This window comes from Myiozetetes cayanensis, unplaced genomic scaffold (genome assembly GCF_022539395.1).
Source record: "Myiozetetes cayanensis isolate MyiCay16 unplaced genomic scaffold, myiCay2020 scf5-8, whole genome shotgun sequence".
Lineage (NCBI taxonomy): Eukaryota > Metazoa > Chordata > Aves > Passeriformes > Tyrannidae > Myiozetetes > Myiozetetes cayanensis.
This window is the reverse complement of record NW_026087742.1, coordinates 11,480,308-11,624,486: the sequence shown is the minus strand read 5'-3', so window position 1 is coordinate 11,624,486 and position 144,179 is coordinate 11,480,308. Positions and strand designations below refer to the sequence as shown.

At 37.1% G+C, this 144,179-nt stretch overlaps 2 protein-coding genes across 2 annotated transcripts; one reads left to right on the top strand and one right to left on the bottom strand.

The window, feature by feature from the left end:
• Positions 1-61,005: 61,005 nt before the first annotated feature.
• Positions 61,006-112,157, top strand: TMPRSS15 (transmembrane serine protease 15). Its single transcript, XM_050331574.1, has 27 exons — positions 61,006-61,150; positions 63,306-63,436; positions 63,716-63,783; positions 64,614-64,658; positions 66,823-66,965; positions 68,678-68,719; positions 71,489-71,530; positions 73,327-73,446; positions 78,812-78,920; positions 81,464-81,573; positions 82,419-82,556; positions 83,735-83,884; positions 86,062-86,164; positions 86,638-86,788; positions 87,890-88,031; positions 91,726-91,815; positions 93,095-93,223; positions 93,694-93,825; positions 96,228-96,338; positions 99,213-99,345; positions 103,239-103,334; positions 106,288-106,337; positions 106,768-106,942; positions 108,731-108,912; positions 109,143-109,238; positions 110,164-110,303; positions 112,002-112,157. Exons 1-27 carry the CDS (start codon positions 61,006-61,008, stop codon positions 112,155-112,157), a joined length of 3,129 nt encoding a protein of 1,042 aa, XP_050187531.1.
• A 3,619-nt stretch (positions 112,158-115,776) lies between these two features.
• CHODL (chondrolectin) lies at positions 115,777-139,436 on the bottom strand. The gene is made up of 8 exons (XM_050334167.1): positions 139,190-139,436; positions 127,000-127,312; positions 126,410-126,567; positions 122,481-122,528; positions 122,027-122,110; positions 120,333-120,435; positions 117,909-117,987; positions 115,777-116,319 (listed from the first exon to the last, which is right to left on the bottom strand). The coding sequence occupies exons 1-8, from the start codon at positions 139,434-139,436 to the stop codon at positions 116,317-116,319; spliced, it is 1,035 nt and encodes a 344-aa protein (XP_050190124.1). The 3' UTR covers positions 115,777-116,316.
• Positions 139,437-144,179: the final 4,743 nt, after the last annotated feature.

The following is a 144,179-nucleotide window of genomic DNA, read 5'->3' as shown; positions in this document are numbered from 1 at the left end:
TCACCTTCTGACTTGCTTTAGATTTCACAGCTTTATTAAAAAAACATATTACATCAAAATTCTTCCTACCTCTTCTCTACATGGCTCTCACTACCAAAAAGCAGTAAGTTTTCTCATCTTTCTTGATGCACTTCACAGTTGAACCTCCAAATGATGCTGTGGCAGTGGAAATAATTGGAAGCCTTTGTTCCATTACTCTTTGTCTGGAGGGCCAAGATATGATAATTCATGCTGACTCTTGATGTGGTTCTTATTTTCCAGCACGCATATAAGTATTCAAGGCCACAGAAAGTCTTTAAAAAAAAATCAAATTAAAAATATCCTTCTTCTTCTTAGAAAATAGGATATGAATTCAGTCTTATCTGACTGATTATGCTCATATGTATGTTAGGCATATTCACTCCCCATATGTACAACAAGTGTGGTTTAGCTCACAGTTATATAAATTTCAGCTAACATATGGTTCTGGGCTGAATTTACTAAACATGGTCTAGTTAGGAGATTGATTTTTCCATCTAGTACTTACCACAGTAATTATTAACAGCAGATAAAGTAATTGGGAAAGATCTCCTGAGACAATTTATGAAGACTCAAGGATTTGTTCTGCCCTATTTATTTTTATCCTTACAAGATACTTCATTCTTTAGGTTATGTTTCCTATACACAGTTATGCTTTTTATGTTTGTGAGATAAACAAATGTATCTTATGTATAGAAGTTGACATGAAAGTTTAAACAACCTATAAAAATTAGATAATTTTATAGTAAATCCAAGAGTAGCCAGTGAACATCTGATTTTATCTATTACTCTGCAATCCTCCTTAGTTAATTTTTCTTTTCATTGCACAAGCACATTATTCAATTGCCCAGAAACTTTAGGGCAATCCAGGGAAGTCTATCAAAACTTTTAAGCCCCCATCTGACAACCTAGATAAGAAATTAAGCTCAGCTTTGGACCCAGTATTTTGCCCCTTTTACAGGATAGACTCCAGGGAGAACTGAGCCTCTGAACCCACACAGGCAAAGAATGAGAGAAAAAAATATTCCAAGGAATACCAAAAGCAGATTGTAGGTGGTGAAACCTTTCACATTCCTCCATGTGGCTACAGTGATGGGAGTTGCTCAGCAGGGAAAAATGCTAAAGAAAATACTTTCAAGTGAAAGTGTACTTTGCAGAGTAAAATGGCATTTAGTAAAACTTGAAGAAGTGGTCAGGTCTTTTCTTAAAGCAGGCTGAACAGCCCCACAGCTGAGAGAGTCAGGGACTGTAAAGGAACAGCTCCACTCGGAGTCCAGCTGGGAGCAGAGCCCTTGCACTGGGTCCCATTCTTCCTTCTTTCCCTGCCAGGAAAAGAGTTACAGTTATGGTCTGACCTCTGGGTTTGGGCTATACAAGACCCCTGTCACCTGAAGGGATAGAGCACGCTAGTCCTCATGTCACAGGCTCAATTTCCGAAGCAAAGACTTTAACGAGGTTCTAAAAGAAACTGGAAATTTATATGGGTATTTAGGCCATCGTTTCACTTCAAGATTTAAGATGAAAGACTAATCCATATTTCCCATGGGGGTCATATACAGACTCCTGAAGCACTTGAGCTACTCCCAGCATCATACACAGACCAGAGGGTTCAGTAAACCTTGACTTTGATGCAGTGCAGCAATTACATATTCCTAACTCTTCCCTTAGGAACCGAGGTGGCTCACTGTGACCCTTACAGTGAGTCAGACTCAGTAGTAGATTATATCCTGCTCTGAAAGCATCCTATATAATTAATGAAACTACTGCAGAGTAATAATTAAGCATCTTTGCATGTTCAGATTGCAGAACCATGACAGAATGGCTCGAGGGACCTGCTCTAAGGAAATATAACTACAGTCATTAGGCTGGTCAGGGGCTGTTCCACAGCCACAGAAATGACTAGAAGAAGAAACAGAAAATTTACTCTTTAACTGTAATAAATTACTATTTCTAGGCCTGAAAATTGTGTTTAAAAAAAAAAAAGTAATAGTACATGATCACTTTTCTTCCATTAAAATCATAGTTAGTCCTGTATCTAGGGCCACATATTTGAAGGTTGACAGTACTTTGTCCTTAGAAAGGAAGAATTTAGAACAGGTGCAGCATTATGGTCTTTAGAATGTTATTATGGAAACATGAATAATGTAATTCAGAAGGTTAGCCATCTGCTTTCTCAGTATCTGTTACTGCTGCAGCAGCAGCAATGTGGAAGTGATACACAGGGTTATTTCTGCAATGGATTTAGCAGCAAGCTTGTGCATTTTGTGGAGAAAAGTATGTTCCATTTTCAGTTTGGTTTTAATAACTATGGGTAGAGTATGTGTTTTGTAAATATTGTAAAGATGACTATAATATGATGCTTTTCACTTGGGTTGTTTGCATCCTGTTTTACTGAGATTTGCCCAAGCTTTTGTGGAGGGTGAAAACTAAAATTCAGTATTTTTGTGATTTAGAATAGTTTTACTGAAATGTGGTTATATACAAAATATAAAATATTAGAAGGGGAGTAGCTGAGATCTCAGATGCTAACTACAGACAGTATGCTGCTAGAGCATCAGCTGTGACATGAGTACTAAATTAGCACCTGAGACTCAGGGCAAGTGTCATCTGGCAAAGAAGGGAAACATGAGAGGGCAAGTTAACTTCAAAACCCAGCAGAATCTATCAGCTGGAGTCAGCGTTTACAGGGGCACTGTTATACCAGATTTATTAACAAGCTTTTTGAAAATGACAGAAATACCACCTTTTAATGTTGTGAATAGCAAGTAAATCTGTCTTTACAGGGATGAAACGTTTTCATTATGGCACAGAGAATGAAACCTTCCTAGAAACTGACAGGAAACAAGGAAAACTAAATAACTGCTTAGCGACATGAGGCTGGAAAATAAATTTTAACAAGGTCAGGACTGAATTCATATTGTGCAGTAAACACCACAACAAAAAAGGTGCAGATGCACTGCTGGCTACCAGGGATACAGCAATCACAACTGCCCTAAACACGTATTTGCAGCACAGAAACTTCCACAAGTATTTAGTGAGTGATAATGAGGGTCCTTTTTACATCAAATGGATTCAAAACTTATATCAAACAGAATGCCATTAAGCACTGGAGCGATGGTGGAGGAAACAAGCCCACTGTGAGTGCAGGAGATAGAAATCAGACACACAAAGCAATTCGCCTTGCTCAGCTGGAGTAGAAACACTTCAGGGGGGAAAACTGTGAAATTCTTTCTAGGTGGCTGGTGATGTGCTCTGCACACAGTCTGACCAGAGATCAGCTCCCCAGAAGGAGGGCTCACCTGTTGTTGTGTTGTACAGACAGGGCAATGAGGAGGGGGAATCATCACTTGCACTGTCAGGGCCCCATTACTATAAGAAATATGAAATGTACCTTCTGCAGGGAGCTCCCCCCTGTGAGCTGTGATGGCAGAAGTGCAGACCTGGGTGATTCATTGCTCTGCTGTGGCCTCCCTGAGAGTATGAGAAGAAGTCACTCGCTATACAGGCACCTGCTTATCTATTGCCACAAGGGAATCCATCAAAGAGAGCTGACGTGTGTCCTGGGGCTTCAGACAGTGTGATAGGAAAAATTATAAGTTCCAGCTGCAGTCCTAAAGTGGACTACTTAACCATAACAGTGTATTTCCTATGCATGATGGAGTTCTATCAATGCTGATAAAAATACAACAATCTGACTTTTCCTTGTTGTGGAGCGTTTGGCTGTCCAACTTTATCACTCCTTTAAAGCAGGGGTTTGATTGCATAATTCCTTTTGCTTGCTTGCAATCCTTTATTTCTATGGTATATAAAAATGCCACTGATCTCTAACTTACCATGGTACTGAGGAATGAGGAGGTGAATCATGATGAAAATTAGACATTGCACTAGTAAATAACTATTTAGCAGATAGGAAAACTACTGCTTAGCAGTCTGAAACAGTAAGGTAAGGAAAGGAATCTACAGATGATATGCATTTGAATTTTCCTTCACTCAGAAGAGAAAAGACTCCAACTGAGACTACCTTAGAAATTTCACCAAATTCATCAGCATCCCTCTTGTGTACAAAATATTGGATTAAAATTAAGGATTAGGAACACATTATTTAATTAGGAATTAGAAAACTGCAGATCCATTACTAAGATTCACAAATCCTGTCCCTTAGCAGTATTTCCTTTTAGCAATTCCATGGCAGTGAGGAAATATTTTTTTGAGGCTCAGAGTTAAAGAGTGAGAACAATGTACATGTGAGGCTGCTAAACCACAAGGAGATTAAATACCTACAGCAGAACTGTATCACACAGGAGGAAAAACAACCCTAACCACAATAAGTGGGGAACATTTGGGCAAACTCTGGCAGCAATACAAGTCCCATGTGCAAGTGGTGTCTGAGGTCAAGCCTCACACCATACATAGAAAAACTAATCAACAGCAGTCCTGCTTCCTGAGATGTGTGAAACGGACTAAAAGAGGCCAAGTAAGTGCAATATTTTTTGTGAAGCATGACCATTCCTTTTTTATTTTTTTTTTTTTTTTTATTTTCCACTTCCACTCTTCCAAAAAGAAAATTCTTTATATCCTGGCATGAAAATAATATTCCTTTTGCATCCCCACAGATACTACTCACCTAATTTCTGTCCCCTGGACAATTCAGTCAATTTAAAGTTTAGCTCATTTCTCAATTCATTTGCCTGATAAAAATTGGTCTTGATTGCATTGCACAGTAATTATTCATAATTTTACTAGAAGCATACCCATAATTGCCATGCTGACCTATAGAAATAAAATGGTTGAAGACAGAAGAACAAATAGAATGTTTAAATAAAATCTGAAATAAATCAAGGCTAGAGTAGATGGGTTCATGAGAGTAAACCTAACATGGAATTCAGCAGGCCAAATATCCACCTTGAGTTACTGAGGTGGACACCCTCTGCAGTCACTTTTCAATTTCAATATTAGTATTTTAGCTAATTCTATCACAAATGTTTACAAGAGGTCAATGTGAACAGTATTTTTAAAGTGCATTTATAGTGACTGTGTAAGTAACATCTTCTTCTTCTTATGTTGTTTATTGTTATTATTAATTAGCAGTATATCAGCTGCCCAGATGCTTGGAAGAAAGGAAGTAGTGAACCTGGAAAAAAATACTTGAACTGAGAGGTAACTATAGCATGTGACTGTCTTTGGTGAGGGAAGCCCTTTGTATGCAAATGCTTTAATAATGATTATATAAGAAACATGCTGACTTATCATGTAGAATAGAGAACCTGACAGGGAATTGAAGTTTAAAAACAAAAGGTTAGAATGTAGGAGGAGCTTCAAAGGAAAGGAAGGCAAGTTGGAAAATCACAGGCAGAAGTTTTTGAGATTTAGTGAAAGGGAACAAAAAGACAGGGGGAATAGTTAACCTTAAATTATACCCTCATATTTTCTTTAAAAATGTTAATTTAGTGAATTTTGTCAATATTTCTTGTCCTGCCTCTTAACTGTGTCCATACAAAGGACTGTGAGTAATGACACAACCAACTCTATTATGTTCAGAACCTTAAATCATTCCAAATGGTCACGGTCTATCACATTTGGTTAGCATATAAACTCTATCAGGTTTTCACCAATACAATAGAAATACAGCACTGAGTCTGTGCAGGATCAAATGCACACAAATTAAGGCAGTAACTACAGTGGTGTGAAACTGAGCAGCCTTTTTAATGTTTATTTGTATCCCAAATATAGAATTATGTTATAAAATTTGGGAACACCTCATAGCCTTACTCCAGGGTCAGTCTGACCACCATTAATAAAAACTATGCATCATAAATTTATATATATATAAAATATATAAAAATAAATATATTTTATATATGTAATAATTTATATATATTACATATATATATACAGGAAGCACCTAAAGATGCAGAGTATTTGCCTGATAGATCAGATTTCATAATTTCATTAGGGTAATTCATCAATAATCTTCTGTCCTTATCACAACTTTTCGTTGCACATTGTCCCTCTGTCCAGCTGAGGAAAGGAAGCGACAGAACATCTTAGTAAACACCTGATGACCAGCCAAGGTCAACCCACCACAGAGGCTTTAAAGTATTATTCTGCACCATAACAATGGAAAGTTTATTTTTGTCTTGGGTTATCCAGAATAGTTGACTTTATCACTTCAGAATGGTTATCTGAATTTCTGTCAGAAATGGGTTTTAAATCTCAGAACAGTAGAGAGCTTTTTTTGTCCTTTCTACAAGAGGAATTCAAATGCAGGAAATTAGGTTATTCTCAAATAAAAAAATGAAAGAAATCATGGCCCAGTTTTCTCCATTCCATAAAAACCAGCACTACCTACAGTTTCCTGCAAAGTGAAACATTTTGGCTGTTTGTTTATGAATATTTCAGCGAGCTTTATTTTTATTTCTCTTTAAGGTGATGAAAGGTAAACGCCCATTTCTACATTTCTAACATACTTTAAATTATGGGCTGGGTCTTTCCTGTTGGTTGTGCTTGAAGACCTTGTTCTAAGGTGTGCTTTCACCACTAGCAAGACCAGTTTTAAGAGGTTTTTCACTTTCTACCTTTTCCCTTCCTGGTGAAATATATATCCCCTTGAGCTGAGTCAGCACAGCTCTCTCTGTGGCACTTTCTGCACAGGTACTTGTCACTTATTAATCCTACAGAGTATTATCTAGTGTGTGATAAACTCACTGGGAAAAAAGCAAGGTTTGGGGGGATAAAAACGGTGCTCAGAAATGTTTTAAATGAGATTTGCCACCAGAGAAACTGTGACTTGCAATTCCACCCTGGGATGTCCTGCTCATCCTCAGTTACCACCCACCCTGAGGGCAGCTTTGTTGGGTATCAGCTTTATTGGCGAGTGGAGTGTGGTGTCAAAGCAAGGGGACAGAAATCCTCCACGCAGTTCTTCATTAAGTGACCCAAAAGGACACACATTTCAAAGCTGCTGTCAAATTTCTATCAAATGCAGCTACATATTTACTTATAAATAAATGTAATTGATTTCATTAATCCCTTCTACACCACAGAACTAGCTGGGAAAAAAAAAACAGTGCTTATGTTAGAAAAGAAAAACATATACATTGTTGCATGCCCATGCTTGTTTTTAAATTAGTCATTTTTTCCGCTTCATTACACATGCTTTGCTTATCAGATAATTATTCAGCTGTCTGAATGCAGTCGTTCTTGTGATTAACACAGTTTAAATTGGAATTAACCTTGTTACAGCCTATAGTCTTTTATAAAGAATGATCTTCATGTCTGTAGACTAATTGCACTGAGAAAGTTCACTGCAAAGACATAATTAATAGTCCATAATGTTGGGAAGGTGACATTTCCTACTTTCTTTGAACTCTCAGTTTGGTATTTGAAAGCCAGGATAAGGTACTGAATCTGGGATATTTAATCTGGAGTGGTGTCTAGTCGATAGTTAACTGAAACTGCTTCCTTTCCCCTAACAGCAATAAACCAGAAAGAACTAATTACCCCTTTTTATAGGTGCAATTTGAACTTAAAACTCTAGAGAGAGCATGAGTAGTAAACCACTGTTATAGTCGACTTCACCATCTGCACCTTAAAATTGGGACTGTGGAACTAGCAAAAGAATATACATAGCATTTACCACTGAAACCCCCTAAACAAATTTTGTTTTGTTGCAGGGAAATTTTTCAGAAGACTGTAATAATTCAGGAGTATTTTCTGATTCTTTGTAAAATCACTTGCTTTAAATAAATGCAGATTCCATTTAATCCATCATTAGTACTTAACTGAACTTCACTCATCTAAAGATCGATATTTTTGTGAGTTTAGTGAACCTACCTGCATTAATACATAGTTTGCTTCAGCCTATCTGAAGAAAGAGGCCTTAGGTGATTCCTCTAGCAAGAATGGCAACCATCACTTTTGTAAACCTAGTAGAATTTATATACTATATTTCTGTTTTCTTCTGGTGTTTAACTCTTTTTCTACAAATAGGCAGGATCTATTACCTCCAATATAATTCCTCAAGTTTGATATTTTTTATTACCTCTGTTTTACTATTAAGTTGCAAAGTTCTATATGTTTCTTTATCTTTGTAGTTGTTTGCATAAGTGAGAAACTATTATATTTGGGGTTTATCTCTTATCTTTATCTATTTTTGTTAGACTGGAGTTTTCAGGAAAAAAAAGCAAGTTTTCCGATTGGCAGCTGAAGGATTTATTTTGTCCACTTTCCCCATATTACCACTCCTTCTACGCCTCTTCTGCAGAGTCTTTAGTCTTGAACTCTGCATTCATTATTTTCAAAATTTCTAGCTCTCAAGCACAGATTTTGTTGTGCTTTTGACTATTAATGTTACCAAGCCACCTCACAAGAATTTCCTGAATTGGTGCATTTTTCTACAGCACAAGATATGATTGTAGCCTTTTGATGGTATAAACATCCACTTGAGTTATCTTGGTGTCTAGAAGAACTTTCTGTCCTGAATCTGAACTTCTTAAAAATCAGAAAACCTTCATTTTGGATGGTATTTTTCCTTGTTTACTTGCTAGTTTTCTTTTTCAGTTATTTTCTCTACTTCTACAATTCCCTGAAATAAATAGGCAATCCAGAATTATACCATAAGAGAAAAGTCAGGGATTGTCACCAATTTACTTGACAAAACCTGGGCATTTGGGAAAGATGTACTGTGTTTTGCTTTTAATGTGTTGTTTGGTTTGTTTTTTTTTTAAGGATCTCTGGAATTTCAGAGGAAAAAAAATATAAGTGATAGCTGTAATGTTTTAGAGGATAAAAAAAATCCACAATCTCCAAGGAGCTCATCTTTGCTTTCTCTGAAAGTCTGTAGATGACATTATTTTGCTCTATCAATTGACTTAATAGGAAGTCTGAGAAATGCTTCTGATCGTGTGTTTTTCTTAGGTATAAGTTGGAATGAAATTTAGATTCAAAGGGGTTTTAGCTTCAGTTGACAGTAGCCTGAAAATTGAAAGACAGAAATCTTGATTTTTGAGATACAAGCAAAAATTTCAAAGCAATTTTGCCAAAAAGGTTAAAAATAATGTAAATTTCTTGCCAGTGCAGGGTAAACTTTGGAATAGACAAAATGCAACTTGATTTTAAGCCATTTCTTCAAACCATGGCCTGCTTGATTTGGGGAAAGAGAGGACTTATTTGTACTTCATTAAGTCATATATTTGCACCTGTACTTGTTGTTGTCCACAAAGTTAGCTCAGTCATGAGTGTTCTTCATTCACAGTGACAAATGTTTATATATAAGGTATAGAGGTAGTCTTAGGTGGTTTAAAAACAAGTGACAAATGTCAATTTACTAAAATTGCTCTAATATGCAAGGATTTATTATTCTGGGTTTTTTTGAAAAGAGGTCTCACTCTCTTGCCTCAAATGATTTCCTAAACCTGAGAATACATATAGAGCTTGAAGTCTATTTTGTACGTGTGTTTAAATCACTAGACCAGTCATCTTGACTGCATACTGTCTTACCACTCCATGTAGTAATTGTAATGTACAAACAGATATGAAGGTTCTCTGAAAAATAAAAGAAAAAAATTTTCAAAAATTTAAAAAGTTCTTGAAAAACTTTCCTCAAATGCTACATTGTTAAAACAATATGTTTAGTTTTCTCTCTTTCATTCACTAAAATTTCTTAGTTAAATAGAAAAGTCACAAAAGTAGAAAATATGCCCTTTTTGTTTACAAAAAAAATATTTGTGTTGATCCATCAATCCATTGTTTGTGACTTGGCAGGGATTAATAAGTTCTGACAATGTCTGATTCGGGGTGACTGACATCTCTAAATTTGTTAGAGGGTAAGTTGTCTAGGAATAAGATAGATATTTGAATATTAAAACAAGATGATAACAGCAAATCTTCACAAAATTGTATGAATAAATTGAGGTTTGACTGTGGAGAAATCTCTTTAGTTAACAAGAGAAAAAGCATTCTTTTTAAATTCATTTGAAAGCAAACAATATATGAAATCTGGAATTAACCCCATTTTTTTATCTGGAGAGTGTATGAAAAATTGACAGAAATCTTTTTTCTAGTGGATTTTTAAAAGTCACCACAGAAGTTACTGACCCAGAAGGCAAAACCTTTGTAAAACCAGAAGGAAAATGAACAACTGAGAAAATGTAACTCCTTAAATCAGTATTTTTCATCAGATTTTGGCAGAGCTGGGGGCAGTAAATGACAGACAGCAGAAAAGATAGCACCAGACCCAACATATTGAAGATGATAGATTTTTCCAGGACCAACAGTGTTCTTTACTCTTTTCTGTTGCATCCCCAGACCTTCCAGTTTATTCCTAACATCTCCCCTGGGACAAAGCTGTTTCTGTTGATTTACGCTGCCTCAGAGGGCTCTGTTTGCCATTATTGTTGGATGCTGCATTCCCTCACGAGGTGCAGTTCTAATACAGTGAGGATATACCAGGAGACAGGAAAAGAAAATTGAGAAATTGGACAATGAAAGGGCAGTTGCTTAGAAACTTTGCCCTGAACTGTGTTCTTCTCTTCCCACGCATGCACGATCTGCGTATTGAGAGATTCTCTTGTGCATAAGCTTCATAACAGAGGTTTCATAAAGAAGGAGGTTTAGAAGCCTGTTTGGTATAATACTCCACTTTTCTGAATATTTATCTTGAGGTTTTGGGTCTGCTAGAGCAAGAGTGAATTGAAATTGCAGCCGTCTCAGCTGGAGATTGGATTTGTTGTGTGTGAGAACATAAGATTCCCCTCTAGTCAAACACACAGACGCAATGGCATAGCCCCAAGTTGCATAATCTTCTCTGTGGTGCTTCTCATTTGGCTAAACACCATTGAGCTGGCTCAGTAGGAAGGTTTTGCCTCTGCAAATTCATCTTCAGTGGCCAGGGACAGGGGGAATGCAATGATCCTTTATAACAGCTATTATTGAGAACTGACTGGTTTGGCCTGACAGAGGCTGAGGAGATGGTGTATCTAAGGTGTCTGTGGTGGTGGAAGAGGAGTGTCCTGGGACTTCTGTCCTAGGAAATCTCTCATGGTTCCTCCAGTGATACTGGAGTGGGCTGAGTTATCTGAAAATGAGATCAGCTGGCAGAGCAGAAAATAAAAAATGTACTTTGAATCTTGCAGCGTCTGGTTAGGGAGGTGGTTGTCCAGCTCTACTTTGTGCTGCAGTGGCCTCACCTTGAATATTGTGTGCAGTTTTGGGTGCCACAATATAAGAAAGATATTAAGCTATTAGAGAGTGTCCAAAGGAGGGCTACAAAGATGCTGAAGGGTCTGGAGGAGAAGATGTCTGAGGAACAACTGAGGTCACTTGGTCTGTTCAGGCTGGAGGAGACTGAGGGGAGACCTCATTGCAGTTACAACTTCCTCACAAAAGGAAGAGGAGGGGCAGGCAATGATTTCTTCTCTCTAGTGACCAGTGAAAGGACCTGAGGGAATGGCCTGAAATTGTGTCAGGGGAGGTTTAGGCTAGGTATTAAGAAAAGCCACCCCAGAGGGTGGCTGAGCACTGGAACAGGCTCTCCCTGGCAGTGGTCACAGCACCAAACCTGACAGAATTCAAGAATTATTTGGACAGTGCTCTCAGGTATCTGTTGGGATTCTTGGGGTTGTTAATGAAAGGCAAGGAGCTGGACTTCAATGATCCTAGTGGGTCCCTTCCAACTGAGAATATTCTATGATTTTATGAAACTAATAATGTAGGAGCTGTAATCAAACTTTTCCCACAGCTGAGGCACTTGCAACAAGTCCTAAGGGATGGTCTTTGACTTTTAATAAGAGGAAAGCCCATTACTGTAGGCTTTCTTGTACTAGAAAGTAAGAAAGACAGACCCACCACAGGGCACAACTGAGCACCTCAGGGAAAGTCTGTGTAAAGAAAGGCAGAACCTGCCCAGCAGTGAGGGATGAGGGGAACACCATGAGACAGATGTCCAAGGAGGAATCCCATGTGGCCCCTGGAGAGACGGTGGTGGAGCAGAAGAAATGAGGCAAAACGAAGGAGCATTACTGACCACAACCCCCCTCCTGCACTGGAGGGGATGATGGGTGTAACCTGTGGTGATAATAAGATGGGGAGGAGAGATGTTTGGAGGAAGCTGAGCCAGGTGGTTTTCATCTTACTCCCCTCCTTATCCTGTTGAGGGGAAGGAGAGAGAGGCTGGAGGGGCTTCTGGCAGCCGACCAAGGTTAATCCATCACAAGGTAAAACACCATTCTCACTTTATCTGTGATGAATCTGGTTACAAAGCTCCACAGAGGTGTGTATAATCTTTCCTGTCAAAATCTAGATGCAGATTCTGTTGTTGTTATTATTATTGTTGTTATTAGTTTCTAGAATAGAAATTGTTAACAAATTTGGGTTACGCTTTTTGTATAGAAATTTGCATTATATTATATCATGCAATGAAAAGGCATAACTGCCTGTTTTTGTTTTAAAAATGAAAAAGTAAACCAGAACAAAGTTAATCTCTTCCCAAAACTGAATGCACACATAAACTGAAAAAAAAAAAATCTTAAACAGCGCTGAAATATTACAGAAATATAAGCAAAAAAAGTACAGCTTGAACATATCGTGAGTTTCCTTCAAGGAGTATCAAGTATAGGTAATACATTCTTGGGACAACCTAGTGCCATCACAAAAATAATTATTTGGTTATTCAATCATATCCTTACCTAATTAAATTAATGCATATAATTCTGTGTGCAGTACTTTTTGTTGTGATTGTTCAGAATTTTACTATGTGCTCATAAACTCACATACTGTACAAGAAAACATCTAATACTCTATTTTGAAGGTCACCTGCTAGAAATGTCTGTAAGATTTTGAATAATGATGTTGAAAGATTTTTTTTTTTCATAATTATGGTCTGCATTATCAGTTTGTCAACAAGTTCATGTATTTTAATGAAATATTAGCCCTATTATTTCTTATCTTTTGCCTGGTGGTGGAAGGTATTGCCACAGCTGTGAGAATTTTCATATCTTAGAAACAGGACATCTGGTTTTTGTGAGGGTTTTTTTGGTCAGTTACTGCCGTTTGTATATAAATAAAGTAATTAGCAGCCTCAACTGTAAGCATCCAGAAATAATGTTAAATCATACTCATATCTACTGAAATGTAACACTTGGATTAGTTCCACGAGGTTTCTCTCTATTTCATTCCACTGATGACCTGTCCCTTTGTTTATACAACCCCATGACTGGGACCCAATTTGTAAAGATAATGTTATCATTGTACAGTATTATATTTTCAGGATATATGTATCTTCACATGTGTACCCAGATGTCCAAAGGTTTCATTCAGATTCAGTTTTCTCTGTTTGACACAGCATTATATGTTAGTGCTCTTTGAAGAATTTATGTTATAGGTTGTAGTATTTTGTACTCTTGAATAGTTATGTTTTGAACAGTCATATTTTTATTATGAAAATACAATCCTCTTATTTTTTTCTTTTGTACTTCCACTGCCTGCATGATTATCTATGTAGGAAACAGTTTTGACTTTTATGAGTTTAATAAATTGAGATTTTAATGTACAAAATGATGCAGATAAATGCAGAACTAAGTGGTCTAAAAATCCTTAGGTATGAATAAGGTTTTGAAGTCTCTGAAAGAGTCATATGAAAATATTGGTAAGAGTAAATATATCTGCTTTTGTGGTACAGACAGACTAAGAGCCTTAAGGTGATACACACATTTTTGAGTGGATAACTCAGGGCTATGTTTCAGACTTACTGACTGTTGGTTTGCTTTGAGGTTCTTACATCTGATCATAACCCCAGTCACATCTTCTTTCTCTGGTGTCTGCAATGGAAAGCGTAAAAGAGTGCAGATGAAACGTTGCATTTGGTTTTCTTACAGACTTCAAGGCTGTGCTTAAACTGGTTGTAGACCGGGATACTCTTTGTGTGCAAAGAAAACCCTGTGACACACAGGTTGAGCAGGGAGACAGTGGTTTGAATACACCATTTCCCCCATCTTCTTTTCTTTTTAAATCTGTTGCAGAAGAGGGTTTAAAGGGATGTGAAAGGGAGTGTCTGTAAGTGGAAAGGGATTTTTGAAGCAATGTAGTAAATAGCAGCTGCAGGGAAGACACAGGCAGCTCAGTAGCTGGTTCACTTGAGTGTCAACAGTGATATTTCAAACCCAGGACTGAAAACCCCACCTGAATCACAACACTGCCCACAGTCATGTAGTGGGTCTTACTTCTGAAGAGTTTCTGGAATATGTACTGTATTTATCGTCCCAGGACCCTCTGTGAACTCCTTAGTCAAGGATGTAATCTCTGACTATGCAAACCAAAGGAAAACACCACGAGAAATCAAGACTAGTATCCAATATACTGTGTGTCAGGAAATCTATTGGGCAGAAATAACAATCCCAGGAAGCAGAGCACCAACTATGCTACAAAGAAATGGAGGGGCATGGGGGAAACCAGCAGTAAAACCCCAACTGTTTTTCCAAACTAACGTGAACAGATATCCTATCCTGACCTTTAATCATCAGCTGAAATAGCAAAGGGCAGGTTGAAAGACCTCCATGTTTCCATGCTGTGTGAATGATGTTAGAGAGGGGAAAGTTACTTCTTTCTAGAGCTTTTGCTCCTATGTCGAAGAGAGAAGCTTCTACTGATATTACTGGGTGGGCTTTTTTGGTTTGGGTTTTTATGTTTTGTTTTGTTTTGATACGATAATCCCTAGATGTAGTGGGATTAGCTGATTGGTTAGGGCCTCTGGATTTATTTAATCCAATCTCACACTGCTCATGTGAGCCTAAGGTCTGATCTCAGGCACTGCTGCTGTTACAATCCAGCAGTGGGGTCTAGTTTCACAACCAGTATCTGCAGGATGCTCTTAGTCCTTTCTGCTAACTGGCACAGGAACTATCAGTTGTGCAAGAGCAGTCAGTAACACAAGTGATCTTAGAGTAAAGTGGAACCCAGAACTGAAGGGTAAGAAAATATACTCCTCTCTATTTATCTGCTTGCAGACTTTTACCATTGAGGGTGGTGTTGGAGCCCAGTACTGCACAGAGATTTAACTTCTCCCTCTATTCTTTTACCTACTGAACTTTCACAGCTAACTGTGTAAGGCAGATGGGAAATCCATTACTTAAATACTGTTTAAATTCCAAAATAGAGGCAAGCCATTCCCACCACCTGAAGTCTGTCTCAGCGCTGTCCTGATTCTTTGGTGAGGGCATTACCAGCCTAAACAGGAGATTAATTAGCCTGGACTTGGTGTTTATTTTCAGTATATACTTTGATATTGCAGACTCTAGCGTAGATATATATATATGTTAAGCATCTCAGTACTCGTCATCTGTCTTTCAGGGCTCTACAGATTGACATTGTCCCCACACAGGCACACACCTGCAGTTCACAGTCAGGCCCCAAGTAAATATGTGTCTAATGGGTGCCAGGGAAAGTCACTCTAATGAGGATTCTCAAAGGTACTGCAATAGCAGTGGATATGGTAGGAACTTCTGGATGTACAGTCCCTTTGCAATTTCATTAGCATAATTGGAACTGGAACTTACTTTAGTGCTACTCAAATTTGGATTGATTGTATAATTGGATGATAATAGTAATGCTTAGCACTTTAACAGTACTTTACATGGTCAGAGAGCTGTGCAAACATTAACTAAATAATCTTCACAGTGCCCCTGTGAGGTAGTAATTAGAGATGGAAAAGGCCCATTGTTAGATCATAAAATTCCATTCTCTTGCCAGGGCAGCATACATTCACCCAGCAAAGGACACAGCAGACACTAAACTACTGCTATGTTTGATCTTTGCTCCCCCTGTGACATTATTTCAATTTGGGACTTCCCTGAGATTGTAAAGGGAGTTTACAAAGTTTTTAAATAGTGTTGTAACTGCAGTGCTCCTTTCTGATGTAGGTAAAATAGGTTTTTACTGTCCTTCTCCTTGCCTGCTTTTCAATGTCAGCAGAAAGCAGTGTATTTGATTCTCCTCAAAAGGAGTAAAGAAAGGGATGGAACTGTTTAAAGGTGAGTTAGCAATCTCTTGCTTAGAATAAAAAGGGACAGGAAAGACTCCTGCCACTCCAAAATAAACACCCCTAATACTAGCTATATGCCAATAGTTCAACACTGATGGTATGAAAGTGAGGCATTTCATCAGTATCTGTATAAAATCTCTTTCCATTACCAGATGCCTTGATAGAAGCACCACTCAATGTTTATGTCCTGTATTTCATCAGGTTTCCAAGATTGCAAGGCTCTTTGAATGCTAAATACCTCCTCAAAATACAATAATCAATGCAACAATAACCCTCACCACTATCAATCTTTATCTTTTTAATGTGGTTTTGACTGACCGTTTTCCTTGACAGTTCCTATACATTGACTATAATCATGACAAAACCATTATATCCTCTGAATAAGTCCTAAAATTGCAGCCATAAAATAACTTTCAGAGTGTTCAAGGCCATTTTATTTTGTTTGCATGAATATCCATGCATGTATGCCCATGGAAAGTGCAAGGTCTCAGGAGCACATGTACTGTAGTTCTGATGCTTGTGGCATTAGCAATCTGTCTGTTCAGGGAAGTGAGCCAGAGAAAAGAGAAACGGTGGCTGTTGGTCTGGGGCAGATCAGCTCCCTAACCAGAGTTTATTTTCTTAGCTCTTGATTAGAAGATAGACTTCCCACAAGCTCTGGCAAGTTTTTTTAATATGGATGCTAATTTCTTGATGTTACCTCTTTAATATGAAGAGATTTAGATGATCTGATGTCTGTGCATGGGGATTTCTTTTTCCTGGTATAAAAACAAACGGGTTAAGTCATAATAAGATATGTGGTATGCACTAGATAAATTTCTCCTTGAGTTTGCTACTTTCAGAGTATTAGGTTTTGACCTATATTAGCAACTCTGAAACCCCTGGCAGCCAGCTGTAGAAGTTGGATACCTAAGGCTCTTGGTTCATAATTTTCCAGCAAGACCAGGCTGGAAAATGAGACAAGTAGAAACTGGAAAATTGGGGGCACTTATCTGACACACTGTTGTGCTGATAAGCATGAAAGCCTTAAGTATTTCTTAGTTCCTTTGGCTTGTAATTTTCAAATAATATTCATTATAGAATCAACTGAAATCATTATCTGTGAGTGCAATAACACTCCTGTAAACAAAAAAAGCTTCTTTTTTTTTCTATTATCACAGTTTTGCTGTGGCTTTGTTATCAATCTGAAGCATTGCTTTCAATCTACTTTGGTGTAAGAGTGGAAACATCTATTAAGAATAGAGGGAAAGTTAATACTTGAGTCCACTTAGTTACAATAGTGTTATCTTCTATCTTAGCATGAGGTTCTTTGTCCCCAAACACGTTTGAGACAAAGAATTTATTTCTATCCATCAAATTTTATTGAACTAATAATAACTGCAACTATCCTTTTCAACAGTAACAGCTGTCTTGGTGACCTAATTATTGCTAAGTAGCTTTGAAGAGAAGCCAGTCACATCCATGGCCTAATTGTGGTTATTTTTCATTTTTAGTATTAATAATTTTAGAGAGCATAGATTTAAAAAAGTGAAATATAGAAAACTTGGTTCTAAACATTTCAATGCTTGTAAGGATACTGAAAAAAAAATCTGTTTACTTTAAAGTAGATCAATGGCAACAAAATATGTTTTTATCTCTTTGAATAAATGTAGCTTTGAGTCAGCTACTGATAACCATAATTTGAGTTTGAGCTAGATTAGAAGTCCGTTTATATACTATTTTGTATTTTTGCCCTGATTTTAGGCAGCATATTTTTCAAGTACTAAATGAAATGTCTGGAAGCCTCAACTAAAGTCAGAACACTGCCATGAAAAGTGTTAGTCAAAATAGAGCAAGATAAGTAACATGGTTTGGAGAGCTTAAAATGTCAGTATTTGTAAATTTGAATGCTTAAAATACCCAAGCAAAATAAAAGGATCATTGACAAATTATGAAACATTTTAAATTAATTTGAAGATCTTTTGTCATCTGCTTTTTCTTATTTTCGTAATCACACTTTCAAACTCTTTTTTTTAACCTTAATAAGAATTTTCAAAATAACAAAGCCGAAATTTGAGTCATGAGACCTTTAAATCAGATTCGTAGCAGCAGTGTGCGAGAGCTGGCAACTGAGTAGTAAAATGTAGGTGGTAGGTGGTATCTTAAATGTATCACTGATAAAACCATGAGTATAATTCAGGCCACCAAGCTGTTGCTCTGATGCCACATGCACTAGACTGCCTTGGCTAAGTTAAACATTTTAGGGTGGGCCTTTGCCAATTTAGATGCTTCCTTTATTTGGTGTATCAGAGGAACATGAGGATAGAGACCTCTTTCTTAAACTGTTCTAGTAGATATTAAAAGTAGAGAGAAGATGGTAGGCACCATGACAATATTTTTATATTGGAGAAGGAAGTTGGATTTGGTTTGTTGGGAGCTTTGAGGTAGCTGACTTGATACCAATAATGATATGCAGGACAAACTTGGCCTTGCAATGGCAACTGGAAAATCTTTCTTTGGGAATGAATTTTTGCATCAGGGATGCAAGAAATTAAAAACTTGATTAAGTTTAGATACACTAGAATAAAATAGTCATTGTTTGAATTGGGTCTTGGTGCAGTAGCTAATAAGGGCTACTAGGGGTTTTTTTATAAGTATAAAATGTGTGATACTATAGTCATACCTTCTTGTTTCATGCTTAAATTATCCTGTTAAATAGACTGGCCTTATTCAAAATATCTTTAAAATAATTATTTACATTTATTTTGATATTTTCTTATTTATGAGAAGTTTATCTATTTATGAGAAGTTTCAAAGGATCCATAGAATCTGCTCTAGTGATCCACCAATAAAGCCAGAGGGATAAGGAAAGATGAAATCTGAACATAACCACATCTGATAAACTGATTACTGTAAATGTGGGGGTTTTTACCTGGATTGGAGGACATACATTGGGATGCAAAATTTCTGAAGTTTTGCTTAGCTTTTCTGTGTTTGTCAATATTATTTAACTTATTTTAATGAATAATCTGAGAAAAGACTTACTTGTCAAGGTGCTGAGGAAAATTTGCAATACAATTCCCTTCTAATTAAATAAAGGAGAATGAAGAGTGTTAAAGTAAATTTTGAATAGGAAATCATCTACTCTGTGCTTGAAACATTTTTTTTTTTAATGTTTTGTGAGTTTGTTTATAGAGTTGCCGTGCCCTTCAGTTGTGTAGACTGGTCAGATGAGTATCTGTTTGGATTTTAGAAGCTTGATGGGCTATGGAGCACACTTCAACCACTGTATAGATTAATAAAATTAAAAGATACTTCATTACCATGCTCAGAACAATGCCTGAACATTACACTGTGTTAATGTCCATTGTCATGTTTGTAAAAGTGTTGCTCTCAGAGGCCTGTTTAGTAACTGAATATCCACTGACGGATAAAGCTATCTGGATGTGTAAACCTTGACTGAGAAATCATGGTAGCTATGCATGGCACCAGAAATCTGACACACAAAACTGTTTCCTTCTCCCCTGAACATGAGTCTTTGACCCCAGGCCAGTACCCTAAGCTTTCCTGCTCTCTACACCACACAGCCTTGTGTTGCAGTGCTGATAAAAATCCAACCAAGTTTGAGGCCATTAGTGAAAAGGACTACCATATTTCTCTGAGAGTACAAATGTCTTAAAAGAAGAAGGATAAGGCTTGAGAAAGTGCAATTTATTCTCTGCAGATTCAGTTCTCACCTGTAATTAATGAATTAATTAATGAGGATCCAGCTCCGGTCTCGTTAAAATTTCTCTCTAGTTTTGATTGTGACCAGTACTTTATTAGCAAATGAGGGCAAACAAGCAATAACTGTAGACGTAGTGACTTTACAGCATCTTTCTTGCAGCTAAGGAAAAAGTTTTATTGGTTAATGTGGACAACTGCCCTGTCTGCTGCTTGATCTTTTTTGAGTTATCCAAAAGACGTCTTCCCTTCCAAAGAATAACCCTTGAAGTGACCTCCTCTAATGAGGTTTCTGTGCTAGTGCATAGTACAAGATTGAACCTGGGGTGATATACCTTGTGATGTGGTTTAACAGATCAAAAAATAATGAAAAATAATATTTTAAAAATTGTTTAATACCTTTTAAATTTTATATCAGTTAAATTGGAATGTCAAGGGCAATATTTCTTTCCATAACCTCTGGCTTCTAAATCTTTAATCCTTCTCAGCTGAGTTCACATTAGAAAGTGCTTGTTTTTAACTGAAAGCTCCCATTCCCCCAGTCTCCAGGGTTATGCCAAAAGCATGAGAGCTGATAATGCTCCTGCAAGGCAAATACACACAATAGCTGCAACTGTGATTCTGTCACGGCGTGTAGGATGTGGTGCTGCAGATAAAGTAGTTCAATACAGTGTTTTCTCCACTGTGTCTGAAAAGTTACACTTGAAATCACATCCGATAAATGATTATGTTTTAGAAAAGTAAACAGTAAAAAAGGCACATAGAATAGGAAGTGACCTGAACTGAAATTGCCTTGCGAAGATGTCAGCACGCTGTGGCTGCTCAGTGATAAGTTATTTTTACATTCATCTTTTTTTTTTGCTTCTTAATAGAACTTCTAAAAGCTTTTTACTCTCTGACCTCCAGCTGTCAGTAGTAACCACCAACAGTATTTCATTTTATAATTTTTTTTTTTATTATAGCAATAATTGTGCAAACATATGTAGATTAAATGAGGGATTGGACATACTAAACAGCTTTTCTGAATTCCATTTTGGGCACCGCTTAAGATAAATTCCCATAAAGCTCCACAGGGGTTTGAGCCTTTCCTGTGGCTTGCCAAATATATTTTCTGTTCACTCCTGACAACTAAATGCTTCAGCAAAATTCACTCTTGGTTCTGTGGGGGTGGAGAAAATATTTTACAAGAGTTTATGCAAGGGTGATTGGAACCAGCAGCAAAGTCACTGCTGATATCACACATGCACAGATGTTTTAAGAAAAAAAGTACCTTGAAGCAAGCACATAATTTTAGCAATTGATGTGGTGGCAAACACTGAAAGCAAGATAACATTTTAAAGTATCATTTTATGTAACGCTGCATTGACACATAATAAATGTGTGGTGGTGTGATTGTAAACAACATTGTTACCCATACAGTACACAAATATGCCTCTGTGTATTTTCAAGCAGTCATCTGTTGATTGTTAGGTTATTATCATTTTTTTTTAACCCTAACGATCCCCCAGTCATTATCCTCTCCGAGTATCCTAAATTACAGGCAACAAATGAGCTATGGGAATCACAGCCTGTTCCCCAGGCCCCTGTTACTGCATTTATGCAATTCTGACCCTAACCCTTGGATCTGAAGTGCTGAATCATTGGCACAGACTCCTGACTTTTCCCTTTTCGAGCTGGAAAGCACTTGCAAAAAGTAGCCATCTGGCTTTGGCATAACAGATTGAGACATTCCCTGCTCAACTAAAAGATGGCTGCCAGGTCTGACTCAGCTGTGCAGTGTAATTCAAGGTCTCAGGAGTGAGCAAAAACTATATTACAAAATTCCAAAGCTGAGGATTGGCTCCTTTTGACTTCAACTCCTACCGTAGGATTGTGTGGTTATGCTCATGCTGTAAGAGATGCATAATAAGCTCAAATAAAATAAAGACACCACCAGTGACCAAATATCTAAACCAGCAAAAGAATTACCATATAGTGAATGCTTCTAAATCTTCTCTTGGGCCTTTGTGTCTTTTTCATATGCATATCATGGATTTAATTGGAAGGTCAGTATGGGAAAATTGGTCCTTGACTTTTTTGTTGCCCAGAAGATTACAAATGATTTTATTTTCCACAAATGCTGCAATCAGCCAGCACAACAAAAGGTGTTCTTTTCAACCAACCTACTTGTAAGTCTTCAGTTTGAGGGATAGGAAAATGAAAGTATTTTCAAATATTAAGAAGAAATTACTTTTACTAATCTAACCCAAATTAAACTGAAGAAAGGCTGCAGATGGAAATTCCCCTGCTGTTCTGTTCCTTATATTTAGTATGAGAATAATTATCAAATGCCCTGATAACATAGGCACTGATATTACGCTTCCTTTTGGCTCCTCTTTTTTTTTGCAGTGGAATGAAAAGGCATCCTGTACTTTAAATATGTGATAGCTTCCTAGAAACACAAAAGTGATTGTGACTCCAAAGCTTTCCTTATTTTGTTTCCAGCTAAATTTCAACTTTTCTCATCAACAAAGGTAATTAACCTAGTACTGACTACTCCATGTATTCTTATTGTGGTCCTGATAGACCTAATTTACCACTGACACACCAAAAGGATTCCCCTTTAGCTTGTTGTCCCATTCTCCTGATAACTCATTAGTGAGCCCTGGCTTTGCCTCATGCCTGCAACACAAAGAGTAAATTGGTTTGCATAAATCATTCCCTACCTTCAAGGGACAAAATATGTTGGCACATTTGGCATTTATATTTTCTGTTAAGTGTATTTAGAGTCCAATTTTACAGTATCCCCACAGGCAGACCCTGTGTCTAGTTTGGTATAGCAAACACTGAATTTATGTTGAAGTAAGGCCATATCACTAGGCAAAGTGTTTAAATATAGTCTGTCATGAAGTAGAATTGTACCTGTGGGATTCAACACTGACTGAAGCAGCCTGCTCATCAATGCACTGTGTAATAAACAGTAATGAGGACAACATCTCTAAATGGGGCATCTCCCATTTCCTTTTGGATATTATCAGTTACTTAGAAAATCTCTACATTCCTTATTTCAACACCCAGCTCTTTATAATTTATAAAGTTAAACAAATTTTGAATAGTACAGGTTGACCTGATGTGGCAGAGAAAGCACATAAAGCCCAATTAAAATACTGGAGAATTCTTGAAAAATATAATTTAGCAAAAGAAAAAGAAATTTCAGAATGTCCCACCATCCTTGAGCAGGCAAGTTAGCTCAAGTTGAATCTGCAGACATATTTTGATGCATCTTAAATTCTTTATATGAAGCATTTTTTTATTATAAGATGAAGTTTTCCTTTTGTTTTTTATTGCTTTTGTTGTAAAATTTGACTAAGTGAAGTTGAAATCAAAGCAAGTTTTTCTCTTTAGTTCTCCAATTTTCCTTACTTTTGCCTCATGTTTTATCCTGTTATTCCCCATCCAAAGGTGGGGAATATTCCCCATCCAAAGATTCCTCCTTTTAATGCTTATGTTGATTTTGGCATTTCTAGTCGTTCTTCTGGTGTATTTGGGAGTAAATTTGGCCTTTTTATAGGCCCTTCTGCTTAACTTGTCCTCTTTCTAACAACATTTTTCTTTCTTAGTTAGATGCCTCTGATATGTAACTGTGCTTGTCTTTAGTAATTGCTCACACACTTAGGCAAAGTGCTTACACAAAACCTATACATGCTATTACCGCTTAGACCATTTTAGTATGGTCATATTTTAACTCCAGGCAAGGTAATATAAATTACAGATCTATTTATAATTTATACGTGTCACAGGCTTCCAGTTTGTCTGTATCACCCGAATTACTTTCTGACACAAAAATGTGTATGGAAGGACTTAGTGTGGTGATTTGCAATTTCCAGCTATATGACAGTTGCTGTATGACAGTTCATGTTCACATCACCCCAAGGTTTTTGTTTTTCTCTGTGATGTGCATGCAGAGATACAAGATTGCACATGGAACGTGCTTAAAACCACAGGATTTATTATAAAAGAGCTCCATGTGCATGCATCTTTTTGTCTGAAATCTAAGGAAAACATTACAGCATCTGTCTGTTGAATAGATTCTTCCTCTCCAAGTGAGGTAGAGTATTTTTATTTTGAGTTGCAGTGTTCACACAGCTGAACTCATATCCATTCTATGATCTGCATGGTGAGGATCATACGATGTAGGGATAATATGAGATCATAGATCATAGGAGGGCACTCTTGCCATGTTCCACCTTCTACTAGACCAAGTCGCTCAAAGCCTTGTCCAACCTGGCCTTGAAAACTTCCAAGGAGGGGGCAGCCACAACTTCTTTGGGAAACCTGTTCCGATGCCTCACCACCCTCACAGGGAAGAATTTCTTCCTGACATCTAATCTAACCCTACTCTCTTTCAGTTTGAAGCCATTCCCCCTTGTCCTGCCACTACAGCTCCTGATGAGGAGTCCCTCTCAACCTTTGTAAGCCCCTTTCAGATACTGGGTGGGATAGGATGTTGCCTAGTACAGTTTGGATCAGCGAAGAGTTTTGTTCATATATGTGCAATCATTTTATTTAAATGGTGTCAACACTTCATAAAAGCTCAAGAACTGAGGAAACAAGCTTGAAAGAAAAGAGCCTAGAGCAGTGTGTTATAAAAGCTTAGGTATAAATGCCTCCTATGATCAAATATACTGAGGTTCATATGGCACTACAGTGACAGCACTGCTATTGGAAATGAAAGTAGTAAAGCGGTTATAGGATCTCATGGGGAAAAGAAATGAAAATGGAGTATGCCTTCAGCAGGAAAGCCCTTACTCAGGAACAGAGTCTAGAGAAATGCTACAGGCAAGTAAGTTATATGTCCTCCTAAGAAATATACGTTTGTCCACTCAGGCTGGTGAATTCCTCCACTTTCACCTTTGCAGTCTGAGTCAAATGGTGTAGATTTGGGGAAATGTGCAGCCTTTGTCTTGCTGGTACAAATGTTGTGTTATTGGGTATTTTATCTCGAGGCTGAGGGGGTGGAAGCACACCAGCAGTTAGTGCTCTGAAAGGCGAGTGGAGTTATTTCTATGAAAATAAATAAAGGAAAAAAATCTTAGCAACTCCAAGGCCAATAAAAATAATGAATGAGCTATGCTGTCCCGCTAGATGCCTTTTTTGTTGTTGTTGTTAGCTAAATAGCAAGTTTATGCTTTACTGTTTCTGCTTGGTTTTGCTTCCTCCCAGCCCATCAAGAAATCTGCTGACAAAAGGGAAGACGTTTTTCTTTCCTCCCTACACTTATGGCATAAGCCTTAAAGGGAGCATAAAGAAACTTCCAAGTAATTTCTTAACAATACCTTGTCCAGCATTAAAGATAGTAACACATTAATTTCCCTTATGACTAATGTGAGCCTCTGCCTGTCTCCCACCCCAAAAATTAACAGCTTGTTAAAAAGAGAACTCAAGAGATTTATGTCTGAGATGCCTCTCATTTCATTCTCCTGGGCATCTGCCTGCACAAGGAGTGCTATATTGATTACTGCAGTGATCTACTCCTCTTTTTGAATGGAGAGCAAGCTGGAACATCAAGCAGATTAAATTCTTTCAACCATCAAAATGAAACTTTTTAATTGAAACTCAGCTTTGTAGAAGATCCTAAGCAGCCTGAATATCTGAAATGTGGGATATGAAGAAAAGCCCCTGCTTGGTAAGGGAAGTTTAGGAAATGAAAGGGAAAACTGGATTATCCATAAGTGGAACCAAAATTGCTCACCTTTTTTTTATCTCCATTTTTTTTTCTGAGCAACACAACATACATTTCAATGTCCAGAACTGTGCACATTCACAGAGATCTGTCTGAAAGAAGAAATCAGTGAGGGCTCTTGGTACTGTGTGTAAAGGGCCTGATCCTGCAACAGCTGAGCCTGTAGTGACAGGACAAGGGGGAATGGCTTCAATCTGAGAGCTTTAGATTAAATATTAGGAAGAAATTCTTCCCTGTGAGGGTGGTGAGACAATGGAACAGGATTCCCAGAGAAGTTGTGGATTCCCCATTTCTGGAAGTGTTCAAGGCCGGGTTGGATGGAGCTCTGAGCAGCCTGGTCTAGTGGAAGGTGCCCCTGCCCATGGCAGGGAGGTTGTAACTCTACATGATCTTCAAGATCCTTTCCAAAGGAGGTTATTCTGTGATACCTCCTCTAGCTGATGTTACCCGCTGCAAAAAGCTACTCTGTGAAGGCACAGGGAAGGGCTGTCCCAGAAAGGAGAGGAAGGTGAAGTTAACAGGAGAAAGAGCCAGAAGACAATAAGTAAGGAGACTCCTACCAGTTGGAGGAACTGTTAAAAGATGAGGAGGATCTTTCTGGCTCTCCAAGCTTTTATAGATATTTTGGAGATGCAGAAGAGGCTTGAAAGAGCTGGTTTCAGCTTCCCTTCAGCTTCTGTTTGCACATATGTACACCGTGCAGAGCATCACAGGGATTATTAAAATGCATAACCCAAAGTTCTTACAGGTAAATAGATGCAAAGACATGGCATCTGTTTATCTCACAGGCTGGAATGGCTCTGGAGGAAAGAGTTTCTACTGAGAAAGTTTGAAAAATGTACTTTTTTTTTCCAGACATTTCCCTTAATCAGCATAAAGCTCAGAATAAAAGCTCTATCTGGTTATTAGCCTTAAATCTTAATCTCCTTAACTTGTCAGGTCCCTGCCATTACTTTCAAATGTTTAAATATAGATTAATAGAAAGATGACATGTCTATCCACTGCAATCATGTAGCTCTTAGAAGAGCAAATACCCTATGAGCTCAAGCAGATGTGAAACCTAAGAGAGACAAGGTTTAAATTCAGAAGAATGCAGTTTTCAATTTAGGTGAAAACAGGGTGGATTATGAATTGTTTGTCACTACCACCTCACTGTTTATTTTGCTGAAGATTTGTAGTGGTAATTAAATGATGAGTTCCAAGTAGTATCCATGGAAATAAATAGAGCCTATCTTTGTACACACAAAGAAGAGATCAAGGTATTTGTGGAGTGGGAATGTTTTTATTTATTAACTTAGCTTGTAGTACTCTGGGAATATCTGTCTTAATTTAAAATATTTGTTTATTTGCAAGTCCTGTGTTTTCATTTTTGTTTTCATAGTGGGAATAATTCAGACTTTCAGGTGTTTAACAGAACCCACAAAACTTCAACTTCGAGCAGACCGCAGTCCTGAGACAGTTTTAGACTGAAATTACCAAGATATTTATTTGTAAATGGTGGGCTAAACTCTGCAAAATAATCCACAACTCTGATATCCATGAGTTTTCAGGAGATTATTCTGTCAGGATAACTCTCTTGCAACTGAAGAACAGCAATTTTTTCCCTGTTGTTCAGTTGTTTCCTACCTTCCAGCTCTCTTCCCCATACTTTGAACTTTGTAGTAACAGGCACAGTCCTTGAATACTTACATGTTCACTACAATTGTGTACAATAGGAATTTTCCTTTGACTTTTATTCTCAACACTCAAGTTGATTTTTCATTAAAATGCTGTTCCAGTTTTAACTGGGTAAGTCTGGGTTTGACAATAAAACAGGACTCATTTCCATTTTCTCCTAAAACCAAACCAAACAAAATAACAACAAGACACAGAAACACTGGAAGAAGTGATAGCTTATGTTCAGAGCCAAATTCTATGCCTATTTTGTGTCACTGTTAGTGCCTCCAATTGCATATGGAGTACTCCTGAGAGAAAATCCATTCTCTTCCTCAAATTAGCAAAGGAAGAAAAATGAGCAGCTGGTTTATTTTTCTGGCTCCCATCTGAACATAAAGCTTCCAGGGCTTGTTTGAGACTGTTTTGATATGACTGTTGTGCTGCCCTCTTTTCATTTCTCATAATGAATATACATCAAAGAATGTTTCCAGATTTCTGGATAATCTCCTAGTTTGGTAGCTGATTTCTTTCTTTCTCATTTCAAGGCTATATTGGCAATGTCTTTAAAGCATTTCCAAAGGCAGTCCTTACAGCACAGTTAAGGTTTAAGTTAAGTAACAAAGAATAGAAGTAGAAAACATGATGCTAAAACATAATTAAGATCAGCTACTTGGTATATATTTACATAGATATAAATGATACAATGGTTTATTTTTGTGGCCTGGCACTTAAATCTTTTCCTGTGGCCATAACTGACCTTCATCTACTAACAGTCATTGTTAGCAGTGATGTGCTTGGTTTAAATGCTTCAGATGAGGTTCTGGACTCCTTTTCTATTTCACATTGTTTCATAGTGCAGTGGCTGTTGCTGGGCACGCAAGATTGTGGTTGAAATGCCATTGATTTAGCTGTCCACACTCAGTTATTTTCATTTGCTGATGAGGCTCTGAGGCTAGTCAAGTAATTAAGCTGAATGTAAAAATAATTTTGATTTTAAAAATAATTTTGATTGTAAAAATAAGAAAAAAATAATTTTGATTCAGTGGTTTCCTCAGGAGAGTGTTATCCTACTTGACCAAACAGTTGTACAGACACAGTGCCCTTTACATTGCCTAATGGGTATTATTAGGTGTTCCTAGAGATTCAGGAGACCAAAAGCACAAACAGCAACTTCTCACTGTGGTTCCAAAGCAGTAGTGGTGTTCCTTGGTACAAATGAATGATACTTCTGAGTCAGGGTCAGCTAGTTGAAACGTTTTCATACAACAAAAAAAGGACAAGCTTTTGGGAGCGAGAGTGAATACAATTTCAAATTATTTTTCCTGATTAAAAAAAAGGGAAAAATTTAAAGATATTTTAATAAAATAGTTATTATAGTTTATTAAGATCATAATCAATCAGATTGATCCTGAATGTGCAACTAATAGCAGTGAAATTAGTTTGAATGCTCTGGGCCTGTGTTTTTCTCCTCTTTGTCTTTACATGTATAACTGCATGATATTCTCTGCCATGAGGGACCTCCATGGCTCTAGCAGCTGTAACAGCATTTAGAGCATAGATCTGCCATGTTTTAAAACAGGATTTAGATTTAGATTTAGATTTAGATTTAGATTTCTCTTCCACTATCAACCAGCAGTGCCATTGTAGGAATATCTCCCTCGTTTCTGTGTGTGTGACAGTGACCCATGAAATGACACCTGTGATGGTAACAGAGACACACACAGAAGAGATAGAGCATGTTTTTCTCTCCTTTCTGATTTCTCACAGCATCCTTATAGGCTCTGAAACAATTATCATCCTGTGCTGATTCCATGTGGCTGACCTTTAACTTTGGAAAAAATTAGCACGTGGAATACAAGGGATTAAGAGAACCAAGAAAAGAGAATTCATTGTTTGCTGCCTCTCTGGATAAGTATTTCAGAATGCATAAGGGATCCACTCTGGAACCTGTTGCATTTGGTCCCATAAACCTTAACAAAGCCAAAAAACCTTTGCTTTGCCATGCTGTGTTTAACATAATGTGAACTAAAGTCCCAAATTGCTTGAATTATATGAACAACTAAAGGTGGAATTGTTATGATATGTTCCTGGATAAACTTAAAATTTCACGTTTCAGGCCTAGATACATCCTCATATTGCAATTTTTCTTTATAAAAATCCCAAATGCAAAGGTAAAAAGTGTTAACTCCTGATGAGAGTAGACAGTACTACATTTCTAAAGCAAGTGATTTAAAGCCATCCTAATTCACGCAGAAGAACAATATTAACAATAGGAACCATGTTAAGGAGTGACATGTCAACTTGTTTCTCCATGTGGAAGACTGAAGATTGCTGAAAAGTGGGAAACCACATGGTTGGTAGGAAAGAGATTCATAGCTTTGAAATTACATATCAGAATACCAGAAATACTGACTCCTGAAACCTGGACCATGCTACTTAGGAAGCACAAATGATCATTAATCATGTAGGGTGACAATAAGGAAACAACCTTCTAGGTAAACTTCTGACTTCATTGTTGTGCAACAGGGTAGAGTTTTCTAGAAAGGTCTAGAATCACCCCCTTTTTTCAGTAACACAGTTAAAAAAAAGGGTTGTGAATGGCTGTAAAATCACTGAACAGTGCAGTTGAAAAGGCTTCCTCTGAGTCTGTGTATCTCATTTTTGGGTGCCTAGCCTGTGTTCTCCACAGGCTGACTGTCATCAGGACAATTGATCTCATTTTCTGCCTACCTCAAAGATACCTTATGCTCTGCTAATAGATGTTTTTCCCCCAAAGAAGATAGTTGCTCACAGCTGCTATCCCTATCCTTTCTAGATGCTTGGCAGCCCCTCTTCTGTCATGCTGAGAACAAACACCTGGTCGTAAAACTGAGAGGCCACTGGGCCCTTTGGAAGGATGACAACTAAGCACCAGCTGTTATCTCTAAAAGAGTTCATCTATTCCTTTCCCCATCATTTCCTGAAATGTCTAAAGAAAAAAGGTGACCAGGAGAATTGTTCTGTGAGCCACAGCCTGCTACCACTCCTAGCTGTCTTCTTTCCATGGGATGTTTGTAGCATATGTGCACTAAACCAGTTGGTTTCAGGTCTTGCTGTGCTTGCACAGTGTAGTTCAATTTGTTACAGGTTAACCAGACCATAACATGTATGGTTCAGATCCTAAAGACTGAGTACTCTGTATAGTAGAAAGGCTGAGTGCAACTTTTCTAGGTCTTATGATTTTTCTATTCCTACAGTTCTAGAGAGTATTTACCACAGTTTAAATTGTCCTAAAAAATATCACATATTTAACTCACATCCCAAACACTCAGTCACTTGTCATCTGTAAGCAAGCCTAACCTGTCAGGACTGATATGCAGGAAACGAGACAAGGATCGTGTTTAAAATCATAGTTAAGAAAATGGCTACTCAGGCCTCATGTTGAAACTTAAGGAAAATTTAATGACACTTTTTGGGTTCACTGAACTGATTTTTTCTGCTTACTAATATCATTCAGTTGGCTTGATTTTCTCTATTTTATCAAATAGAGGAAAGAAAAACTGAAGTAGAGCAGTAAGGTGATGTAACTATCTTATATGCTGTAGCTGTAACTATTTCACAGTCCACTTCTTTAATGAGATTCTGAGTCAACTGCTACATCAGCTGGTTGCTTTCTTTCCCTCATGGAGTACTCATCTCACTCCTAGCTGAATCTTGAGGTGCTGCCTTGTAGCAACCCCTTATCTAAGCAGCAGCTGATCTTACACTGTGAGCTGTTTCTCTTCTGTCACCTATTCCTTCCTTCTCACACTTCTGTCATGTTTGATTAGTCATTCCCTACTACAACAGTTGTCCCTTGCTGCCCCTTCCCTGATCACTGCTTGATCAGTGACCTGTTCTGTCTAATGCAGCTTTACTAATAATTTCTGTTAATTTAGCTCTTGTAATACAAACATTGCTGAGGGCTGACACAACCTATGCAGCATCACTAATCCAGCTTCCGCTGCTTCCCTAGAAACTCTGAAGTAAAATATCCCACATTTCATTCAGCACATAACATCCACAACATTAAGGAACTGCTGTTTGAGGTGAGCATTCAGGTGAGCTGGCCTGTATTTTACTATATCCTTACAGCTCCAGACTTTTCTCTGATTAGCTATGGACATCCTTTTCAATAACCACCGAACATAATAAAATAGCATATGCTAAAAAAGGTCACATTTTGGTAGTCACTTTCATTTATCTTTTTTCTCTCCTATCACAAATCCACAGAGCAGTATTCACAGGCTCCTATGCTCTCTGAAAATCTCCTGTGATTTTCTTTCAGGATCCACCATCAGGTTTAATTGACAGTGCAGAATTTCTGCACTGCAAGTGTAGGACTATAGTAGTGTATAGAATAGGATGAACCCTATTCTCTAACCCCAAAATTAATTTCAAGTGTGGAATTTCTTTATCTGCCTTTCTCTTTGAATTATTTGTACCATTCAAAATTCAGAAGACATCTGATCCAAAAGAAGGTTTCCATCTAGTAGTAGGTAGAACAGCAGCATCAGAATAAAGTACAAAGCCACTAGATTTAGGCCACATTCTCTGTCACTAATCTGAATTTAATCAATAGGGGGAAAACCTACACTAGGAATAGAAGTAGAAATAGTTAGTCAAAATACAGAAAAATGAGCAAGGAAAAGAATCCCCTTCAAATGAATGAAACAATGAAGGAGTAAAAATCTTGGTTTTTTAAGAAGATTTAGAACAGTAATTCACTGCTGCATCTGAATGCTTAAAACACAGCAAGCTGTGGGCAGCCAGTAATGTTAATCAGTTTAAGAGAGATGGAGTTCAACAGCATAGCCATTCTCCTTTAACAGCTCAGTGTTCTCAGATAGCATCAGGAAAAATTCCCTGGCCATGTGGGTATCACAGAATGCTGGTTTGTCATCCCACTGACAGTCAGCACAGCTTGATCTGATTAAAAGTGGTGACATTGTTCACTGAGGAAACACATTCATTTTTGAAAGTCATTAGCTTTCTCCTCCAAATTTGTGTGGCCTGGGCTATTCTGGGAAAATCGTCTTTGCCTTCCTGGTAAAAGACTAAACACTTGCTTTTCATACAGTTCCATAAATGTCTCAGTAACTCCCATTACTGCTGTGATGTATCACAGACCTATTTGGTGCTCCCTCTCAAACAGCCTCAAACCTTTAATGGATTAAGATATTTACAGTTTATTACACAGAAGTAAAACTCCCTCTCTCTCTTGAAACTCAGAACGTGCTGCTGGATATCATACACCTGGATGCTCTCAAATTCTGTGTTCCTTGTGCTGTTAGCTGCATGTACTATTTTATTCCTTTCTTTCTCAGCAAGAAATAATCTCCAGTTTCTGTGGATCTATTTTCTTTGTGCAGGCTCCGGACTGGTCATGCTGTCCACATCTGTTAAGTCACCTTCGAAGTGAGAGCAGGGTTTTTCTAAGCAAAGGCTGGCAAATAGGAGCTCTGTAGTGATTAGTGACCTTCTCTATCTCAAACAATTTATTTTCCTGAGAAATTTCCTGATCATGCACATGCATTATACAGAGGTATTGACTGGATCTATCTTTTTCTTGGTGTGAGTTGGCTGTTATAGCTGTGGGCTACGGACAATAGCCCTGACAAAGGCAGCTGCTCCTGTCAGTCCTGAGGAAGCACAAAAGCACTGGACTGCCCTCACTTCAGCACTGACAGAGGGAGAATCTCATAGCAAGAGCTCAGGGTGGAGGAAGACCTTTTAGAGAAAAAAAATATATTTCCTGAACTGCTATGTGCTGTTTTCATGCTATGTAAGAAATAGAGACAAGAGAGTTTCATTACTCTGAGGGTGCTGATGTTTAACAATGGATAGACCTGATCAAGAAAAAGGTGTACAGTACTGTACACCATCTTTCTAGATGGTTTATTGTGTTAGAATAGCTGAGTCTCACACAGAGTCTGGCATCTTGCAAGCGGTGTACTTGACATGCAGTTGAATAGATGGTATTTGTTGAGCAGATACTGTTGAACAGAACATTCACAAAAGGGTGCAGCTGCCATTTGTGCCAGAGGCACCTTGTAGCTTCTACAGTGTAATAACCAAATTCTCTGAAGATCTGTCCTAGAACAAATCATTTAAGCCAGTTTGGGTTTGGCCCTTGCACTAGTGAGTGCCATGCTCAGAATGGGAGTCTGACATTCAAGAAGATATTTGATATCATACGTTCAAGGGACCAGCATTGAATCTTGTGGTCTGAAATGAGTGACAGGAGGCTGAGGCATTGAAGTGAATAGGGTGTTAGTAAATATTTCTTTCAAGGAAATCATATTTCTGGTACACCCTTGATGATGCCTTGAATACTTTACTAAAGATCTGTTTGAAGTAGGCAGTGATGTAGAAGCATACTGAAAATTTCTCAGAGGTATTGAGAGAAACTCTCTTATATGATGTCATTAATGTCTTGTGAAATGGAGTTTTGGGTTTAAGTAAAGCAATTCTGGCTGAGCTATATATATTTAAATAGGTTGCTAGGCTAGCTGTGAAGAAAAAAGTATCTCCTTAAACATGATGTTACTTTCCATTCTTCACAAAGTTCTTGCATTTTGAGATCTCCTCTTTCGAGCACTCAACTTAATTGAGTCTATAAGAATAAGAAATATGTTTTGTTGAAGATGTGAGACCTAATAACCATCTAAAGTTAAGTTATATTTGGAATATGAAAGTGCAGTACGACACAGGTTTTTTAACTCATCGGCATCTCCTAATTTGGAGGAAATACCTTTGAATCTACAATGACTCTGGTCATTCTTACAAACTGATACTTATTTAAAGCAATGAAACAATCCCTGGTGTGTACATTTGGCTGGTACTCACAGTGAATCTGGACATGGATTTCCCTGGAGTAACATCTAGGATACACATCACTTTGAGCTTGGTCTCTTCTAACTCCATTTGATTTTTGCAGCAAGGATGTTTAGCATAGTCATTCACAGTGCTCTCAAAAAAATGGAACTCCTGATCAGTCACTTCCAGCATGACCCTGAATTCTTAATTATAAAATTGTTTTATACTATTCCTTGCAGAGATGACACTTACTCCTTAATTTCTCTGCGTTCCCTATTCTCAAGATATTTCTCACCAAAGGACAAAAAATTTTATTTGGCTACTTATTATCTTGATTTACAGGTTGCTTATATAAATCACAGACTGCCTCTATTTAGGGCATTAAAATTTATCACTTATATGCAGCAAATAGCTACAAGTGCATGGCTGTTTACTGTCCTATAAATCATCCCATTTGTCACAGCAATTGGATTGAGCTGGGGGGATGTAACAATTCTGGATGGTTTCCGTAGGAAACCTTGTTACCAGGACACAACTACCTTTTTTGCCTGACCTGAATGGGTGTGGCAACATCAGTAATACCCTGTAGGTGATTAATAGGATTTTTGTGTCAGGAAAAAAAAGGGAAAGGGAAGGGGGTTTGTGAGTAGGTGTGAAGATCTTCAAACGTCATTCCTCAAATATGGTTTCTTTTAACTCTAGATGTGTTTTGAAAGGATTTTACAAGCACGAGAGGCTTGAGAAATATACTTGCATGAAGGATATGTTGAGTTTTTCTTGGTGACCAATATTTTCTGCACTTCTTACCCCGAGGGTCCTGAAAAATACAGGCAGGAATGAATCACCACTGATTACCTTCTGGTCAATATCAAACAGTTTTATTCAAATGGTTTTCTCTCTGTGACCTTCATATTTACTCTTCCACAAAATCATTGTTTATTTACATTTGTGTAAATGTCTCTTTCTGCTTTTCATTTTGCTTGACATTAAGTGCTACTCTTTCAGCATCCAATGAGAGGCCAGACATCCTGTCCAGCCCCAAGTAAATGAGGATTTTATTTTAGACTGGGCAAAAGGGCAAGTATAGGGCCACTCATGTGTATTCTTTCTTGTATTCTCTGTCTCTCCCTTCCCCATCGTAAAAGATGCATCCCTGCACATCAACCCCAAAACTTTGTGTCATCATCATCCTCCCCACCCAAGAAACTGAGGGAATTGTCCCAGGAGGTCCAGCGAGAGAGAGCAGAAGACATGGTCAAACCATCACCCTCTAATAGAACAATGCACTCATTTTTTTCTTCTGGAACTGGAGTCTGGATCCAGGACTCTGGTTTTAATCATATACGACATAAGCCATTCTGTGATTGTAATAATATCTTGCTGCTGCTTACACAGCAGATTTAGTTTCTCATTTATCAGACAAAATACTGTACTTGTTGAACTTACCTGTGACTGTTTGACTGGGTTCTGAGGTTATAAAAACTGCTTCCTGGCACTAAATAGAGAGCATTTGCAGTCATTTTACAAGTATCTTGGCTATTTAAGTCTTGTCTTCTGAATATTGTGGGTATTAAACAAACAAATATGAATTTTCCCTTAGAATTTCATCAAAGGCATAGTTCTCAAAAGTCACTAGCTTTTTGACAGTCCAGGAGTGCCATCCTCAGGATGAAATTTATATTTTTATGCCACAATTTCTTTGATACGTTTGTTGTGGAAAAAAATTATTAAAAAAAAAAAAAAAGGAAGAAAAATCAGTGTTTTGCTTTTGATATAAATTATAACTTAATCAAAGAGAAAAACCTTTCTCTCAACTAATCTTCCCCTTTCTCTTGGAATTAGCTGACAGTAAAATACATGAATTGGATCTTTAGATGGTTGATAATTGACTTCTAACAGTTTATAAAATATTAATTGTACAAATATACTAGAGTTTATTCTCCCACCAAAATAACTTAGCCATGGTATATTTTATTTCAAGACTGTCCTATGATATTTAATGCAGAACATACTTCTGTGTTTGTTGAAATCACTAAAACAAATATCTCTTTGCCCAAAGAGAGTTCACTGGATATTAAAACCATGAACTTGTGCAGGTCTGGGTTATCTAGATAAGATGAAAACATATAAAACCAATTTCCCAAACTAAGGTGATATTCTCTGAGGTAACTGCTTAAACAGAAAAGAGTTAATTTCTTCATGTATATTCTGTTATCGAGTATAATATGTCTAAATAAACTATAATGAGAATTTTTAAAAGTATGATGTTTTTGTTAAATGTAAAAGGAAAAAATTTACCTCTCAAGTAGAGGATAATATGCAACTAGAATGGAGTATGTTTATTAAAAGATAACTGTGCAGGAAATGTTATAAATCCTCTGTTAGACCTTTCAAAATACCTCTGACCTGTTTTTTCCTTGAATACTTTCAGGGTATAGTGAGTTCACAAATGGAAAATGCTTAAAACTACATTATTTTAAACATAAAAAACCACTGAAATGTAACTTCATGATATTTTGACCAGTGTTAGTAGCCACAGTGACAAAATCAGGCTTTGGTGGGGAGTCATAAATTATCTTTAGCAGTCCTGTATCATCAGTGGTATTTGTATCATAGTTCTGATATTGCTGTCCGGAAGTTTTTGTGAGCCTTCTGCCATTCGTTGCAACGAAATAAGAGGCAGACAACTCACTATTGTCACAAAAAATTTTCCTTGTCTTTTCCTTTCCCTATTTTCTATCTCCCATTAGTGTTTTCTATGATTTGCCAGCTCACTCCAACACACTTTCTTTCCTCCCCTCTGTGCAATTTGTCCATTTTACTACCTTTTCTGTTCCTGTTAACCACAAGGCTGTGCTGCTATGAAGAAGTACATTTGAAAATTGATGAATGACCTCAAGTCAAAACTCTCTGAATCTCTTATGTATGACATATGTATGTCATATCTCTCGAATGTAGTTTATCTCAGTACAATTGCTAACACAATAAGTGTAATTACCTCCCTACTGTCCAGATTTTCCCCACACTGTTATGCTTTTTGCATAGTTAGGTCAAGCACTTTGAATTTTCTTTCCAGTCTACTAAATATGTTCCCAAATTTTCCAAAACAGAAGTGATTTTGATACAGATATGATATTGTTTGGAGAAGAGAATGGGGTTGATTTGATCAGAATTGTTTTGGCAAACCTATGCCAGTAAAGCTAAAGACCAGTGAGCAGTTCAGATGCCCAGTATGGCTTGCAGAATTAACCTTCCATGATTAATTAACCTCCTGTGCTCTCAGATGAAAGTAAAATTGAATGAGATTGGATTACTTAAGTGCAACTGTACATACAAGTAGAAATACAGTTTTTTAGGACTGATATAAGAATATACTGTCCAGAGAGTCTGATTCCTAGTTGAAACTGCAGGAATGGTATTTTCAGATTGATTTATTAAGAAAAGATGATGAAGAAAGAACGAAGAAGAAAGCACTATTGGACTCATAATCTTATAGGACAGAGCAGTATTTCAGAAAATCCTTTCTGAAAAGTGTGACTCGGAAATTTATGTGTTGGTGGGGAGTTTTATGTGTCAAACTACGGGTTACCATTGCACAGGACAGTGCTTAAATAGTGCATCATTTTAGGGGCTATTCCCCCTGCTTCATTTCTCATGGAGAGTGGAGTTCTTTGTTTATTCCATTAATCTATATAAAGTTCACTGCTGAAAATGGAGAATAATCCTGAAGTGTGGCCTTAAGTTATTTTTCAACTTTTTATTTTTTCTTGAAAATTCTCTATAATGTTTGCTTGCCAGATTATCAGCTCCTCATGCCTGATTGTTTCTTTCTACACCCTCTGCAGCCTTATTCTTCAGTACCCAACTCTACAAGCAACTCTGTCTGGTTTAGAAGTAATGAGTTCTTAGTGTGTTGCCATCAGCATGTATTGAGTGAACCAAAATGTCTCTTTTTTTTGTTTTGTTTTCCTATGTTTACCATTACTGACAGTATCATACTTGGTCTGGAACTTTTTATAGCTGTGAAGCTCTTTTTCTGTATTAGAACATGATTATCACAATGGGATCTTGGTCCATAATTAAAAATGCAAAAAAGTATGATAATGTAGATGACAGTTAACACTGATAAAACAACCATTGCCAGAAATACATAACTCTTCTGTGATCACAGAGGAAGGCTCGGAAGAGGGAAATATAACTGTTTATAGGTACAAGACTTAAATCAAAGGTGCCATGAGATAAGTCGTGGATGCCCCATCTCTGGAAGGCTCTGAGCAACCTGGTCTACTGAAAGGTGCCTCTATCCACAAGAGAGGGGTTGGAACAAAATGATCTTTAAGGCCCCTTCCAACCCAGAAAACTCTATGATTCTTTGATTCATATGAATGAATCATAGAATCATTCCATATGAAGATGGTAGGGGGGCTAGGAGAATAGCACAGCTTCTATTCTGTCACCCTTACACACTAAAGTAGTTTACTATCATTTTAACATACAGAACATCAACACTGAGAATTCTGCTAGCTTTGATTTTCTGAAGGAGCCACATTCTTTACCTGACCAAATATTGATATGATGAGGGGTCATGCTCCTTACTGAAATCCCATTAATAACCTGTGTATTGAGGGGAGGGAGAGCATGGGGAGCTCTGGTTTCATTTTTTAACTCGACCACTTCAGAAATTCTTGGCTGAGATATCTATTAATAATACATATCTCAGGCCCAGCCTAAAAATATCAAATTCACACTGAGCTGCTGGACTTGACTGGAAACAGATTGCGAATGGTGGAGGAGGAGGTATGATTTGCTCACACTTCTTTTTCAGGACAGCTCCCAGCATTATGGAACAGAAATGCTCGTGACTTTTGGAAGATCCCATTTGAGAGTTAATCTTCAAAACTGACCTTCCCGAACCTGACAGGGGAGATGAGCCCATTGAATAATTACCAGTTTCTGAAGTAAGGGCAAGGCCTGCTAGGGGATGGTCCCAGGCTGCAAGGGATTGCTGTCTTTATTCACAGGGTTTCAGGCTCAGTAAATGAACAGGAAAAGTTAAAAAACAAAAAAAATACCTGCTAGGCCAAGGACAGATTCATTTACTCTACAGGCAGTAAAGAGCATGGTGCCTTATAAGCATGTTTAACAGGTTGCTTGGGAACCATATCAGACTTTTATAACATGATATGACAACCTTTGCTCAAATTTGTGCAATACCAACGTGGATGCAACTGTTCCAAGGGCTCCTTATCTTGTTTTTCCACCTGGTCTATGAATGCAGCAATCATTAACAACTTTACTGACCCCATGGCTCTTGCTAGTAATGATAACTAATAAAGAAGTTAATAGGAACATTCATAGTGTTATTATTTGTTCTAAACACAACACCAGAGGAGAGTGAGGTCCTCTGTTACAGAGCATTATTGTCACAGTTCATTTGAATATCTCAAATTTACAGGATAATTGTCTCTGTAAATTAAGCTTTATTTTGCTAACTCATTAGCAAAAATAAAACCAAACAAGACAAATAGTGCCCAATTCCCTTTGTTCAGACTTGAGCATCTACGAGTAAAAAGGTTCTCTAGACGACAGTGAGAGCGCTCATTCTTCATCTTCCTTCCCTGCATCACTCTGGGAAGCACAAAAGCCCCAGCAGTCCAGCTGCTGTTGGATCTGCTTCCAAAGCTTTTTTCACAGAATCATTTATGTTGGAAAAGACCTCTGAGATCGAGCTCAACCTTTGACCGATCATCACCTTGTTAACTAGACCATGGCACTAAATGCCATGTTCAGTCATTTCTTGAACACCTCCAGGGATGGTGACTTCACCACCTCCCTGGACAGTCCATTCCGATGTTTAACCTTTTCTGGGAAGAAATTCCTTCCTGATGTCCAGCCTGAATCTCCTCTGGTGCAGCTTGAGGCTAAGACTGAGGTTCTCTGATGTAGTTATACCTTCAATATTGTAAGTTTGGTCTATACTTTGAAGTCTTAAGAAACTTCCAGGCAATTACTGTACAAGAATGCAGGAGGTGATATCTTCAGGAGAGGGAAAGAGGCTGCTGATGATGGCTGCATTGTAACCTCTACCCCTTCTCATCCGTTGTTTCTGGTCAACACATTGCTCTGGTTTTGACCAGAGCCTACATCAGGTCTTATCATCAGTTGTGTGTTAGGCCAAAACTGAAGCAGGAGTTGAGTCAACAGTCAGAGTTATGTAGTCATGAGGTGTTTAAGTGGCCTGGGCCCTGGAAAGAGAGAACTTTCTATTGACACTTTCTATTGATTCTGAATGAAACCTAATGCAATATAATGTCTAGGTTATGCAGAGAGTAAGTCAGTAGGAACATAGAATAATAAATAAATATGGTCTCTTTTTTTTTTTTTTTTTTTGACTAACACTTTTTTTGAGGAAATCATCCCAAATTTTAATGGAAACAAAAGTAGTGAAAACCTTTGATGAAAGGCAAAAATATTTAAGTAGAAAACTTGCAAACAAAGTCCAGCGTCTTGTCATGCCAGAAACCTGACTGCAGTGTGAAGATATGATTGACCTTTTACAGAAGTCATATCAAGTCACACAGCTCATTCCCAATGCACATATTTAGTTTCAGTACTATAGGGAAGGAATACTCTTTCTTATTTTCTGTTCACTATTGCATATTTTAGTAATGTTTAGCACTTCTTATGCCTGGTCCAATACCATTGTGTTTATCTGTAGAATCATGAAGGAAAAAATTAATGTTAGCTGAAATCTGATTATGACAAATAAGGGGTTTGTTTGTCTGTTTCCCTCAACTCCTATGTCATTGTCCAGAAGCCTTAATTTAAATTAAAGGACAAAGAAAGAGGAAAGAGAGGAAAGTTTTCCCAAGTTAAATAGTGTCACTTAAGTAAGAGGAAAGCAAAATAATGGTTTTTTCCAATCTGAGCTGCTTTATTCTTCTACATTCATTACTGACTCCATGTGCTAAATTTTCTCTTACTTCAAAAAGATAGTATAATCTCTCATTTTTCCATATGTACATCTTGTGGGTCCACTTAGTAGTAGGTTGATTGTGGGAGAAAAGTTGTTCCTGCTGCTTTGCAAAAGGTAACTAATTCTAGTATGTTTAAAGAATATAAAAATATTTTTTTAACTCTAATTTTAGCTATTAACTTTAGAAAAAATCTATTTTCCTATATAAATTCAGGTATCCCTGGTGTTTATTCAGTTTTAATTCTGGTTTCTAGAAAAGATTAGAGTGAGTTGGGTATTATAATCATTACCTCAGTAATTAAAATCATTTATATATGGAACAGACTCTTTTCTTACTGAGGCAAATGAAAAATGTTTAGGACAGCCTCACATAACCCGCTTGGAACTATCAGTAATATCTTTTTCTCATGGATGGACTGCCCCTGGAGTGCCAGAGGGGAAGGGCTGACAGACCCTGAGAGCAGAGGAAAGGCAGCAGGTGAGCAAAAAGAAAATCCACCATCATTCTCCTGAAAAGACTTTAGGATGCTGATGTCATTTTAGATCTCTCTGCTTTAAGAAAATTGTCACCATTGACCCTGGCAGGCAGAGAAAAGGTGAACATAACACATTAGAGGCCCAGGTGACTTTAACTGTTCCTGTACAACTGTTGGGAGGGTTTTTTGTCAGTGAGTTTATTCTTTACTAGTTTGAGTGTTAGCATTTTGTAACTGTATTCAGTTACTGCTTCATTTTCATGATTTTATTAGGCTAATAAGAAATTCTTGCATCTATATTTAATGTGTGGTCCCTTCCATCCACCACCAGATTTTTAATAGTTCTATTCGTACCAAAGCTTTGTTCAAGGCAATAAGCAAACAAGATTAACACATCGATTTTTCAAGACACAACAAACTCTGAGGTAAAATGAAGGTGTAGCACAATGCACACCATAAGAGATGAAGATGGAGAGATGAGTGCAAAGGAAACTTTGCAATATAAAAGTGCTGGGAGATGCACCAAGTTGAATTTTAAGCCTACTCATTACCATGCAAAAGTTTTTCTAATTTATCCGATCAGGTCTTGCCTCTGCAGTTGTGATAAGTGCAAAGGGTGCCAATACAGAGTCAACAAATCCAGAGGGACTCTTTCAGTTGTCTAACTTACAGTTTCAGTATACAAAGACTTGAAAAAATAGTGATATAAGCAACAGTGAGTGGAAAACAAGAAACAGACAGATGTAATCAGAGTACAACTGAATTTTCTTATCTTTATTTGAGAAACGCTGCCTAGAAATGATTTTTCAAGACACAACCTAATTTGGCAACTAAACTAAAGAAACTATCAAGGACTATCAGTTCACAAACAGGTCATCCTTACTCTTGTAGTTAATATTCTTTTTGAAACCTGTGTAACTGGATCAGAGTTTCAGGACCATAATTCTTTCCCCAGCACTGCTGTCATTCTCTTCTACCTGTGAATATTGATCTATATAGGAATCTCCTTTGACATATTCAATCTTATTTCCCATCTACTGCTGTTGATGAGCTTGATTGGACTTTGTTAAAAATCCTGTAGAGAAGACTACATTAAATGGTGCATAGAATCACCACCACACTGGAGATATACCACCTCAGAAAGCCTTGTGGAATACTTCTGGGTTTTGTAAACAAGGTTTCCACAAAGAAAAGCTTTTGAAGCTTTATTTTTTTGGTGCTGATATCTTGAGTGATTATAATCCGTTGTACCCACTTCACACATTTGAAGTTGATTAAATAGCAATATTTACATAGGTAGTGGTAAAGCAGAACCTAAGAAATACTTGTCTCACTTTAGTGTGCAGTACTGAAGGTGAAAATTAATGCTCAAGTAAAAACATCTCTACTTTTCTGAAAAAAAAGAACACCATCTTTTACTTCTTTTTGATCTTTCTTAAACTGAAAGTTACTTTTTTTCTTCTTTTTTCCTTTTTTTTTTTGAGCATACGATTAAAAAGTGAACATTGTAGATACACAGGCACATGTGTTGCTGAAAGATTTATACCCAAGGACTTCATGCAGCCATCTGGAATCCTGATCTTTGTAGGAAGAGGCAATCTTTTTATCAAGAAGCAGAATTGTTCTAGCATACTGTATGTAATCATCAGTTTCCAAGCGAAAGAAAGAACCAAATAATTTCACTAATCACTCAGAGACCAGAATGTGATGCTTAAAGCATAAGTAGAACATTTTCTGGTAACTGCAGTTTTTCTCAGAAACAAAGTTTGTTTGCAGTGGTTTTCTAAAATTTTGTAACTGTAGCAATAATAATAAAACAGCCACAACATTGCTCTGGAGCTGGAAATTAAGGCTGTCACTTCAGAAATAGAGTTTATTGTTGAATTCTTTCGTTTTTGTGTAGCTCAAACTGAGCTCCATTATTTCTATCAAAGTTGCATAGACTGAGCATTGTCAAAACCGGGCTATAACCATCGTAAATTGTTGAAACATCCCCAGGAAGACTTCATGGGTACGTGTGTAACACAGCTTTCTTTGGGAACGTTTCTGTGTGTTTTCCCCATTCTAAGTGTCAGTGCGATAGTAGGAGCAGCAGTAAAGCTGCGCTTTGCAGAGCTGCACCCTGAAGCCCAAATTTCCTTGTCCTTTTTTTCCTTCCAAATAGCAAAGGAAAAATACGAGGTTGGTGAAGAGCAGCACTGCCCTCCGGTGGGCAGATTGATCCTTCACAGGGGGAAGCTTTAGTTTTCCCTTCGACGCTTGAGAGATGCTTATTTGAAAGGCCGTGCCTAGAACTGTACTGCCTGCAAAACGTATGTGCTTGGACTGAAACTTTCAAGTGAAGGTTTTAGCACGAATAATGAAAACCCTTGCATTGTTGGGGCTTTCGTGGTGGGGGGTTTTGATGCAGTGGGGTGGATTTTTTGTCCTTTTCTTTCTTTTTCCCATAAATCTGTAAAATATTTCAATGCAAGATGAGAAATCACTGCAAAATAGAAGTGGAACGCATTTCTCTTTGGAAACCTATGAACACTGCAGTGTCAGTAAAGGTGAGTTCACTTCCTTGATGCCTCATTCACTGGATCTTGAGTTTCCAACCCCGCAATGAAACATTTAGTGAGGACTTGCCATTAATCTGATTGGAATAAAATATTCAGCTCTTTGAGATCCTAATCTTTTGGCCACTGGACAAAGCACAGTAAAGACTAGCTCAGATCAATAGCAAAAATATTCCTATTTGAAGCTAATCAGAAAGAAGCAGAGGAATAAAGTGTGTATATTTTAATTTTGGGTGTATACCACCATGTTTATATAGAAATAGTGTTATTAATCAGTTGTTTCTGCTTAAATAAGCCTTTTACAGGCTTCAGGTAACAGACCACTCATGGCAGCCTTCTGAGAATGTATTTTCAAAAGCTTTGCATCCATTTGGCAAAGTTTCATTACGAAAAATTTTCATGTAAAGCAGAATCAGAAACCTACTTAAGTCAAAATGTCTGACTGACCCAATCTAAATCTTTGCCATTACAGAATCATAGAATGGTTTCATCTGGAAGAGACCTTAAAGCTCATCTAGTTCCAACCCTGCTTCCATTTGATCAGGTTGCTCAGAACTCCATCCAGTCTGGCCTTGAACACTTCCAGGAATGGGGCATCCACAACTTTTCTGAGCAACCTGTTCCAGCACCTCACAACCCTCACAGCAAAGTATTTTTTTCCTAATGACTAACCTAAACATGTCCTCTTTCTTTCCTAGGAAAAAAGATTGACTGAGATTATTCTGAGTGAATTGTTCTTGAAAGGTCCATGTTCTAAATTCTCTGTTTTCCTATCATCTCTGTTTCATTTGGGATGCTTACAACTAGCTGGAGTATTTTTTCTGTCATTTTTCAGATATTTGTCCTGACAACTGAACCTGCACTTGTAGATTTGGGGTTTTCAACCAACTCATTCTTCCTTTTTATGAAGTCTTTCTGAAGCCATTTAACATTTGTATTTTATGATTCATTTGGAGAGATATTTGGAGGATTTTAAATACCTTAAGAAAAATTTCCTCAGATCCAGCTAGCTGAAAACCTCTGCTTAATAACAACTGCTGTCTAACTATGTTTTTTGGGTTTTTTTTGGCTCATACTTCAGGCTGAAGCCTTGACCCACTCTTGATAATATTCACTTCTTTAGTCACATACACATGGCTGAAATTGCTAATAAAAGAGTAGTATCTGCTTCTTTGCGGTTTTCATTGGCACATCTTCCCTTACAAGTGTATTTTTCATGCTCTAATTGATTCTTTACCCTTGTATAGTTTCTCTGGCTCAACAGTAATTTCTAAGAGGGAGGACTTTTTACTCCCCCTGTTCTTCATTTAGGGACTGACTTGACTGTACCAGCTCCATGCCAGAAGGAAGGTATATGATATAATATGCTCAGCTTTAAACATGTGTTTTCATGCTTTACTGAATCAAAGCTAAAATTATGAATCAGGTTTAATTTTCTCTTGTTGATTTTCCAACTGTTGTGGCAATATGTTTTCCTGAGCAACTAATTTGTTTAGTATTCATGAACATGAAAGTTATTTTAGAACTGTTCTCAAGCTGATCACCATCTCATCTCACCTAAACACTTGTTAAAAACTGGGACTAAGCTTCACTGGTTTTTAAGTAGACTGATTAGTCAAAATAATGTTGAGACTTTTAATGTGGCTTAGCTTCTTTTTATATGCTGACAAGAGTTTAAAACTATGCTGAAACTTTTATAGCTACAGGAACTGAAGGAGATGCACTATAGTTTGTTACAAAATTACTTTTAGACACTGTTTCCTTATTAAATATGTAGTTAAGAAGCTGTATTTGGATATAGATTTAAACCACCACTGAAATCTGAGGTATTCACAGTGAATTTCAACTTTAATTAACCAGTATAAATAGATAGTGCAGTAAGAGTCAAACAGAAATATGATTTTTTTTTAAATGTAATCATCATTCTGTGAATTCCTGGGGCTGGCTCCATCACCATGGCAGCCATAGTGATGTCAGGGAGGGTCTCCCTGTTCTAGTGGACTTTGGATCAGACCAATTTCCAACTGTGATCAACTGGATTTATTAGAGTTACTTGACATAATTCCTAGAAAAGTAGTGGGCTATTTCTAAAGAAACATGCACTACACTCCTAAGCTTAGTTGATCCTTTCAGATATTAGAACAGGCAACTTAATTATCTGTATCTGTCCATTTTGGATGATAACAGGGACATATCTATTTGCTATCTAAATGACTATATATATATTAGAAAAAAGACCTAATGAAGCTGAACTCACAGCTCCAGGAAAGAACATTTTCGTTCTATTATTCTGCAAAATTGCAACAGGACTAATACAGCCTGAGGAAGATTATAAAATGAATTATCCTTAGCTGCACTTTTCCTTATGGCCTCATTCCAAAGCAAAGCACTTTCCTTTCATTCCCTACGAATATCTTTTGCTGTCATCCCCTGGTTTATTTTACTTTAGGGATATGATCAGCTTTTATCTGCCACTAAAGATCCGTTTCCGACAGCAGGTAACGGCATTTGAAACCTTTTGCCTTCACTATCACTTTAGACTCTTCGTGCCATGAAATCGGTCCTCTTTTTTCCTTCTTAGTTTGCAGATAATGAAAGCTGATGCATCAGCCTCCTTGTTTCTTCCCACTGGGCACCAAGAAATGACCAGGCAAAAAGCCAAGTGCAAATGAGATCAACAGAAAGACCGAAAAACTTCAACAATGTGGGGGTTTGTTTTCATTTAGCTACAATTTCAGACTGACTCTAAAGAGCAAGAAGGACTGACTCTCTGCAAAACACCTTTATTCAGGAACTGAAAGGTAAAGCCCTCTTTTATCGTGGATGGAAGACAAACTCTATAATGGTTGGGTCACTTTGCATACTGTGATGTCTGAGATCAAGGCAGCAGCGAATGATTCAGGATGCTCACAGAGCTGCCAGACTCTTGGTCCCTGTATAGTACACTGAATTGATCCTGAATATAGATCCTGAATTTGTCTCCCTTATCCACGCTACTTAACCTATGTATCTGTTCATCAGCACCAGAATCCCCTGGATCATCTTCCTGGATCATCATTGCTTTGATTTTGTTAGGAAGCAGGAGGAGGCCACGTGCTGTGTTCTGCAAGCACTTCGGTGGTAGGGAGTGAAGGATTAATGCTCTCTGACCCTTCTCCAGTCATGCCTGGCTTAGCTGAGCCAGCACAAGGAGCACAATTTTAATCTGATACAAACCAGTGGGCGGGGAGGGAAGTCTTTAAAGGATCCAGGAAGTACTTAGAAAGCATAAAAGGTTGTGTAACTCAGAGGAATTTGTTGGAGGTGCAGTTTTTATGGGTTTTACCTGAATCTGCACTTAACCAATAGAAGGATGTCATACATGGTCTGAGTACAACTAAAACTGGGTTATCTCCCATTTACAATGAAAGGTTGATTAATATTCTGTTTTACATTACCACAGAATCATAGAATGGCTTGTGTTGGAAGGGATCTTAAAGGTCATACAGTTCCTACGCCCTGCCATGGACAGGGACATCTTTCACTAGACCAGGTTGCTCAGAGGCCCATCCAACCTGGTCTTGGACACTTCCAGGGATGGGGCATCCACAACTTCTCTGGGAAACCTGTCCCAGTGCCTCACCATCCTCACAGTAAATAAATTTTTTCCTAATATCTAATCTAAAACCTACTTTCTTTGAGTTTGAAGCCATTCCCCCTTGTCCCGTCACTACAGGCTCTTGCAAAAAGTTCCTCTATTATCATTTGGGTTATGCTATAGAATGAAAAATTATGCCAAGAAAGGTGTAAAAGATACAAGAAAAGTGAGGCTAAACCAACTAATAATTTTTTGGAGACAAGTAGATTTAAAAAATGAAATAAGGGAAAATTTAACATTTAATTTTGTCTTCAAAATTTTCAATATTTTCTACTTATTAAAGCTTTTTTAAAGTCTACTTTAATTATAATCACAGTATATATAAAGTACTGTGAAAAAATAGACATGTTGATTGGAAAGAGGTAACATTTGGTTACATCTCTAATTTTGAATTGATATTAGAGATGAAAGCTTAATATAACTGAAGTGAATGTGATTATTAAGTAGACTGAAGTAATTGGGGTGTGAATAAGAAATTGTAGAAAATTAGAGAGCAAAACTTACAAGCAGGAAAAATTAAGGGAAACAGTGAAGCTTTCTGGTATATATCTTCCTGGGAAAAATCTCTTAATTTATAATGTACCTTATAATGAAGAAAAATGCACAGAAACCTTTAGGAGTTCTTTGAAAAATTCCTTTTACATAGCAGAAGCCTAAATTTTGGGTATATTAACCACACCTTATAAAGGAGGGTTTTTAGAAAGATACATCTTAAGGTGTCTGAAAACAGACTGCTGTCCATCACTGCTGAAATGGTGTTCAGCAAGCACAGTGTACATGCTACAGACAAATGTCGTTTTAATATTTGTAATATTGACTTCAAAGCACACTGGAGCATCACTGTGAGGGTTAAACAGAAGAGATGGTCAGTGCAACCACTGTAGCACAGTCCACACAGTAGTATAAAGTTTCATCAGTGAGAAGCAAAAATCTTGTTTTCTAACCATGCAAAGGGAAAACTGTATTTTATTTGTCTGATTTAAAATTGGAATAATGTGAAAAGAATAAGATTCAACTATAAACAAAGTGGCTGCCTCCTGATATCAAATATATTTTTCCCAAAGTGTGGCAAATCAAGCAGAGTGTGATTTTTTAACAGTATTGGCTTGACTGTGACATTTGTTATTCCAGGGATTCATATTTCTTGAAACTTTTCAAAACTGAGCTCTGCGTTTAGGTTTCACTCCCTATGAAGTCAGAATTTTCTACTACCTAAATAAGTGTTAAAATAATCACCTTTATCTTTTCTTTTTTTCCTTGCCATTTAGTACCCATACAGTGTCATCAACTGTCACCAATGTGCATGCTTATATAATTGAATTAAATTTAATGGTTATCATATCTATTTTGTTGTTATTTATTCAGTCAGTACATTACATCATCAGATTAAGTAATATTCTTTTTATATGTTGTCCTGGGGCTGCTGAGGTGAAGTTAATTTTCTTCATAGGAGTCTATATGGTTCTATGTTTTGTGTTTTGTTTGTGTGTAAAAAAAGTGTTTCTAATTCACTAATATTTTGGTTGTTGCTGAGCAGTGCCAAGGTTTTCTCTATTTCCCATTCTGATTCCCCAGTGATTAGGGTGAAGGTTGGCAAAAATTAGACAGGGACAAACCCAGGTCAGAGGGACATTCCATGCCATATGACATGGAATGCAATAAAAAGCCACTTAGCATGCTGAGCAATAAAAAAACACTGTAAATACTTGTAGCTAATCTTATCAGGGAGATATTGTTGAACCTTTGTAACTCCCTGCTACTGTTGGGAAGTGGGGGTGTCAACACAAGAGCGGTGGCACCTCTGTGTGGGTCACCCGGTGTGTGTTTGGCCATATCCAGCTGTTTTGCAAAGACCATTCATTTCAAGAAAGTCACATTCAGAAAGGGGAATTTAGAGCACCTTTTCATAAGCTGATCATTCCTGAACTAGGAAGGGATCATATCACTGGAACCAGGTCCAAGCATTGCAGAACAAATATAGTGCTCTGACATGTTTAGTAGCTGTGTCAAGCCTTCCATACAAAACTTTAGAGATGAACATGTTCCTCATTCTTCAGCAAGTCAGGATAATCCAAATTCTGTCGAAGACAGAAGCTTTAGATCGCACTGGACTTGCATTTAAAAAATAAGGCAACACAATATATGTGAAAGCAGACTTTACACTCAGTGCATGAGAAAACTCAGTGCATGAACAGCTTTGTCAGACCAATGGTCTATCTATCCAGGTAATCCCAACAGGATGCTCTGTCTCTCCATGGGAGATGCCACTTAGGAAGCACAGAGAAACCTGTTTACACCCAGACCTGCTAGCTTTGGGTGCCTTCTTCTTCTGTACCCTCCCTAAGTCTGCTCTGTTGTTCCTCAGATACAGAGAGTGGAAACTGCCCATTCAGCAGAGCTACACTCAAGGTGAGAGTGCCCCGGGGGTTTTAAGTAGCACTTTAAGTAAATTTTAATGATGTCCTCTTTATTGTTGCCATTAACCCTCCTAATGGTGCTCTCAGTATTTTCTTAGCTCCCCTGGCTGCCAGCTTGCACTGAATTGAAGATTTCAAACAACTGCTAGCAATTCCCCCAGGACCTTTTTTCCGAGCTGTAACTGCTACTCCCAGCGTTAACATCACATAACCATATTCTAGATTTTTTTTTTTCCTAGGTGTATGATCTTGCATTTATCTACACTGAAGGTCAAGTTCCACCCTCTTTACCCATTACCTCAGGTATGAGAGATCCTCTGAGTGTTCCTTGTCATTAATGCCTCTGGCAATTACTCAAAGCTTACACGTCAGCAGCAAATTTGGAGATTTCCCTGATTCCTCCTTTCTTTACGTCATTGCTGAACAAACTGGTTGAAAAAAAATCCCAGCACAGCCCTTCACAGACTTTATCACAGATTCTTCTCTACCCCGAAAAGTATGAATTAAGTTTTCAGTACATAAACCAGCTTTATGTGTCCCCATTAAGGGACCTATCCACCAGACCTCTGGCAACTTAGTTTCTTTAATGCTACTTCATGTGGAACCTTGTTAAATTATTTTAAGAATTGAGATATTTCCCTCACATCCCTTTATTAAAATATGTATTGGCACCCTCACAGCCCACTCATATTTCCAAAATTCTGACTTAAATACTATGCCCAATAGTTTCAAAATGACACATGCAGTTTGTTCATCCAAAAATATCAACATTCAAATCAAAAATCCTATATTTTTATCCTTGAGTTTACAACAACGTGACTTTATACTAATAGTCTCTTTCTTTCACTATTTTTAAAAGTGTTTACCAAATAATTTCTTCCCTGTTACATGCAAAATTTCATATTACTGTAGAGAAGAGTAAACAATGAGTCCTTTAAAAAAGAAAAATTTTAATAATGCCTGAATTCATCATAGTTGACAGATTTATTTTTTTTACACATTATGTCATAGCTTAGTCTATGAATTTGGGTGGGTTTAATTTTTTTTTTTTCATTTTTATTTTACCTTTTCTAGTATTTTATACCAGAAATCTGGTATTTTTCACGTGGATTTTATTTTTCTTCTAGGTTTCTGACATGTCCTTTCAACATGTTCCCTCTTGAACTTTCATATTTGTAAATCTAAATCCCCCTTTAGACAGAATATCTCTTAATTCTCTGTATTTTTATTTTTTCACTGATGATTGATCATTTCAGAGGATATTAGTTATTATAAATTAGGTGAAAATTCAGATTTAGTACTTTATTTAACAAATGGATTATCTCCATCTCTGTGACTTTTGAATGAGCAGGTGTATTTTGTTGATTTTACAAGGGTGGTGCAGATGTTATTATCTCATCTGTTTCAAAAGTGTCATGTTTTTCATGTATTTTTAGAAAGTTTAAAAATATTTTTAAAACAGTTAAAAATATTTTTGAGCAAAAATATCTCTAAATAATTTGCTTCACATAATTCCCCCAAAAATATTCTGAAATTATATGATAGCAAGAATTTATATTTATAATTCCATTATCCTTCTATTTCTCAAATTTTTACAGTTTCTATAAATGTTATTGTTTGTACAGTGTATTATTACATCATTTAGTAGGCATTTTACTAGCTTGATTTATCCTGAAATGTTATCCTTTTTCTTTGTGTTTGACTGTTTATGTGTTCACATGTGACTGCAGTGAAAAACATTTTTCTGGTCTTTTTTAAATGCTGCAAAAATGCATATAGTGACAATTTGCCTTTATGCTTTATGACCTCTTTTTTCTCTTGGATAAACTTGATCTCAAAGATAAAGTCTCAAAGCAAGAACAAATATTACTGAGGGGAAAAAAAAGGGAAATGCAGGACATTAGTGCCCCCACATTAAACTGTAAACTCAGGGAAGAAAGTCAGACATGAGCTACTGTGCAAGGAAAGATTTTATTTACGAAATAAGAGAATACAGGATAACACATTTAAACAAACCAGTTTTATTTGTCCTGTTCTTTGGAAACAGTCATCTATCATGATTATTCTTTGTTACTTTTGGGAAAAAGTAGGAACTTAATATTTGTTATAAAATAAGTGGGACTCTGCTAATTCAGCATTTATAGATGATGAACATTATACCTGTGTTGCTCTATCTCTGAAAAGTTATTAGACCTATGAGTCCTTATTCCTCCAGAGCAGAGACTTGGAGGACATTTTATAGCAGACTGTGCTAAAATTTTTTGTCCCCAAGACAATAGCTCTTATAAATCTAAATATATATGGATTTTTTTTTCAGCTGGTAGTAACAGGAAAATCTTGCAATGTAGCTGTACACTAACAACGATGCCTTAGAGTATATGTGCAACTCAGCCTAATGTTCTAATTTTAAGCTAAAATTATTCTTTTGTGATTGAAAACAGTTTAATTTTCCATTTATAGTTTCAAGAATTGACAGAGATATGAGAGAGGGAATTGCACTCCTTTTTAACAACAGCATTTTCAGCTTGGTTCCACTTCCGTAGTCTTTCATCATTTCTATATGCAAATGAAAAAGAATGGAGACCTCAAACCCATCTGCAGGGCTAGTACTTAACAAGACAAACTTTTTAAGGTAAATTGGTTCAAAATGGGTTGTTTCTGCAAAGTTTGGAAAAAGTCAGGGGATTTATGGGCAGTATAATGATTACAGGGTTTTGACATTCCTGTTGAAATAATTGACATATCTGTTAGCTGGAAATGCTGAAACTATTGTATACCTATACAGTGAAAGACAGATAAACACGAGATAAAATACAGATATATTTGCAGGCTTTAAAATACTATCTTGTAGAATTACACTGAAGCATCCCCTTCCCATTCCCTGTCACTCCCTTCCTACAAGGGGAAAAAATATTTTATGAAATCATATATAGCAGAGTTTTCTAAGGCCTGATTTTTGGCAGCCCTGCCATTTTGTCAGTTTCTAATTTTTTTTTTTTTTTTTCACTTTTTGCCATGTTTCAGACTGACTTAAAAGAGCAATTGTTTTTCTCTCTGGTTTTGTTTGGGTTTGTTTGTTTGTTTTCCTCCAAAGCATCTTGATTTACATTTGGGTGTAAACCCTTTCATACAGACTAATCCTGTGTCTCGGTTTTCCAGTTTTCATTGGGGTTTGAGTGGTAGTTTTGATTTTTAAATGAAGACAAATAGAGGCTTAAAGCTTATTATAGAAAAAAACCCAACTATACAATTTCAAATATCATTGTTAGTATTTAAAAATGTGTTCTGATGTGTTCGATATCAGGTGTTTTCCCCCAATTTAAATAAGCATTAAAATAAAGAAGTCATTATATTTTTGACAACAGAAAGTTATAAAGTATTTTACCATTCAGCATCGTGGGAGCATTTAGGCAGTTTTAAAAGAGAAGGTGTTCTCTTTGTAGCAGTCACGATGGGTAATGAGGAACTGTATGAACACAATGACCAAAATTTGAACTCCTATTCAAATAGGTGAGTCCAGTTATATGAATCTTAGAGAAAGTAATTACATGCTTAGTTGACCTCATTTGCAAAATCCAGGAGAATTTTCCTCATCCTTCTGTGTTATCTGTCAGCTACTGTTAAAATAATTACCATGATAAAAATAAAAATAAGAAACCCATTGTACACTATTTGGTTTATTTATCATCTTGTCAAATTTCCAGTGTGAAAAGTTAATTTGGTGCAAGAAGCTAAATGGATTATTACAGAGCTCTAGCCTGAATGTCTCTCACATGTTTCAAAGAATATAAATTATCTTTTGTTCAGTACTTATTTTGAGGGTCAAGTATAGAGGACAAGAAAATAAGAGTGGCCACATCATTTGGTGACCAGAACTTTTGATCTGTGTTACCTGGTTTAGGGGATCTTGAAAGATGGAGTACAATAGTTTACTTATCTTCCCTTTCCTCCAAAACCAACACATAATTATTGTTCTGCTGTTCTGTTAGGTGTAAAGTGGGATTTTTCAAAGGATTCTGCACTGATGCAATCTTTCTTTTACAAGTCAGGATCGGCTTCTGTGGAAAGCTGTACCACAAATTTCAAAAAGAAAGGAGCAAAGCTGAGGCCAAATGTTTTTGGAAGGATGTGCAGATTATTTTTAACATCAAAAAAAAAAAAAAGTTATGCTGTCAAAACACTTTGTAATATATGTATTTTGAGAGAAAAAGCTTATGCTTATATTTGACACACTGAGCACGAGGTAAATGTTTATCAGTTCTCTTTTGCAGCTTATGTGGCCTCAACTTTCACCTCACTTTGTGTGGTCTTTATGACTGAACTGCAGGGACTTCAGATTTACTCCTTCCCATCTTCTCCTTTTATTTGAGTGTTCTCTTTCTGACCTGAGTATCTGATTCTCCTTTGCTCTGGCTGATGTGATCAACCAGAAACTAACCTACATGAGGTGGAAACAAATGGCTTTATGATGGAGAAATTTGGTGGGTTATTATGGTCTGCCCTTCAGAATCTCAGTCAGTTAAGAATGTCACATCGATGATACAACTACAAGGGAGTGCAAATGTTTCATGGAACCAAGTCGGATTTCATGTACAGATTTCCCAAATTCCAAAGGTTTATGGACAGGATATCTTGCTCTTTGAATTATTGATTATATAGGTTAAAAATAGAGATAATTATTGCTCCTTAGGCATTTTCTTACTCCTCCTCTTATGGAGATACCCATGGTTAGGGTTTTTCAGGGTTGTAAGAAGAGAGTTCAGTTTAAATACATGTTTGCCTAAACAGGACGGATATTTAACAAAATTACCCAGGAGTTTTAAAGCACTTAAATTTCAGAGAAACAGGTGCTATTCACATTTTTTATAGTTAAAATTTAATGACCTTTTAAGTACCTTCAGATAGCTGATCTGTTAAACAGGGGATAGTAACACTTATCAGCCTCCAAGGTCTGCAGTCAACAGTGTTCAGTGAACAATTGAAATAACACTCAAAAATACAGATAATAATGCTTTAGTTAATATTTTAACATGAAATTTCCATTTTTAATACCTTTTGAGACACACATTTCTGAATATATATCAAGAATAACAGTTTGCTGATTAGCATTGAAAACGTTGGGAACGATTGCTGGAGACTACACAAAATGATGAAAATGTATTTATATGATAATAAAATATTTCCCAAGTACTTTTCCCCACATTTTGCAGAGTTTATAGATATCTTGAAATGGTTTTTGTAGGATAGAGAGAGGCTATGCTAGCCCATATCTAAGTCTTTGCTTCAGACCCTTTTCTATTTTGTGTCTTGTGGTCCTTTAATATGCAAACACATACAAAGATTTTATTCCAAAGCTGCTTTAGAAAAAATATATAATGACAAAGCCCTGTGGTGTTTAGAATAGGAAAAAAAAAATTAGTTTGCATTTATTCTATCATTCTGAATAAAAGCTAAGGATGAAAGAGGAGAACCATTCCCCTGCCACTTTAATTTTCCTTTCAATGCTTCTATATTAGGCTCCAAGGCACAAATCTATATATGCAGCAGTGTTGTTGCAATGGCTTTTATTCATAGAAACTATTACACTGTGCTAAATTTACTGCTCTTTTCAGTGTCTGCTCCACACTGGCTTTCACATTAGTTAATCAGAGAAGCAATAATATTGCTACTTCCTCCTGACCTTTGTCTTTTACCTGTTTATTTTGCCATTCAGTGTTATTGGCTGAGCTAAGACTCTGATTCTTTCCCTTCTGTGCCACATTGGTTCCTGCCTCATCCCATTTACTTGTCACAGGGCACTGTGCATAGGCATGCTCTTTTCATTACTCACATGGTTCCTGCTACTTTCTGTTTTCTTACTGATTGCTATTATCTTCACTTTGTTCCCATGATCCACACCTTTTTTCTCCTAAGAGTAAGGGGGAATATAAGGAAGTATGTTCATCTAGTGGTGAAAACTCAGCTGGTTAATTCAACATGGCCTAGTAATTCATTTTCTGAATGCAAGGCATCGTGCTTTACTCAATTTACCTAATTTTAGCTATCTAAAACCTAGACATTTATCATAAAATACTTATTTAGGATGTTTCTTTAGTCTATGAAGAAGGATTGATTCCTCCAGAAGAAAGTTCTTACCCCTAACAATAGATCTCTAAAATTAGGTGAGAGTCCTCCTTTATTTTCAGTGCTAGCTGCTGGCTCTGTGATCACTACAGAGGAAGTAAACTGAATTCACTACAGAACTCCTTTCTGGATACTCTTAATTTGCCCCACTTTTTGTTGTAATCTGTTCAGAAACATAACTCTCTGATTCTAGCTTAAAATAGGATTCCTCAATTTTGTGTTGGGAACAGAAGGGAAAAGCAAAGGAATGTTAACCTGTCACTATCCAAAGTCAGATTATTCCAGGAAATAACCTCACTGATATCCTCTGAGATCTTTTGGGATGTACCTAAACAAGGAAAGTCATGATTTTGTTGGTGCTGAGTTTGTTTTTTTGGGGTAGGGTCTTTTTGTTGTCATTACTTGTTTTTAAAAGAAGTTTTCCTCCAAATTGTGGGAAAGGTAATATATTCCACCTTTACCTTCTATGCTGTGGGTGCCCCATCCCTGGAAATGTTCAAGGCCGGGTTGGATGGAGCTCTGAACAACCTGTTGTAGTGGAAGGTGTCCCTGCCTATGGCATGGGTGTTGGAGCTGGATGATCTTTAAGATCCCTTTCAACCCGGGCTATTCTATGATCCTGTGTTTCATTGATTACCAAGAAGTTGTGTTGCTGTATGACCTCCTTTTGAAACTTCTCCTTTTGGTGTAGTATTAGAATAAGCTTAGTCTGTTTCTGCACTTTCACTGCAGATCCTTTGCTTTGGTTTTCTGCCTCCCTCTCTGGAAACAAAACAGCCAAAGCACTCAGACATCTGAAAACAGCTGCCATAAGAAAGCTGATTTTCATTTCATTTTGATAGAGGAGGGTAAGTCTGGAGGGGGGGTAACCAAAGCATTTTCCCACAGATAGCTAGCTATTAATAGAATGTCAGGCTTAAAGTGTGTTTGTGATAGACTGGGTATTAGAGGAATTATCTGAACACAACATTCCCTCTTTTCTGTGTCAGCAATCTTTTCACCCTGTGCTGGAGACTGATTGAACAAGAAAATAAAAGCAGCCCAATAAGGCTATAAAACCTGTGGAGCTGCAGATGTGGATGAAATATAAATTACCTGAACTGAGAATCTGTTAGGTTTATGCCATGGTAATGGCCTATTTCTTTAAAAATTACCTAACTTGATGTTTCGCTAATATGACTATAGTAATAATTTTTTAAAATTAATTATCAATATTAAGTAAGTTGTGATGTTTCTCTAGTGTTTAATAAATTAATAGAGTATTTGCCTTTGTACCATTTAAAGTATTTTAAAATCATATTATACTGTTTTATCATATAGCTCACAAATGATGTCATAATACTAGAGTTTAGAAAATAACATGCAACTGATTTCATTAGTTTCCTGTTTGCAATTTATTTGCCAATAGAACTGAATAATCTGGTTTGTTATTTTTAATTTTACATTGTTTCCTACAGTGATTAATTTCTTCACTACAGGCTGTTCATGACCTGTAAATACTCACAACTTGCAGTAGATGGTAGTAGTTTGGTAGTAACAGTGGTTAATGCTCCCTCTGCTGCTGATTGGATCATACCATTTCATCAGCTTAGACATGGAGCAAGCCAACCAAATCCAACTTGCAAGGGTCCTATTAATTCATATAGGAAATTAAAGTGAAAAATAAACTTTAGAATTATGATAAAGATAAAAAAAATATAAAACTAAACCTGCAGAAGAAGAATTTACAGGAAGACAAGTAATTAAATGAGGAATAAAAGTAGAAACGAAGTTCATGGCTAGAGGGAAGTTTGCAGTTACAGGGTGGAATTGTCATTAAGAGGCATAGAAACGGCCTGGCAGAAACCTCATCATGTTCAACCAAGTTCAAGAAGTGCAAAGTCCAGAATCTGAGGTAGAATAACCCGATACAGCAGTACTGGCTGGGGCTGACATGCTGATTGGAGTGTCTAATTGCTGCCTTCAGATACCTAAGGGATGATTGCAGAGAAGACAGAGATGGACTCCTCTCAGAATTGCTAAGCGAGAGCCCAAGAGGCAATGAACACAAATTGCAGCAACTGATACACAGTGAAATGCCAGGGGCGGGGGCAGGCAGGAATCACTATGCAGGTAGTCAGTGCTGGCACAAGTAGTTTTTCCATAGTGTTTGTGTTATCTTCCACCTTGAAGGTGTTCAGATCTGCCTGGACACGGTCCTGAACAGCCTGATCTAATTTGGCTTGAGCAGGAGGTTGGACAGATGACCGTCAAAGCACAGACTGCTTTGCTTCTCTAACTCCTGATTGATGGTAAGTCGGGATTGGCACACTGTTGAAGTCTGCCCCCCTCATTCTGAAGGTTTTCAAACAAAATGTGAAATCATCTTTTACAACCAGCTCATACTAGTACAGGTTACAAACAAATTAATGAAAGATCTCATCTTTACTTACTATCAGCTCAGTATCCAGGTCTTGCCTATTAATTACTGCTACCACGACCTTATTGCCAGCTAAAATTGTTTAGCAAATGAGTTCATTTGCAGGAGTCACAACTCCAATCTGAGAGTATCCAGGTCCTCGGCCAGACTGTAATCAATGTGTGTGAAACGTAAATGGCCACAGATTTACTTCTCCATTTAATCATTTCACCATTAGGGCATAAATTCAGAATTTAAAGTGCAGTGTCATCTTTGAGTAATAGTTTTTATGTTTTACTGGTGGCATACTATGCCAATTATACAAACAGTTAAATTACGCAAAAAATGACAGAGAAGTCCAAAGTCCATCTGCACAAAACTCTTCAGATTTGTGATAAAAAAGGTCTTATTAGGAATAAAACAGGAATAAACTGGTATTATTTCATGCAGTACAGACAATTGCAGTGAGTTAACCTTGGCTGCCTGCCAGACGCCCACCCAGCCACCCAGTGCAGAGGAGGAGAGAAAATATCATGGGTCAAGACGAAGATGGGGACGTCACTCACTAATTACCATCACAGGTAAAACACACTTGGCTTGGGGAAAAGTAATTTAATTTATTACCATCCCCAAGTGTTGCAGGGCAGTGGGGGTTGTGGTCAGTCCATAACAGCTTCTCTGTCTCTCCCTCCTCTTGACATTCTTCCCCTGTTCCAGCTTGGATACTTGTAATTGCATAACTCTGCTAGATATGGAAAAACCTGGCATGTACAACTGAGTTATTTAAAGGCATCCTGAACCTGTGTGATAGAGTCAATATTCAGAAAAATATAGAAACTTAAACCTCTTGTAATAATTATTAAAATTATTGCTGAAAAATCAATTAGAGACATTACTCTGCCACAGTTCAGCAGTGTTCAGCACTCAAATTTAATCCACTCATAAGTGTACATACATATCTACACACACACACATTCATGTTATATATATGTGTGTGTGTGTCATACATAATATATACAAAAGCAATTCTTACCCTATGTCACCTGTTGACTCAAAGGTCTCATCCCTTTGCAGGATACAGACTGAGTTTGCTCTTGCTCTGAAAGGGCAAGATGATTTAGCTGCCCAGAATTTGGTTTTTAAAACTTCGAATTTAAGTAAGTCATCTTTTGTTTTTAGTAATAGGATATATTCTGGTATTTCTTTCATTGTGTTATGATAAAAACTAAGGTCCTGCTATCAGGTCAAGGTATTGATTACAATTTAGAGTGCTTTAAATCCAATCAGTTGTGTTGCAGATCTTTTCAAATACCCCAGTTCTCTAAGACTGGGCAGAGAACTACTATGTCATTTGAATTTAATTTCAAGACTTTCTAATTTCTTCCCGATTTATATTATCTCCATTTCTGTCAGTTTACACATGGGTAGAGCTTCTTCCGTCAGACAAGTCTTGTCTTTGACTCGGACAAGTTTCCCTCTCCATTGACAGGCAGGAATATGGTTGGTTTGCTCAAAATCTCTAGTACCAAAAGGAGAGCTGAGGAAATTTGCGTCATAAATCTGGACTTGGGACCTCTGATCTGGAGTCAACATCAGTAGCTCACAGAGCACAAAACATAAAATCAGTATGACTTCATTTTTCTGGAGCTCAGGAGTTTTGATAGATCAAATTTATAACCAAATGTTTTGGACTGTTTGGTACACTGCCTGTTTAATTTAATATAGCTTTATTAAAGATGCAGCACTGGCCATCCACAAAGCTTTAACTTTATCAAGGACTTGCATCCCATGGCACATTTATGCCTGGCAAGAATATACAAAGCAAGCATGCATTTCATAATGTCTTCTCTGGTTATCTCTCCAGCTAAGTGGTCAAAGAACCATGCCTTACACAGATTAAATTTGTGCTGCTGAATTACTGTTTGGTGCTGAACACGTTACTGAACTACAGCACATTACTAAACAACTCATTTCCCACCATTTCCTATAAAAATAAAATTACTTTCAAAGGGACTTTTTAACCAGAATAAGGAAAGGTATAATTTTTACTGTTGTCCTCCTAATTATACTTGTGAAAAATTAAGAAAAAAAATTGAATAAGCAGTAAATCTGACAGCAATGTTTTATGTTGTCACTTAAAACTATTAAATGACAAGAAATAGTGCAAATCCAGTGACCAGCCTTACATTTCTGTGGTTTTGCCTGTTCTTTATCTGAGACATAATCTTCAATACTTTCTTTCTGAAGGGTTGGGGTTTTTTTCCTTCATATTTACATATCTTGTGCACGAATATGACTGCTTGGGAATGTTGTAAAAACCTATGTCAACGAAGTTTTATGGTGTAATTAATTTATGAGCGTATCCTATAAATATCTGCTCATGTGGATTATTACCCTCCTTTTCAGCCTGTCTTTTGTCAGTCCTTAATTCACACAAACTTTCAAGACAGAAATGAAGCAGAAAAAATCGTCTGACAAGAAATATGTTCCTGTTAGTAACTATGAGATTTTGTTTGCTGCTCTGATGGTATTTTTTGTGTGTGTTAGTGTTGGACTGCTTGTAATTTCTTGGTTATCAATCCAGGAGTTGGAACGGGGTGAGTAGCCAACCTTTAGCTAATTACCTTCGGGAGTTCCTCAGTAGACATTCAGACTGTGAAACCAGTAATTGTAATTGTGTTTCTTATTTTATGCTATACTTTTAATGCTGGTGGGGGAGAAGTGGTGTTTTAGAGGGTTTATGTGTGTTTTCCTCCTCTCCTCCCTGAAGATTGATTGTCAACAAAATACGGGAAAAAATGAGGACTTGAATCCTGTTCTGAAGCCATAGAAAATAATTTTCATGGTTTAGACTTTGGGAGAGATCGCCAAAATGCAATCCAAGCTATAAAGCTTTGGTAATTCAACCATATTTATGAATTAGAGAAGTTAATATAGAAAATTGTGAATATTTGGATTTTCTCTCCATGTATGAGGTTTGCATCACAAGATGTTGATAATGTATTGAAGTCCTTAGGTGTTCCCTGTCTCTTGACATTTTTTTCATTTTTATTTAAAATATATATATATTTTTTAAGTAATTTATTAGTTTATTAGCTGCCAACCCTACGTATAATTAACATAAAGTAATCGTTAATCTTTAGCTAGTGCTCAGAATGTGATAGAATGAAGTTACTGATTATCAAAGTAAACTAAACTAAAATGTTGATTAGGAGGATTTTCAAATGGAACTGAAATTTTGGTTAAAAGATCTTGTGGATATATGTTAACTGGGCCCTGGTGAGGTCTCACCTGCAGTACTGTGTTCAGTTCAGGGCTCCACAGCACAGGAGAGATAGGGAGCTACTGGAGAGAGTATCATAGTGACCTTTGTTGCTGAAAAAAAATATTCTGCTACATTGAAGTTTTTGGTGCTTCCATTGACCAAAAGTCCATACTATTTTATACTGAAGCCCATGAGGACTAAACTTTCTGTGTGTATTAAAAAAAAACAAACCCAAAACTGTTTTGTCAGAATATCATGTTTATTTCTCTAGTTGTTATTGTTTTTCTTTACAGATTTTAAAAGTTGATCCCTCTACTCACTTTCTGACCCTCTCACCAGCATGCTGTCAAATTCCAGTAATTTAAAATGGTGTATTATTGCATATAGAGATAGGTTTTAAATTAATGGTTTTGGTTTTAGAAGATGAATAGGCAAGAATTTATTCACTTACAAATAATAACTATAAAACATTTTTTAAAAAATATGTTTGATGTATCTAATAAAAAGGGCCTTTACTATTTAGAGACATTTTCTAAACAGACTTGCAACTGTTGTAAGGGTAAATGGCCTTCAAAGAAGCTCAAAGCAGTCTGCTGTTGCTAGTTGATATTAAATTGGTGTCACTGAGGTTTGTTTCCATCAAAAGCTGTTAATTGTAATAATTATTGCTTATCTGCTTTTGTCTTAAAACTTGTTTGGGGTGTTAATGACTTCAAACAACCTAAAAATACTATTGTAACTGGTAAGTAAAAGGCATTTCCTATCTGTCATTAATACAGGTTAATACTACAGCAATACAGATGTTTTCTGAAAATTTCTAGTGTTTTGCACAGAAAGGAAATATTTTTAATGTATAATAAATTGTTTTATGGATACCTCATATGCAGTAACATATTAAAATCTAGAATAAATTTGCAGTACGGACCAATTATCTAGTTTCCTTACAAATCCTCCCAAAAATTCCTGTATGTACTGGTAAGAGAGTTTGGGTCAAAAATGGTTTAGCTGGTATGACACTGATTATTTCAGTGCTGTCATCAAAACCAGCATACACATATAAAAAGTGCATAGTGCTGATACTGAAAGTGTGAGGCAGTAATTCATAATATTTTTTAATCCAGAACACATGAAAACCTCGTAATTCGCTATTATTCTTCTCATGTACCTTTGTCGCTTTTGTTAGACATAATTGGACATACCATCATCCCCTTTATCCATTCACAGTGTTGCTGGAGAACAGCATTTGAAACAGAATTAAAAGTAATGAGAACCAAAGACAATATTTCTAATAAATAAGTTTACAGTTGTAACTACTGTAAACACTGAAAGGTGTCTTACTTTTTTGAAATCAGTGCTAGGAAAAACATCTCTGATTGCAAAGCAAAATGAAAATCTAGAAGTCATCTGTGTAGAATAAAATCTAATGATATTTTTTCAATTTATTTCCATATAATTCAAAGCATTGAATTTTATTTTTAATTATCTAGCTGAAGCAGATTTGAATACTCGTGGCTACATGGGAATATTTAAAATAATCTCTGGAACATCATTCATTCCTGCTCTGCAAAACAGTTCATCAGCTGATTTCAAAGTCCTTGCCTTTGATGTTGAACAATTGGTAAGAACCTATAGGTCTCCTTTTAATTCAAGACTATCTGTAGATACATTAATTCCCTAACATGAGCTTTTTTCCTCTCTCCAAAAAGAGTTATTTCACGTCCTAAACCTGGTCTAAACCCAGTATGTTCCTTATCTGTGAAAATCGGTGAATTGTCAAAGAAAAGCTTTGTTTCTGTAGTCTAGGAAAAATGATTTAGTATTGCAACCAGAAATATAGTGTTTGAGTGGGTGTTTTTTTAATTGCTGTATTGGTTCAAGATTTCTCCACTTCATATAGGTACAAAAGGTCTTACAAGAAAGTGATCTGAAGAACACATTTGGGAGATGTGAAATTTCCCAGTTCAAGTAGGTACAGCTTAATTAAACTTTGAAAATAAATTACTGAAGTTCTCGCTTAGCTGTTTCTCTCAGGAGAAACTTACCAATACCTTGTTTTTCAAGACATCCTTGGAAACATTCTATATTATTCTTTCCACGTCTTACATCTTCTGGGTGCTGCTCTGGTCAGTTTGACAGCAATGTGTTTCCTTGGCCAAACTTCCCTCTCAGACTCGTGTATGTCTGTGCCTTGACCAAACCAGTAAGGCTGAGCCCTAAGACCTACCCACAAAATTTTTATATTTTAAAGAACGGCTAAATTATTTTTTTTTCCCAAGGTGCTGTGTTTTTAGAGGGTTCCTCCTCCTTGACATGTTGAAGAAATTTCAGGTTAGAGATCTGCTGGCATAAGCTGAGATGTATAGTAACACATTCATGTGTTCCTATGGACACTGAATCCACTTAACTCATATTCCTGAGGTTGTCAGCTAGTGGGACTGTCATTTGCCACCAGGCAAAGCTGCACCCTGTGTGTCCTAAAGGTTCCATAAAATATGTACAGTAAGACCTGCTTCATTTGGTAAAGTTTGTTTGATCTCATTTTCAATCCCCTGTTATGCTGATTGTGCTACTGAAGGCCAACTGACAAAAAAGTCCCTCACTGCAGTGAGGTCTGTAGTGCTAATTCCATCTGCACTATTCTTAATAAGGTCCTGAGTCAACAAAACACATGTAATACTGTCTCCCATTATAAAACAGTTTCAGAACATGCTTTCATCCTATCCACATTATAAAATCAAGGGGAAACATGCTTTTGTATTTTTGAGTTTTTTATTATTGCTTTTTTTTTTCTACAGGAAATCTGAAGATGGCCTGGAAAGATTCAAGAAGTCAGAGACTGGGTAATTGCATGTGACAGAGTTTACTTAAAATATGGGCAGGAGACAATCATACTATTGATTTAGACAGTTCTTCTGTGGACAGTGAATAGATGAAAAACATTCTTTCAGACTGCATAAGGATCTCTAAAAAGAATGAAGCTCCAAGATATATCTTTCCTTCAAAAACATCCTTTAGGATTAGAAAAGGAAAAAAAAAATAATAATAGTCCCTGGGACTGTAGATTTAGAAAGAGAAATGGAAAAGTCACAGTCAAGTAGATAAGAAACTATCTAGATAGAACAGGATATCAGTTTGTGCTGAGCTTGCTTATGGAATGCTTCTTTAACTGGGGGGCAGATCTCATTTATTTAAAATCTCTCTTTATTTAAAACTAACTAAAGTTTTAAATAAAGAAAGGTCTGATGACACACCGTGATGGGCAAGAACAAAACAGAGGACAAAAGATTAGGATTCAAGCAGAACTGAAAGATCTTGAGAAATTAATGATATAATAAGCTGTCTCATAGGTAAAACCACAAAATCAAAGTGCAGGTTACATGGCAACAGATGATGCAGTTCTGTGATAACAGGTGTGCTTGTGATATCAGTGTTTTCTTTAATACATAAAGTTGATAATTATGTAGAGGAGATAGTTTATTTGTAAGTAATGGGAATTAGATTTGAATTAGAGCAATCTTTTGATTGGAATAGTGAGGATGTAATCATAATTAGGTGGAGTATGATCACTTCATGGAAAATTTTACACCAATGGAGTAAACAGTAGTAGGAGTAGGCCACTTCGGGGTTTTTGTCCTTGTAAAGGCAGATCCAGTCAGCACAATTTGGTTTCTGCACACAGAAAGGGCCTATTCTCATCAAATTTGGGCAACAAAGATGAAGACATCTCTGAGCTGGTTGCTCAAGATTGTCTTTGTATGTGATGGGTTTTTAGTTTTCTCATCTGGTCAATTTAGATGCCTTTTTTAGGAGGAGACCAATTGTGCTAAAGAACAGCTTATTTCTTTCCATCGATGGAAATCTAAGTATCTGTACTGCAAATATCTGTATTTGACAATAACAATTCCACTCCTGTATCTTGACACAAGAATCACAGAAGTCACAGAAAATCTGATAATTAGTGAAAGTTGGATCTGGCTTTTAATACATCAGTAAGGATCTATCTTCATTTCTGCCTTGAATAATACTTTGCCTCAGAAATTATTTTCTTCTCATTTAAAAAATGTTTACCCCTTTAGGCAATCTGCTTGTTATTTCATCCTTGAAGCTCCGCTGAGTCACAAGGATAGCAATAAAAGCTTTTGTTTGCTCAGCATGGCCTAGAGGTTATCAGAAATATGCAAGAAGGGGAGTTTTTCCACATATTGCAAACTACAAACTATGCTCAGCAAAATGGCAGGATTAATCACTCCTTACAAAGAGCACTACTGAGTCAGTTGCAAATGGGTAGTTATAAGTGCTTAAGAATAAAAAAGTTTGCACCTAAGTTTAAGTAAAAGGAGAAAAACTTTGGCAAGTATCATACTTCAACATTACCTTACTCTAGCTACAGATACAAAACTTCATAATAGTGTCCAGAATGGATGGGAGGGAGCAAACAGAAAGCACTCTGGATAAAATTCAGGCCCCATAGAAGTTAAATGCAGTATAACCAAGATTTCAAAATATCTCTGGTTTCATCCATTACTGTTTCCCTGTGAGAATCCAGGCAATAGCACAGGAGATCCTCAGAAAAGTAGAATCCACAGATGGCTTTTGCTTTATAGAAGGGATCAGTTTTGTGACTTGAGTATATATTCATAACACTTAAAGGTCATCATCAATATTTTAGGGCTAAATCTAGGAAACCTGTTGAACGACAATAAACCTACTTCTCTTAGTTTTCTTCAAATTCAGCTCTGTTGCAGCAACTGATATAAATGTTGTTTTGGTTTTTTCCCCCAGTGAAAATAAGTGCAGATAAAGAAAGAACAAATTTTCTCCAAGGTTCAAACCTACCAGATAATTTCTCTGTGTGTCATCCTTGCAAGTCAATACCTAAAGACAATCTGACTTTACAAATGGAAGCTAGCGTTAGAATGAAATCTTGTCTAGATGATAAGTCATGTAGCAGGTTTATTTCATTAGCTAGAATAACTAATGAACCTCTCTATTTTGTATTGCTAGCGTTGTTGTGATCTTCACACTTTATTTTACCCAGATGGTAACAGCTGAGAAAGTAAAAAATGAACTGGTTTTGGGTGTCAACACAAGTAACCCTAATCCTACCCAGACTTTGAAAATTGATGTGAACAGCATTCAAGTCACAGGTAATGCTAGTAAGCTTTTTTATTATTATTCCATAAATCCTTGAGGACTACAAGTAACATGAATGAATACTTTGGCTCCCAAACAGCAAAAGGATTGTTACTTTTGCTCTTGGGTGCCCTCTTTCCTGGTTACAGATCTTTCAGCTCAGAGAATCATTTACAGCCTTGTCTACCAGAAATTATGAGCCAGCATCACGTACATTTACTAAGGCGGGAGTAAAGGGCAGAGCAGTGATTTCCCAGTGAAATCTCTCCATTTCATTTCTTTTATGTAGCATAATATTTGCAATGAAGCCCTGACTATGTTGTTTCATAAGTAAATGCAGTTATAGTTTTGTTTTGTGAAAGAATAAGGAAAGGGCTCAGAGTCAGAGAGGGTGAAGATCCATTTATTGAAAAGATGTCAGTTAAGAACTACAAACTAAATACTAAACATGGCTTTTGGAGAAGTGCACCCAGGGAACTGGCTTCATATTCCTGTAAAGCTTAGGTAAAGTGCAGGTGAAAAAAAAAAAAAAAGAAAGGAATAGGACTTTAAAGACTAGATAGTTTTAAATCCTGCACATATACAAATATAGTTATATTATATAACTACTAGAAAATTTATCAAAGCCTAAGTGAAAGCCTGTTAAGATCAATGGGAACCTTCGTTTTTACCTCAATAAAGTTTCAAAACAGACCTTCACTGAGGATTAGAATAAAGAACAATTTGAATTCTTTGAAGTAGAAGTTGATTAGCTGACATTTTAAGACCTGCTGGAGTTACTATTAAGTAGCAACTGAGTGCTTTAAGAGTTTGAATCTGATGTGCCATGTCTCTTACTCTATTCTAAAAGGTGTATTTTTTGCTAAGTACATCAGCTATTCAAAGGCTAAATTCAGAGTCTTGGCACCTTTAATTCCCTTTACTATTGCACCACGTATAAGAAGTTATTCTAAATAACTGCACAAAACTGTGGAAAGTGATTGCTCATTATACTTCAAAAACGTCACCAAAGAAAATAATGAAGAGCTTTTTAAAAGGTTCCATATCCATTGATGAACTTTGAAGTAGTGAAACTTTTACTGCTGTGGATCACTAAAATGCCTCTTTTCACGAGATATCACCTGTCCATTCCATCAGGAGTGTTTCAGTAAAATAATTGTAACTAATTAACAATCATAGTCATATATGGCACTTTTGCATCGTGTTCTGCAAGAGAGTTATTATTCCTATTTCAGAGAGTGAGAGAACTACAACACAGGTGTGGCTTGCTTGAAATCAGTTTTCTCAGTGATTAAAAGCAACTTTCTTTCTTACAAATTATCCCAGGTTAATTTTAACTCATTTATCTATTCTAAATACTGTTCTATAAGACACAGGTGCTCTGAAAATCTCTATAGAATATGAAGTCTCAGGACAAAGACTTCCCAGATGAAGATGTTCTATATGCAATACAATGAATAGGAATTGAAGATTCAAAGGAATTGCAGTGGCCGTGAAAAATCATAACCTCATCTCACTTTGGGGACATTTCCTCCTTAGGAAGGTTATGGAGTTTGACCAAAGACTTGGAACAGGGTGAGACACTCAAAAGGAGGGAAGCAGGACGCTGCTAGTCATTCAGTGAGAAATAGTCATGACAATTTTTTTTTAACCTTTATTTCTGTCGTATAAAACTAGAAACTGTGCTATAAAAGAAGTTTAAAATGAACTTTCTTTCTTCCAATAGCTGATGAAAATCTTACCACAGTGATGCCTTCACCTTCATCAGGTCAGTATCTTTCATAAAAAAGGAACTATTTTTTGTTGCAATTACAACATGAAGGAACATAAGACTCGCTGTTCAGCTGGTATAACTTAATAAAGCTACCTTGGATGTAGTTGGGGCTTGACTGCCAGGGTCCATTCAGTGATAATTAGCTGCCTTCAGTGTTTCTGACAATTTGAGAATGCAGTGACTGATCTGAAGTCTGTACAGAAGCTCCAAGAGCTTAATTAGTGGATCAAATCAAAGCTGAGTTTCCCTCAACCAGCTGAGCTACAAGCTGAAGTTTTCTCAGATTTAGGCAGGTAGGTGAGACTGTCATGCTCAGTAACAGTGGTTACTGATTTACTGAGCAATGTTGATTGACAGACTTTCCTTTCACTATCACTGGACATCTTATGATGATAAGGTATGAAGCAGATAAAACTCCTTGGTCTTGCAAATGCAGTGAGCACAAACCTGCCAAAAGTCAGCCAGGCAGCTGAATAATACAGGAAGTGCTTTGTAGCACTAGGGGAAGGTAGAGGTGTCACATACAAACTGCATACAAATTATCACAGAGAAATTCTCCAGGGCAGGGTACCAGACCAGGAGCTCCATGCAGTGTATATGAGCTAAAGAAATGCACCTATAAATATGGGAGACAAGTATTTATTGATAGTCTAATTACAGCCATAGCAATGAAACAGTTATTAGTCTAGTTACAGGCCTACTAACGTGTATAGTCCAAAGTGTAAAATTACTACAGGTTATTCCCAAAGATACTGTTAAAATTGCTAACATATGATTTTTTCCTATCTGTCCCTTCCTCTGGTGTACTATCTCAATGCTTCCCTCTGTCCTAAGTTCAACATTGCTAATCATCCTCAAGAAGAAATTGGGAGATGGGGGAAGGTGCCAGAGGAAGGGGGAAGGGAGTTGGGAGTTGTCAGCACACCAGGCTGGAATGGCAGTAATATTCCTGGTGTGAATTTCTTTCCTGTTTTTCTTGCATCTGCTTGAGGTCATTTTTGTACATGTTTTAGTATTTTCTGCTTCCTTGTTCTTTCTGGTTTAGTCCAAATGCCACAATATACCCAGGTTTTATCATATGTGATACATTTATATCTGCTGGATGCTTGGAATATGTGTCTGTTGACCCCTAAACCATCCTTATCCATCTCACATGCTACTTTAGTGACACTGTGCAGCAACAGATCATTTGTGATCTGTGCTTATGCCACCGAAGCCTCTGTCACTGTCCAGTGTTTTCCTTTATGCCATCTGCTGCCAGCTTGTGAATGCATTTCTGGGAATGTTTATAACAACCCCAATTTTTTTCCAACACTCTTCAAGACATAGATTCCTATTAGAACTTCTTGCTCATGCATGCATCCACGTTTTAGGTCTTTGAATGTTTAATTCCTTTCAAAATAGTTATCCTGCAGTAAATGTATAGAGAGATATGTGGATAGATATATATGTGCATAACACTTTGGAAACTGCTGTGTATGTATGAATTAAGCTTCCTTCTCTGAACACACCTCTGTGAGAACAGTCCAACAGGCTGCACCTTCCCTGCTCTCCTCTCTCTCTGCCATTTGTGTCCTCAAATTTGCTGACACAGAATAGTCCATAATTCACTTAATACAGAATGGCCCAGCTTAGCTCAATAGCATTTGCTAAATAAGCATGTTTTGATGGAAAATTGGAAGGGAATCCTCATGCAAGTTTGTACACTAGTAGGTCTGGGAGAGCAGGAACATCTAACAAAATTAAGTTTGTGATGGTCAACAGTCAGCAACTTCTCCCCACAAAACTGATGGATGATGACCTATAGAGAAAACCTTACTACATCTCTCACTTTAATCCTTCTGGCCTTTCATTTTATCAGCTGAGGTACAGGGTCCATTAACTGTGGTGACATGGGGATTGTTTTCAGCTGAAGGCATGGTCATCCTACTCACATATTTGAGTCTTAATTTTGAAAGTAAAAGTAGTAAACAGGGTTGCTCAGGTAAATTCAAAGAGGAGAAGAAAATAAGACTATTTGGGAGATGGAAAGTACCAGGTATATCCTAATGATTGTTATTTAGGGTACTGTTGGAAGTTCTGTTGGAGCAATCACAAATATGCATTCCATTTTTCCAGACTGTTTTGCAATTAATTATCACTAATACAAATCTACTTAGTACCTAGGCTTCTGTTTGTGTGTAAGTGAGTGTACACAGAAGTAGGTGTGTATATATGCCTGTATGTAAGTAGACAGATAGGTTTGAGGCTTTCAATTGATTTGTTGAACAATATAATTTGTAAGAAAATGCACATATACATTTTAACTGATGTTAAAGTTGTCATAACTTGTCTTGTTTCAACAGATCCCACGAGTCCAATTACAAGTTCCCTGATGCCAACTTCAGGTCAGAACTTTTACATACCAAGGGAAGGCAAGAAAGCATTGCTCTTATTTAAATGGGGGAGGAAAAAAAAGTCTTTAGAAGTAATTGAAAAGCATGTGACTGGAGAAAAAAGAATGAGATTTAAATCACACTTGAGTTGCACGTCATTTTTTCTTCTGTTTATTGTGACGCTTGACCTTCAGGACCAAGCCAATCAATCAGGTGTTACTATATCATTAACTCAGATGGGGTTTGGGGATATAGCAAATAATACAGATATAAATTATGCAGATATAAAAGATGCAGATTAACTGCTGCTTTGTTCTGCCTAAGAAACTGCAGAGGTGTTTTCAGAGAGCAAGGAGTAGAGTTCTAACCTCAGGCTGTGTTTGTCCAGGTTCAGGACAACTCACCACAAGCAAGTCCTCAACAACTGTTGGTAAGTAACTGCGTACAGCCTCTTATACCATTTAATCCTCACCTCCCATTCCTCCAAATGCAGGATATGCAGGTTTACCTTTGATGAAGGAGGCTTCTCCAAAGAGGATGGAGTTCTAAGACTCTGCATTCTATTAAAAAATCCTACGTGTGTTGTGTATGTTGATGTACATATTGACACTCATACTGGTTGCACTTTTTTCTTTTTCCTATTATTTCTTGACCTTTTTGATGGGGGGAAAAAAAAAAACCAAACCTTAGCAAACTCTCACATGACTACCAATGGACAGAAAGCCAAAGACATTTGAATCTTTAGAAACATCCTCTAACCTTACTAGATGGTGAAATGTATATGACATCTATAAGCAGTCTTATGTGTTTACTGCCCTTATTTAGTTAAGTATGGTAATTACATTGCAACAAACTGTAATTCCATTTTTAAAAAGAAGTCAAAATGTTTTAGTAGGAAACGTTGATTTCTTTCAATCCAGGAGGTGGCACTGCTGTTTAGTTTTCTGAGTTGAATAAACCCAGAATTGATCATGACATATGTAAACAATGTTGTCTTGGTTGTTGGGCTTGTGCGAAACATATCGCTACCTTATTGGTTGGATTATTTTGTTCTAGAATGCACAGTTTTGTCTCTGCTCATCTGTGAAAATTCATTCATTGGCACTGCATCACCTTCAACACTTGACTGGAGTTTGTTTGGTTCGTTTTAATTATCAAATGGATGCAAAATGGCAATACTTTTGGCTTTATAGCATTTGCATTGCTAACACTGAGAGCGTTTTTGTAAAACATTCAGTGTTTTGAAGTGCTACAATACATCCAAACCAATTTCATTCTCTGTCATTTACAGTGATATACGAGACATTATCATACAGGCATTTACTTAATCTGATTACAGAACTAACAGTTCTGATTACAGAACTAACGGCTTTATGAGAACAATAAATCCAGCAATAATGGTTAGAGGCTGCAAAATCAATTTTATAAATTACTATTTTTCCTTCTTTCATAAGAAATTTTTACTTTTTCCTGTAAACATTTACTGTAAAACTAAAGAAAGGGACAGTGTGAGTAGCTCTAGATAAATAGTTTACATATCATTTATTACAATTTTAATAATTCTGAAATTAGTAGTAATCCAAAGGTTATTTTAGTTGCATGTTTCTGTTCAGTTTAAGACCTACTTGAATTCTACAGAACAAAACTATTTAAAGACTAAAAGAGCAAGTATGAAGTAGATGAACATTTATGTTCTAGGAAAACACTATTGTGAAATCCACAATTTTAAGAATCTGCCCATGTTTTGTTGTTGGTTAGGCATGAGCCTTTAGCTTTTAGCATGATGAAGTGTAACACTGTGATGTGTTGAAGAAATTAAATTGTATTTATCTAAACCCAGAGATTTTTCACTGTTATTTAAACCAAGGTGCAGTTTTCTCATGTTATTCAAACATAAGAAATTGGAAAATGTAATTTATTGTATTGCATAAAATAGTTTATTTGTGTCGAAGGAGGAAGTGGGAATTAATGGAAATTTTGTTCCAGCCCTACCTCAAGCTTAGTTTCAAAAAATATTTCACTTTCAAGATCTTCCTCCATTCTGTGCCAAATTTATCTTTTTAGTGCGTGATATTTCATTCCAGGCTTCTAAAAATGCAGTTTTGTGAAACACAATAGAGTGGTTGATTAGATTTGTGGTAAAGCAACCAGAGGTAAGTCAATTTTCCTTTGTAGCAAAACTGCATCACTGCTGTGCTGTTATTGCTCTCATCTCTGTTATTCCAGCTGAGTGTTTGCCACCTGCTGAACTCTGTGATGACGGCGTAACCTGCATTAACCAAGATTTCTTTTGCGATGGAGTCTCAAACTGCCCGGATGGTTCGGATGAATCTGAAAAAAGATGTGGTAAGAATGTAAACCCCTGTAAATCAGTCTCTTTAAACATGAAAAAAACCTTGTCATTAGTTTGCAAATAGTTTATGGGCAATAAACTGCACAGTGAAGTCCAAATCAATTCCACTAAAAATAGTAACAAAAGTAATTGTTATAATCTTTATCTTGTAAATGAAGACAATTTTCTTTAAAATTCTCATCAATAAAGAAGGTGTGTAATAATAATGCAATATTAAAATCTAACTATATAAACATAAAATTATAGATTTTTGTTTACTACATAAATATTAATAGAATAAATAAAAACTATGTAAATTATAAAATAATATAGAAATTTTATATGAAGTTGTGCACCAGTAAAATCAAATAATGTTCTTTCCAAATAAATTAAAGTTATGACCCTGTACAGATATAAATCCACATTACCTTGTATCAGAAACCACCTGATTGCGTCTTGGAGTCAGAAAAAAAGCTTATCCTTTGATTCCAGGATTAAGAACATCATTATAGAAAATGCTATGAACAGTTTTTCTGGGTTACTGTGTACCCTCAGATGCATTGATCCAGACTCCAGATGGGGCAGGGGGGTGTGAGGTGCGCAGTAATAGTGTTTTGCAGCCAGGCCAGGTGAGTGTGGATGGAGACCTGACAGGAGCCCAAACTCTTGTTTGTTGGCCTCCCACCTACCTGTCACTACCCTGAGTGCTAGAGAATGGGAGTGTCTGCATGACTGATGCAAATGTTGGCACCACAGTAAGAAATGTGAAAATCCGGTGACCAGTTCTAGGTGTCCCTGCTTGGGCAAGGGGTTGGACCAGATGGTACCATTAAACTTCCGACCTTCTGTGATTCTATGAAACTCTTACAAACCTGAAACCTCATGGTTTTTAATGTAAAAAGATTATAGCCTTCAACATCAGTCACTTTGTTTGCCTTTATCTCATCTTTGAGAATTGTGTCCAGTTCTGGGCCCCTCACAACAGGAAAGAATTTAAAGTTCTGGAGTGTTTCCAGAAAAGAGCAAATGAGCTGGGGAAGGGTCTGGAGCACAAGTCCTGTGAAGAGAGGGTGAGAGAGATGAGGGTGTTTAGCCTGGAGAAAAGGAGGTTCAGGGGGAACCTTATTGCTCCTTACAATTGCTTGAAAGGAGGCTGTAGCCAGGTGGGGGTTGATCTTTTCTCCCAGGCAACCAGTGCTAGGATGAGAGGCAATGGCCTCAAGTTGCACCTGAGGGTTATGTTGAAAATTAGGAGGAATTTCTTCACAGAAAGTGTTAAACATTGGAATGGACTGCCCAGGAAAGTGGTGGAGTCACCATCCCTGGAGGTGTTTAGGGAACAACTGGAAGCGACATTGAGTGGTCTGGTCTAGTTGACAAGCTGGCAATCAGCCAAAGGTTGGACTCAGAGATCTTGGAGGTCTTTTCTGACCTAAATGATTCTGTGCTTCTATTCCACAATTCCATCTGACTGCCTACTATCCCCAAGCATCTTTTTGTGCAGAGCAGGCCCTGCTCTCTGTAGCAGTGAATGCTGCGAGATTGTACCAAGACTGTGCTTCTGTTTGCCAAAGGGCTGAGCAGCATTTTGGTGGGAACACGTGTGTGTTAATGCCGTCTGCAATGCTCTTCAGAGCCTCAGCTCTCAGTTCAAAGTCTGTCAAATTTTCTTGAGGGGAGAAGGTTGCAAATGTTCTATGAGGGTCTGGAGCCATTAACTCCCTGAGAGTTTTGTTTGCTTGTTTGTTTTTAAATATAGACTTCAGTGTTAGAAATCTGAAATGCTTCTTTCCATTCTGCTGCGAGAAAGGCCCTCTGAGCTTTCCTGAGAAAAACAGTGGGGGAAGTCTGCTCTGAGCTTTCAGAGGCATGTAAACTGTTGGGCTCCAAAAACATGCAAGCAAGTAAAAGACAAATTTACTTTTTAAAGAATCTGCAATCTTGGCTCTGAAGGTTGGTGACATGTTGACCCCTTCTGTTAGAAGTATGATTTTCTTTAAAAAAAAAAAAAAAAAAACCACAAACAAACAAAACCAGACAAACAAAAACCCACCAGAAAAACCCAAACAAACATACATACACAAAAAAAAAACCAATCAAAAAGTGAATTGCAGCCCAATCCATCAACTACATTTTTCCTTAGTCCAGTAAGCTCAGAATGAAGACTTAGTTGAACATTTTGGAGGAAATACAGTCCACTTAAGGGAGCTGGATGGTTTTCCCCTGTTCCTCTCCACTGATGCCTGGTATTTCCAAGCAATTCGTTCAGTTACCATTATTGTAGCAGTTTCAGCTTATAACCTTAAAGAAATACAATTCTGGCTGGAGGACAAAATATTGCTCCATGTCTCTCATGTTACATTTCCAGCCTTTTCCATTCAAAATCTCATAACTTTTCTAAATTTGTATATTAAGGTTTCTTAGCAGAATTTGAAAAAACAGTGTAATGAATGTCAAGAGGTTGGATATACATTTGGGGTACCTGCAAATTCTTCTACCTCTGATTTTCCCCACCTCTAGAGAAACTTAATATGGTCATACAAAAGCTAAAATTGTCTAGATTTTCAGAAGTGCCTCTGAGTTTCACAGTGAGATTTACAGCCAATTCATAATTCATGCTACAAGTGCTCCTGCACACAGAAGAATTGCTGTCCTTTAAATAACTTGATTTTTTTCATCTTGGTTCCTATTACCCATAGTATTTCAGATTTTAGAATACGTTAATGGTTTAAAAATATAGGATAAAAAGTGAATTTTAGTAGCCTCTTCCTGCATTAGACAGAACTCAGTAAAATCTCAGCAGAGATTCAGGCAACAGAACACCTTTTCTTTGTTTGTTTTATTGATTAAAATTATCTTGAAAGGTTTCTCTCTGGCTCTGCAATGCAGTGCAGTAACAAAAGGCATCACAAAAGTGCAGCTAGCAATTTCAGTGAAAGGGTCTCTAGAGAAATGTGAAGTCTGAACAGCATCTACTAATAATGACTGGCACTGCTGTAAAGCAGCTGTGTAGCATGTAGGTGTAAGGAAAGGGAGACTGGAGGCTCATCCCAGGAGATGTTTCTGCAGTTCTCTTTGCGGTTATTACATGTCTGGGCTAACATTTTGTGATTACCCACCTCACAGCATCACTACAGCGCTGGGAGAGATTAATCATATGTAAGACAGAAAGTAATGAACTGCCCTTGGCAGAGAAAGGTCCTGTCAAAGTGAAATATGTGAGCTTGATCTGACCAGTTTGGGGAGCTTCTCCCTGAAATTCTAGGGTAACAGGACTAAGCCCTCTTAATGTGCCTTCTACATTCAGTGCCCTAAGTAAATAGAAATGAACAGCAAGATGCATAATGGGGAAGAAATGGAAGGGGTTCCTACAGATGATGACTCCTGTCTCGTTGGGGAAACAACTGAGGCTTTTCTGAGGACTCCAGGAGGAGGTAGAAATGTAATGACTCCTGTGCCACTGCCCACTTTTGCCTCCTCCTCTGCAAGGAGGGAACACTGGGAGGTTTTTAAGGGAAACAGGACCAGTTCCTGTTCTCTTCCTGCTCATTCCTGAGACACTAAGCACTGAATTTTGCTGGACTGTGAATGAGCAGCCTAAGGACCTTTTCCTGAATCATTCTGTCCTATTTCAATTTTCTCACTGTCTCCTAAGAGGTAAGAAGAAACAAATAAAAGAAAAAATAAGAAAAAATAAGACGATAAGAAGAGGGAACTGGGGCATCTCTCTTCTGAGGAAAGGCTGAGGGAGCTGGACCTCTTCAGCCTTGAGAAAAGATGACTGAGAGGGGGGCCCCATCAATGTCTGTCAGAACCTGCAGGGAGGAGTCAGGGCATGGACCAGGCTCTGCTCGGTGGTGCTGAGCATTGGGACAGTGGCCAGAAACTGATGCACAGGAAGTTCCACCTGGACATGAGGAAGAACTTCTTTCCTATGCAGTGACCGCACCCTGGAACAGATCACCCAGAGAGAGTGTGGAGTGTCCTCTCCCTCACTGGAGATATTCCAGAGCCATGTGGACACAATCCTGTACCATGTGCTCTGGGATGACCCTGCTGGAGCAGGGAGGTTGGACCAGATGACCAACTGTGGTGCCTTCCAACCTGCCCCATTCTGTGATTCTAACGAAAACTAATGAGCAAATATTTGTAATTGATTTTATTAGAACAGTGTCAATATCTCTTTTTATTATTGCCAGTGGTATGAACTTCTTTTTAGATCAGAATATTTCTTGCTTGTTAACAGTACCAATTTTTTTGCCTTCATTAATAACTAGCTGGGCACTTTTCTTCTTACACTGATTTTATTCTTCGCCTTGGTAAGGACAGGAAACACATGAATTAAAGTGAACAGAAAAATTATTTGCATACCAATTGCCAATTCGAATGCTGTGGCCTATAAAAGGGTTCTATAGCAATCCTCAATCATGAACCTTTTCTCTTTGTGTGTTTAAAATCTTATGTGTTCTGTTCTGTTCTCAAAGATTATTTCAAAGCTCTATGATGCTTTCTGAACAACTGAAAAAAACCCATAATTAGCAGGTTCCTAAGATGATTAATGTTCAATAGGTGCAGCCGAGGCTTCAACAGTTCTTCAGTGTCTGCTGAAATAAAATAACTCCACATGAATTACCATTTCTAATCTTGCTGAGGCTTAAAAAGACTTTTTTTTGTTTGTTTTTTTTCAGTATCTGTTTTCTTAAACCAAGAACTTTCCTAGAATGGAATAGCAACACCGAGGGAACAAAACTAATAAAAGATTTTTGAAAAAATAGATGATGATGGATGACATTTACCTCAGATGAGTGAACTCGATAGCTGGCAGGAAACTTGGGAGATCCACTTATCTCTTGGAGTACTCAGTAATATATAAAGCGAAGAACCAGGAAGCTCATAAAAGTAGAGATAACAATAGTCAACCATATCCATTCTTGCTTTTATTCACAGGACATCGAATCATTTCTGGTAGTGCAAACACAGTTTTCTGACTTAAAGTAGCTGTAGATAAGAACTGTTAAGGCAAGATCCTGTTTCCTTACAAATAAAACGAAAGAAAGAATTGGGTTTGTTAAATCCATGTGTTGGATTTTAATTATTTGGATTGGTTTAGATTAGTTTGGATTAGCTAGGTTATGTCTAATTTAAAAATAAATTTTCTGTACTACATTTCCTCTTATACAGTACTTGGAGATCAAAAAGTCATAGGAATTAGAAATAGGAGCAAGTTAATAGTGTGTTTTACTTAGTTTTTCCATTGCTGCTTACAAAGCTTTTCCAAGGTAATCCATGTAAACCAATACCCAAGGTCGCCCTCATTTTGGCTCCAATTCTGTTTTTCAAATGGCATTTTGACAAATGATCTTCATTATATCTTTACAGCTGCAGTTTGTGATGGAAAATTCATGTTGACTGATTCCTCTGGGTCTTTTCACTCTATGAATTATCCAAGGCCATATAATGCAAACATCATTTGCCAGTGGATAATACTGTAAGTCATTTTCCAATAATTTTGTCCCTAACATTTTTTTGATTATGAGGTGATATTGTTTCCTGCACAATAGCCTTATGCAATTTGTTTGGATTACCAAATACTCCAGCATGGAAAATATGTAATATCAGTTTTTCTTCTGTATTTATGTAACTTTTCTTTTAAAACTTGCATACCTAAATCCCATAACCATATCAATAATTTTCACACTTAAAAAAATTCTTAGGTATGACTTTGAGAAATCCTGTGTGTTATATGCATACAGAGTGATATAAGTGTAAGCTCAAAATAAATCACATAATATAATTTCAAGGGTTTGGTTGTTTTTTGGTTTTTTTTTTTTTCAAAGCATTGCTTTAAATACTGGTCATCAGGTAATGGTTTTATATGATATAACTATTACTAACAGATGGAATTTTCAAGAATTCCCTTCTTATTTAGGGGGACAGATTTCTTCTGGGAGTTAAGAGTACCTGTGCTCCTAAGTAACTGAGAAATATGTTTTAAAATTGCATGATATAATAGCATCAAATGCCTTTTCAGCCCTAGGCACAAGAAGTGTAATTTTTTTATCAAGGATACATACCCACAGTTGGGAGAGGTCTATTTGACTTTTGACTCTCTAGATCCACTTCACAGACCAGGGAGAAAAAAAATTGAAAGGCAATAATTCTTATTATGGCTTTTTAATAATGGCTGTTCTTTGATTCTGAGAAGTATTAATTTGGTAGAAGAGTTTTAAAGGTGATTAAGAAATTGCCTTTAAAATTGGAGAAGTTTTGGACTTCTCATTGCAAAGGATGCTTTGAAAGTCCTAGGCTTTGATTTTGTTAAGGACATTTGTTCCTTCTCATCTTCAGCAGTAGTATTCATCAGTAATTACTGGCTACACATGAGTTTAAAACCTAGATGTGTCCCAGGAAAAGGATGAGATTCTGGCCTTCCAAAAATGTCTGACTTGTTCCTCATTTCGTGCTGTTGCAGAATTTGAGCACAGTAAATAATCATGACTCAAGTGCACAATTTCTTCTAAGCTGTTAATTTTTCTTCAAGTGCTGCTATAGCTGCAAGAAGCATTGTATTAGGTAGATATCTATACCAGGTATGTAGCTAATTAAAGCTTCATTTTGGAAAGAATCATTAGTAATTGCAAATAACATAGCAGAGGTTCTGCAGATCTATGCAATTACAGGTTGATCAATGGCAAAAAGAAACATCTTTATGGATTTATCTTCCACTTATCTGCTTTAAAAAAAAATCTGGCAACACTGACAGTAAAGGCCTGAGAAATTTAATGTGGCACTCAAATTTTGTCTTCCTTTTGAACAGAATTGTTACTATGAGGGAACCTTTTGGGTTTTTCAGTAAACAATGAGAGACATTTCATCCTATTGTTTTTATTATCCCTATAAAAATGTGTTAAAAGTCACCCTCTGATACATCTGAGATTGGATTTCTCTTCTGCTTGCCTTTGTTTAGAAAGATTTCTCCATTACCTTTAGGAAAAGCTTTTACATTTTCACCCCATTTAACTCCAAATGAAGATGCAATTTCCTCTCCTTTTAAAAGAGCATTATGCTCAATATATCCCTGAAACTTTAGCTTCCTGAAGGACTACCTATCAACTTTATGTTTTATTCTTTTCAAAACAAGGATATTTTTTCCCCTCTGGAGAAATACACAGCAATAACAAATAATAATAAAAAAAAAAAGGTGAAGATTTAACTGTATACTTCACACTTCTCTACCCATCATTACTGATAAACACCAGCAGATTGCTGTTAAAAAGCTATTTTCAGTGGGTCTTTCGATTCCAGAAAACAATAAACATTGATAAAGGAAACTAAGCTGACTGTGATAGTAGTGGTTTAGAATTTGTACTGCCATATATGTTTTGCAGAAAGAAAGTGGGAGAGTGACTTAAATATAAATTATTCAGAGAACATGACTGGAGCAAAATAAAGCTTTTTTTACACTTTATTTTAAATTACTTTTGTTATTAAACTTACTGTGTGATGGTTAGGGTGTATAGCAAGTTCCCAAACAGTGGGATCAAATCTTCATGCAAATCCTGGTTTTGTCATAAGAAACATTGTTTTGGACTTTCAGGAGAGAGATGTTGATATTTTGCTATTCATATTGATATCACAATACTATTCTTCTGGCCTTAGGAAGTCTACCTGAGCAGCAAGATGATATCTAATAGCAACATGTATGAAAAGGTAATTGTAATTCAATGAGATATAGAGGAAAATAAGAAACAACAAAAAACCCTGCAGAACTGACTATCACATCCTAGAGTTCAGAATTCAGTTTCTAGAATATACTTAACTCCAGTCAGGAAAGGAGTATTTCTACTATTACAAAAGGTTTGTGGCCTATTCTTTTGGTAATATTACAAAGTAGAGGTTAGACAAATAGGTCATCAATTAATATAATTTCATGTTGCTTCTGAACTTAAAATCATTCAAGCACTCAATGAATTTACTGCAGTCAAAAAGAGATTTTCAGTTTTGAGGTTTATTTTTCTCTTGCTGCCTTAGAGTGCCTCAAGGGTTGTCCATTAAGCTGAACTTCACTTCCTTTGAAACACAACAATATACAGACACACTGAATATTTTTGAAGGTATAGGACAAAACAAGATTTTAAAAGGTAAGTTTATTTTTCAGGTAATATTACTTTTCCATTCATAAAATCTAAGTGGTAAATTATACATTTTGAGGTGAAAAAAGTTGCATGTATATTTTTGAGAGGAAGACTGGAGCTGTGTAAAATTAGCGTTAGACAATTGATCTCAATATACACATCTGCTCTTAAAAATTTCTTTCTTTATATACTAAGAAACATCTACTTGTTTTTTAAGCTCTTATGTGAACAATTGTGATAACTTGGCCAGAGTCATGGTCTTGTGGGGTCCGTGTTTTGTTGGAAATATGTTGTCAGAAGATCCTATAACATCACACATGATAAAGTAAAATAAAAGTATCTAAAGTGGACTGTTGGGAGAAGTACTGTGATATTCCCTGAAAATCATTACAAGCATGACATTGGTTTCCTCAGATCTTGAAATACTGATCTTTTCTCTGTCTCTATATTCTACCCTGGAAAACTGGGATTTTGCCCATTTTTCACAAGACTCAGTCTATACAGCTGAATTCCACCAGAGGTGGAAAACATATATAAGTATACAAAGAATGTATTATTATTTATCCTTATTTTTGGAAGCAACTAGAGAATAAGAATGTGTAATAGAAAAAGACTAGCTGATATCCATATCAATCAATATGAGAGCTGGGGTATGCAGAATATTCATGTGGCAGCCAAACAGCTAAATGCTCCAGGGGTTTGAAGCTATTGTAGCAGGATCACAGTACAAGAGGGAAAGCATTTTTAAGACCCCATAAACTAATCTACAGCATTTTTGTGACAGCACTGGAGATTTTAATGTGCATGGGATTATTTTCTCTCTGACTACGTTATTCTTTGCTTGTTTTCAGCTTCTCTGTCAGGGACCAACACTGAAACAATTTACATTTTTTCTCACGAGGCTACAGCACAGTTCACCACCGATTACGCTGAAAATTACAGTGGTTTTAACGCAACATACACTACATTTAATGCAAGTGAACTAAACAGTAAGTGTTCTGTGTGTGTGTGTGTGTGTTTGTTTGTTATCCAAGAAGTTTGGTGTGTATCCATATTTTCAATCTGACAATATGTGAAAGGGAAGCAGTATTTTCTGACCTCAGTCCACTAACTAGATCTTGTTTGGAAAATTTCATACTGCTTTAAAGAGAAAATGATTGATTTCAATAAGGGTATCCTGTGGCCTAGGGTCATCTAGGGTGATTTAAGTAAAACTGTGTCCATTCCTCCATCAGATTCCTCTCAGCCAGTTTGTTCACTAATGAACGATGTGGAATCACTGACAACAATCATTATTCTGTAGTCACCTGACAATACCTCCTCTCCTGAGTTTCTGATGTCTCAGCTCACTGGCACAGCTCATAGCCCCAAATGGTAAAACTGAGATCCAGGAAAATACCTGCTGCAGCAAATAGGAGTGGGGGAAAGTCCAGAATGCAGTGAATCTACAGTGACAACAAAATGCAGCAATATGACTCATGCATTGGTATTCCTTGGTAATTGGACAAATGGTAGCTTTTTCAGCTGCTAAATTTTAAGCAGCATGTGAATAGAGGATGTGACAGAAAAAGGATATACTGCAGGAAGCATCCAGAGTACCAGCAAACTCCTATCATATGGAAGCCCTTGCTGACCTGCATTTAAAAAGGGAAGGACATGGACATATCACAAGTAGAAGAGTGATGAGGATGCTGCAACAAATGCGTGTGAGCAGAGGAGGGAAGGAGCAAATGAGGAGAATGAGAAAGGTATCCCAGGTGTGTGGAGCACAGCATTCAGCTGTGGTGGTGAGCCCTTTCACCTGGAGCAATCCAGGCCTTGGCAAAGAAAAGAGGAAAAGAGCAGGCTTAGCCTTTAGAATTACCTTTGCAAGGGGCTCTCTCTTATTGCCCCACCACATTACTGGTGAAGGATCAGAAACGGAGATTGGTGACTGCAAGGGTATTTAGAGTCACCCTTCAGTGATAATGTCTCGTTAACAAGTACAAATGACACATTTATTTGAGTAATTATATTGTGTTGCATAGAGGAGGAAACTGAGTCGCTGTGGGCTCCAGTTTACAATCGTAACTAAAATTTTACGTCTTTCGTCTCTCTTTCTTACATAATTCAGAGAAAATACTCAACATCTCTGTCATTTTTATTTACTAGAGGTTCTTATTCACAGATTATGAGAAAATCAATTGCACTTTTGAAGATGGCTTTTGTTACTGGATACGAGATTTAGATGATGATTCAGTCTGGGAAAGACTTCAGGGTCCTACCTTTCCCCCGATGAGTGGTCCTGAGTTTGATCATACATTTGGCAACATCTCAGGTAAGATTATAAAAACAAAAATTTGCTTGCAGATTAAAGGAAAAGCTTGATTCAGCTTATATTATATCACTGTACAATGGATTCTTCATAGTGGTATTACTAGGAAGTCATTTTACTCTGCCATAAAAATGAGTTGGGCTACCAAGCAAAATATTTTATGTTACTGATTGGATCTTATGGAAATAGACCAATACTGGAGGAAGAAATAAAGGAATATGTAAAGTGGATAAAGTGTTATGCAACAGTGTTATAGGTCAAAACCCCTCATGTTTACCTTAAAGGAAAAAAAAAAGTATAACTACATTTTAGGGAAATCACTTCTATTTCATTCATATCTACTGCTGATATCTTCGTGTTTGGAACAGAATAATTTTAATTTCACATAAGGTTAACCTGCAGTGTACAAGGGGCATCTGTATCCCCAGTTACCTCACACCAAACACAGTAATAGCCAGAACTTGTGCCAAACACACAAATACTCCAGGAATTGTTACAGTTAAATGACTTAATTGAAAGAGTGATCATATCAAAAGTGGAGTTTAATTAAAGAGACAATACTGATAGAAATCAGATTTTGAATGTCTATCATGGATGCTTATCCTATAATCAGACTCCAAAAGTGGGGTTTTTTCTGCTTCAACAGGAAAACAAAACAATCTCTTCCTCGGCTGATTTGTCACTCCAGCTAAAACTAATATAATTTGGATTTTGCAGTGGTTATATATATTCTAAGTGAGACTTATATAAAACTCATTCATTGACAAATGACTAGGGAAATAGCAAATTATTCTGGAAGAAGTTACTTCTGGAAAAAGAAAAATAGTAATCTCCACTTTATTGGATAGAAATTATTCACCTCTCTCTGAGTAAATGCACGTTTTCTAAACAATCTTCAGAACACTGTTTCACTTCCCACTTGACTCCCAGAATACAAGTTAGATGAAAGAATGTAAAATTTGTTCAATAAAACCCTTGACAATGATTTGTAGCTCTCTTGAAAATTATAATTTATTTTAGGTGCTCTCTGTTTCCCTGTGCTAAATCTAAGCTGACACATGTAGTGTTCCCATTTGTAATGTTGCTATTATACTGCATATTTAAATTTCTATGACCTGTATTTGGAGTAAAAATGTGAGTTTCATCATTAATATCTAGCTTTTCCATACACTGAGAGAAAATCTATTTTTGTGTCTCTGCTTTTGAAGAGCAAAGAACTTAATACACACTCAACAATTAATTCTGAATGCTAAGAGAATGGATGAAACAGAGAACTGTCACTCTGACTATATGAAGACCTTTTTCTCAAAGCTAGACACCATATATACTGTAATGCATGCTTTCTAAGTCAACACAGCAAATGAAAGGCCTGATTCAGATTTCAGAATAATTTTTAGGCATTTTTTCCTCCCACATGAAAAAAACTAGGTAATCTAGAATTATACATAACAAAATAGAATATAATTTAAATTACATAATTGTATTTATAGATATTTGTAGATTCTTTTAATATTATATTTGCATATATATGTGTTAGATTGATTTTAAAAAATTGAGCAAGAATTTTATTTTAGAACTGCCTAAATTTGTTCTTCTCATGACACATCATAATGTTTCTGTGGACTGGCCTTATATGGCAAAAAGAGGTCCAAATTCCCAGATACAACGAATTAACTCAGAAAAAGCTACAAATTCAGTTCTATAAATAACTTTTGTGGGTTTTTTTATTTATAATACTTCACCTTGCTATAAAATATTCATTAGTCATTCACCCCCTCAAAATGCAATCCATGTTTCTCACTTTTAAGTGGATAAAAATTCTGAAAATGTTAGAAAATTCTTCTGTGAAATCCAAAGCAATATCAAAGAGGAGCACATTTTACAAGTCAAGTAGAATTGCTGCCTGCACTAAGTATATAAGGCAGAGTTCCCACTGACTTGAAAAGGATGAGTTTCCCATTTCTTATCTGGTTCTGGGGAATATCCAACAAGCCTAAAAACTCACTTTATTATGTCATTGACTGATGAATATAACTTGGGAGAATCATTCACATTTTCTGTGTCAGGAATTTTCCTAATCATGCAACACTATTGGTGCTTGATATTATTTTATGTTTAAAGACTCTAATAATTAAAAAAGAAAATTCTGTACTGGCTAAAATGTGTTCATTCTCTTGCAGGATTTTATATTTCAACACCAGTTGGAATGGGATTCTTCGAAGACCAAGTCCGGATTCTGAGTTTGCCTTTGGTCTCTTCAGATACATATTGCCTAAACTTTTGGTATTGTTATGTAATTCCTAAACCTATACTTTGTTTAAGAATATAACTAAGTAGTTTTTGTTCATATAGAATAATAATTCAAGTCGGTGTGCTAGCAATACAAACCTGCTTCTGTTTGATTCTCCACAATCAGTCTCAATTCCAGGCCTGAAACTTTAACTTCTTTGTAACTTTGATTCTTGCAGTTGGCTTTAATGTATTTTCTTTTACACTCTGTACCCAACATTTATTTCTATAGAAAAGTGACACTAAGAATCCCTGAAATATTTTTTGCCATGAAGCTCAACTAGGTATCTGCAGGAAATATAGCAAAACACCAAGTAAATTCTTTGTGTGATCTAAATATATAATTTATTTTCATGCTCACTGTGAATTAGTCCTAATTCCATAAAACTGACTATAAAACAAAAAGAGTGATATTTTTTCAATTTCACTTTTTTCTGATAATAACAAAATTGCTTTTCCCTCCCTAGGTATTTCATGTACAGTCCTAATGTCTACTGTTTGAGAGTCAGCATAAGTAATGAGCATGATTTGGAAAAGGTCATTTTCGAGAAAGAAGGAAACTATGGAAACAAATGGAATTATGGACAAGTAACTTTAAATGAAACATCTGATTTTAAGGTTTGACAAACTACTAGTTTTTTAAAAATTTATTTTAGGTAAACTGGTATCAGACTTTCCTGTGAAATTAACCCAGTGATCCACAGCTCCAAAGATATTATCGACTATTATGTACTAATCCATGTCATCAAATAAATGTTTAGCATGCAGAATCATAGAATTAAAGAATGTTTTGAGTTGGAAGGGACCTTATAGATCATCTAGCTCCAACTTCCCTGCTTGGGCAGGGACACCTTCCACCAGACCAGGTTGCTTAGAGCCCCTTAGCATGGGATAAAATTAAATAATGTCAGATTTCAAATCAGTAATTTCATTAATTGCTTACAGAGTAATACACTGAAAGCGTGTTGCAGATGGAAGTGGTTTTTGGCACCACATGGTTAACAACTGGCCTAACTTATCTGTAAACACAAAGGGGAGATTTATTCTAGACAATTCCTTCAACACCTCTCTTTTGAAAACAATTCCTTTTTATAGATATTTGGAATAGTTTACCCTGCTACAGTAGTTTTGAATGATGCAAAAACACTACCAGAAAAATGCATTTACCATCTGAGGAAGCAAAAGTGACCTGGTTGCATCAGATTTCCAGCAAATGTGTGATTTATGAATTCAGGAAGATTGTTATACCTAACAGTATTTGACCAACACTAATTCCTTGGTTGTAGGATTACTTTAAATAGGTGGATATTAAAGGAAAATAATGAACAGATTAGATTAATTTCTGTTTTTCATGCAGATACACCGTTAGTTCAGAAGAAATTTTGGCCTGATGAGCAATGCAGAATTTCTTTTGAAAATTGTATGGATTTATATATAAAAAGTAAAGGCATTGAATATTTTTAAATTGTGTTCATCACTTGTATGAAGAAGTTGCTGCATTCCTTAGAGTGATCCCCTCAGTCTCCACAGTGCTATTTTGTTTTGCCAGGAATTCTGTCTCATCCCTGGCGTCCTCCCTGTAGTGCAGCGCCAGCGTAGATTTACAGGGGGAATAAGAGCATTCAAGAGAGAAGACAGATCGATTAGGCCTGGGAAGTTGAAAAAATGGTTCATTAAATTTTAAAATCCTTTTTTTTTTTAATCTTCCCTGAACTTCAGGTTATTTTTGATGCCTTTAAAAGGCGTGGTGTGAGTGACATTGCCGTGGATGACATCGGCCTGACAAAGGGAAAGTGCAATGAGAGCAATTACCTAGAGCCAACCGCGATGCCGACTGTTGCCACTACCGCTTCAGTTCCTAGTAAGTAAACACTCAGTTGCAGTTGATTTCCTATTAATCTATTTGTGTACGAGTGATTCAGAATTTTCACCCTTCAGATTTATAAAAAGCTCTCTTCAGCACCATAAAATTATCTTCAGAATAACATACTATAGATCAAGCTCCCTGCCCGTGACTCCACTGACAGCAATGGGTAGAATCACGTCTTAAACTATCACTACAGTATCTTCCAAGACTTGAAGAGTGGAGGATAATTAAATAATTCAGAATTTGTCTCAAAAAGCTTTAATTAGTAAAGCTACCAGGACACCACTGAAGGGGAAAGAAGAAACAGAAGGAAGATTTTAACCTCTATATTTGAAATTATAAACAATGTAGAAGGGGGAATAAGAGAATGAGCAAAGTCATGTAATAGTATCACTAGAGGTCTCAGTAGTGGAAAGTCTGAGAGAACAGGCACACTGAAAACTCCCATATTTAAGTAAATTCATTTATAACAGTTCCAGAATGGTTTAAGAATGGAGCACAAACTACGTGAGTGTCTGATACCCAAAATGGAGGTATATCCAAAACAAGGCTCACAATTACATAGTTCTTTTCAATATGCATTTAGTTGTATTGTTAGTACTACAATATATGATTACATTAAAAAGGGAAAAGACAACGTTTGCTTTGAAAAAATAAAAATAAATGGAAAATGTATATAAAACAATGAAGAAAGATTGTGTACGATGATAACCAAGTCCAAGCACATTCAAAGCAAAAAGTAATACAAATATAAATAAAGTTTGGAGGGAAAATATTATTAAAATATCTGATAGGGCTTTATAATTTATTGTGAAAGGAGATGAAAATTTGGGAAAGAAAAAGATATTTCTACAAAACCCCTATTCATAGATGGCTGCAAATCATTAAAAGAAACAGTGAGAATGTTCCAGGACTGCCTCTTATTAGATCAACTGTCACTTGCAAAGTTGTTTTCTTGACAGGATATAGTAAATGAAAATGGTCTAAAATTAATATATAAAAAAAGACTGTTTGCATTGTATTCATGTTGAAACACTGTGTATTAATATTGTCATTCTGTCAAATCTGTCACCTCCAAATCTACTGCATCATGACAGGTAAGAAAACAAAATCTTGTAAATATAAGAGCAAAATGCAGCCTTAGAGCTCCATCACAAAACACGGGGAGGTAAAGTTCAACAAGATGTCTCTGTCAGCAAAATTAAATTTTAATAGCAGTAGTAATTTCAGTCATAAGTTACCAAAATGAGTTTTGGGATTTTAATTGCAGTTTTTATTAAAGTAATTCTGTGGAGAGGTGCTGATGTCTGCCACCTACAGCCATCTTTCAGGTAAACACACCTCACAAGTTGGCATCAATCTAATGATTTGTGGTGGAACAAATCTGTGGCAAGTAGGAGCTGAGTGCTACTGTCAAAACACTAAAGAAATGTTGTTCAAACTGTAGATCTCTGCCCAAAATACGGTAATAAAATTTTAATATTCAAAAAAAGGATGTTGTCATATGGCACATACTTCCTTATGAGAGAGATTAGAGAGGATCCACACTGTCCTTCAGTATGATAAAAAAGCTGTTGCTGGGGAAAAACCATCTTGTTTTCATAGCTTTGTTGAGATATGTACATGCTATCTCTAATCTGATGAAAAAAGTGAATATTATCAATCATCTTCAAAGAATTATGAAATTACTTTGATAGGTGTGGTGCAAGCTTACTAACACTAATGGTTTCGCTACAAATGTCATGTCTGTAAACAAGAGATAAAAGAATTTTGAGCTGAGTCAATTTCTTTTACTAGAATTAGAGCTTCAACAAGAGTCACTGGCACCACTGACAGTGCCATAAAAGCTCACTGAAACATGAAAAAAATATTTTTGGTGGTGGAATAGGGAAGCTGGATTTGCTTTTGTCTTTTGCACAAGACTGTCAGCTTACACTTTCATCTAAAACAAAGATTGCTTTCATCTTCATGTTCGTTTATAACCTGTCTTTTAACACCAACAACAGTGTGGAAATTACAGAGTAGATTCCACGCTTAAGATGTGTGTGTCAATATAAATTGAAGTTTTGGCCAAAACACAGAGGAATTTCTGAATAGGTCATATATAATTTTCTAAAGTGTTGAGAAAATTGTCTGTTATGTTCAATGAAAGGACCGAGATTGTTGGTACTGATTACTATTTGGTTCCCTAACAAGTAACAGCTGTATGAATAACTTCATATGAATTTCTATTTAAAGATCACTGGATATTTTTAAAACATGTTTTTGCAGACATCAGTAAATTCAATTACTTCTCTCATTTTTCCATGCAAGAATCATATATTCTTCAAGTAGCTTTACAAGGTGTGTCTGTTTGCACGTGCAGTAATATTCCATAAAAAAGCCAATGTAATCTATGTGTGTTGTTCACAGTATTTATAGAAAATAATCCTCATAGTGAGCCATAAGGCTGAAACATAATATACTTCTTAGCTGGTGTGTGGTTGTTAACAGTTCCTTTTCCTTTCAGAAAGTTTGGCTTTTCTTGCCAGGAGTGATTTAGTGAAACAGAAAGTCCTATCAGGCGGCTGTGAGGAAGTTCAAATCTTTCTGGTATTTAGTAGAGCCTTCTGCCCAGTGGGATTCAATCGTCAGACTGAGTAGGACTTGTAGATTATGCCATCCCCAAACAAGTGGGACAGAGTATGACACACTGGCAGACATCAAGAAATGCAAAATTTGAGCCATAAGGAGTGGGGAGGAGAGAGTTAGAGTTTAGCCAAAATCTGAAAGTTAAAAAAAGTCAACATTAATTCAAAGAATAAAATGACAGCAAAGCAAAATAAAAAAGGTAGGGCTGTTCTGCCTTAATTACTATTTTCTGAAGCAAGTGGAGGAGCACTGTTCATTTTTTAATAAATAATTGCAAACAACACAAGTGGGAAAACACTGAAGCTCATTCTAATTGTTCATTCAGCCATTCTGATGGCTGAAATGAAAATAAATACTATTTCTGAAAATAAAGTTTTGGAACATGAAGCTGATATTTTGAATGTAAACAACCATCTAAACTACGTATTTCAATAGAATATTGAGTGTATAAAGAACAGTTAGGTATGTCCATGTGTGTGAGTGCGTGTATGTGTATATAAATATATCTACAATATTTGCTTTAAATAAATTTTATTAATTTTTACATATAAGTGCATATACATGTATATAATAAAGACCTTCCTTATTAGAACAGTTGTTTCAAGGAAAAAGCAAATAGCTGTTTTTACCATGTACAAGGTTTAACTGTAAACATTTTTAGGGTCTTGATGAAAACAACAGCATAAGAATTTTTGGGGTTTAGAGTTTTTTTGCCACAAGTTTATTAGCTAGATGACAAAATGAGCTTTATACTTGAATATTTCTGCTAATGCTGTAAGAATACTTTCTTCACTGAAAGGATGGTCAGGCATTGCAACAGAGAATTCCTCACACACCTTTTTTCTTTTAATACTCTGTGTCCTTACCAGGGTGTTGGATTCTCACAATCCCCTGTTCAAGCTTTACACCAATGGCACCATAACTTAACCCTTCCAGGAATGAAGTTAGCTGGAATATCTTCTGCATAAAATTACTATTAAAAATTATTGTTGTTACAGCAGATTGAAAAAAGTAACACAATAAGTTAACTATGCTTTTGAAATGTTTTCTTTTTCAGCTGACTGTGGAGGGCCAGTTGAACTCTGGGAGTCAAACAGTACATTCAGCTCTGAAAACTTCCCAAACAATTACCCTAATCGAGCTACTTGTAAGTCATTCTTTTCCAAATCTTCAGGAGAAGTTTAGCCATATGAAAATAGAGATACAAAATCTGCTTTTCCAAGTCAGATACTGTCAAACAAAAAAAAAAAAATATAAGCTATATACAGTGGAATCTTTTAATTAAATTCTACATGGCACTTAGCAGAAGCTTAGGAAACTGTGCCAGTTGATTAAAAAGTGATATAGATGGGCATCAACCCCATGGAATGGGTTCAGACAGGCCAATCCCATCATGCCTACTATGTCAAATATATTTCTGCCAGTGCAACAACACAATAGGTGCAGAAAGTCCCCATTTTACCATTACACCTCCATGTATTTGACAGGTTAATATCAGTCCTTATGTTAAATAGCTAAAGCCTTTTAGAGACAAAGAATGTATGAATGAATTTTGCAAGGAATCCTGTCTTTATTGATAGTTTCTTAACGTACTAGTGAAAAGATGTTGTCCTATTGATGTTACTTGGTTTAGATTAAGCTACAGCTGGCAGAAGTGAAAGCTTCAAGGTGGTCCCCTATGTGCTGTTGATGGATAAAGCAAGGAAGAGAACTTTGTCATTGCTTCTTAATGAAATTTTAATTATTTATTACTTTGCCTTCAACTGGGGAATTGTGTTAGGATGGTAATCATAAGAGTTGTCATTTTCTGTTTCTGTTTGCTGAGAAATGGCTTGCATTTCCAGTACTCATTTCACAAGTTCCTAAATGAGATTCCTACCAGTGAGAAAATACTTTTCATTCTATGAAAACCTTTTAAAGTGGTTGGTTTTTTTCTTTCTACTTTCTTTACAAGAATTCCATAGTATTCACACTTAGATTAAATATGAGAAAGTATAAGCTAAACACAAGCAAAAAGCTATCTAACTTGAAAGACAGACTTCTGTGACTGATTTTAAAAATTATCTTACTATCAAATAAGACTAAAGTGACAAAACTAATTGTCACATTGTCACAGTCAGAAAAGAGTGAGCTTTACTGCTTTAGGGAAACTCACAGTTGACATGAATGATTTAAAATACATGTATGTATGTCATAGGAGCCTAAAATCAGTTTACAAAAGTGTTTTAAAAATGAGAGTCTATTGAATTTTGGATCTTGACAACATAAGTTACTTTTAAAAATAAGATTTAGACTTGTAAGTCTCTTGGGTGACTTTTAATAGTTTAGCAGAGAATTTTTTTCCCCAAAGCCTTTCAACATGAAAATGACACTGTAAAGGTAACTATTGAAAAGGTGATTTGTGTGTTTGTGTTATTATTTTCTAGGTGTGTGGTACTTAAATGCTGAAAGTGGAAAAAACATTCAACTTCACTTTGAGGTTTTTGATCTGGACAGTATTGATGATGTGGTTGAAATCAGAGATGGCAGAGGACCAGATTCCTACTTTTGGGCAAGTAGCAGTACTGGGTACAAAAATTAATTTAATCAGACACCTGGAGCAAATATATGATGGATATAATACAAAGGAAATTAAATCTCTCTCATTTCATTCTACATTTATTCTCATTTTTTGGGGCCACAGAAATTACGAGGAAAATTTGAGAAAGCATACTGTATGGGACATCACGTTTCCAAAATGTTTGCACACACTCAGCTTTCCTGCAATCTGTATGAAATTAACTTCCCAATAAATCAGACTGCTTATTTGTGGACAAGCAGAAGCATAATCTCTGAGTTAAACCTGATTTTTCTATACTGATAAGTTAGGTTTGGGGTTGGGCTTTGACTGCTGCAGTCTGACACCAGTTAGGTTTGGGGAACTAGCTGCATTCATGAGGTGGCAGTGTTTGCTTATGAACCCAAAATATTCTGAAATGCATGTGAACAGAATAGCTGAAATGTGTCCATTTCTCCTGGTGAATAGCTGTCTACACAGAACAAGGCCCGTTGCCAGATGTCTTCTCCACAAGAAACCAGATGACAGTAATCCTCCGCACGGACGAGTCTGGAGCAAGGAAAGGATTTCTTGCAAACTTTACCACTGGCTACAATCTAAGTAAGCAGCTGAACCTTTGTATTTAAGAGGTTATACCACTGGTCAAATGCCTTTGAGAAAAAGTGGAGAGTGGAAGGTGGCTGTCAGCCCTTGCTCAATGGAAATATGCAGAAGTTAAAGAGAGAAAGCCTAGTGGGTACTCATCTAGACTTTATGTCTTCTAGCATGAAAAGTGGTGGCTTTGTTTCTTTAGTGTAATTGCCTGTATCATCTGCAACTCATTGAGATAGTGTTTTGACCAAAATCCATTCAAGTGTAAAGGGCAAATACTAACTATTCCCTATATAAGCCTCAGAAAAGAACATCACTTTGTGACTCATTTGAGGGTGTCATTAATGTTTAAATATTAAAATTGTTACATGTTAAAACATTAGTATTTAAATGCATTTGTAAAATATTTACTATTGATCGTATCCACTAGAAGAGAAAATTTTATGTTGTGACTTTGATCAGTATTTGCAATATGGGTCCTTCTTGTGTCTTTAAAAAAATTTGTCCCTAGTATGTGAATAATCTCAGAAGACATGGTTTATTAAATATTTGGACAACAGCATCTCTGCTCCCAGCAAGTCCCCTTCTGAAAGACCCTTGATTTTGTTGGGGACTGCAGTTAGATTTGTCACTCATAATTCAGCAGTCAACTCTCCAAAATTATGCAAAACGGAACCAAATGCAAATTACATGGAACAGCAATATGCTTACCAGGACAAATAATTACACTAACTCTAGGCCAAATCTTGACAGAATTAATTAGAGGCTTTTTATTACTTCTGTGGAAGTCTGACAGCAGGAATAAAAAGCAGTAGGGATTGAGAAACGTGTGAAGTATCGTTTGTTTATGTGAACAGAAAGTCAACAAGAATCTACGCTGTTTGTCTTGCTTTAACTATAAGAAAAGGCAAATGTCTCACAGCATGTTTAGATAGCTGCAGATTTTTAATATAATAAGAATAATAATTGTATAATTTTCTTAATGTTTTAAAAAATCTTCACCATTGATTTACATCTGCAAGATTAACTCAAGTTTCATCCCATTGTGTAAGACTGAGAGATTGGTTTATATGTACTTAGGACCATTTTGCTGCTTCTTGTTCTACCTTCTCTATCACATTTGCTCAGTCCAACACCACTTTTTTTTTTTTTTAGCTGGTTCAGCATCTTTGCTGAGCCAGCTTTGCCCATGGTTTTTTTTTTGTAAAATAAAAATTAAGCTTAGTGAGGCAGAGCTCTCTGAATGGTCATTTCCAGTTCTTGTTAAATATATTAAAAAGGTTCCATTTGGAAAAGAATTATGCTTATTCATGATCTTCACAGCCAAAGCGTGGAGACTAATATCATTAGCATGCAGGCCTAAGGATAAAAGGATAGTCAGCAAATAAATTAATATTAGAAGAAAATAGAATTTTCTTTGTATTTTATTTTTCCATGAAATACTGGGGGTTTGAAAAGGAAGTATAATTTGAACAGAAATATTTTTCACAGTATGCAATATAATAAAGAAAAAATGTATAAGTGAGAACTAAGTTCTAAGAAATATCTATCATTAGTTATGGACATTGAATGTGGGAAAATCCATGTCAGGCTTTTTATAAAATATATTCTTTTGCTTCCATTTTAGTACAGGCTATACTGATTCATGAATGAATCATTTTATAAAAATATTTTAAAAATCAAAAATAAAGCAATTATCTTGCCTTAAATAAGGCTTCTAAATAATTAATTTTTTTCAAGTCCAAGAAGGTAAAATAAAGAAAATAAACAATTTTTCAATAGAAGTTAACTGCATATTTCCTGTAAATATATTGAATAGAGGCATTAAAAATACACTTTGGCCATAGAAAGGATTATAACTTTATATTTACTCTCTGTCTCATCTGCTTTTATTATATATTTGGTACTGAAGTAGCTTGATGTTACTTTTGTGCATGGTTTCCTCATTCATTTCTGTTGCTTTTGTCTCCTGCATTTCCTCACAAACAGGTTTCAGAAGGAGACTCTTGTCTTTCAGTGCCTCTTTGCTTATATGATTGGCTTGACATAATTTAAAGCCTCTAAATTTTTGTGAAAGTGCTGAACATTTGAAACTTAAATTCAGTAGTCACTGTTGACAGGATTTGACTTTTCAGTCCAAGGATTATTCCATGTAACATTAGTAACTGAGCAATGCTAACTATAGCAGAAACTACAAGGTATGGCACCATAGATTTTATTCTTAATTAGCTTCTATTTATCTAAGAATTATCTTTTTTTTTTGTAAGAGAGGCAGATGGAAATGGAAAGAAAGGAAATCAAAGGTTCTGCATACTGTGCCCTCAATTTTTCTTTCAGGTGAACCATTAAGATCTCCAGCCAACAGCAACCTTCCTCATAATTAAGGATTAATTTTCCTCTCTTTCCTTTAGGACCTTGCACAGTTGATGAGCATCAGTGTGGTAGTGGGAAATGTGTACCACTGAGTAACCTCTGTGACAACGTTCCCGACTGTGAAGATGGCTCAGACGAAGCAAAGTGCAGTAAGGTTTCCTTCATGCAAAGAATCACAGAATTGTTTAGATTGGAAAAGACCCTTGAGATCATCAAGTCCAACCACTAACCCAGCAGTGCCAAGGCCACCACTAAACCATGTCCCTCAGTGCCACACCTGCATGTCCTTTAAATACCTCCAGGGATGGTGACTTCACCACTTCCCTGGGCAGCCTGTTCCGGTGCTTGACAACACTTTTGGTGAAGAAATTTTTCCTTGTATCCAATATAAGCCATGCATATTTGGAAGGAATTGCCCAGGAAAACAGACACCTCAGCAAATGTAGAACACTGCAGATGCACGCAGGCCATGCCAGTTTACACAGCAGTGTCTCACTGAGTTTGTCAGGGCACAAAAATCAGAGTCACTTTTCTGAGATAATATATCGAATATGGTGAAGATCTCTGGAAAAGCTAGGAAGTTCCTCTGTGATGTAAATTATAGCTGTTTACAATGGCCTCAAAATTAGATGAAAACTCAACATATCCATTTTGTATTCCCCAATTCTACCAGTTTTTGCTGTAATTGAGTTTCACAGCAGTATAAATTCTGTAGTTCAGGGTAGAGAATAAGAGTCTTCTTGATGGAAATTCCCAAATAGTTTTGTGGCTGTGAAGCCAAATCATAACACATGGCGCCCTCCAGCCCACCTGGACTCTACCTTGTGGATGCATTGCTGTAGGGTGAAGGGATGGCACAGCTCCAAAAGCAGCGTCCATAGTCTTCAGAGAATGTGCTTTTTCCTACAAAATGGAGACCAACAGCTGCTATTCCTTAATCCTCTGGTAAAGTGGCTCTTTCCAAAATGCAGTGTACAGTATACTAATTCATTTCACAAAATAGGGAAACAGCATTCCCTAAACAATAACTGAAATGTAAAATTAACATTAAAATCATGTCGGGCCTAGCACAGAAGTTAAACTGCAGTTTCTGATGAAGTGCTATGCTGACAATCTACTATGGAGCACTAATGGAAGTTTTAAAAGTGGTCTTTAAACTCATCATCTTCCTTTGTTTTAAAAATCAGATACATCCTAGGATGTGTGCTGACAGGCTTCATTGATTTCAACACCTTTTATGTGTGTGTGTATATATATATATATACACATATATATTTTTGTATATACAGTATATATAAATACATGTGTGTATATATATATATGTCTGAAGACATGGATTCCCTCTTTGCATTGGTGCAATTAGCTATTTTGTTGCAAACATATTCTTCTTTTAATATGTATGGAATAAAATTCACTTCAGTTTCTTCTTAGACAAAGAGTACTTGACTGGGTTTTTCCAATCACCACTAATAAAGATCTGAACGAAGCAACTATCATCTACAGTAACATGATGTACGTTTTCCAAAAGATTGATTTTGCCACCAATTTTCTATTACTTTGTAACAAATTGGCTCATATGAAAAGACTGGGAGAATTGTTTCCAAAACCCAATTTAATCCAAACTTTGGCTGAATCAATCTACATCTTAAAACAAAATGAAAATTCAATCAGAAATCCTCACATTGAGCCTTTTCAGTGTCCAAAAGCCTTGCTCATTTTCCTGAAACCAATTTCAATTTATTATCAGAAGTGGCAATTTGAACTAGACAAACTGTCTTTTCAGAAACCCCAACTTCTGAAACTTCCCAGGGTCTGCAAAGAAAAGGCAGGATTCTAAAATATATGATATTTGAATTAATCAGTTGTTGAATGCTCAATGATTCTCTCATTCCTTACCAGCAATTTGGAGAAGAACGTGGATCAGATGAGGACGGAGGAAAAGGAATTATAGTTCAAGTAGAAGAGAAGTGTCAAAAGTAACCTGGAGAAATCTTTGTCAGTACATACAATTATGAAATTTTTCAAGACTGCTTGGAAATTTTGCATCACTGAGATTTACCATTAATTAATAATTGCACATCACTTCTTTCATTCATGTACTCTGGGTGTCAAAGAGGCATTCCTAAATTTTTTTTTTATCTGCTAGAGTGGGTACTCTTTGTGAAAGGATTTTGGTGGAAAAAGGTTTTCTGCAAAACTATGATTTAAAAAAAATATTTTAGTAACCAGTAAATTTCAGTGCATTGCATGCTTTTCCCTACTTCATGATGGCAATAACTACCATCTGCCTGAAATGTAACTTTAACTCCTAAGGCATATAGGACATTCTGTGGACCTCCTTATAATATATATATATATATTTAATGTTATATTTCTTATTTTATATGTATGTATACATGTCCCTTGGTCTTATTCTCCAACTGTCTTGGCACTGTGCCCATAGTGTGAGAGAGATTTTTCACCAAAAACTTTTGTTCTGAATATTTTGTTTTGGGAAAATTTTTGATAGAAAGACTGGCTTTCAGTGAGCTTTTATTGTTTGCATGAGTGTTTTAACTAAAACTGCAATGGAAACAGTGAAAACTCATAGCAATTGGAACTGTAAAGTCCATTTTCTTCTGTCAACTCTCATTTTAACCTTATTTCCAACCAGCGTTACTGAGCATCATGTATTCACATACTATTTGGAAATTATATAGTGCTGATTAAGGAAAAAAAGCACTGGTTAAAGTTGATAGAAAATGTACTGTTTATTGTCTATTTCTGATACATTTGCAAAATACAGGGTATGAAACTCTCCTGTTGCAGAAATATAGAAGGAGATAACAATAACATTTCCTTCCTGTGGGAACACAACATCCTGGAGATGCTGGGTTCATTACCTCCGTAATGCATTTTAACTTTTTTTGTGTTATTTGTTGTCAATAATAAATCTGTTTATACTACATTTCTGTCTGCTTGGGGTGGGGGAGGAACACGGTTTATCACTTATCTAAAATGCTTCTGTCCACATTTTTCCACAGTGAGATTACTTAATGGTTCCCTAATCACTGAAGGGCTGGTACAGGCCAGGATTGGGAAGACGTGGCACCTGGTATGTGTAGATGATTGGAATGAAGAGACTTCAGACAGTGTTTGCCAGCTGTTGGGGTTCGGGTGAGTGACAAATATTCATTGTCACTTGTTCACAGATTTGTTGAGTATGTACTGGCGTCTTCCCCCTCATTTTACCGTGTCTTTACCATCCAAAAAAATGGCAAATGCATCTTTCTCTGTCAAGTGAAGGTGCTTGGTGCGCCAGCATATTTGTAAGTGTCGCAGATTCTGTTTTGATGGCATTCCCAGCAGGATTGGTGACTGAATGTGGCAGATTGGGCACGAGGACACATGTTGGAGAACATTAGGAGAGTGATGTGGAGACATTAGTCTTTTATCACTTTATGTCATCATTTGTGTCTTCACTTTTATAAGGACGGCTCAAGAGTAAAGCTGGAGCAAACAGCAGCCTTGGTTTTATCCTACTGCTGTTCAGTGCAAGTAAATTCAAGATAATCCCTTGGATATTCCACTGCTGGGCTCCCTACACATTTCATACCTATCATTAGATCTGAGTTGTTGGGAGAAACTGCATTTCTCTTGAGGTATATTTAGAGTAGGGAGGGAGGAGGGAAGTACATGACTGAAAAGTAGATTTGGCTTCAGTCACTGTTCAGAAGAATTTTCATGGAAAAGGTGGGGAGGGTTGAGCGCAGGGGTGTTGCATTTTTCAATCTATGGTAAAATTCATGGCCTAAACTCTGGCCCTACTTACATTGCAAGAAATTTCACTGCCATCCACTGAATAATAACTAGCTTTTGTGCAGTGCTGAAGTTTTTAGGGAATGTCACTCATCCAGGTAATAACTAAATTAAATTCTAAGCTCACAATTTATTATTTTAGTCTCTGACCACAGAAAGATGCCTGCAAATGCCCTTCTGATAAATTAATTGTAGCAATCACAGAGTTAGAAGGACTTAGAAAAATATCCAAGTGTTATCTCAAAAATACTTCTAATCATTGGATGTTGTATTCTTGACTTTTTTCCCTTTGAGTGGGTGTTGCATTTGCATAAATATCCGATATCCACATGCACAAATCCTGACTGTAATTTATGTATGTAGTTATCTCTCTTAAGCATGCATATAAGAACAAACAAACCATCTTTAAATATTTTTCTAGGCAAATACCATCTTCTTTAAAGTGTCCAGTAGCCTTCTTTCTATGATTCTTTCTCCTCCTCCTTTGCCTCTTTTCCCTCTGCAACTTCTGGAAAGGAGTAATTTTGTGGTCTAACGATTTAAATTATATTTTTATATTTGATAGGCTTCAACAAACTTTGTCTTTCATGGTGCTATTACCTTTTAAAAATTACTTCTGTTTTTGCCACCATAACATTCTGTGGCAGTAGGTTTCAGGTTCTCTACAAACTAGTCAGAAGCACGTGCTAAAAAATTTTATTTTGAATTTCCTAGTTATTTCTTTTCAATTCCATTTCTGTTTATTAAATATTCCCATTGTCAAGAGAAAGTATCTTTAAACATAAATTGTATCACATTTTTGGAACCTGGGGGCTACTGCTGTTACTGATACTACTAATAGAATAAAATTCTCATGTGTGTGTGTAGAAGTGTGTGTGTGTGTATGTATATGTGTATATATAGAGATATATATGTTTATATATATAACACACACACATATATACATATATATATATATATATAAAAACCACTATTTCTGCCTTCCCTGAATCCCCCTGTAGCAGTATATTTCTTAATAAGTGTCACCATATTTGTTTCTAAATGGATGTTTGTAATAACAGGTCCTGAGTAGGCTATAGCTCATGCTGCTCTACTGAATTACAACCTAGAATCATGCTTTATTAGAGAAAGAAGGCTAAGGTTCATCTAGGACAATTTGCCTTTACTGTTAATTGATTATACATTTGCTAATCTCATTTGCTGTTTAATTTATTAAAAGGACTGAAATGATCAGAGTCCTGTAGCATATCCTGATTATTTATATAGCTGGGCCAGAAAGTGCCGTGTTCCACACAGATTCTAATAAGCCACACGTGTGAATTCTTTTGCCTCCATTTTTTCAAATATGTGACTGTTGCATTTGTGATATGTGCCAAACAGGAAGCAAACCTGCAGGCATGTCTATATGTTCATCTACAAAATACAGCTTAGGCAAACCATTTACAAATATTCTTAATGGGTCTGGGGTAGAAGGTGAACAAATTGATGCTCTTGGGACATCTGAAAATGATCCTTTGTTCAGCTTGTGCTTGTAGCTGTGTGCATCTACAGTTAAATTCTGAGTATTATCGGCACCTCTTTTCCTGGAATAAAGAAAATCATATATTGAGCTTTTCACCATTCCACTGGTCTGGTGTGAAGCATGCTTGTTTCTCTGGGACCAGAGCCAGCTGGACCTTTACTGAACTGTAAAATTCTCACAAAATTCTTGAGAAGAAATTTATTTCACTGGAAAATGATGTCTTGTCTGAGATTTCCAGGTTGATGAGGTTTCCATCCTCACCATTTCCACCAAAGAGTCATGTGCTCGGTGTAAGAGAGAATGTAGTTCTCAAGTGTGTTTAGGCTGTGTTTGCAGCATCGATGACCAGTATTATGAGAGTTCTGATAATTTGTTGATAGACCTAGTTTCATGCCAGTTGTCAACAACCAATAATGTGTGCTTTGACCTTAAAGGTATAGGAGGAATGTCAATGATTTGGGGGGATTTGTAAGCCCACAGCTTCACTTAGGATCAGACATTAGGAAGCTTGGCTTAAACCCATTGCTTAGGAACCTTCATTTCAGATGCACAAAGTATAGAGAGGTTAATTTTATTTACAGTTTTCAAATTTTCATATTAAATATTGTGGGAATGCAAGCAGTTAGAAAATAGCAGCTCTTCATATGAGTCCAGACATAAACAATGTGAGAGTAGTAAAGAGAGTACTTTACTACTTTACTCCTTTTGTGTTAAACTTGCACAAGTGGTTCTCCTCTTGCTCCTGAGATATGTATGGTTAAACAGTCAGATGGAACTAGGCTGTCATTCCCCCAAAAATTATACAGTTTAGGCATAGTTGTCTTTTTTCCCCAAATTTCCTCAAGGGAAAGCAAATATGACTCATGGGTATATGTTCCAAGCTGGTCATATGCAGTATTACAAGGTACATGATGCAGAATAGGTTACAAAGTAAACCTAGATATGGTTTAGAAACATCAAAACAATTTCTCTTACCAATAAGACACAGAATTCTTGGTGTTCAAAAAGCCATTGCTGCAAAAAAAACCAAGTAGGCTGAGGAACAGAATAATTGGTGACCTTTAAAATGATTAGATGATCTTTAAAGGTCCCTTCCAACCAAAATTATTCTGTGCTTCTGTGAATACAACCCACTTCAGAGGAACTGTCATGATCAATAGCAAACACAACACCCTTGATGTATTCCATAGTTATTTTGATATAAACAGACCTACAAGGTGAAACTTAACTTTTACTGAAAGTAGCATTTATTCCATTACATTCTTCATGATATACTGTTTCAGTTCTTTTCTAGACAGTATTGTATCAGTGTAATTACTCTCCCCCCAAAAAGCAAGACTGTGATTCTCCAAGGTTCAGCTGATACTGCTGTGTTTTGCATACCAAGTTTTAGCTCCATGTATTTAAGATTTGGTATTGCAAATCCCTCATTGTGCCACAGAAAAGCAAAAAATTATAATTACTGCTGGTAAAACAATTAATTTCTGTCTCTTTCAATATTACTGTAGCATTAGAAATCATGGAGTAAGATGTAGGAGTGGAATTTAGTTAGTCACATTTTAATCCACAGGAATTTCAAGCCTCAAGAATCTCCTGCTAAATAGTCATTATTTGAGGGGAAAAAAAAAAAAAGATACCATTTATTCCACCAGTATAATCATTTCCCAAATATTACTCTACTAGTGGAACAGGGTAAATATCTAAAAATATATGCATCTTTTCCTTCCAGGAATACAAATAGGTCATCAACTGTATTATTCACTGGAAATGGCCCATTTGTGAACATCACCAAAGGAGTGAACCATAGCCTAATGTTTACCAAAAGGTGGGTGGAGTGAGTTTTCTTCCTCATACAAATGATAACTTGAATGGTGGTAATCATTTAAACACTTATTTCTAGCTCAAATTTATCTAAGAGGTAACAAGATTCTGTACAGGGTCTGGACCATAAACACATCTAGGTTTTATTCTCTGTCTACTGATGAGCTCTGGGTAACATTGGGCAACTCTTCCCCTTCCATTCTTCTCCATCTATTGTAAATTAAAAGGGAAAAAGATGCTCACTACATTTTTAGTTAGCATTCAGTAAAATCTTAAGCGAAGTCTTTAACCATTTACTGTGGAAACAAGTAATACTGTTATTTTAGCAAAACATTTCTTATCTAAAAATCTCTAAATTATATAAAATAGTTGAATTTAGAGGGAGTGATATTCATCCATAGTTATAATCCATCATTAATTAAAAAAAATATATATAATGACTTCAACTGCTATCTTTCTGCTTTATAGGAGGGTTTACTATACACATTTTTCTGGAATCTTACCAAAAGCATTGAGGCAGAAAATTACTGCCTAATTGCTAAAATGCTGAAATTGTGTTGAGGATGGCAAGAGTCGATGTTCTTTTAGTTTGCCTTTATAAATATACCACATCGTAATAAAGCAGGAGAGAATTATTATTTTTCTATGCTCTATATTATCTCAAGGGAAAAAAATTAAAACACACATTTTATGTCTTAACTATACTCCCAAACATTTATTTATATTTCTCACTGGTGGTGAAAGTATCTTAAACTAATGGAATATCATTGCAAGCTATTTTTCTTTTTTTCTTGAATGGATATCTAAACCAGAATTGCCACAAGACATCTTGAAGAGCAGTAATGATTTAAAGATTTCTTCTCTTAATATCAATTAAACACTAAAAAGTGATTAGTGCAGGAGGAAATGGAATAAATTCATTTATCTTAGTTGTCTTCCTGTTGCAGAAATAGGTGTCTCCTACCGTGTTTCACATGGACAGCTAATAGGAATCATTTTAAAGGGTGACACTATCACAGATTGACACATTATTTTTGTACATATAATAAATGATAGAAAGATCACACAGATTTGATAATTCAAACAACTGAGTTAATTAACTGGTAATCCAATTATAAAATGTGTTTCTCACATTGCCTTTGGTCTTTACTCAAGTGCATCCACCACTGAAACAAAGGAGGGCACATATAATAGGGCTTGAAAGCTGCAGTGACAGAAGCAGCAAAAGTGTTCTCTGATGCCCTTAGGTAATGTGATTTTTGGCAGGATAGCTTTGTGACAGTGCAGAACCCTGCCTGGTAGATATATGTGAGCAGATTCCGCAGGGATAATTGCTTTTGCCACCTCTAAGTGAGGATCATACTCACAGACCTCCTAACCACTCCAGATTTCTGCCTGGCGTGCTGTTTCGCAGCTGACACTCAGGGAGGCACACGGGTCTGGGTATTCAGCACACCCAGTGTCTCTGCTGCCTTTTTGGCATCTCCTGTGCTGACCAAGAGGCAGATGAGACTATTGGGCTGAGGTGCAGGCAAGGAAGTGCTCTTCCTGCTGGGAGACAGCTTCAGCAAGAAGAAAAAGCAGAGGTCCATGAAGTCATTTCTAACTAAAGCAAACTGTAGGTACTGGTGAGGGGACAAAGCCCCTTGGTACATGTGACTCCCTGCTTTAATGTAAAATTATAGGGACGAATCTGACATATTGGGCATTAGTTTGGCTATTTTATTAATCTACCTGTAAGAAAGCACGGGATCAGATAAATAAAGAAGTTGATATACAGCCCCACTGATTACCCTTTTAAAGCCTATGAAGGGAGCTTGGTCAAGAGTATCTAGTTGCTATGAAGTTTATGCAGAAGATGGTCTTGGTTTCCTGTGGGTTTGTGCATTTCTGGTTGTCCTCCTTGATGTTTGCCTCACTAGAAAGGGACACCCTTATGGAGTCAATACAGATTTGAATACAAATTACAGAATTTGGTTTCCACTTTTTAAATTACAGCTTTAAAAGATGGTGATGGGAGACTGTTCAGAGGTGAAGGGATATCTTGTTCTTACCCCTCTGTAGTAAAGGTTTAATTAAGCAGGTGCTGGGTGGTTACAGTTCCCACTTTCCTTCTTGTACCACTATGCCACTGGGAAAATGTCATGTCAGGCACTATTATTTCCCTCACAAGAGACATCAGATTTACAGCAAATATAGTGAGGGATACATCACATCATATCATGTTTACAGTAAGCTTCCCTTTTCCTATTTAAAAATGATGTGGAAATGCACACTGTAAATGAACCATTGGCAGACTTTTTTTCTCTCTCTCTGTTTTTCTGTGTGTATCAGATAGATAGAAATTGCTAGCACAGACACTGTCCCAAGTGTTTCAGATTCATTACAAGCTATGAACACAATCTTAAAACCGCTGGGTGTCAGAAATGCTTGAGTAGTTTTGATCTGTGTTCTTGTGCTCCTCAGACTCTTGCTTTATATCTCTGCTAAATAATTTCTAACCTTGCAGATGAAGCTATGTATTTTACCGTGCATTATTATCTTACCAAAAAGATACGGTGGTATCAAACTATCCTCTTAAATTCTTTGGTCACACTGATCTCTAGTGGTAAGGTATTGAAAATATCTCAAAAGATAGGAAAAAAATGCCATAGGCAATTTCAGTTTTACTGGGAGTCTGTCACAGACAGATGACTCATTTCCCTAAAACACAAGGATGTCTACACTTATTTCCATAACATAAACCAATTAAGTGTTCATTGGAGGGGAATATGTAAATTTAGTCTTATGTATTGCACAATGTTTATTTATAACTAAAAATAATTTAAACATGTGGGATACTGGTAAACTGATAAACTAATGTACATATATATGATTATATACATTTATATGTGTATGTTTATATATTTGGTAATCATTTAGAGTTGTCTGTTGATTTAATTGCATTTTCCTTCTAGAGAACACTGTTTGAACAACCTGGTGGTTCATCTGCAATGTAACATTCCATGTAAGTACACAGACTCCAGGAGTATTTCACAGGGAGATCAAATTGTTCGGACCATAAAGCCTAATGTTTATAGCTTGAATGGAAAGGTTAGATATTGGGCTATAAAAGCTATACTCATAATGATATAAACACAAGAAAATTTACAGTCTTCACTTGTTTTCAGTGTTAAGTATACACTAGAGATGGATCTATACCGAAAACACATATAAAAAATCCAGAAGGTCTAAAGAAGGAACATATCTAAATCCAAGTTATAAAGTTACATCTTGATTTCAGCTATAAAACACCAAACTTTTTTCTGCTATTTTTGAACAGCAGTTCAGATTCTACAAAGCCTATTTTTTCCAAGAATATTGACTAGTCTAATAAAATGACTATATCCCCTTAATCTTTACTTTTTTTTCTTTTTTTTCTTTTCTCTCTATTTTAGCTTGTGGAAAACACCTGGTAACTCCGAACAACACCACAAGGATTGTAGGTGGAAGTGATGCCAGAAGAGAGGCTTGGCCTTGGATAGTTTCCCTCCATTTTAATTTACTACCTGTTTGTGGAGCTTCCCTTGTCAGTGACGAGTGGCTGGTGACAGCAGCACATTGCGTGTATGGGTAAGGTTCATTGCACTCAGAACTAACACACTCTGACATCCCCAAAGATTTATCAGTCCTGTGCAGATCAGAACACACTTCCAAAGGATCCTGCTGAAATCCCTTGGAAGCAGCACTTTTTAGAGTGTTTCCAGACGTTTACTTCAGAAAAAACTAGAAAATTTACTTTAGAACAAATTTACTTTAGAATAAATTCACAAGTGCCTCTTTCTCCCCGCTGACTCCAGGGCATCTTTCCAACTAGCTGGAGTGGCCATATGACATCCATGCCATATCTTTTGTATTTTAAAGACAGTGGAACACTTGTTTCATGTGCAAGTTCACTAAGGAGGTATCAGATTATGAATAAATCGTGACACTGATATAAAAAATTAACAACTAGCTCACTGTTTAATTACGGTGTTTTGAATCACTTGTGGGCTCAGCTAAAAGCTCCTTTACTTTCTGGTAAATCCTCAGTCCTTACTTTAATGCAGAGAACCATGGAACTAAGCGGCATTTTCTGAACAGTAATGAATTACACTTTAATTATACGGTATCAATACTGAGCATTGGTACTTAATCCGTAATTAATGTGGGCCTCCATTAATTAGTTGAATCCCTGCCAGTGGTATAAAGGATGACATCATACCCCATAAAGGTAAACCCAGTGTTGCCTGTTCATACTGTATATTATTGTAGGTTGATCAAGATTTACACTGCATCACTGGAATGAATCTTGATTAGGCAATATTGGATAACCTCTAGATGGTGTTACTTGCACCATTCAAATAAATGATACATATACTAATATTTTCAGTATTTAAATATTGAAAATTACACTGCAGTTTTCATTATAAATAGCTAAATAGTAAGGCAGTGGAGACTGCCGAAATATTAATGTTGCCTCGTTGGATGGCAGGAGCTGCATGCCACACAAAGACACTGAAATGAGAAGGATCAAATCCTCTTAGTTTCCACACAATAAACCCACAACTGCCTTAATACTTCCTTTTCACTTGAATCACCCCTTTATTTTCACTTAATTTTATCATCTCGACTTTGCTGGAATTTTCCTGAATCAGATCTTGCCATTTCACACCTTAATTCTAGAACATTTACTTCAACACTCCTAGTTTAGAACAAAATAAGCTCTTGATGTCAAAGCAAAAGATCAGCAGAAACCAATTCAGTACAACAATCAGGCTGAAAACATATTTTTGAAACTATAAACTGGTTGATTAAAAAATAACAAATAATCAAGTTCTCTGGCAAATACAGCCTCAAAGCAGCATGTGTAGCTCAGGGAAAAAGAATGCAGATTATTATTTTGTTTTAGCATATCTTTTTTGATTTAGATTTTAAAAAAAAGAGAACAATTTTCTGAGTCTATGAGCTGCAGCATTTCCAGTGACATCTTAGGTCTATTGTTCTTTAGATATTCCATTACAGTTTTCTAACTGGGACCAATATTAATTGCCTGGTGGGCAGTCAGTAGTATCCTTCATAGTGTTTAAGAAACCATAGTAATTTAGTTAATGTATTTTCCTCCCCTGCGCCACTGTCTGATTAATTCATTATAAATAATGCATTATAAGCTTACCATAAAAAATCAACAACATATATCTGCAGTGTGGATGCTGAAGATAGTATTCCCATCACGAAATTGTAAGCACATCTATTTGTTTTGACAAAATGTGCAAATGCTGTGAATTACCATGAGGTTACACATCAGCATTTTATCTAACGCATATTTTTCAAAATTTCCATTAATTGTTCGTAATTGTGAGTACTCCTTGCACCTCCTAGGAGGCAATTAAAACCGTCTCGATGGCAAGCAGTCCTCGGCCTCTATGCTCAGTCAGATCTGACTCAGCCTTCAACAGTAGTTCGAAACATCGATCGAATAATTATGAATCCTCATTACATGAAGCAAACAAAAGATAGTGATATTGCTCTAATGCACCTGCAGCACAAAGTGCAATATACAGGTGAGCTGTTATTTTCCCATAAAGCAGATTAACTCTGTTGTGTAAAACTGTGCCAAGCGTGAGGGTGGTGGGGTGGTTGTACATTTTGTACATCCTGGAGTCAGCCCAGTGCTTCCTGGCTGTCTTGCCCATAAAGTGGGTTTGAATTAATGCACATTTTCCTGTGTGACTTCATAAAAACCTGAACACAGGGAAGAGGCTGAAATTCATTGCTTATTTCTCATTCACAGATTACATACAACCTATCTGCTTACCAGAAAAAAACCAGCAGTTTTTACCAGGAATTAACTGCTCCATTGCTGGCTGGGGTAGCATTGAGAATGCAGGTGGGTCATCTGCTTGGAAAATTATGACATGCAGGCATGCAGCTGTGAGGGAAAGCTTGCTTCTGACTCCACAGGAGTTGCTATGGTCAAAAAGTTTAAAGAGGTACTCCTCCATAAGAAAATTTGGGAACTATGCCACGCCACCATTCCTTCTCTAAAGCAAAGTGACAGTGTTAACATAGTTATTAGAAAAAAACATACGTGTCTAAGATCATTAAACTATGAAGTAACCTTATTACATCCCCTTAGAAGTTATGATGACTATTTTCAACATGAAATAAGTACATCTTGTTTTCAGATATCGGGTGGGGGAGGGGTAAGATTAGTCTTTCTGACAATGTGAAAATTATTTTCCCCAGAAGTCAAGCAAGCTGACTGCAGTGTGAAATGTATGTGCTGTTTGTATGTCAAATGCTCCAGATTTGGAGTCTCTGTGAAATAATAAACATGCCATTTCACTTCTGCAGTTGCTTGAACGCATTGCCTTCTACATTTCAGGATAAAATTTCATTTAAAATTTTGGGTAGGAATTAGTAAAGTAATGTTTTATAAAAACTGGAAATATTCAATCAAAGTTGCACAATGAATAGTGAGGAAACACTCCACAATCCAAGCTTTCAAGCCCTTAGCTATCCCTTAGATCTCCCCACAGTGAGTTCATACTCATTGCTTTTAGTAATCTTGACTTAATTATAACCAAATTCAGTCCCATTACACAAATGAAAGACAGGATTCAGTCAATGAGCACCTTTTAATCAGTGATTGTGTTACAGGGGCACGAGCCTGAATGGTACAGCAGCAAACTAGGGATTCCTGCTGCTCGGGAGCATGCCCAGCATGCTGGAAAAGGAACAAAACCATCAGTGTTCTGAGCAGGATGTACATATTTATTGCTGCAGGTAAACATAATTTGTATTTTCATCAGGTCCCACTTCGGATGTATTGAAAGAAGCAGAGGTCCCCCTCATTTCGAATGAGAAATGCCAACAATGGATGCCAGAATACAGTATTACTGAGAATATGCTCTGTGCAGGATATGACATGGGAGGAATAGATTCCTGTCAGGTAAATACAAGTAACTCACTTCCCCTGCTAGCATATACCACATCTAGTTACTGGATAAAATGCTCCCTGATCCTCCAGTCAATAAAGCCAGGACAATCACTGTCCATGAATGTAACTCCTACTCACAGTATTCCGCCCATTTAATACTTTGTCAGGATACAAGTTGAAAAAAATAAAAATCTTTTTTATGTCATCTTGGCGTAAATGTGGAGGGAGTTAAATAAGACTGAAAATTTTCTGCACTTAGCTTTGAATAATTACTACTGAGTAATCCTGTGAAGGAGAGAGGGACATGCTTAGAGAAAAGCAGAGAACAGAGAAATAAATGCCAAATAGGCTGAAATCTCAGGAATGTTTCATGAAGGGAAAGGGAGAAAACAATGCTGCTTTTCCCCAGAATCTGTAGACTTACTTTGGAGACTTTTTGTCAATGGATGCCACAGCATTTCAGAGAGGATGCCTTTCTGCACTGGTCTCCTATGTTGCTTCCTAGGAGTTTAGGTTTTATCCATTCCAGCTCTGCTTATAAACACACTGCCTATCTTTGAGGATGTACTCAGAACTGCCTGTCACATAATTCTTCTTGCAGCAATATGGAGTCTCTGGCATGGAGACTGCCTGGTTCTCCTCAAGCCCCATGAGGAGCACACTCACATAATTGCTCTTGCCTGGCTCTCCCAGTCTAAGCCTTCACCAGATGCAATGACTTTGGCTAGTTTAGTCCAGAAGGAAGAGTGTGTACAGCCATAATGCCCCTTCCTTCTGTGGTCTTTCTCTTTCCTTTTTGCTTTCTGAACCTCATACTGGGAAAAAAAAAAAAAATTTTTTTTGAAAAAATCCCGTGCAGCACCACAGGCTGATACAGAGTACAAGTGACCAGTGCTGTGATCATGACCATTCAGCCATGAGCAAAGATGAACAAGTGAGTCCTGTGAGCACTTCCCCCTTTAGGCTGCTGTCACAGCCTTTGAACATTCTGGAATGCCCTAGAGTTATGGGCAGAAGTATTTTAATGGCCAACTCCTTGCAGAGCTGTCCAGTAAAAATCTATTCACAAGGCCATGAGAAGAACCAATTAATACTGGTTCAATTAACTCGATAGACAATGAAAAAATAGTCATTGTTTTCTTTCTCATCATGTCTGACTCATCCCCCAGTCAGGCTGTGGGATGAATTAAATTCCTTCTCTCATGCAGTGCTACATCTGCTAAACTATTGAGAAGGAGGTGTGAGAAAAGGACACCTTCTCTTTTGGAAATCTTGTCACCTTCTTCTCTAAATTTGAAACTGAAGAAACTCAGGGGTGACTGAAAATAGAACTGCATTTTGGCTGAATATATTCAACAACAAAAAAATTCTATACATTTACCCAGACTTTGAGAAAGACAAAGGGCTGAACATAAATGTACTAAGCAAAAAGAAAATCACTTGAAACCCAGTCCTGTACTAAAAGACTGGAAAGAGTTGAAGATCACATAACTTTTTAAAAAAAAAAAAAAAAAAAAGGAATAAAGAAAGGAAATGGATCATTTCAAGAATTTTTTTCACACAGAAATATTCATATTGATCTCAATTCTTGGTGGCCAAGTAATATAGGGAGACGACATCTATGATTAAAGCATCAAAACAAAACATCATAAGCAGGTTCTTCTTCAGAGAGGAACAGTTCCCTTTTAACTTTTGAATTTCTTATTGCAGGGAGATTCAGGTGGTCCACTGACATTCGAAGATGGGGACAAGTGGTTTTTGGTTGGTGTAACATCATTTGGCTACAAATGTGCACTTCCTGAACGACCAGGAGTGTATGTTCGAGTCACCATGTTTGTGGACTGGATCAAAAATATCATCTATTAGCTGGGTATTTTTTAATTATAGAGATATAATTTAAATGTTTAAAGTAAGCCATTGCATAATACTGGCATTTCAACCTCTCAGAAAAACTGAATAAATATTTAAATTTTGAGCAGGAAAATATTAGTAACTGAGAACTCCATTTCCAATTGAGAGCAATATTTCAAAATAGATGTTGTGGTTTTGTTAATAAATAGTTTTATCATTTTACTTTTTTTTCATATGAGGCTGTGGGAAAACAGTTTCTTTGAAAACCAGTGCTTTAAATGCACAGTGGAGGGCATGGGTGGTAAAAAAAGAAATACAAAAAGTTTGCAAAAACTGCAAATGTTTTAGTGAAAAAGAATCAAAACTATTAATATCAGGTTAAAAAAAGAACACCTGTTTTTATGTTTTTATACTGTGTTTGTCAGTGTGCAATTTGATATTAATCCGTAGTCAACTCTTCCCAGTGATCTGTCTGCACATCAAAATGAAGGTGTAGTTATCTGTTTAAACTGGGCTCATGGGAGTGCCTCTGCTTTGTCTATTACAAAAAAACTCTGAAATGAGGTTTATGGATTGGGCATAAAGGTTGATCATGTGTCCTGCTGCTTTCTAATGAATAAACTGAATGTTAGCTGAAAGTTCTCTCTTGTGTAATTAATTTGGAATTAATAGAGTTAAATAAAGATTGAATATAGCTTTTTAGTTTTCTTTCTACGTAAGTATTTTGGCAATTGTTCAAGCAATTATTGATATGTGCCTGTGCACACCCTAGCACAGACTCACAATACTACAACTTCCTCTCATAAAAAGTTATGTTTTTATAAAAGCATCTTACAATAATGAGCACCAGTTCTTCCTGGTGAATAAAATGTAATAGGGTTCCTGCTGTTTCTGTGCTGGTTACTTTTTAATGCAGATTTTTTGCTTGGTATAAAAACTATCAGGATATCCCATTACACCATTCAAAAGGGAAAGAAGATGAAGAACAAAAAAAAAAAAAAAAGGAGGGTGTACCTTCTTGAACCCTTTTACAAATAGGTTTCTATTAAAATAAGTTGAAATGCCTTGTATGGTTTTTGTAAGAAGCTCACAGATTTGGTGGCTACAATGCTAAATGCAGATATGAAGTACTAAAAATACAAGTCTCATTTGCAAACACAGGTTGGTGGTCACTGATAAAAAAAGCTTTAAGTCCCAAACTGCTTTCAGGTCTTCATAAGCATTAGAGAATTATGTCCAGACCAAAATATGTACGGTTATCAAAACATCTGTGACCACAAGGAACACACACAAATGTAAATAAGCCAGAGAGAAGGTATAAAGGTGTGTTAGACACTTTCTCTCATATAAAACACACAGTTTTTAATATTAAAAGGTTAAATTCTATCTTTCATAGTGGACCACTTCTTCTCCTGTTACTCTCCTTCATTTGAAAACAGACATTGAAAATAAAGCGCATTCTGCTACCCCTAGAAGTTGACTTGGATGAAGCAATTACATTAAAATGCTTAATTAAAATGTGACATGCATTATTTACCATGCACTACTATTGTAGATTTTGTTTCAGTCTGTTAACAAAATACAAAAGACAGTTCAAAGCAGATCCAGTCACTAGAAAAACGTGCTTCCCATAAATAAAGGAATATACTTTTGTTTGTGTGTATTTTTTGCTTCACAAAATGCAAAGCATATATGTATTTTGAGGTATACATTGATAAACCACCCCATCAGATTATAAAATTTCCTATTATAAATTCTGTCATAGAAACATAGATGTAATATACACTATGATAATTTTTAAAAAGCCATTTTATTTCAACTAATTTATGTCTCTATAAAACTTAGTCAATCCCATTCTAGCCTTCAGTCAGCATGCATGGCTTCAGCTGCCTGTGGAGAAATCAAGCAATACTATGTTAAATTTCTTGGGCAGCATGGATTATTTGCAATTGAGTCACAGTTCCAAGAGGCTTTGAAACAGGGGGTGGATATGGTGATATGACAATTATTTTGTGCCAATAACCAATAGTTCTTACCTATTATAGCTACTCCAATTTTATGTATAAAAGCACTGCATGCCACTTCCTCTCCTCCCTTCACACAGAGTGTGAGTGGTCTATGCTGATGACTGCCCAGAAATTACTTTCACTCCTTAAGAAGCACACCTGAAGGTATTTGCATTATCCTAATTGCTGCACAGAAATCACTTCTGCTGTGTTAACCATTATATCAATTACTGCACCTTAACATGTCCTTTCCATGCAAGAAACATGAAGAAATAGTTAATCCTTAGAGTGAGTTAAAAGGAGTTAGTTAATCATTCAATACCAGAAAAATAACTAAGTTCCATTACTGCAACTATCCCCAAGAAAGAGATCTCCCTTGCCCTCAGCTGAATTGGGTAATAATTACGTCAGGGGAAAAACAATTCCGGTCTTTCTGATCATGCAGGATCAAAGTATTTTCTCACTACAAAAGGAATTAAAGTTGGGGATTAAACAAAGAAAGAAGCTGTGACTGATTGGAAAAACTGCAGAATATTTTCAGTAGGAATAATATGAACTACAGGAGAAGGCTTCTTTGAAGAGGAAGAAAAACATAGCATAACAGCAACTTTAAGATGCTCCTAAAGTGCTTCAGCAGCTAACTGCACAATTAGTATTTAGTGGCATGGAACTCTCAAATATTTTTTTTCTTTACTCAGAAAAATCAATGCACATTTGTCTCTGAACTCACATGTTTAACACCAGCCAGCACAGTGAAGGCAACCCAACAGTCTTGCTTTGGTCAGTCTCTCCCCACCCAGCGGTAGTTTGGAATCTGTATCAAAGCCAACAACATTGAACTCATGCTCTTGAACTCTTGCTGGAACTGCAGTAAAACCCCTTAACTCTCTGCTTCAGCACCAGGCTGTCACCAACAAATCAACCAGAGTGCTACTGCAGCCACCCCAGGGCTGCTCCTAATGACTGGGAATACCATTCTTAAGGCACGGAAAGCTCTTAAGGAACCTGAGAGAATGGACATTAATGATGTTAATCATAACTCTAAAAGCAGACTTTAAATGCACCACAGTTACCTCTAAATCTGCTCATCAATTAACATAATTAATGCTTTTGTAGATAAAAGTCTGAGTAACTTTGGGATCAATCTATTAGTGCCACTTCCAAGAAATGCCATTTGTCTTCTCTTTGTTCCAACATTACATTATTCCTAACAACGTATTAGTTATATTCAAATGATCTTTAATGTCTTTTTTTTACATAAACTTACTGAAACAGTAATTTATATCTTGCCCACTCTGAATTTTTTTCCATCATAAAAAGTAAAAAAATAAATTTACTTGAATAACAATTAATAGCTGCCTTCAAAGGACACCTCGTTAATGAGGTATCACTTGCCAAGTTATTTGTGTTGAGCTTGGGGCAATACGTCAAAAAGTTATGGTCATTCCCTGGCCAAATGAATTCATTTCATGACAACAAATTGATGAATCCTTGAATTTTGCCACATCATGTTGATGTCACAACATGGTGGCTATCTCTGTCAGCAACTATGTTAATATTTAATAAAATATTTGTACCTGAGGACCAAAACCTGTGTTGTGTGCAAATAAACACTAAACAAATATTTTGTATCAAACTTTTATGCAAAGATAAATAATTGTTACACTGTAAAATTGTCAGTTCCATTTACAGTACATCAACTAGGTTACAATGCATGAGAGACTAAAGAAAACAAAGAGGGTTTGTTTAACTACAAACAGTCTTAAAACCAATATACATTGTGGATATTTCCCCATAAAAACTTCAAACGTTCCGTTCATTTCATTGCTCACAACTAGCTAACTTTTACATCTCTTAGCAAAATAAACACATACCCTTTATTTAGCATGGCATATTTTGTTACTGAATTAATAAACAAACGTTATATAAAAATGATCTGAACATTTGCCTCAAGGGGGAGCTTACAGTTCATTCTTGTAGATCCTTTGCATTTTCAAGCCATTCCAAGCTAACGTTCTTTGACGACATTATAAATACAGCCTCACTGCAAAATGTTATTTTTGCTTTCTTTTCAGTCAGTAAATCATTATACCTCCATGCTACTGTCCTTCCTAGGCGTCTTTGAAATCCATAGTGTGGACTGGTTGGGACTGGTTTTTGTTCTTCCTTTACTGAAAAACAAAAACACAAACTATTTTCAGTGCCACATGTGCCTTTGCAGCCCTGATTCAGGTTTGTGATCAGACCTGAGTGTTTCATCCCCCTATTTGAAGGCCACTTGTGTTGCTCCCACAGTGGTGGGTTTAGGTAAGCAACACTTACCAAAGTTACCAGACCACCCTGCTTAGCAGTGCTACTCCCAGGAACTGTCATAACTTGGCCCATATTTCATTCATTTTGTTTGGTTGTTTTTTTGATGGGTTTTTTTCCAGTTCCCATTTAACCACACCTTCTCTTACAGAGTGGTCTTTTCAGGGACAGGTATGGACACAGTATGACCAGGGTTGGTGGGAGCTGGGTGCTTCCCTAGTAGGAGGGACCAGACACACACCCCCCACCCCTCAGCTCTGCCCAGGGGGCTCAGGGTGCAGCCCACCCACCCCTGGGTCGTGCCCCAACCCTGTCCACATGCACCCCTGGGACCCCAGAACACTAATGGGTGTCAGCAGCAGACAGGGTTCTCTTCCCTTCAGGGCTTGACCTGACATCTAATGAAGTGATGGTGCATGAATCAGACTCCTAGCAATGAATGACTGGGAGAAAGCTTCCCTAGGGCTGGTTTTCCTTCAGTTGTGGCTGGGGGAGTTGGCTTGGTGGAACAAAACTAGTTCCAAAAGTACATGCTATGCAATGTTTCAAAAAAGTGCTCACTCTAGTTTTCACAGGGAGCCCTGAGGTAGCCTGCAGGTTGATGGTACTCTTTCCCCGTGGCTAAGACTGGCACAATGCACCACCTTCCCTCACTTAACACTGGCAGGTGACAGTGCACTGCAGTCTACTGGAAAGAAGCACTTCATGAGCCACTGCAGCTGCATTTCAATCAAAATGTTTTGCTCTCAGGCTAGAATATTTCACACTGACGGGTTCTCTACCAAATAAATAAAAAACAGAGGAGGAGAAGTAGCCCTACATTACTCCGTAAGCTGGAAACTTAAGAGTCCCAACAGCCCTATACATTCGGTTTTCTGAATTTTCAGTTTGCTCCTTTCCTGGTTTGTGAAAGCAAGTGAGTCTGAGTTGATTTAAAATGTGCTTTTTGAGGGAGCTGAATGGTACAGTAGTTTTTAGTCCCTCCAGACTTACCTCTCAAGTCCTACAAAGCAATGCATTATGTACCTGAGCCCATTGGAGTAATTGAAAAGCCCATTGGCTTCAGTGGACTTTAGATCAGGCCACAATGCTATAAACAAAGCAATTGCAATGAATCAAGGAATTTCAGGCTTTTTTTCTTAAGGAAACTGATTCACTACTTCCTTCCAGATTAATCCAGCAAGTGCAGGCATATTTGGTAAATTAATGATGACATGCTTTGAATGGAGAGTCCTTGCCACACAGCAGGAACAATTTCTAAATATCTTGAATCAGAACTTGAGCTGTATAAAAGGAGCTTATCTTCAGCAAACCTGTGCTGATTTTCACCAGCTACACCTCTGGTTCAGGAAGTATATTTTACTAAGAAAGGTAAGGAAAATGCAATAAATAGCTTGAGCATATTGCTGTTTTGACCATCAAATGCAATCATAGAAACTGAGAAATATACCAGGTTGGAATTTAAACTTTCTGCAAGGCATTCAGATGATAATGGAGATGGGTCTTTGAAGCAGTTTCTCCTTGCTTCCCTGGAAGAAATGAAAGGGAGAGCATCTAAGCATGAATGAGCTGATCAGTTCTGCCAGCTGCAGGGATGAGGTTTGGTTTTCCTTATTAGTACCCTTCAAGAGCCCAATGCCAGGCAAAATTAGTCATGACCTTTCAAGCTAGGCATGTCCTGGTTGGCCATGGATTGTGGGTTTCAGAGGAAAGGTCACCATGTTGTGGAAGCCTAAAAAAGAATGAGAAGTCAGGTTCATGTGGAAAGTTGGGGATCCCTCCTTCCCCAGCAGGACAGAATCCCTTTCCTAAAGCTCTACAATGTCCAGATGATCAGTTCAAGTGCCTCCTTTTTTTTTTTTTATTTGCCTTTTGCCCAAGAACTGCACATTTGTAATGGACCAAAATTATTTGCAAGGTGGGTCATAAGTGGAAATATAGTTGAAAATAGATGGGGAAATACTAAAAAAAAAAAAAAAAAACCAACCAGAGTTCTGTTTTAACAGATAAAGAAAATACATTGTTCTTGGTGATAGCTTTTTTGATTAAAATGATTTTTAGTTTAAAAATTACAACATTTTTATGTTTGATGCAACCCAAAGTGAACATTCTGGGAAGAAAAAAAAAAATCTCACAAAGTCAAAAACGCTATTTTGATTAAAAATATTTTCTCACTGATTTTTGCATCATTTAATCTATCCAAATAATCAGCTAACAGAAAGGGGACAATCTTCCAAGGTGAATTTCCAGTATCTGTGTCATGCAATTTTGAAGTCTTGGAAGTTCAGATGAATTACTTCTGGATGAACTGCTATAGCATCAAAGGCCTGATCAGAGCCCACTGAAGTCAACACCACTAATTCTATTGATTTCAGTGGGCCATGAATCCCTCATTGCTTTCCCAGGAGTATTTGAGGACTGAAACTTTTCTGGGAAGAGAAAGACCTGCCAGTAAAAGGTATGAACACATATGTCATACTTACCAGAAAATCCAGGGCCATTGTAATAAGGATTCCAGATTTCAACTACTACATAGTTTCTATTGTTATACACATTATTTCTTTATTACCTTTTTTGCTTTGAGCTTCCAAACTTCTACAGCCCCAGTGCTGATGCTTGGATATAATCTTTCACTAGCGTGTATTTGCCTGTCATAAGACCTGTTGAAAAGTGCACATTTTCCTTTTCTTTATAGGAAAGTGCATAAGAAAGACAATCTAATTTATGATGCAAACCTTATAATATCTTTTTTTTATGATTACTTGCTGTAATGAGGCACATTACTAAGAAGTACTGCAAATATCACTGTACACTCAGTCATACAGATAGAAACAGGTTTCATATTTGAAGTGTTTTCAGATAAGACTAAAAATAAGGAGAATTTTTTTTGTTCTAATTTCTTAAAACAGTGATATCATATTCCTTACTACTATTTCATTTCTTCAAGAGGGATAACAGCTTGTGAATCTGTTTATTACTCTTGATATTTTACAAAAATAGAAATTAACTATTTCAATTTAAATTTTTCTGGATCACATTGCCTTGAGAGCACTTTTGGAAAAAAAGGATGAAAAAGATCCTTAAAAAAAAGTTTCAGAAATATTAGCTCAGAAAAAAAAAGTCATATCTTAGTGTATCATATTTTGAGAAAAATTAAAAGTCAAAAAATTTTAAAGCATGAACCAAAACATATCCTGTTTCACAGACTGAAATGTTTCCTCTGTGCATAATAGTTCATCTGTTTGACACTGCATCTATGTACAAATATCTGTTTACTTTATGCATTTTGTTTAGCAGATACATGACATATAAAGGATGCCACTCTGGTGCGTGGCTCAAAGCACAGGTTTGCTCTTTTTTTTTTCTCAATTTCTCTGCTCCAGTGATCCATCTGTTGCTTGTAGGGTATGTGCAGTGAAACAGCATTAAACAGCTGCTGGCCCTAGGTCTATCCTTGGAAAAAAACTGCACTTTAAGTCAGAAAGTGAGGTAAGTCCTTGAGTTCACCCTGTATTTGTGAGGACCCCATTATTCCTCCCCACAGCCTTGATGCTGCATAGGTGGTTATCATGATGGAATAAGTGAAATAAAAGTGCTGACAACAGCTCAGTCTACCAAATGGTCTGCAGAGAGACCTTCTTCATAAAGAGGTGAAGTTCTAACTTTGAGACCTGGAATTATTTCAGCACGTTGAGGAAAAGCCCAAAGGTGAATGTTCAGCTGTAACAGCTGTAAACTACTCAGATTTTAATAGATGAAAAGATGCTTATTTGCATATTTGGGGACAGATGTAAGCAGTCTTTCAGCATGAATAGCTTGCCAATGGAAATATGAATTCTGCATTTTAAGACCATTATGGATGAGTATATTTTACCTTTTATGAAGCATCTGGAAACAGCAAGTCCCAAAAGCCACCAGTATCAACAGCAGTAGTGGTATAGTGGGTATTACAACATAAATTAGATTCGGAATTATACCTACAAGACAAAAGTTCTCATTAATGTCTCCCATGCTGAAATACCCTTAACCATGTGAGCAAAAATCCGGAGGAGAATATCAGAAACACATTAACTTACACAAAAGAACACTTATACATTCCTCCTATAGGAAGAGTTCCAAAGATATAAGTCAACAGTATCAAGAATAAAACAGCATAGGAGTGATGTTCAAGATATATTAAGGTCTTAGAATCTGATATTTTCCAACTTTTTATTTGAAAATTCAAGTATTTTAACAGTAAATTTCACAGCCTACTATTTTTACAGTCCATACAACCTGTAGTCTCAGTTGCCCTTGTATGTTGGATTGCCACCTGTGCAGGACCACAGGAGGAAAAAGTCAGGCTCATCTCCCCTTTCCCCTTCAAAGAGAGATATAAACTGTTCTTGACTAGTCAGGAGAGCTAAAGGTGTTCTTCTACAGGTCCCTGGACTACAAGAGTGGGAAATGGTAAAAGCTGAGACTGTTATTTGTCTACAATAAAGCATGTGGTCTGCAACTTCCAGAAGGGTCTGACTGTTTTTCGGTAATTATATGTCCATGTTTTATACCGGTACATATTTAATGTTCAAAATGTAGAGAGTTTCTTACCCACCTCTTTTGAAAATATTTTTCATTAGCAAAAATAAATGTGAATGTTCAGGTTGGATTTGTTTAGGAGTTTTAGATAGTCTTTGCACAGTTTCTATAAATAGTATTATTAATTTCAAAACACAGTTCGTCAATATATCAGTTCCTCTGGAGTTAAAAGTAATGGAAATATAAATTAGGAAGCTGACTCAAATCCAGACAACCAGTGTGGAAACAGAGCACAAGCCTTCTATAGTCCATGGTACAATCCTGTAAAATCCAGAGTTTCTCCTTAGAGATGTTCAGTTCCTTGAACTAAGGCCATACTACATATTTTCATGAACCTCAAGACTCCATTAAAGACATCAAATGCTAAATGAAGTAGCTTGGGCACTACAGGAAGCACCTGGGCAGTAGGTACCCATTTCCAAAACGCCAAGTGACATTTCTGCTAGAAATCTCAGCAAAGCACTCAACTCCTCTAACCACGTGGTATTCCTTAAAACACAGGGTACCTGGAGTTATGGCACTGTGCTTATTCTGTAGATAACTGGAGAAATCATGCCAGGTCTGTTAGGAAAGATTCATTTGTGCCTTTTTTTTTTTTTAATGAGTCAGAGGTGTCAGATATAAGAGGTATATGTTGGGGAGGAGGTGGGGAGGAGAGGAGAGAGGCAAGGCACTGGTTACCACAGCCTAGAAGGAGATGCTCCACAGCTGGGTGAGCACTGGTGAAATCTTACATCTCAGGAGAAACAGCGCAGATTGCAGATTCAGATCAAAGTTTGGGGAGACAAGGAAATTATTTGATTCCACAGTTACAAAGAAGAATGACTAAAACTCTTAAAGTGTTACTCAAATGTATACTTTTCCAGGGTAGTTCCTGTGGAAACAGGCTGCTTCCTCCCATTGGCAAATTAATATTTAACAGTTTCCATTATCAAGAGAATCCACTATTACTATTTTTACCAGAACACTAAATTCATATGAACACATTACCTGTTTCAGTAGCAATAATGTGATACTGATCTTCTGGTTTGCTTGTGTCATAAGGATTTCCTGCTGGGACTGTTGGAATAGTATCTGAAAAGGATATGGGACATTTTAGGAAAATATGGTTGTTATGTTGTTAAATAAATTAGTAGTAATTACATCTTAATTTATATTGGGAAAATGAACATTTTTATTTTATGACTGACTAAACTGTTGGATATATACGTGTAAGCAGGACTTTATTACAAAATTGGGATTACATCTGGAACAAGAATTACTAGCAGTGCTATTCTGAATAGCCATATATTTGTAGCTATTGCTCTCTAAAGGATTCATTTCTCCTATGTTCCAGTTTTAAACTGTGCCTGTTAAACTTAAATAGTTTTGGAGGGATTTGTAAACTATCCTTACAATTCTGTATTTACCATTGCAACTCAGTTTAATGTTTAAAACTTCTTACCGTAATCTGGCTCTGCTCTGTCTCCTAATTCTTTTTCTAAGACATTATCTGTTAAATCAATATTTGAAATCAATTGTTGAAGAATAAAATGTGTGCAATAAAACAGATGTTTTCATTCTTTTGCATGCAGTATCATAGAAATAGATACATTTCCCCCAAACAATAATTGCTTAACTTCAGCATTCCATCTTTTTTACCAAAGACTATTTGCAAACTAGCTTCAAATCACTTCTACTTCATACTTTTTGCTCTTTAGAAAAGGGCTGTAGTTTATTCTAGTTTCAACTCTTGGTGGCCTCTGCTAGATTACTGAATAAACCACTAGACATCTTAATTTCCTTTGCTCAATAAAACTCTTAACATACTCAAAGTTTTATTTGTGCAGACAATCCTAAAACAATATAAAAAACTAAGTGTTCTCGATTAGCACTTAAATCTTATCCACATTTTCAAAATAATGCTTAGAGAATATTGGCTAAGAAGCAAAACAAAGCAGCACAGGTTTGTGAGGTTAGATGCCAGCCTCATGTAGTTTGGGTTTGCAACAGGTAACCCTAAAATCCAAATTCAAATTAGTGGCCTCTAATAAACCTCTTAAGGAACTGAAATCACTAAAAGAGGAACAATAGTTTACTCTTGGAACACACCAGAAACTGGAGAACAAATTCATGACCTTGAGTTGCATTGGAGAGGCTTGTAAAGTTACTTATGGTTATTGTTATAACTAAGAGTTCACAAAGATCACAGAATTAATTACCTCATATAGAGGAGGGGGTGGAATCTGCATGATAGTTTGAACACCATTCCTTTATCATGAGACTTAACTTAATAGTGCTGTAAGCCTGCAGTTCTGAGTGTCTTGATAAATACAAACTGCTGGCAGAAATCAAAGCAGCAATAAAGCCTACTGAAAAAAAAATTTCACCTACTCTGGGTAAAAACATCTGTCCATACATAAAGATACCAAAATACCCCAAAGACCTGAGTTCTGCTCCTAGACAGCAGAACAGCAGTTTTTAATTTCATTGCATAATCAAACATACAGGAGCTGGACAGAAACTAAATATGGTTGCAATTACCAACCTATAATTAAATTTAAGTTTGCTGAACGATCAATATGATCTAAAGCCAGTAAATGCTGTCAAGGAAAGCACTATAAAAAGGGCTTAGAAAAAGAAAGTGACCACCAGAAATGTAGTTGCTGCCTGATCAAGACTGCCTAATGAGCACTGCCCTGAACTTGCTGCTGATACAATTCGACTCAACTTCATCACTGTCACCTACAACCTGTTTTGGCCTGTGACTGGTATCATACATCACATACACAGAGAAGTTGGGGAAAAACAACATACTTGGATAACAAACTGAAATTCAATATGCCTGTGGTACTTGAATACTCCTGCTAAAATGGACGTATTTTGTATTGCAAATAGCTGATGTTGAAGCTTTTACAGTGATTTGAGGGGAAAAAAAGGTCATTTGTAAGATCTCACTTAGTTTGAGATGGAAAATGTAATTCTCTCACAAACATTGCAGTACTTTCTTCAGGCAGTGAAAGAAATGTCATATACCTATTTATATACACTTATGCATCCACTCCTTTCTTCCATGTGACAGAAAAATGCATTTCTGGAGAATAGTCTGGTTTCCTAAAGAGCACAATTCCAACAGCTTGAAAAATAAATAGCTACAATTCAGCATTACTGTATTTAGCTACATAACAATGTCAGTCCTAACAATTATCTACCTACATATTATTTGCCTTATATGCCTCATTATACACTAGTAACCTATTTCTACATGGTAAAAGGAATATAAATGCATTTTCATTGTTATGCAATTTCACTCTTATCACTTTGTTTTCTGCCAATCCAAAATACCTGGCGTTTTTTCCAATGGTGAAAGCAATAGAAAAAACAATTCTTTATCACATCTCAACAAGAATGGTAAGTAGTTCACTATTAGAGAATCATTATTTCACTTCAATTTGGTTTTTCTAAAGATATGAAATATACTTGAAATTGCATCTTTTTTATCAAACCTGAACTTTCTGACATAAAAATGTTATTTTAATGACATAAAACCTCTTTATTGTCCTATTTTAAATAATTGTGTTCAGTTGTAAAAGTGATAAAAATGTATATGTCACATTTCCTTGAAGGGCCTATGATAGATAAAGGTCATCATAAGATAGTGATAACTAATAACTTTAAAAGCAGACACAGATTTTGGGGGTGGGGCTACAATTTGTAGGTATACAGAGCCTTCCAAATATTTAATATTTGCTTGCAATATCAATTGCCATTAATATCCTCATTAAGAGACTAGAGAGAGGGAAAAGCTATCTCCCAAAGTCAGAGGAAGAAAATAGCTTGAATCTCTACAGACAGACAGATCTGTACTAAGAGAGTGATTATGGCTTGATTGTGAGCATCAAGAAAGCAGATAGAAAACTGCAGAACTGTAGGACAAACAGCTGTTAAGAGTAGGATTTCATAGAATCACAGAATGTCTTGGGTTGGAAAGGACCTTAATGATCACCTCATTCCAGGGACACCTCCCACTAAATCAGGTTTCTCAGAGCTCCAGCCAGCCTGTCCTTGAACAATTTCAGGGATGGGGCATCCACAGCTTCTCTGGAAAACCTGTTCCAGAGCCTCACCACCTCCAAAGCAATGAACTTCCCTCTAATATCTAATCTAAACCTACTCTCTTTCAATTTGAGGCCACTCCCCCTTATCCTGTCACTGCAGGCTTTCATAAACTGTCTCTCCATCTTTCCTGTAGGCTCCCTGGAAGGTCACACTTAGGTCACCCCAAACCTTTCTCTTTTCCAAGATGAACAATCCCTCTCATTTGTCCCAATCCTCTCAGCCTTTCCTCATAGCAGAGCTGCTCCATCCCTCTGATCATCTTGGTGGCCTCGTCTGGACTCGCTCCAACAGCTCCATGTCCTTCCTGTGCTGGGACCCCAGAGCTGGAGGCAGCACTGCAGGTGGGGTCTCACCAGAGCAGAGCAGAGGGGCAGAATCCCCTCCCTCCCCTGCTGCCCACACTTCTTTTATTAATTAATTAATGAAATTAATACATAATTTCATATGCATTCTGACTTTCAGCTTAGTTTTTGAGAAACAAACACAGCACAGATTATTTGAAAATATTTGAATGATCCTCCTGCAAACCATGTTTTCATTTACTGTGAGTACCACCAAGAGTAGAAAGTGTTACAGGCTCAAACTTGAAAGTTTATTTTTCACGTCTTTTCTGGTTTTGCATGATGTTCTAGTTTATAGCTGATGTTTCCTCTACTGACATATACAGAACTTATGTCATGTCTGGAAGTACAGCCAAATTGCCTAAAATCTGGCTTTTTCTGTCCCCATCTCAACTAGCATGCATCTGCTTTTCATATCTAAAGTTCACGTGCATGAATTTTTTTCCTACCATTCTAGACTTCATTCTTCAAGCCAAAACTTTTTGAAACAACCATCACAAATAACTAAATATAAAATGGTGGATCTGCAACTACAAGGACAGTGTATTTTTTCCAGTAGGACCAAGATATGTCTTGGTCATTCTTCTTGATAGTGAGCAAGGAAAGTAGAAAGTAGCCACTTAAAACACTTTGTGGAGAATAAAATAACCGGGGAATGAATTAAATCAAAACAAACCTGGGAATGCATGATAGGGGAGATAACCTTGAAAACATTCTTATTAGATACAAGCAGGTTTATTTAAATTTATTAAAAATTTATTTTAATAAATAATTATTATTGACATATTACATCCCTGTTAATGCCAGCTCAGCACACACCAAAGGAACCAGTAGTACAGGCCACAAGACTCTTGCAGCTTCTCTCGCAAAACTGAGGCAATTCTTTTTCTAAGGTAATGCCCCACCTGTGAAATATAACTTAAATTTCACCTACCTGGGGCATATTTGCAGATAAAATTGTGCTTCATGTTGCATCTATCATCATTCCACTGATAAAGGTATGGCCCTCCCAGACCAGGGTTTGCAGTTGGCTGATGATACATCACCACACAGGCTTCACTTCCACAGGAAGGCTCATCTGTATACCAATTTCTAGGGGTACACACAAAGACAAACTTTCAACTTTTGAAGGTAAGGTTCATCAGAATGTTAAAAGAGTTTACATTCATGAAGACACATCAACCCCAGCACTCCCATCCTCAAAGATATGCTGCATTGCCCACAGCTTCTCTGTGAAAATATTCTATGTGTGCTAGAACAACCTCCAAAAGCCATACAAGGACAAACTCATTAGATGGGAGCAAAGAAAATTGTAGGCTGAAGCCACACTATGCCACCCCTTCACAGCTTCAGATTCAAAACCCCAGTTGCCAGCTCCTCTTTATCTGGAGAACTTGAGGGACACTAGAAACTTCAAGGGGCAGCAAGTCTTCAAGCTTCTTTCTAGAATACTTAGCTTGCTGGGCATTTCAATCCTCATTTCTTTCCATGGAACCTTCTCAATAAGCAGTTTTACACACTTACCTGAAGGGTGAAATACTTCCATCAGCCCACTGGTAGAGGTCGGGGCAAACACTTGACGTGGCCAGTCCGTCGCCGCTCCTCCAGAGCCCGATCCAGAAATCACCATCAGAAATCCCGGAGCCTGACTTAGTGAGGTTCTGTAACATGTTTTCTATCAGCTGCTGCTCAGCTTCACTTTCCAAGCTCAGTAAAGCCCCACCATCCATCTCACAAGCTTGGCGGGCCTCCTGAAAGCCCACGCGTCTAGACAAGTCCTGGAAATAGGCTAACTTGTAACATGAACGCTTGAAGGCACCATAGCACACCTTTTGACCTGAAAAAATAAAAACATGAGAGCATTTAGAGTACAGTAATAAACAGCAAAACTGCCAAAAAAAAAAAAATAGCACATGATGCATACGCTGATGGAGGCCAGGAGATTTTTTTTTTCCTTGTCTGAAAGGATTTGTGGGGATACACTGGCACCACTGAAATACTTTGCCCTAATTTAAATTGCAAATACTGTGCAGTTCATGGGAATCTATGGCTTTCTTCCCAAGGCCTGTGAAACTCTCCAACACACTGAAGATTCCCACTAACTTCTAGAAAAACATTCCCTACTCTAATGACTGTACCATCAGGCCCCTCTCTTAAAGCCAGGATCTGTTTGGAGGGTATTTTCTTAACTATTGCATACTGATGGACCAACTCCACTTTTATTTTGCAATCAAAGCTATTTAATTTAAAAAATTCTCCATTTTAGTGGCAAGAAGCATCTAGAAGTTTTTGAATCCTGCTATATAACCCTGAGAGACTGTATTCATCTTGTGATGTGAAGCTACTCTTCACTATAATGTGCCTAAGTACAACATGTAAGGGTGTGTGGAAGGAGAGTATCTGCTTCTTCAGGGTATCTGGTCAATCAATTTTTCAATGCAAAAAGGAATAGTAAAAGGATCACAGTACACAAACACAGACTTGACAGGAAAATGTAATGGAGAAAAAAAACTAAGAAAAAAAACCCCAGCTTGTCAGACACACAAATTTGTGAGCTATCAAGAAACTGCAGGCAAACAGGACCTTACAACAGGGTTAGGGAATGGGGAGGAACAAAGGGGGAACTGACAGGAAAGGGTATTAAAGGGGTCAGTCACATATAAAATAGTGTGTGACTGAACGTGTGCCTTCCCTAGGCATCTATTTCTGCCAGCTGAGGAGGAGGAGGAGGGACTTGACTCTCCGTGTTTACATCGGTGATGCACTTGGGCACTGTTGAAGGCAGCATCTTGCCTGTGTCCACCTGTGTGACAGCCGTGTCCTCCCTACACAGCACTGGAATATCTGCTCAGCTTTCCTACTGGTTGAACCATCCAGGGGAAAAGCTGCAGCCACATCCTCAGAAGCTCAGAGAGAAGCTCTGGGTACCAGGGTGGGCACCAGCAGCCAGGCAGGAGGGGGTCCAGGGACTGGAGGTGCTAGAGGAGGTGGCCACTCTCTAAACATGCCTTACCACACCCAATAGAAACTCCAGATATTAGCAGATCTCAGTGCCATCCAGATCTCACAAAGAAACCCTGCGATGCTTTCAAAAAGCACTAGATCTACTGCATTCACACCACTTTTCCTTTGCCCTTCAGAGTTATGTCTGTGGAAAGAATCAAAAGCCAAGTGAAGAAATAATACTTATTCCTTCCAGTTCTGTGGCTGAGAAAGATACGTGCCTTTTTCCAGAAAAGGAAAAATAATTATCTTCAATGACTCTAGAGTTTATATAACAAGATGAGAAATTAATACACTTCAATATCAGCTGCAATTGAACTCCAGTATGTTCATTTTGTGATAGGAGAAAGTTTCTAAATATAATCATTTTTTAGAAAAAAAAAGTCAATTTTTTCCAGTATAGAAATTCATCAATGAAGAACAAAAGCAGGAGAGGTTATTTAGATAGGTAAAAATTACTGAAGAATACCAAAGCAATAAAACTCACTAGACATTATCTAGATTGCTTAGAAATCAACAAATTTCATAATTTGATTGGATAATTTGCTAAGGATAGTATTTAATTGTACCATGTCAGATTTGCATTAGAAAATTTTGTAGTTAGTCCCATTCTTAATCAAACCATTTGGCTTTACCTTTGAACAGGATTCATCGTGTTTTACCTTGAAAAAAAAAATAAAATTGTAAATTGTCACTGAAAAACAGCAACATCATCCTATAGATTAAGTTGCACTGTAGCTTTTTAAGCCAGTGTTTTTCTAAACACAAAGGAAGTTTTTCTAAACACATAGAAGTAAACAGAAAAGCCTAAGAGCTATAATCAAGTTCATTCTTCTTGCTTTAGTATTGTTTCATTTTTTTTATTTTAATAAGTAGCATAATTCCTGTAACAGATTGCAAACAGCACAAGAGCTGACTGAAGACATCTCTGTATGTTTAGAGTGCAGAATTTCAAGAATTTGCAGAGAATAAGCAGACTGTATCAAAGCTTTACTAATAATGGAACATAAAAAGAGGAATAGCTCTTGACTTTTAGCTAAATCTGAAAATAACTCTTATTTTGGGGGATAATTTTTGTTGTGGAAAACTAAATTATGGGGGCAGTAGGGTTATACTATGCTTAGCTTTCTAGAGTTTCCTCAAATGCTTTCAAAAAAAAAAAAAAAACCACAAAAAAACCTCTGAAAACTTCTCTTGGTGAAACTCTGATAAAGTTCATCTGGGAGAAGGACTGTCAGTAAGATAAGTATCTTTGCAGTCTCATTCTTATTTGGCAGACAGACTTCCGAAAATTCAATTATTCATCAATAGTTAATCTACCAAAATAATATAAGAACAGTTCAATTAAAAGGACAAGTTTGTTACACAGATATCCATGGAAAAATCTAGGCTCCAAGATCAGGGGAGACCACCTATTTGGACTTTGTATGATTTCATCCTGACAACACTGTATGTCCCAGTTCCATTCCTGCCATTTCCCTTTATTCACGCAGATTAAGAGCCTTGCTATCAATCTATGTAGTAAGAGCCACAGTCCTGCCTGGGCAATGGTGCTGAAAAACCAAAGGGTAGACCCTTAGATACAGAGGCAAATAAAATAATGGGCTTCTTTCTAAGACTTCTTTGAATAGAAGAAAAAAATGCCTCCATTATCAAAGTAAAATGATAACTCTAACTGCTCAAACGTGGGAAGTGCATGAATGAAAGCTGGGTGTGAAACCCCAGCTCAGTCCCTTCATCTATAACACTGCAATTCAAATTTCGTTAACATGATCGATTTTCCCCAGGAGTTCTGTCTCACTGACAGGATCAAGTGCGCAACGAACTGATCAACATTTTGACCCTCACCACTGAGTGAGTGACAATGGCTTATTGCCAGAGTACACATATGGATATAACAGCTCAAACATCCAAAGGCTAGCACTGAATCATGTGGGACATGAATAACTTACACAAAAAAGTGACCACACCTTTCCCTCTAGCTCAAGATTTGATTCAAAGCATTAATCCAGGATGTATATGTAAATTTTGGGAGAGTCCTTTGTTCACTGCCTTGTCTTTTTTTTATTTTTCCAGACAATTTTTTGAAATAAGCTCTTCCATGATTCCTGTCATACTGTGCACATACTCATCCTTGACACCGAGTAGTAAGTTATGAGCAAATTCAGCTATCAAAATATTCCAGTCACAGTTTCAGTCATGCAGGAATGTTCAGTCAAAATGATGACCACTGTGGATCTCAGTTCTCATGCTGTGCCTCCCTTTCATGGGAAAATAGTTAGCTTTCCATCTATAATACACACACCCAGTCCCCTGCATGTTACTCAGGTGGTTGAAGTGTCCCCCCTCACTCTCTCTTCTTATGCACAGTCTCTGCTCCTCCGTGGCTCTCCAAAAACTTGATTTAAATGACCTTCCTCGCAGAACAAATCAGTCCTTGCTGGCTACCTGACCAAGCTTCTTCAGAGTATTCATCTCCAGTCAGCTGCTGCACAGAGACTCATACTGTTTAATAGAACCATTCAGGTTGGAAAAGACCTTTAAGATCACTGGGTCATGGAGTCCTGGCAAGTGTTGTGTCTGAGCTGCTATAAGGATACCACTGTTATTGCAGGTGTTTGTGCAGGGTTAAAAAACTCTAAAAATCAAGTCTTACAAAATGAAGGAATTAAACAAGCAAAAATTTGCATCCATTCCAACTCTTAAATTCCCGCTCTTTCATTTGTTGCTTTCTACACCTCTGGCAAAAGAAATAACTTCCCCCTTAAAGGCTGATCATTTCTGCAAGAATATACCTCTTGAAATCAACAGAGAAAACAGCAAGGAACCAAGAAATAATTGGTATTAAGACCTACAGACCCATACAGTATGAATGAAGCATGTGGGGCAGAGTAGAAGCTGTGAATTTCTCTTGTTCTAGTTAATTTAATCCCTGTGTTTAGGCAGTGACCAACTCTGAATCTTCTCTTTCTTCTTTTGAAGAGGACTTTGAACCAGCTCCCCTATGGCAGATAAATGTGTTAATGGAAATCTGCAGTTTTGCCTTAATAGCTGGCAAAGCAGTTGACATTTTAGTGCTCTTCTCGGAACACGCTGAGGTGTCAGGTTTTTAAGCTTCATTTTTTACCACTTTCTCTCTCTACTAATTTCTGAACTACAAAGTAGAAATAATTTACCAGTGAAAAATGACAGAATGGACCACATTGTACAGCAGACAAGATAAGTATGGAAACATTAACTATGTGTTATTTTACCTTACACTAACATCTTTGCAGCAGACAAGACTCCACGGTTAATTTTAAAGCAACATTTTTGCTATTTCAGCTGTAGAAATTCAACTCCAATTTTTCTGTCACAAATGAGTAGAAAATAGATTTGTAAGCTAGACTATTGGAATGAATCACGTTAAGATACTATGTAATATGAATAAATAGAGGCCAGTTAGGCATTTACAATCTTTCCAAAAGATCTGCCCTGTAATACTTGAGGGAATAAAGAAAACATGAAGGAAAACATTGTGCCTCCATATGGTATCCAGAAAGAAAGAAAAGTGTGTTATTGTATTTGATCCTTCCTTCAGTGTGAGACTGAAGGTCTAACTAATTTAATAAGAATAATTTAATAAGACCAAGGAACTCACTCTTTTCCCCTACAAACACACAGGCAAATTAAGGTTTCAACCAACTCTATTTGACTATCTGCAGATATGGAGTGCTTAGAGCCTTCCTCTCATGAAGCATACCCAAAGAGCCTTCCCTCACTAAAGCAGAGCAGTCCAGACCCTGTTCAGAAGCAGGAACAGAAACAAGCAAAACACACACTTGACTTGGTGTCTGGAACCCCTCCCTTACCTTCCCGACAATTGCTTTCTCGCCTCTTGAGGGAAGAGCATTATATTGAAGCAACAACTGACAGACAAAAGACTGGTTTTCACTTTCTTTCCCAGTTACAAAACTGCAAGATTAGGTGTTCCCATTATGGGAATATCTCCTGGTTTGTGCTTTCTACCTCTCCCACAGACATCAGCCCTACATCACAGCTCTGGCCCCGTTCCCTCAGCCTCAGCAGCTCTGGTCACCTCCTGCAGAGACCCTGAACTGGCTGGACTTCCCTTGCACACACGTTGTCTCACCATTCCCTTAGCTGGTGTTTCTTAGACCAAGTATTGTGCACTTGCTTTCATCAGCTACCATTCATAGAATCACAGAATCAGCCGGGTCGGAAAAGACCTCCGAGGTCATCCAGTCTGACCCTTGATCCAACACTGCCATGGTTACCAGACCATGGCACTCAGTGCCACGTCCAGTCTCTATCTTAAAAGCTTCCAGGGACAGTGAATCCACCACCTCCCTGGGCAGCCCATTCCAATGCCTGATTACCTGCCCTCTCTGTAAAGAATTTCTTCCTAATATCCTATCCATAAGTACTCATTTTCATCCTGGAAAGCAGCTCCATAGTACAATGTTTTGATCTCAACATTAGAACAAAAGATAGTTTTTAATTAAACTACTCATTAAACATTTCTGTAAGAAAAAAAAAAAAAGACAAAAGGAGAAACAAGCAAATTCTTAGATGGTATTTCAATCACATCTCCATTAAGTTTTAATAATCATGCTTCATTAAACAGAAATAATAGGTTCCTTGATTTCTGTCATGACAGAAGTTATAGTGTCATGACAAAGTGTCATTTGGAAGCAAAATTGCTGACAAAATACCTAGCTCAAAAACTTCTCTTCCCTGAGAGTATGAGGATTTGTACTAACTAGACCTCTATGGGTCCATGAAGGGTACAAAGATTAAACTGAGTAACTCACATTGCTTAGCTGGAGTCTTTGAAAATATCAGGTAGAACACAACCTCCCTGCCAGCAAATCCCACCCCTCTTCCTCTTGAACCTGACAAACTAACCTAAAAATCCAGGGTCCCCTATGATTAGCATCCACCTAGATTAGTGGGGAACAGCCACTGCATGTGCATAGCACATGTGAGGAGAGATGAAAAGGAGTGCACAAAGCCTGATGTAGTAAAGTCCATTATATTTTCATACTGTGACTTTTTCTTCTCAAGATAATGGATTCAACAGAGAACATAGAAGAATACTTGGTAGAAAGGAATGTGAAATATTTAACACTAACCAGAACAGCATGATGCTGATGGAGACCTCTGAAAATAAAGCGAGAAAATAAAGACATAAGAATGTAAGTGAAAGTAATAATGAAATAGCAAAACAGAATTCTATGTAAGTTAACTAAAATATTCCACTGGCTAGAAATATATTTCTCCGCTTGTGTTACGAAAAGTACTCTTGGTCTCAAGCTTGCATGAGCATAGTGACCTCAGGGACAGGGTGATGCTGGGCACAATTTGTTTTCACCTGTCTCCGAGTCACAGGGTACTCCATGCCAAGTCACAGTAATGCACTTCAAAATGTGGCCAGTAAGGTCCTAAAAGATATTAAATTTCTTTAATCACATTTTGGTTCAAAGCTGACGCATCTTGTCAAATGATCTTTGTATCATCCAGTCAGATTTTGACTGGGTTCACTTGCTGGTCATGTTTTGCTATATTATGTTACTGCTGTTGATGTTTTACTGCATCATATTTGTGTCCATTCACTGAATTTAATTGATGATTCATATTACTTTTTAAAAAAAAATACTGTGATAACATTTCATAATTACATTCTGTGTTCATTTAGGATGAAAGCAAACTGCCATCTTCTCTCTCGAAGTTTGTAACACTAAGACACATTCTCTAGCTGAGTCACTGTTCAAACCTCTGATGATTCTGAGCTAACACTTCTGAGCTGCTTAAGGAATTCTGTGTGCTCTCAAATTTGCCACTCAAATGCCAACTCCTGTACAGATCAGCCACCAGCCTGTATCCATATTAATATCTTCATAGCTATCTCTTCCATACCTTAGTAGGTATTTTTTCATCCAACCCTCCTAATAACCAAGTCTGCAAACAGAAGACACATTCATTACTGATTTATACCTCTTCTGGATTAGGGGTTATGCATAATTGTCATCATACATTTTTCCAATGTGAAAAATTTTCAAAGGTTCCAAGTAGTTTTTAATGGCTTATATAAAATATCTGAGGGCCATATTTGCCTATCTAGTAGCTGTACTTCAAGTAGATATGTGTACAGGGAGGCACTTTGTATGCGTCATATCAGTCATGAGCATGTAGACAATGTCTAAGGTGGCTTGTTGGAGGCTGGCCCCAACCTCTCAAGCAAAACTCATCTATTAACCAGACTTCTTACAATACTTCTTATAATGGAGTCCCTTTCTAGCCAAATGTCTGGTCATTAACATGCAAAAGTTACAGATGTATAGATAGCATGTATGAAATGATCACTAAAAGAAATTCTTTATATTCTTTCTCAGACACAGGTCAAATCTATCTGTAGCCATTAACCATCCCATATCTTGTATCGTAGCAAAGATGATGCTAGAGGTCCTCAGACACCAGCCAAACAGCCATCTCTAGGATTAATGCAAATCTTGCAAAGTGACAAAGCAGGGACAGTGGAAATTTTAAGCAAAAATAAAGTACTGTATTATACCATCAGACATTTAGTACAGTTATGCAGAACATGAAATTACACAAGGAGTGTTTGTCCCAGGCAAGTCCCTGTCTTAATTTTCTCTTCTTATCAGTTCATTTATTGCTGAAATTGGGTGTTCAGCTGTTAACTAGTAAAGCCATTGTGTTCCTAAGCACTTTTGGGGACAAGAAGTTGACTTGTTATTTCTGAATAAAAACTGTTCTCAATAGACCCATAATAGCTACACTTTTACAAAACCAAGAAATCAAAAGGAGACAGTCCATTTGTAAAGGATCATTAAACAGTTCTGATTTAAATATTAAATATTATTTATCACTAGCACCTGGATTTTGCCATCTGGCTGAATATAAATGCAATTAAAATTCAATCTGATAGTTTCCCTGCATATTACAACAAGATTACTGGTTGTTAAAAATATACAAATGAACACTTATGACAAGTATTGATCTAAATATGACATTTGGGGAGGTTTGTCAAAGCCTCTATGTGCTCAGAACTTGCACTGTTCTAGGTCCTGGGAAGATGCCAGCTAGGATCTTTTGTCCTGCAAAATGTTTTTCATTATGTTGAACAAACACTGGGAGGATTTGTCTTTCCCAGAGTAGACTTAAAAGTTTGTCTGGATTTTCAAAATCAGTGATGTGGTGTTTCAGACACAGATTTACTCTTGATGTACCGGGAACTGCAATGAAAGCTGCCATCTTCACAAGGCAGTGATGGGTTTATTCACTCGTTTCACAAAGAAAATAACATTTATTTCTCATAGTTAGCTTCTCAACCCTGACACACAGAGTAGGGATCTCAGGCCACTGATAAAGGAGCTGTAAACAAGCAGCTTGATGTCTAAATCTCATTAGAAGCTATTCAACACTTCACCCTCCATAATTACCATTGCAGGAAAACATACGATTACAAATATGTAAATCAATACAAGGTAAGTGTCTTCAGCCAGGAGATAAATGTCCATTTTTATGAAAAGGTTTTAGTCACTGATTCAGGTCATAAGTCATTGTCAAAAAGAAAAAAAAAAAAATCTATAAGGTATTTCCGAAAAAGTATTGCCTTTTTTCCCCCCACAGTCAAATCATTAAAGCCATGACAGCTTTTCCTTCTTCTAAGTGAAACATACCTTCATTTTGGCATCAGCTCTGTTTCAGATATATAACACATCATAAATTTAAAGCATGTGATCCATTTAGCTTTTCCTGTAATAACAGTTTTTCTCTCTTCTGATCATGTGAACTTTACAGGTATATATCACAGGGCTGATCATGGCAGACAGCTACTTACTTCCGTAAGGGGCCACTACACAGCTGCACTGTCCTGGAGGTTCACCCTAAGTGCCAACACAGCTGCTAAGACAACCATCTGCCAGTTGCCTTCTCTATTCCCATGTTAAGAAGGAACAGAGATTGGTGCCAGACCTATATTTTTCCCTTGTCTGCCTTCGAGAGGTCTAGAAACATTGTCACTGAGCAACACAGGCTCTTTGGCATCACCAGGCACGATGAGGACACTGCACTTAGAAACTTTGTGCTGGCACCCAGAGAGGATCAGCTTGCACTTCAGCTTGGTACAATCTGCATCTGATCAACTGGCAATAAGAAAAATGTCACCATGAGCACAGGATGTGGAGCATATCCATTTTCTTCTGCACTATATGCTCAGGACCTCAGTTTCCCTAACAATGAATTGTGCTTGTTAAAAATTACAATTCTACCCAAAGAATAACACTCTTCATGGGTACAAATAACTCTGTTCACTTCCATGGACACAAGCAGACCAATGATAATACCCAAAGATGAGTGGAATCTGTGGAAATCTGTTCAAAATAAGAGGAAATATGGTGTCTTGGAAAGATCTACACACCTACAAGTCTGCTCCAGGATTATTTACCCAGAACTTAGAAAATACACTTACTGCTGATGCTCTTAGCAGAGTTTTTACTTTACTGTTTTCTTTTTTCTTAAAAGTCTTAAGAACACACTAACATAATAATTTTTTTATACACCATTTCCTAAAGGCATACAAAGTGTTCCATCATGTCAGCTGTTATGTAAAAAACAGCATAAGTATTCTCAAGACTGGCACAGGGAACTTGTGGATGCCCCATCCCTGGAAGTGTCCAGAGTCAGGTTGGATGGGACTCTGAGCAACCCGGTCTAATGGAAGGTGTCTCTGTCTGTGGCAGGGGGGTTGGAACAAGATGGTCTTTAAGGTCCCTTCCATCCCAAGCCATTCTGTGATTCAAATTAAGTCTATAGTGAAGTCAAACCCAGATCAGATTTCCCAAAAACTTTAAAGACAGACATGGCAGCTAAGAAGTTGTTGTTAAAGCGGTGTGGAATAGACATAACAGGAACTGGAGAGTCTGAATGGTTTAAGTATAACGTGTTCCAGCCTAGGGGAGCAGGGAAGAGTAATAGTACCCTGTCCCAAAACAGCAGGCATTTTCACAAATACCCGATTTTATATAAATCAGTAGGTTCCCTCTACAGGTTTACTCCTAAGCATAAATTTAAGCACTTCTGAGAATTTCTTCTGATGGCTCATTTCTTATTTTTGCCTCTAGAAGGAAATAGTTCATAAATCTTTAGTCACAGAATATCCCTCAGTTGAAAGGGACCCCCAAGGATCATCAAGTCCCACTCCTGGCCCTGCACAGGATATCCAAAGAGCCACACAAGGTGCCTGAGAGCATTGTCCAAATGCTTCCTGAGCTCTGGCAGAATTGGTGTTGTGACCACTTCCCTGGGAAACCTGTTCCAGTGCCTAACCATCATCTGGGTAGAGAACATTTTCCTAATATTCAACCTAAATCTCCCATGATCAACAGAACTGTCCTATGTCAATTAAATTCAGAAAAAGAGGAGAAAAGAGAAAACTTCCCAGTTATTTTTCAGAGCAAGCATCATCCATTCTCACCCTTTTTTGGTGGAAATTTGAATGTTTTTTTCCAAATAAATGTATTTTCATGGATTTGTTGCCAAAATATCTATATTTCCCATGGATTTACGTTTCATATATATATATATGTGGATATAAAATTACATTAATTTCCTTAATTTATGGACTCAAGAGTTTCCTGGGGTGGAGCACCCAACATGCATCTCAGTACAAGAATGTAGAGTGCCTTCTTTTTGCAGCAGTTCCACAATTAAGACAAATCAACAGGTAAGTCCTTACTCATTCACATTCCTCCAAGAAACTGGGAAAAGTCAATCCACATGGAATCTTAGAATTTGTACTATAATTGGTACTACAATACACTGAGAGAAAAATAGTCAAATAGAGGTAAAGCATGACAGGTTAATTCTCATTACATGTACATTGTTATAGGGGAATAAATTGTTGAGATACAAAGTAGGATTCATCTTCCCAAATTTTAGTTATTCCCAATGTACCCATCCACATCTAAACTGGTTCACTGACGTTACTGTGTAGACAACTGAACGAAAGAGGCATTTTTAGGGTGTATCTGTGATAGTTTCAAGATCTAAAGCAAAATGAAATTAATCCCACTCTAAAAATACCATTTTTATCTTTCTCTCATAAAGTGAACCTAGAGTCATTAGCTGGACCTACATTTTGATTTAGTTGCAGCTACATTTACATTTAGTTGTAGCCATGCCAACTCTTTAGTTAGGACTCATTATTTCTTAAGGTTGCTTGGAACTGAAGGTCCTACTATCTCTCAGTGGTGGGAGTAGGGACTGCTTCAGCAAGAGACTCAGTTTCCAACTATTGAGTGACAGGTATGAGTATGGGATTAGAGTGCAGCAATTGCTATCAAATCATTGTTTCATCTTACTTATTTTGCATTGGTACTATAAAGTCTTTTCTGATCCAGAGATTTCCAAAGAGAAAGCCATTATGAGAATTAGTTTCAGAAAAATAGTGCTGTACAGAGCCCTTATGAACCAAAGCATGTTCTCCTGCAAACATCTTATAATCAATAAGTTGGATCTACACAGGATCAGATCTGAACTACACAGAATAAAGTCAGGGTACAGAACATGAGTTCAACAAATGCACCTGGCTGCTGCACTGGGAGAGATACCTTGTCTCACTGAGAGTAAGAAAAGCCATGTGAAAAAATCCCAAACTGTCCATACCATTCCATATGTTATTTACCATAGCTCCCTCCGTGGTAAGAATTTCCTCTTGGGCTCTTCAGCCAAGTGGAGTACTGGGGCTTGACAACCACGAGTTTGAGAATTGCAATGCCTTCCTCTATTTTTGAACAAGATGTTGTGATGGAAAAGTTGCATTCCTGGAAAAGTTGCATGCTCACCTGAGGCATAGCGCTGGAAATTTCCATCACTCCCCTTAGCCCCTGAGCAGAACCACAATCTTGCCAACCTGCATAGCTCTCCCCCATAATCAGGGTAAGCCTAACTGGTTTGATCAAGGGGAAACCACCTCTAAAATTGAAATCTGGCTCCTAAAATCGATTCAAGTAGTTTGGTATTTCTACTTTGCTCTATAAGGACTCATCCACCATCATGTATCTCCCATTATCAAAACTGTGTTCTCATTCTGGTATTTCACACGGTATTGTGGAATTTCTTGGTGAGGAGCAAGGTGTGTTTAATAGAAATATGCATTATATCCAAGAGTCATCACCTCATTTCACTTTAAGAGCCCAGATCATTGGTTTATCTCCAAGAAGACATTGCTCAGAATAGGTGGATAAGGAGAGGAATTGATAAAGAAGTCTAGGGGAATTAAATGCTCAGCTTCTCCTGAAGTTCTCCAAGTCCCAGGTTTAATGATTACTGAGATCTAAAACTGAGTAAAAAGATCTTGTACTATGTGGTCATGCATGTGCATTAAAAGTTTTTCTAGAATGGAGCTGAATGCTTGGAATTTACAATAAAATGCGTTCAATAGACACCTATTGCACATGTATCCTGTAGACAAGACAGGTAGTGGTTTTTTCAAGTCATACTTTCAAATTCTGAGCCACAAAAGTATCTTAAAATGAACTGTAAATGAAAAAAACCCCACAACTTTACAGTAGAAGGTTTCATCTACAGAAAATACTTAACAGTTTGACAGACAAAACTGTAATAAGCAGGTCAAGCCAATTCAACTAAGTTAAACCCTTTTGAGAAAGGGTCTATCCAATTCAGTACTCATGAAGATACTTCTTTGATTATCTTACTTTGCAGTATTTTATGTACAACTCAGATCTGATTTATCAGCCTTGTGAATGAATATACCCACTTCCTTAAAGGCAACTGAAGTGAATAAGTCTATAGTTTAGGGGTAATTCTTGTGCTTTCATGACCCACCAAATGTTTTTCCTCATTTAGTGTTTTATATGCCCAAATACTTCTACACCAAAATAGATACATACTGCTTTAAAATACTGCATCATTATTTAATCTGGCTATTGATGCATAGCCATAGCAAATAGCAAAATTTTAAAAAGCATAGAAATACAAGCAGACAGCAAACAGCAGTCATTAAACTATAACATCTATGATTAATACATAGGCTGTTAAATGATTAGTAATAAGATTAGCTTGCAACTCTCCTGCCCAATAGATACTTAAAGTAATTGCATCTTTGCAAACTGCATTATCATCACTTCATGTTCTTTATGATGTCATGGGACAGCAAGGCAGACTCAGCACTTTCTCCTGAGCCTGCTTTGATTTGTTTTTTTCTTCAAGAATCAATTCTCTGGCAACACTAGATAGCCTGATATGGAGGCTGTGAGCACTGCTCACAAACCATCTGTCTAACTACACTAAAAATTATAAAACATTTGCATTACTACTCTTCAAAACTTCCTAAATCCAAGATGACAAAGAAATAACACCTGAATGTGAATTATTTGATGTTAGCAATAGTTTTAATTACATCCTAGGAAAATTAACATACTTGGAAAGAGTAAAAGAAGCCCTTTACTTAAGGAAATGTCATTTTGAAAATGTAGGCCCTTCCTTCTCTGCCCTCTTGACACTGTGGTCTAAATGGTTGCAAATTTGAAATTATTGCCAGGCCTGGTACAAACTTACTGCAGTAAATGGGATTCATTCCACAAGGTCCAACCAGCACTCAAACCAGTTTCACAAACAGCTTCTTTGTGAGTGGTAGGAATTACATATTTATTTGGAATGAGAACAGTGATATTTCCAATCATTCCAGATTATTTATCATGACTGAAGCATAAATTAGCAATTTGTCAGGAACAGGTCTATTTAAGACATAGACTTATGTATTGAAACAAACTTGTCTAAGCCCAAATTGTTGGTTCTTACACAAAGAGAGATATAAGCTAGATGGGAGTCAGGTGGACAGCACACACTGCCCAATTATTCAATAGCACTATTTCTTGTCTGAAAAAGTGTCAACTACTACTAGTACTAAACCTGCTCCTGTGCATGTGGCAGGATAGGGGTGTGGTCCTTGAGAGAAGAGAAGAAAAGAAAAAATAGAATTTAAAAAGAGTTCTTCTGTCAGTACATTAGAGTATCTGGTAGAAGAATAATAATTATTTGGCTGTTATTTACCTAATGAATACAACTTCAGCTAATAAATTAATAGTACATAAATGGTTCTTCTGTAAGTGTCTTCAGATCTTCCCCTGTATTCTACCAGCCAAGTGTTAGCTGCATAATCCATTGACATGAGGTTCATTATATGCTTTGAAGTGTTTCAGGGAATAATAAGGCAGAGCCTGTATTCTTTCAAAGTCCCAAAACATTTTTATGCATCGAGGAACAATTTGACTAAGCAGTACACACCATCGTTTTTAAAAGCTGGACTTCTACTCAGTTTGCTACATCTCACTTAAACACAGAAGCTTCATCTGGAAGGTTAAGTGACTGGGTTTCCTCTGTCACACATGGACCCCAGCAGTGAGACTACTAGTGCAAAATGCATCTCATGAAAGATTAATCTTCTCTATTCCTTAAAAATAAAGTGTTACATAGGATTCATATGAGTTGTTATACAAAGAGCTTTGACGTATATCAGCCAGTACAACTGACATTATAATGGAGGTAGATTAAGTATTTCAGGCAAGCAAGCTTTTTCAAAGTGTTGGAAGTACTGTTACTTAACTATTGTTTCCTGAAGATACTGCTTCACCGAAAGCCCAACAGCTCATCTCAGTTCTGCACTTGAACATGCTTCAAATAAAACATGATCAGAATGGCCAGTGACTGCACTCCACCAGCAATTAAGAAAGTTATCCAAATTCAGACATCAAATGTCTCCCACAAAAAACTGCAAGAAAAGTTTTCTTGATATGCAGTAGCATGTCCATTACAGTCTCTGAAACAATTGTATACAAATAATTGTTCTGGAATCAGTTCATAAACAGCAGTGGTTCTACCTGCATATACAGACACTTACACACAACTTGTTAACAAGCACAGTCGACAGTGTAAATCTTTGTTTCCAGGTAAATGCATGGATGTGCTGCACATGTAACATGCCTCCTCTGAGCTTTAGCTTGGAGGGTCTAAGCCAAAGTACAATTAAAAATCGCCTTTTCATCACATTTAGTGGTTTCTGAGCATATGCACCCGTACACTGGAAACACACAGCGTGAGCTTACAGTTCTTAAATTAAACCTAATATAGAGATTTCTAAAGTACTGTCTTCCTTTCTGCTCTCAGAGTTGTGCACGCACCTACACGTAATAAGACTATTTATGCCACCTGCTCTTAGAAGTTTGCTTTTCCCTCCTGACCACACTACAAACAAAGAAGAAACATCCCTGTGCAGGTGCCAACAAAACTCAAGGCACAGCTGTTCCTCGGCAAGACGCCGCAGGGAGCACACGCTCGATCTTTCTAAACAACTCGAAGGGAGCCGGAGCGCTCCCGCAATCAGCCAGCTCCCAACAGCGCGGGGCAGGAACTCACTCCAGACTGCCGCGGGAGCCTGCGGACCCAAACCTGGAGCTGCTTCCAGCTCTGCCGGGAGCGCAGCCCCGGGACGGCCGTGCCGGGGCAGGAGCGCCCGGGAGGCGCTTCCAACCAGCGGGCTCGCTCCCAGCTTTCCCCCCCCACCCCTGCTTCCCGGCCCTGCGAGCGCCGCATTCCCGCACCGGCCCCCGCACGGCACTCACCGCTGAGGACGCGCCCGGCGAGCGCCCCGGGCCCGCACAGCGCGAACGCGGCCAGCACGGCCGCCAGAGCCAGCCCCGCCGCCGCCCCCATGGCGCTGCCCCGCTAATGCTGCCGCCCGCAGAAGCGCTCAGGGCAGGGGATGCCCGTCGGAGCAGCAGGTCCGCACGCCCGGCTGCGCTGCCTGCCGCCTCCCCGCAGCCCTGCCTTTATCTGCTCCCCTCGCCCGGGGACCGCCCCCGCACCGCCCCCAGACCCAGACCCTGCCCCAGACCCTTCCCCAGCCCCGCCAGCCCCAGTGCCTCCCCCAGCCACAGCCCCTTTCCCAGCCTCCCCCAGCTCCTGCCCCAACCCCATCCCCATCCCCATTCCCATTCCCTCCTGCCCCATCCCTGCCGGCCGGAGCGGTACCGCACAGGTACCCCAGACCGCAGCGCAGGTGCCCGCTGTGCGGCACGATGCTCTGCGGGCCGGAGGCTGTCGGGGCGGCAGGTCCCTCCCAAACCCACGCTACCCGCTCACTCGGGGGTAGTCGCTGTCCCCAGTCACACTGGGTCAGTGTGATCCAGACACCCAGGTCTGTCTGGATTCTGTTGAAGGCTTTATGAACCTTCCTGGTCTGCGTTTTCTGCAGCAAGAATAAAAATGTCCTATTGCCAACTTGGAAATGGAGAAACGTATACCCGCATGTACAGGTATATTCCTGGAAAGCGTGTATTTACACTGGAATATACAGCATACATACTGTAAAGTCCCCTTTTCTCACTGCCCTAGAAGATACTATTGTCAAATTCACATTACTGTCACTCTGAAAATACACTGATAATTCTCTGGACCTCTTCAAAGGACCACCTTAAAGACTTGCTCGCTCTTCAGAGTCATGTTGAGTTTTTTGTACAAAAACGCTTTGTAGATTTCTGTGATTACTTGTGAATGCTGTGCTTTTAAATGGGATAGATCACTGCAGATGTACTTAAAGGACGCCTTGTATGCAAATTATTTAATGGTTTACCAGTCAACTTCATCTTTCTCAG

Coding starts and splice junctions, on each gene's coding strand:
- CHODL (XM_050334167.1), bottom strand. CDS start 139,436: ATGGGGGAGAGCTATGCAGGTTGGCAAGATTGTGGTTCTGCTCAGGGG. Junction 127,313..139,189: donor TTACCACGGAGGGAGCTATG/GTAAATAACATA, acceptor TTATTTTTTCAG/GTCAAAAGGTGTGCTATGGT. Junction 120,436..122,026: donor CATTATTGCTACTGAAACAG/GTAATGTGTTCA, acceptor TTTGTCTTGTAG/GTATAATTCCGAATCTAATT.
- TMPRSS15 (XM_050331574.1), top strand. CDS start 61,006: ATGAAGCAGAAAAAATCGTCTGACAAGAAATATGTTCCTGTTAGTAAC. Junction 78,921..81,463: donor ATTTGCCAGTGGATAATACT/GTAAGTCATTTT, acceptor TTGCTGCCTTAG/AGTGCCTCAAGGGTTGTCCA. Junction 108,913..109,142: donor GCACAAAGTGCAATATACAG/GTGAGCTGTTAT, acceptor TCTCATTCACAG/ATTACATACAACCTATCTGC.